Raw genomic sequence first — 112188 nt, 5'->3', positions numbered from 1 at the left:
TATTGGAATTCTGAGAACTTTTTTTCCAAGACAGGGTTTTCCTGAGGAGCCCTATCTGTCTTGGAATGCAGTCCAGGCTGGCCTTAACTCAGAAATGCACCAGCCTCTGCCTCCCCCATTACTCCAGGTGCTGGGATTAAAGGTGTGTGCCCCACCGCCCAGCTGAGGGTTCTTGTAGAATTTTTAAAATCAACGTTGCAGTTTTCACTGAATGATCCAATAAAAACTGATTGCTATTGCTGAATACTGCCCTTGTGTGGCTCACTTAAGAAACTCACAGAGATCTTTTATAATTACGTGTGTCTGTGTGTGTGTGTGTCTCTGTCTGTCTGTCTGTCTGTGTACACATACATTGATCCTCATATGTGGGTGAGAGGACAGCTAGAAGGTATTGAATTTCTGCTTCCACCCTGTGGACTCCCCACGCATCTGACTCGGGTTATTGGGGTCTCATCAGTGTTCAAAGAGATCATAATAGCCATTCAGCTGTCTTCTGAAAGAGACAGCAATCCGTCAGATAAGGGATGGTGGTTCTTACACAGTACCTGGCCAGCATTGCACTTTTTATTCAAACAATGCCTGATGACATGATAGAATAAAGGATCCTTTGAGTGCATGGACTGTCGAAGAGCATAGTCCCGGGAAATTTTAGCATCAATCTTGCTATAAACTAAGTGTGCCCCACACCCAAATTCATATTTTGGGGCTGAACCTTCAGTGTCATGGTGCTAGGGAATGGTGCTTTGGGAAGATGATAAAGCCATGAGAGTAGATCATCCCTCTTGTGTAGAAGGTAGCAGTCTTATACAACAAGCTGCAGACAGGTCCCTTGTCTCTTCTACTATGAGAGTTGACAGTGGAAAGAGCCACTTATGAGCCACTACACTGGTTCCTTTATCTTGAGCTTTACACTTTCCAGAACTCAGGGATACATAATTCTTGTTTAAGATTCATATTTTTGTTAGAATGGCTGAATCAACTAAAAGCTGAATTTCTTGTAATAAACATAAATAAGCCACAGAAGTATCCAACTAAATCCTGAAGCTGTTTCTACACAGTCATCTCTGAGCCATAGAGCAAACCCTGAGACTCCATCTACATGATATTGTGTAAGCGAAAGACAGATGTTAACAAGGGTACAGGCAGATGCTACAATGCTGTCACGTGTGGGCTGCTTCTGAGTGGACAAAAATGCTCAGGTGCCAAAACACAATCTAAAATAACATACGATCCATGTGACATGTTGGAAATCATGGATAATCCACCCACTGCTGTCAAATGTCAGCAGCTGCCAGGACAAATACCTCTGGGGTTCCAGACTTGTGCAATCCCAAAAGCAGGGCCAGCCACTGCCCCAGACTCCTGGAGAACACAGGACAATGCCTGTGGGTGTGGTGAGGTGGGCAGTCACGTGGCAGGCAGGGTTGGTTGTTCAGCTGGCCTTTCAGCCACACCTATGAGAGTTCACAAGTTTCCTGAAAAGGCGTGTTGCAAGAAGGGTATGCCACATAAGTTACCACGTGTTTTTTCTGCAGCTAAATGGCATTTCTGTGTTGCCTATGGGTTTAAGAGTCTATTCCTCTAATGAGAGGATCTTTGTAAACTCACTACTGAGAAGTCACTTCGTACTTTTAAAAATTAAGTTACATGCCAGAGGAAGTAATAGGGAATAAAGGAATATTTGATAACTCAGCAAAATACGTTTTTTTAAAAAATAGTTTATAAGGAGTCCTTATGCTAGGCTTATTTTTACAAAAATAGGATAAAATTCAGAAAAAATCCGCTCAGTCCAGATTTGTATCATGATTATTTAAGCACTCTGGTCAACAATGGTAATTTCACTAATTTACTAAAGGCTGGTGGGGCTCAAGAACTGCTCCCTACAGCCCCTTGTTACAAACAGGAAGGCAGGTTCAGATATGCACAGCCAGAAATGGCTACAGATCATGGTATGAACCTCAAAATAAGTTTCAGCACTTGGATTTTAATTATTTGGAGGTTACAAAATACCAAATAATAACCAGTTAAAACATTGAGCTATATGTAGGTATAGGGGAAATATGAAATAAACACTACAACACTCTAAATTTTTAATGGTGGAAAAACTTAACACTTAACGTTTTGGACAAAATAGATTCTATCTTTATTAAAGATACTCTAAGGGAATTTTCATGATTAGAAGAAGTTAGTGATACTATGTGCCATAGTTTAGAACTCCGAAGCACTGCCTATGGGAAGTATAAAATGAAATACTGTCAGCTTAAAATAGACTTCTGTTTTTTTTCCTAGTTCTAGTTAGCATTCAAACTAAGACTCACTTTGTCTCCATAAATGGAAGATGATGTCTGATCTATCTCCATATCTTAATTTAATACATATTATTCTGTAGATATTGCTCTTAAGTCATAAATGTATGTAGTTTTTTTCAAGTGGTTGACCTGAATGGAATTATTATAAAAATACAATGCTTTTAATTGGCTAATACTATATATATGAAACCTATCTACTTATCCCCCAGGAAGACAAGATTTGACTTCTTAATGGAAGGTGTGAAGATGCAACAGGTAAGCATTTCTCATATTCAGCACACCATGCAGATAGTCAAACATCTGTCATTCACTTCGTTTTGATAAACACAGCATTATACATCAGGAAAAATGTGGCCACAATTTTTTTTTGATTTACTCATTTCTTTCTTTTGTTATATTTAATTTTTAGAGCTTTCCTTTGAATTTCTTCTACTTTTTCCAGGTTCAGGTATTTTTTGTTTTCTTTTGTGCCTCAAGGTCTTTCCTGGATCCTTCTTAAGTTTTATCTTTTTAACTGCCTCATGATAGTTTTGCATATTTGTATAGGGCATAGTGTGCTCTTGCTGTGCATGTATACACTGTGTAATAACTTTATCTAATCAATTATCATTTTCAGCATCTCAGACATTTATTATTTCTCTGAGTTGGGAGCACCCGGTTCCCTCTTCTAGCATTTTAGAAATATACAGTGAGATATTATTAACCAGAGCCACCCACTGCACGGCAGAATACTGAAGCTAGCTCGGCCTTTCCAACTGCAGTTTGGCAGTCATTACATTCTTTCTCCCTTCCTCGTCAGTTTCCATAGGTCAGCTTTTCAGCTTCCTCTTATCAGTGCCTGTTTTTGTGCGCCTGCGCTGAGTCCTTTAACTTAACTCCAGGATTACTTTTGTTGATGTAAAGAACAGGGTTTCATTCTTTTATGATTTTTCCCTTTAGTGAGCTGAAATTGTGTTGCAGAATGCTAGAATTGAAAGGTGTCATAGCAACAGCCCTTCACTTTCCATGTCTCTTCTCCTTCCCCCCTTCACTAACACTGCTCTGGCCTTGCTTCAGTCAAAACTGTCCTTAGCAACTACCTGCCCCAAAATAAAGCAGCACCCCACAGAACAGAAAAACAAACGCAGCTTTTGCCTCTTAGCCACCTAGCAGCACACTGACTAAGGAAATAATTTGCTCAGCTCTGTGTAACTGAGGACTTAATTACACTGCGTAGGTCTCACTGTCCCCATTTGATTCCTCAAGTGTGCAAAGGAGCCTTTGGTGCCTTGCTGATGGTCCAAGGGAGGCCAGCTGGCGTGCACTTGAACCACACAGCCTGAGTATGGGCTGGTGTCTTGGCTGATGGAACCATGACCGTTGTCTGTTTCACCTTCTACCCTGCTATTTATTTACAATCCCATTCACACACACATCTGCCTAATATGTGGGACTCAACAGAAGTCCCTGACGCGTGTGAAGCTGCCTGTGCTGGTGAGCTCCTTGCACATTTGAACAGTCCAACAGGGTGGGAAGGCAGAAATAGAAACTGCGTTTTAGTTCCAGACAGAGTTGGTCCTTAGCACTTGTTGGGCCTTTTACATTTGCCTAATGATAAAAGCTATGAGAACAGTCACACTTTCCCCTGATATCCTGCTGCTTCTCTGAGAAACAGCGCCCCTTCTCCCCCCTCCCAACCCCACCCCTGAGTACTCGGGCTCATTGGCTCTAGAGTCTAGGGGCTCCTTGCTATTTTTCTCCGTCAAATAAATGTGCACTTCATAGCAAAAGAAAAAAAAAAAAGAAAAAAAAAAGAAAAAAAAAAGGTGTCATAGAAGATCTAGTCCCACCTCCCCTCTTCAAGGCAGGGTTAGGTCTCCAAAAATTTTCTAACATTTGTTGAGCTAACTCTAGGTTGAATCCTCAAAATAGTCTCCTCCTCCTCCTCCTCCTCTTCCTCCTCCTCCTCCTCTTCCTCCTCCTCCTCTTACTACTACTAATTTGAATGCTATTTTTTCATTAAATCCGATGTTTTGCTTCCTAAATATCCAACGACATCAAAAGTTAACATCAGCGCCCTCTAACTCATGATGAAAAGAACAAAAAAACCTGAACCCTCTCTATTTTTATCTTGTGTTCCACCCCTTAGAGGTTCCCATTTTAATTCTTACTAGTACTGCAAGTGTGGGCTCAGGTGACACTACAAGCAGATAAAGGCCAACCACACACTTCCAGCATGAGGGCTCTGGACAGGAAGATCCCTCACTGCTGAGACATCAGAGGATCAGGGAGAAGAGGCCCGACGATCTGCAAGCCAGGGAAAATAAAAGCCAAAGCCCATGGCAGAAGGGTCAAAAAGTCACAGTGAGAGCTATTGACCTGTCACTCATTAGTAAATAGCTTGAGAGCCAAGAAAGCATCGCTGAGTGGGAGTTCAAAGATGACCTGCCAGAAGGCACGGCCTGGGCCGAGTCCTAAAGGGAAGGGAGGGTAGCTTGCCAAGTGAAGAACAGCCATCACAACACCATCCACACCATCCACTGCACCATCCACACCATCCACGGCAGCAAGAAAGCAAACAGGAAGGTGTGTTGTTGAAGTCTAAGGGATGAGTGGTGTTGGAAACCAGGTACCTGGGGTGAGGGAGAGCGTAGACATAATTGGACTGCGTAGATACTTCGTGCCAGAGTAGGGCATATGGAGCTTGTCCTGACAGCTGGAAGCATGAGGCTTTCTGACTGGAAAGCAATGCAACTCACTGGCTTGCTTTCTCTCTCTTGCCCTACACATTAAGCAATAAAACCTGTAGTTGTGACAAATGTTAAGACACAGAGCACAAAGCGCGGATTTAAATCAATGCTCCTGTGATCTTCACAGTGGTTTGTAAATATTAAAATGGCAGTACCCTTGCATTGTTCCCAATCATATTTAGGCCCCAAGGATGAAAAGTGCTGTCCTGATTCTTAATCATTCATTGCCTTTGCTTTACTTTATAGTTTTATCATAATACAACATATATGTATATATGCGTATATGTGTATATATATGTGTATATATGCATATATGTATATATGTATATATGTATATGTGTATATGTGTATATGTGCATATGTGCATATGTGCATATGTGTATATACGTATATATGTATATATGCATATATGTATATATGTATATATGTATATATACACATACTTTCAAAGTAGAATTTATGTCTTAGACTTTTAAAATTGTTTATAAATGAAATCACATTAAATAGATGGTGGTGGTGGTGCACACCTTTAACTCTAGTGCTCAGGAGGCAGAGGCAGGCAGATCTCTGAATTCAAGGCCAGCCTGGCCAATAAGTGAGTTCTAGGACAGCCAACGCTACACAGAGGAACTTCATCTCGAAAAATATATATATATACTAAATATATTTTGAAGATTTAATTTTATCACTCACCATATTTTATTTGTTTTTTTGGGGGGGGGTGAGACAGGGTTTCTTTGCCACCATCAACTTCAACATCACATTTTAAAGATTTGTCTTTGCTAATTGTTGCCACAGTAATATTTATTGTTGCACATTACTATATATTGCTCACTTATTTGAATACTGTATAGGTTACAGCTTGTCTGTTGTTGGATACTTGATTTCTTTACCAGTTCTTATCAAGATCCTGCCTCCCAGACTTCTCTAAGGGCCTTAATGGCAGTCTCCAGCCCCTCTACATGGGGAAGTAGCCAGGCCCCACACTACAGAAAACAAAAACAAACAAACAAACAAACAAACAAACAAAAACTCCCAAGACCAGGCAGCAAAATCCCCCCCAATCCCAGGCCACCCTGAAAAGCTCCGCTCCCCCTCCCCCAAGAAATCCTATATAAAGCCTGACTCCTGCTCAGTTTCTATGTCTTTCCCAGAACATCTTCTGTGTGAGGTTTGTTGTTCCAGGAAGGTAATGGGATGTCCTATGGGCTCCCTGGGGCACAGGGGTGTGCAGTCTCCCCGTTTCTCTGTCTCTCACCCTCTCTCTTCTTCCTCCTCCTCTTCTTCTTCCCTCTTCTTCCCCTTCTTCCTCTCTTCTCTGTCTCTCTTTCTTCTTCTTCCTCTCCTCTCTCTTCTTCTCCTTCCTCTCTTCTCTTCTCTTCTCTCTTCTCTCTCTTCTCTCTCTCTCTCTCTCTGACTTTTTTTCGGGACTCTCTGTGTAGCTCTGGCTGTCACTTTGTAGATCAGGCTTGCCTCAAACTCACAGAAAATCTGTCTACCTTTGTCTGCGCTTGTGGAATCATTCAAATTTTTTATTTCTTTCTCATTTGTCTTTTTTGCTTTTCTTCTTTCTGTTTTATTCCCCACCCCTTCCTGATGCTAGGGCTTGAACCCAGAACTCGTGCCTATAAGCAACCACTCTACCACTGAGCTGCAGGTCAGCCTCTCTCACCAGAGTAAATCTCTGGGTCTCTTTCTGTACTCTGTGTACTCAACTCTCCTGCTAATCCCTACCAACTACTCTTCCCTTCACTGTCTCCAGAGTTTTGCATTTTCCAGAAGTTCCTAGAACTGTACCATACAGTGAGTAACCTGTGAGGTTGGCTTCTTTCACTTAAGTGGTATTAAGTGCTTCGAGTTTCATCATGACTTTTATATTTTTGGGAGAGGGGGCAGAGCTATGTGAGTGAGTAGGTTTTGAGACAGGGTTTCTCTGTGTAGCCCTGGCTGTCCTGGAACTCTCTGTAAATCAGGCTGGCCTTCAACTCAGAGATCTGCCTGCCTTTGCCTCCCAAGTGTTGGGATTAAAGGTGTGTACCCCCACCCTCCACTGCCCAGCTTATGTCTTTTATATACTGACAGCATGTTTTTTTAAATGAAATAATCTTCCATTGTCTGCATGTACATTATTTGTTTGTTTACTGAAGGACAGCTAGATTATTTGGAGAGTAATGACTAAAGCTGCTATAAACATCTGTGTGCAGGTTTTCTGTTGGACATATGTTCTTGCCTACCTTAGGTAGATACCAAAGTGTCACAAATACTCAATAGTAAGGTGAGAGTACTTTAGTTGTTTTAGGATTTTTATTGTTGTGAAAAGATGCCATGATTATGGCAACTCTTATACAAAGAAATCATTTAATTGGGGCTGATTTAGAGCTCAGAGATTTAGTCCATGACCATCATGGCAGGGAACATGGTGGCATGCAGGCAGATGTGCTGCTGGAGTGGTAGTTGAGAGTTCTACATTAAAAAAAAAAAGATTTATTTTTTATTTTTATGCATATGAGTACACTGTAGTGGTACAGATGGTTGTGAGCCTTCATGTGGTTGTTGGGAATTGAGTTTTTAGGACCGTTGCTTGTTCTGGCCTAAAGATTTTTTTATTATTATATATAAGCACACTGTACCTGTCTTCAGATGTGTCAGATCTCATTACGGGTGGTTGTGAGCCACCATGTGGGTGCTGGGATTTGAACTCAGGACCTTCGGAAGAGCAGTCAGTGCTCTTCTGAGCCATCTCACCAGCTACAAAAGTTCTACATCTTGGTCCACAGGTTGCAAGGAAAGGTTGTGTGTCACAGTGAGCATAGCTTGAGCATATAAAGAGACCTCAAAGCCCGCCCCCCACAGTGACACACTTCCTCCACAAAGCCACACCCACCCCAATAAGGTCACACCTCCTAAGAGTGCCACTTTTAGAAAAAGGTCTGCTTCATGAAGAGGAGATATCCAATCTGAAAAGTAGTCCTGGAACAGAATTAAACTGCATAGAAAACTGAGTCGTGCCTGCCAGCAACTCAATTTTTCTAAATTGAAAACCTAGTATCTTTAACATTAAAATTCTAATAAAAATGATCTGGGCAGTGGTGGCTCATGCCTTTAATGCCAGCACACAAGAGACAGAGGCAGGTGGATCAGTTCAAGGTCAGACTGGTCCAAGTTCCAAGAAAGCCAAAGCTACACAGAGAAACTGTCTCCAAATATAACCAAACAAAACAAAAATCTAAAAGAGAATTAAGTTTAAGCGTAATATGAGTACTATTGAAGGTATAGGGTAACTGCTGGATGTGTAAGTGAAAATATCTATTGAGCAACTGTAATCGTCCGTGCAGAACTTGGAAAAGAGAAGACGACTTTGGGCATGTTGACATGTAGTCCATGGTAAAGAGCATTGGTAAGGTGCAGGACGCTTGAACATTTACTATGTGCTGGAACTATTACAAATATGTTACATATAACATTTCATTTAGTCTCTGCAACCCAATGGACAAGGCAAATGCAGTTTCATTTTATAGATGAGAAAACAGAGGCGCGGGAAGGTTCACTTGCCTGCCAAGTTGACATAGTGGTGTAGTCAAGAGGAAGTTAATCAGGTAAGGATTGAGCTTTGGTGGGTAACAATATTAATGGTAAGAGGAGGCAGAGAACCTGGGATCAACAGTCAAAGAGCTGGGAAGGGAGAGAGAAAACAGTCATTGTTGCCAAATTTGGATTAGTTTAATATGGAAAGTACTGCAGGTGTATGGTACTACAGAAGTAGAGTACCACCCCTACCCCCAACCCCGCCCCTGTGCAATCTGGCTTAGAGTTTAGCCATGAATAAAACCTCTTCCATCTAGGTCCATAGCTTCCAGAAAAGGAAGTAAAGCCTTTAAAATTTTCTAAAAATAAAGTACAAAAAAATAGTTATTGCTCTTTGGTCACTTCTAACAGCTTGAGTAAAAATGAATATCCTTCTCTAGATAGTTGAGTTACACGTAGTTATGGGAAGGTGGTAGAAAAACAAGGGACCCAATAGGCAAGACACTTGTGCTGAGAAAACTGAGCAGACTTATGCAAACACACAGCAGGAAGTCCTGGGAGATTCCTGGTTCTGCCCATGCCTCAAGCTTCAGCAACCCCCACTGGTGACTGATGAAGATGAGTGGGAGTGGGTATCCAGGTAGCTACTCACCTGCACCTGGAACCTCCCCCAAGGCTCTGTCTTCTGAATGCTGCCCTGTTCTTCTGTGGATAGGGTGACTACTATATGTCACAAAGTTGACATTTCAAGGTGTCTTCAGCTCTGACATAAGTAGCCTGCCCAAACAGGCCTGACCTAGAAGGGGCTGGAGTTGTAAGTTGAAGAAAACATGCATAGTTCTGACTGCAAAACCAGAAGAGAAACTCTAAGTTTGTCTTTTGTCTTTCACCCACTAATTATTGCCACAGACATTTACTGACCATCTACAGTATTCTAGGTACAGTTACAATGTTGACTTAACAAATTAAGCCAAGCTTGATCTTCATACTCATGGACTTTATAATCTAGTTGGTGAGCTAAACAGAAAATAGCAAACATCAAATTAACTACCTCAAAACTGTCACCTGCAATAAGGAAACCAAGATGGAGCTGGAAGAAAAATAAGACAAGAATATGAAAGTCTTAGAAAAGGCCATGGGAAGTGCTGCTAAAACTGTTCTCACACGTGCCATGGAGTCACAAGTATGGACCGTATTTCCCCTTTCCCTTGTGGTTAACTGAAGCCCATAATTGCTTCTGTTCAGCTGTTGCTGTCTGAGCAGGGCACTTCCCTAAAAGAAACCCCATAATATTTGGCATGGTTTTGGCAGCCAGTGATAGGTAGCATAGACATTGATCAGCTTTCATTATGAAATGGAACAAAATGTTATTTAACCAAGGAAAAATGTGGCTTTCAGTGGTGGGAGAGAGTAGAGCACTCCTAGTGTGTGTTTGCTGCTATGGTTAGGATTTGGCAAGGTTATATAAGTTCACAGAGAATTGGCTCCTTTGTAAACAAGAAAGGAACAGGGCTATTTCAGAAATTGGAGCTTTGCAAAATTACAAATTCTTTATAGACTTTATAGAGTACAAACAGAAAGATAGGAATTAATAAATTACTGAAAGACAAATCCCATTAAAGTAACTGTGGATAAGGTCAAAGGCAAAGTGTGGCCTCTAGACCTATTGGTAATGATGCTCAATAAATAAGGCATATCAGGACTGAGAGTATTCAAGGATCCTACTAGATGTGCAGTCAGGGCAAAGACAAAATTAGGTGTAGCTTTTCCAACAGAGGCTCATAGATTATGTAGGCTCAAGTTACCTGCAGCAGCGGTGGGGGTGAATCTAATGGATCTGAGAAACAACTTTCCAAAAACAAATGCAAACATTAACAAGAATACTTGACCAGAATCAAAGATACTTATTAAATTTTAGGAGGGATTTAGAGTTACAAAATCATAAGCTCAAGCAGGCATATGTTCCTTTAGCATTACACAAATAAAACACAGGCAAAGAAAATTGCTTGGTAGCCCAAAGTGCCTATACCTTTGTATGTAGTGGAGGAGAAGACCGTCAAGAAACTGGAAGACACAGAATCAAGGAATGTTTGTACTCATCTCAGAATTGAACAGGACAGTCTGAAATTATACACGGCTTCCTTTCTCTCCTTTTAGGATGGAGTACTTCCTGCAGATGTCATGGCTGTCTTCACTGTGTACTTTTTACAAAGAACAGATTGATCTATGATTACCATTTTACAGGTCTGTCAATCAAAAGGAGCCACATGAAAACGTGACATGATATTGGGGTGACCACATACTACCTGAAGACTCTGAACTTGGATGGCAAAAATTTAAGACTAAAAATGCCTTAGTTAAGAGGCTGGAAAACTGTACTTTTGTTAGGTTTTAGTTATGGAAAACTTGAATAAAGTCACCTGCCCAAAGGTTACAAACACAGCAAGGTTCTTTTTGATGGAATATGAAAATCATGGATGAGGAAGAAAATATGAGAGGGATGAAGATGAAGAATCATCTAGCAATGAGAAGGAAATTAGCCAAGACACATGGAAAAGAAGATGACACCATGAAAAAATCCTGATCTGGGCTTGGCTTCTAGCCATAGATGAAAAGAGGGGCTCTCACTACACTTTGTCCAGCTTTAGTGCTAGGTACTATGGCAGTCTCTGTTGTGTATAGCTAGGAAGGCAAGTGGCCTAAGAAAGGAATAAATGTTTCTTGACCCATGTCAAAAATTTATACTTATTATATGAGACAAAGCCAGCCTAGTGGCTGGGAAGATAATTTATTGTGAACTATCTGCCACCCCCGTTCTGTTGTTCCCCTCGGGGCATCCAGTCTCCTGGGCTGTACTAGAGGAAATGTTGCTTAGCTAGGGTGAGTACAAAATAGGATCTCAGCACTGCGTACGTGAGAAGCAGCCTTTTAGGGAGACAGTTTCAGCGAGACAGCTCGTTTAATTGTGGGGGAACAAAGGCTATTATTTGGGGAGTTGGATAAAGGCTTTCTGGGTGAGTGTACATCATGGGCCAGGGTCAGGGTGCTGGAAATGCTTTATTTGCATGAAGAGGAATTCCACGTGCTTGCTGGACATGTCCCTATAAGGAAAGAGGAAGTTTAACCTGGCCACCAGGCTATGTGGCCACTTCAAGGGTGGCAGAGGTATAGGGTGGAAGGCTATATGCACTTGGATATGCAGATCCAGGGCAGGCAGGGAGCAGTCCTGCTCCTGCGGGTCTCAGAATGAGATTTTGGGGGTTGGGACATGCCTAGGCCTCTCTGGCTCTGGGCTGGTTCCCCCGGTTGCATGGCTCCCTCGCTTCACAAACTATCTACTCAAGCTCTGTGTGGATGCCATCCTTGTGTTGGGCTAAGGGCCATATGAATTATTTTGAGTAGTACGAAGTGCCTGTGCCTATTCCTTGGCCTAAAACTGTGAACACATTTGGAGCCTTAAATGATATGCAATAAAGTTAACTGTTGTACATTCTCAGGGAAAAGGAGAGTAAGTTGTAACCTGCCAAACTGATCACTCTTTCTGCCATGTACATGCACCAAATGCAGTTTTCTCATCAGCTGCTGGACTTACAGAATGCCTGAGCTCAAAGCTCGTGCTCTTTCTAGCTTTCTCCACTTCATTGGGAGTTATGAAATAGTAGAGTTCAATGTCACAGCCTTGCTTAGAGTTTGTATCAGAAGAACTACCAGGAGGGGAATGAAAACAGGAGTCATGTTAGATGTAGCTTCAACTTAAAAACTGTTTGGTTTAACTAGCATTCTGCTTTGGTTTCTGTGCTGTTGTTGTTTGTTTTGTTTTGGAACAGGGTTGGTCTCACGGTAGAGTTTTGGCTGCCCTGGAATTCCAGATATAGATCAGGCTAGCTTTGAACTCACAGAGATCCACCTGTCTGTCTCTGCCTTCCCAATGCTACGATTAAAGGCTAGGATTAAAGACATCTCTCACTCTCAGTTTTACTGTGGTTTAGCTTATGAAAGAAAAATGAAATGTTCCTGTTTCCTGTAAATGTTGTGGGTTTTTGTAACTGGGACTTGGCTTTGGCATTAGGGCTGCTGCAATAGAGAAAAATTCAGAAGTTTTCCGAGCTTGGTCATCTGCCTACACTGTAAGAGGTCACTTTGGGTTGGAGGAAAGCAAAGAAACAGAACCGGAGTTTTCTTGAAAGCGTTCCAGAACTGAGGGAGTCATGTGACTGGGACCTCAGCCTTCTGCTCTGTCCTTTGCAGTTTGGATCCTGGAAGGCTGGCTAGGGGCTAAGAAAGAACGAAAAAGGAGCAGGCATGCAGACACAATGAGGCGGGGGTCAGGTGGGTCTCCCCTTAGCTTGTATATTAGGTACAGCACGGAAAAGGGGTTAGATTGGGAAGCCATCTCTGTAGGGCAGAAGTCACAGCCTATAAACTTCCAGGAGAAGGCTGCAATTGCTAGTTTTACATGCACCGGTCAACTGTTTATAAACATACTCAGACTCCCAAGGACAGCTTTGCTGTTACTTTTGACTGTGACCTGTACGGGTAATGGCTCCTGCGAATTTACATGGACCAATCAGTCTCACAGGCTGCCCATGTTGAGATACACAGTCATTCAGATCTTCTCTTTGCTCAGGACTTTTCTGCTCCCTACAGTCTTGGGATGTGGAGTGGATCTTAGGAGATCAAAGATCACAGGGACTTTATTTGTGGGACTTTACCAGAACTGGTGTGATTGAAAAAAAAGAAAGTGAAACCCGGAAGGGTTTCCTTTTTGAAAGTTGCTTCAAAGCACGATGTAAAGTACAGTACACGGTTCACTCAACCTTCCTGAGAAGCAGAGCCTGTGGGGTGTCCAGTGTGAGCAGAACCCATGGAAAAGTTCAAGGCAGTGCTGGACCTGCAGAGAAAGCACCGCAACGCCCTGGGCTATAGCCTGGTGACCCTACTGACGGCTGGTGGGGAGAAGATCTTCTCCTCAGTGGTGTTCCAGTGTCCCTGCACTGCCACCTGGAACCTGCCCTACGGCCTGGTGTTCCTGCTGGTGCCTGCCCTCGCGCTTTTCCTCCTGGGATATGCGCTGAGCGCGCGCACATGGCGCCTGCTCACCGGCTGCTGCTCCCGGAGCGCGCGATTCAGTTCGGGGTTGCGCAGCGCGTTCGTGTGCGCCCAGCTCAGCATGACCGCGGCATTCGCGCCCCTCACCTGGGTGGCCGTGGCGCTGCTCGAGGGCTCTTTCTACCAATGTGCTGTCAGCGGGAGCGCGCGCTTGGCGCCATACCTGTGCAAGGGCCGCGACCCCAACTGCAATGCCACGCTACCGCAGGCTCCCTGCAACAAGCAGAAGGTGGAAATGCAGGAGATCCTGAGCCAGCTCAAGGCTCAGTCTCAGGTCAGGCTCTGGGAGCGATGGGGAGGCTCAGAGGCGCGAGGAAGTCAGTGACTTTTCTCTAGACCAGGGACTGAATATTTAAATAGGGAAATTTGTCCCCTCAGTAGGAGCCGAAGTACTTTTTATGTTATTCTTTAGTGTTTCCTTCCACTGTGTAGCAAAGCCTCAGGACAGGTGAATTTTGTATATTCTGGGAAAACTAGAAGCATTATTACATTAGAACCTATCTTGCCAGCCCCAAACACACTATCCACACATTTAGAAAGCCCCGGGGCGCGGGAGGAGGAGATGCTCTTTATAATGAGTACCCTTTCTAGAAGCCCCACATTTTCAGTTACAGGGGAGTGATACGTGAGCTCTTTTTTGTATATTTTACATGACTTGGACTAATGGACTATTGTTGACTTTCTAAAACAGCAGTAGGGTTGTTGTACTGTGTTGTGTGTGTGTGTGTGTGGTGGAGGATAGTTTTTTTGTTTTGTTTTTTTCTTTCTTTCTTTTCTTTTCTTTTTTCTTTTTTTTTCGAGATAGGGTTTCTCTGTTCAGCCCTGGTTGTCCTGGAACTCAGGCTATAGACCAGGCTGGCCTTGAACTCAGAAATCTGCCTACCTCTGCCTCCCAAGTGCTGGGATTAAAGGTGTGCGCCACCGCCGCCCAGCTGGTGGAGGATAATTACTACCAACAGTTCTTTTTCTAAAGGGCTTAAGACAAGACTTGTTCACTATCAAAGCTGGTAAATAGTTTAGTAAATACTTTATCTCGGGCTTTTAAATTTTTATAATGTCAAAAGTCACTAAGTTGCCTTCCTGTTTTGTTTCCTGTAGGTGTTCGGTTGGATTCTGATAGCTGCCGTTATTATCTTACTTCTTCTTGTTAAGTCTGTGACCCGATGCTTCTCTCCGGTTAGTTATCTGCAGTTAAAATTCTGGGAAATCTATTGGGAAAAGGAGAAGCAGATTCTTCAAAATCAAGCTGCAGAGAATGCGACACAGTTGGCCGAAGAGAATGTTAGATGTTTCTTTGAGTGCTCGAAGCCGAAGGAATGCAACACTCCAAGCAGTAAAGACTGGCAGGAAATCTCAGCGTTGTACACATTCAATCCCAAGAACCAGTTCTACAGCATGCTGCACAAGTATGTTAGCAGAGAAGAAATGAGCGGCAGTGTCCGCTCTGTGGAAGGAGATGCAGTGATCCCTGCCCTTGGCTTTGTAGATGACATGTCCATGACTAACACTCACGAACTATGATCTTACACAAGAACAGAAAAAAAAAATGTTTTGAATTGTTGCTTTTATATAAAAAAATAAATATTGGTATATTTTAAGGCTGTTTCTCCCAAGTTTTGAGACTTAATTCTGAAACTGTAACAAACTTTTAACCTTTGTATTATATTGGTTTTTTTTCTATTATTTATTTGCTTTACATCCCAATTGCAGCCCCCTCTTTCTGCCCAATCCTCCTGTCATATAGACCCTCCTCCACTGTCCCCTCCCCTTCTCCTCTAAGAAGGGAACCCCACCCCACCCCCACTGGCATATCAAGTCACTGCAGGACTAGGCACATCCTCTCCCAGTGAAGGCAGACAAGACAGCCCAGTTAGGGAAACAGGATGCACAGACAGGGAACAGAGTCAGGGACAGCCCCCTCTCCAGTTTTTGGGGAGCCCTCATGAAGACCAAGCTGCACTTCTGCTACATATGGGGTGGGGGCAGGCCCTAGGTTCAGCCCATATATACTCTTTGGTTAGTGGTTCAGGCTCTGGGCCTTCCCCAAGGGACCAGGTTAGTTGACTCTGTTGGTCTTCCTGTGGAGTCCCTATCCCCTTGTGTTCCTCAATCTTTCCCCTAACTCTTCCACAAGACTCCTGGAGCTCTGTCTAATGGTTGGCTGGGGGTCTCTGTATTTGTTTCCATCAGCTGCTGGATGGAGCCTCTCAGAGACCAGTTATGCTAGGCTGCTGTCTGCAAGCAAAACAGAGTATCATTAATAGTGTCTGGATTGGTTCTTTCCCATAGGGATGACTCTCAAGTTGAGCCAGCCATTGTTTGGCCATTTGCTCAATCTATTCCATCTTTATTCCTGCTTCTGTTGTATGTGAGTTGGTGTCCATATCCCTCCACTGATACAAACTCTAAGCAAGGCTTGCATTCCTTCAGCTTCAAGCACTCAAACATCTAACATTCTCTTTGGCCAACTGTGTCGCATGATCTTTAGTTTGACTTTGAAGAATCTGTTTCTCCTTTCCAAATAGATTTCCCAGAATTTTAACTGCAGATAACACTGGACTCTTTTTAAATTTCTTCCTTGACCCAGTAGTCATTGATTAGAGAGTTTCATGTTTATCTTCATGTTCATCTTCATGTTCAGTTTCCATGAGTGTGTAGGCTTTTTGCCGTTCCTGTTGTGGAAGTCCAGCCTTAATACATGGCATTCTGATAAGATACAGAGGGTTATTTCAATCTTCTTGTTTCTGTTGAAGCTGGCTTTGCAGTCTAGTATATGCTCAATTTTGGAGAAAGTTCCTGAGGTGCTGAGAAGAAGGTACATTCTTTTGTGTTTATGTGAAATGTTTTATAGATGTCTTTTAGGTTCATTTGATTCATAAGGATTGTTAATTCCATTATTTCTTTGTTTAGTTTCTGTCTTGATGACTTGTCCATTGTGAGAATGGGGTGTTGAAGTCTCCCACTAATGTGTGGAATTTGATGTGTGAATTTAATGTGTGGAATTTGATGTGTGATTTAAGCTTTAGGGGTGCTCTTGCATTTGGGGCATAGATGTTCAGAATTTGAGACCACAGAATGGGTGGATTTTTCCTTTGATGGGTAGGATATGTACTTCCCCACTCTGTGATTACTTTTGGTTGAAAATCTATTTTATTAGATATTAGAATACCTACTCCAGCTTGTTTCTTGGGTCTATTTGCTTAGAAAATATTTTTCCAGTACTTTATTTTGAGATCATATCTATCTTTGTTTGTGAGGTGTGTTTCTTGTATGAAGCAAAATGATGGATCCTGTTTATGCATCCAATGTATTAGCATGTGTCTTTATATTGTGGAATTGAGTCCATTAATGTAGAGAGATATTAATGACCAATGATTATTAGTTCTTCTTATTTTGGTCTTAGTGGTGATACTCTGCATGTCTGCGTGTTTTCATGTGTGTGTGTGTGAGCACACTTTTCTTCTTTTAGTTTTGGTGGTGTAAAATAATTTATCTCGTGTTTTTTTTTTTTTTTTTCCTGTGCTTAACCCTGGAGTTTTCCTTTCACAATCCTCTTTAGGGTTGGATTAGTTTTAAGATATTGTTTAAGTTTAGTTTTATCGTGGAATATATTGTTTTCTCCAGCTATGGTGATTAAAATTTTGTTGGGTATAGTAGTCTGGGCTGACATCTGTGGCCTCTTAGCAACTGCAAAACATCTGGCCAGTCCCTTCTGGCTTTTAGAGTCTCTATTGAGAAGTCAGGTATAATTCTGGTAAGTCTGCCTTTATATGTTTTTTGGCTTTTTTCCCTTGCAGCTTTAATATTCTTTCTTTGTTTCACACATTTAGTGTTTTGTTTATTATGAGGTGGTTGAATTTTCTTTTCTGGTCCTATCTATTTGGTGTTCTCTAAGATTCTTGTTCATTTATAGGCATCTCTTTTTTTAGGTTAGGAAAATTTTCTTCTATGATTTTGTTGAAGATGTTTTCTGGTCCTCTGAGGTGGGAATCTTCTCCTTCTATTCCTGTTATTTTTAGATGTGGTCTTTTCATAGTGTCCCAAATTTCCTGGACATTTTGTGTAACGAACTTTTTAGCTTTCCTTGACTCATGAATCAATTTCCTCTATCATATTTTCTACACCAGAGATTCTCTCTTTCATCTCTTGTATTCTGTTGGTGATGCTTGTACCTGTTATTCCTGTTTTCTTTCCATCTCCAGTAGTCCATTTTTTCTTTATCACTTCTATTTCCATTTTTAGTTCTTGGACAGTTTTATTCATTTCCTTCATCTATTTGATTGTATTTCCTGTATTTCTTTAAGGGATTAATTCATTTCCATTTTAAAGGCTTCTATCATCTTTATAAGATAGGTTTAAGGTCATCCTCTTGTACTTCAGCTATGTTAGGATAGTCAAGGCTTGCTGTAGAAGATAGCTGGACTCTGATAGTGACATATTTTCCTGGCTCTTGTTGATTCTGTTCTTAAGCTGTCATTTAGCCGTCTGGTTTTCTGTGGTGTTAGCTGAATGATCCTGCTGCCAGCAAGACTCCTTCATGTGTCAGGCAGAGCTTAACCTCCGGGACGAGGATGATGCTTACCTCTGCTGGCTTTGCCCTGGGTGGGCCTGGCAGGCAGGGGATTGGCTGGGGAGGGGTCTAAGATGGACATTCCTGGGGCCCCAAAAGCCTCCTTGGGAAGGTGGAGAGAGCCATGGGCCAGACAATGGAGGCTATGGGACAGTACGCACCGCACCTCTGCTGGCTCTGCCCCAGGCAAACCTGACTGGCAAGGAATTAGTTATATTAATTGTTAAATAAACAAAGCTGAGAGAAAATAATTTACTGGAAGTGACAATCTAGATTAAACATTTTATATCTCTATTCTAGTTTTGTATAAGAGACTTTAGTAAAAACATGAAGGAACTTAAGATCTTTCTGTTGGGTGATCTGATATTAATTTCAAGACTGGGATTTTGTTCTTGCTTGTCAAAGACAGAGTATTAGGAATATAACTTTTATGACACTACAGTCTGCTCTTTGCTACAGTGAAAAACACACTGTGTTTCTAGCCAGACCTACAAGGATTATTCAAATACTATGATATTTTCTGACTCTAATATCATTTCTGTATGAAAATTAATCATGGAACAGAAAACTGTAAGCAACGATGTTTTAGTTTTCCGGGTCAAAGGCTGGGTTTGGTAGCACACATCTCTAACCGTAATACTCAGGAAGCGTAGGTAGACAGGGCTCTGTGAATGTGAGCTCCTCTCTGCCAAGTTCTAGCCAGGCCTAGGGAGTGGGACCCTGTCTCAAACAAAACAAAACAAAACAAAACACAACAAAACAAAACAAAACAAAACAAAGCAAAACAAAACAAAACAAAGATTTGCTGGTCTGTGCTGCATTCCCTTTTAAGTCAGAAGAGACTTTCAAAGGCTTATCCACTATGGTAGTTTAAAGTACACATACCAAGTAAAGGCTGACGAAACTGCTTTTGGTCAGGAGCTTTCCCGGTTCTTGTAGATGGCCTAGGTTCAGTTCTCAGTATCCATATGTTGGCTCACAACCACCTGTAACTTCAGTTCCAGGGCATCTGATGGTACCTCTGACCTCTTTGGGCACTGTGTACTTACCATGGTCTACATACATACATGCAGGCAGAACACCTATACACATAAAACAAACGTAGATCTTTTTAAAGAGAGACACTGGGCAGTGGTGGTGCACGCCTTTGACCCTAGCACTCAAGAGGCAGAGGCAGGTGGATCTCTGTGATTTCAAAGTCAGCCTGGTCTTACAGAACAAGCTCCAGGACATTCAGAACCCGTGTCTCAAAAGGAAAACTAAGGAGCAGGGACCCTTTCCTCCAATATACCTAGTCATCACACATTTTCAAAAGAATGGGGAAGCAAGCTAAAAACCATGTCTTCCAAATAATTAAAAAACACAAATTATGGTTTGATTTAGATGAGGGGAGTTAGGGGCTTGGTAGACTGTGTAAGAAGCTGAAGTGTAAAGTACCAAGTGAGCAGAGCATTCAACCAGGTGGCACAGTGTATAGGTTGGGGGTAGAAGTGCGTAGGGAGGGTCTTAGTACTGCTGAGGCTATAAAGACAACTGGGAAACAAGGAGGGGACAGGTTGTTCAGCACCTTGGTTTAGTTCCCTTTCTTTGGTCCTGGGATCACTATCTCTCCACTTACCATGACCGTGGGCCTAGGAGTTTCAAATGTACCCCTAATGTTTTTTTTTTTTCTCCCTTACCTTAACTTTATTTTCTGCCTCCAATATGTATATGTGTTCCAGCATCTTGCCAAATCCAGTTGTTTACTCAAAATCTGTATCCAGGACAGTTCCAGAGATGCTACTCAGAGATGCTCCTGTCTACCCTCACAGAAGGTTCTACTGGGCCTGTACTTTCCTAGCAGCAGATGATCCCACTGATTCTGGTCAGCTAACTCCCCCCAATAACTTCACTAGCATCCCAATTTTCTTAAGCTTCCCCAAAACAAAACTGTGCCCCAATGTCAGCAGGAAGTAATCATGGACATTTAAGGTACCCCTCATTCATTTATAATCAACAAAAGGCTGGGATATTTGGTGTTGGACCTGGGACAAGGGACTGAGGTGTATATTTTTCATATCACAGCAGCCCTGGCATCCAGGTTCTCCTAGCATCCCTCAGTTCCTACCTAGCATACCCTGCCCCCAACCCTGAACTTTCCAACCTAGGGGCTGGGCTGCCCTTCCCTCAGACAATAATAATCTAGACATTTTGGTCCCTTTCTTTCTCTCTCCTTTCTCTCGACCTTTCTCTTGCCCTTTGTTTCTATTTCTTCTCCCTCCCCTCTTCTCATCGCAATTCCCCTGGCCTCCTCCTTTGGGGTCAGTGAACTTGCCCACTGGAGAGCAGCATCCCAATAAATCTGCCTTTAATTTAATCTAATCTGCCTTGAATTGGCTTACTGGTGGAGAAATAATATATCACTTGGTATCACACTAAGGTTTGATTTTCAGACTATGTGGTGATTTGTTTATGCTTGGCCAAGAGATTGGCACTATTAGGAGGTATGTCCTTGTTGGAGCAGGTGTGGCCTTGTTGAAGGAAGTGTATCACTGTGGGGGTGGGCTTTGAGACCCTATTCCTAGCTTCCTGAGACTCAGTCTGCTTCTTGCTTCCTTTGGATGAAGATGTAGAACCCTCAGCTCCTCCAGCAGCACATGCCTACCTTGAGGCTGCCATGCTTCCTACCATGATAACGGACTGAACCTCAGAACCTATAATCCAGCTGCATTTAAATATTCTCCTTTCTAAGAGTTGCCTCGGTCATAGTGTCTCATCACAGCAATGGAAACCCTAACTAATACAGCCTATACACCTATACATATAAAATAAACATAGATATTTTTAAAAAGAGAGAAAGGCTTGGTGGTGATAGTGCATGCTTTTGTTCCGCATATACTTATACACCAGTTTATTAGCCACTTTATTAGCTAAAGTGGAGGTGATAGAGGTTAATCATGTTGTCTCAGAAGTCGAGACAGAGAGGAGTGAATTTGAATTTGGTTATTGGTAAACAAAACAGGGAAACTGAGCTTTTGTTCCGCATATACTTATACACCAGTTTATTAACCACTTTATTAGCTAAAGTGGAGGTGATAGAGGTTAATCATGTTGTCTCAGAAGTCGAGACAGAGAGGAGTGAATTTGAATTTGGTTATTGGTAAACAAAACAGGGAAACTGAGCTTTGGTCAAAGGCTTGGTGGAACTGTGGTTGGCAAGATGTAAAATTCGGTGAAAGCAGTGCAGACAGAATTCTGCTCCTTGAAACTAGGATCTTTAAAGAATACTGTCATTTCTGTCCATCCCCCAGATTTATGGCTACTTCCTGTATTTTTAAGAATGTGAAATCTTTCAAAACAATTAAACATTGATCAGATTTAGCTCTCTTTCTGTTGGGAATTAAAGGGGGTGTAAGGGAAGAAGAGGGAGGGAGGATAGCCCACATCCAGCCAGAGTTCCTCCTATGCTCTGGGTAGGCAGATGCCGGAGGGCTGCCAGACGCTTTCCACTCAGCCACGGGTGGGCATATAAGCCACTGACCCCACTGGACAGGGGGTGAACAAGGGGCAGCCCCCAACCAGGGACCCTGGGGCAACACCCTCGGCCCCGGGGTTACAGGAGAGAGGGCATAGGGAGAGAGGTTCCCACGCTGGTGAGAGTCCTTAGTCTGGGCCTTGACTGGAGCACAGGAGATTAGGAATGGCTCATTACAAGAAAGCCTATGCCCTCATCCAAGTGCAAGGGGCCTCGATGAACAGAGACAGTCTATGGTTTTAGAGCTTTATTGTAGAAAGGCAGGGGGGGAGGAGAGAAGGTAAAAGAGGGTGAGACCGGCCATGGCCAAGAGGAGAGAAGGGGGAAAGGGAGAAAGAGAAGAAAGACTAGAGAGTAAGAAAGAGAGAGTAAGAGAGTAAGAGGAAAGAGAGGAGAGAAAGAGGAGAGAATGAGGAGAGGAGAGAATGAGGAGAGGAGAGGAAGAGGAAGAGGAAGAGGAAGAGGAAGAGGAAGAGGAGTAAGAGAGTAAGAGAGTGAGGTGGAGCTAAGCAGCCCCTCTAATGGTGGGCTATCTTTACTGTTGCTAGGTAACTGGGAGGAGTCTAGCCTGAAGGTCAGACACTTGGGACATTGTCTACATGACTACTAACCACGCTTCTGTGAGGGCTGTGGGAGCGATAACTTCGATAGGAGCCAGAGTTCCAGAAGACATGAGGGAACGCCTACCGTGCCATATACGTGAATTATCACCACTCCAGGTTCAGACCTCAGCTCCACTGGAGACCAGACTGTCTGTGTATAGCCCAATGCCCCACATCTTTCCTCCCTTCCTAGTCCTGTGTCAGCCTATTTGGTCTTCATTCCATTGAATGGGACTAGCCATCAAGGATGGACATCCTGTTGTGAAGGGTCATATATAACAAGAATTTTGGCAGGAAAGACCACACGGTCAACCCTTTTCCATTCTCTAAAAGATGTGTTTTTGAAAACCATGTCTAGTTTTGTTTTCACTTCCTTTATTTCATCTTCCAGTTTGGTTTTATGTGGATATACCCTTGAGTACTATTACATTTTCCTCATTGCTTTGGCTTGTGCTCCACATTTTCTTTTAGAGGTTAGAAAGTTTTGAAAAATATACGTGAGGCAAAAACATTACAATGGAAGAAAACTATGAAGTAAAATACCCCTTTCCTTTGAAACATGTACTTCTCAGAGGTAGCCTCCTACCAATGTCACACTGTCATCTTCTAAACAATGATCTCTATGCCACTCTTTGTACACAGTTTGCTCACATTGATACTCTACAACTCACCTCAACCAAAAGTTACTTCAAAACTCTTTGGGTTGATAGTATAGAGTCTTTTATTTTATCTACAGATTTGAAAACACATACATACTCATTCATGCATAAAGATAAGGACAAAATTATCAAATGTGGTTACTTCTGCAAATTAAGACTAGAGTGGAGAATTCTTTGATCTTTGGGTTTGGGAATAATACCTTTGTAATTAGGAAAGATTCAAAGTTCTGTGCAGTCATTGCTATCTGAGCCAACAAAGCAGTTTTGTATCTAACCTGGGTTCAGTTTTGACAAGTTTGTGGGCTACCCACAAAACACACATTATTCACATTCAGGATGTGAAGATAAAACTGTAGCTGGGGTTTCACCTTAGTATGACTTAGTGTGTCTTCTTGGCTGATTTCACTCCTAGCTCTTATAGTTTCCTTCTTAGCCTCATGTTTCTATGAGCAGAGACCTGGGTGTTCTTAGTAAGGTCCAATACTTTACATTTCATCCTGAAAAACAGTAGCTAAGGAAGATAAGATGACTTTGAGTAAACAATATATGACCAAGACACAGTAGGATTACTATTTCTCAGTGAGGAAATGCTTACTGTCATTGAGCAAGACACATGAATCCTCTGAGCCTAGCCTCAAACAGTCTGCATTTCTGACTTGTTGTGTCTTTGCTGGCTTAGCTAAGGAACCTTCATTATCACCCTAACTTTATGCTGTCTTGAAACATTAGTCTTAGGAGAGATTCAGGAGAGAGATTATGTGATTAAAACTTGGTGAAAGACAGAAATATATAGTTCAAGAAATATATAGTTCAAGGATATATAGTTCAGAAATCCTACATTTCATTGTCTCTCTGCATCCAAAGCCATGGCTACAAAAAAAAAAAAAAAAAATCAGAGTTCTATGGACAACTAATTGACTTCATGTCCCTAGGGAAACAGCTGAAGACACAATCACGTCCTTAATGTCTCTGGCTAAACAACCTGTGGCCAACCCTGTTTCACAACCTGTTCCCTCTTATCTACCAGGTGGCTTGTGGTAAGTAATTCATTAGTTGACAAAAGACAGAGAACTCCTCTTTCGGCCTCTACAGCAGCAGCTCGTGTTAATTTTGACAGCTGCCAACTGTGGCAATCTTTCCAAGTCTTAGCTTCTCTTGTTTTGATGGAGAGATCCAAACTGTTGGCCTCAACAAACGTAGAGCTGCTGCTTTTGCAGGAAGACACTGCTCCTCACTTTCCAAACCGGGAAGCTGAATTTGTGCTTGTGGGCCAAAGAAGGCAGGACTTGTAGAACATGGTTGTCACTACCAAAGAACCTGCTGACTTTGTTCAGCATTTTATGGACGTAGTAGATTTCAGGACATGGTGCTATAGAAGTGGGGTTTGTAAATTAATAGAATTCGAAGCTTGGAAGTGCAGCTATTGGCTGATTAGCCAACGTTCAGAATCATGAGGCTTCTCTGGACTGAGGATTTCAAAAGTGCGAATTGTTGACTGATTAGCATTTCAGAAACATCTGCTTAAGCAAAGGGGTTGGTGAACAGATGGGGCAGGTTTACATTTATTTGTAGTTTGGCTTTCTGCTGCTAGATAAACACTGTTCAGCAGCAATTTAGGGGAGTAAAGGAATTATATGGCATATGTTTCTACGTCACAATCCATCATAAAGGGAAGCCAGGACAGAAGCTCCAGGCCAGAAACTCCAGGCCAGATCTGATGTAGAAAACACACAGAAATGCTGCTTAGTGGCTTGTTTCCTCTGACTCAGCTTGTTTTATTGCCTAAGGGTTCTACAGCCCCTAATGGGCAGGGTCCACCTACATCAATTAAAGGAATTAGAGCAATTCCTACTCAGATGATTTTAATTTATGACAAGTTACCTTTGAAATTGACCATTACATGTGGCTTCTGATTAGAGCCTGAGTAGTATAACAGCACTTTTTTTTTTCCTTTGAGACAGAGTTTTCTGTGTAGCCACACCTGTCCTGAAACTCCCTCTGTAACCAGGCTGCATAGAACTCAAACTCAGAGATCCACCTGCCACTGCTTCCCAAGGGCTGGTATTAAAGGCTTGCAACAACCATGAGTGCCTAATAGCATTTTCTATGGTGAAATGTTTCTTCCTCCAGTAGAAACTAGAAACCCTTATTTTTACCCAAGTGGAGGAATTATATTTGCATATGTTCAGGTCTGATGCAATTCTTTGTTTTTGTAAACAGAGCTAGAGCTAGAGCCCTTTGTAATGAAGTATTTTAAAATCTAATCCTGCCACCCACCTTCCCTCCTTCTCTGCCTTTGTTTTTCTTTCCAGTTGTCTCAAACATGATCTCTGGTTTAATCATGCAATCTGGTTATTTTTCCACATCCATTATTACCAGAATGGCCACTCTTCTCTATTCAATTGATTCTGTTTTCTCTCTTTACTTTGATGCCAAGTCTTGAATTAGATGTTTACCTGTGGGCTGGAGAGATGGCTCAGGGGTTAAAGGCTCACAACCAAAAATAAATGTTTACCCACTATGATGTTTAACATTGTAGTATCGTGGTATTCATAGTCACCATGGAAACAAATCTCAGGATACATAAGAGAGTTTCTACAACTGGCTTAACTGAGGTGGGAACTTTCACAGTGGGTATCACCTTTGCTTGGGCTGAGACTGGAAAAAAAAAAAAAAAAAAAAAAAAGGAGAAAGCAAGCTGAGCACCAGCATTTGCTGTCTCTGCTTCCTGATTGTAGAAGCTTCCTCGGTTTTAATGACTAACTTCCCAGCATCCCAGACTGTACATTTGAGCTGATAGGCAAACTAACCTTTTCCTTCCTTAACTCATTTCTGTCAGGTATTTTATCATCGCAACACCCAATATACCTATCTATAAGGCTCTTGCTGAATAGTGGAAGCTGGCAGAAGAGATGGGATTTCTGGTCCATTAATGTGGCTGTTACCGACTATGGTGAAGCAAACAGTGCAGGCATTATGTTTGCAATGACCCTAAAAATTCCACCAGAGAACTCCTAAACCCGATAAACAGCTTCAGTGCAGTAGCTGGATATAAAATTAACTCAAACAAATCAGTGGCCTTTCTCTACTCAAAGGATAAACAGGCTAAGAAAGAAATTAGGGAAACAACACCCTTCACAATAGTCACAAATAATATAAAATACCTTTGTGTGACTCTAACTAAGCAAGTGAAAGATCTGTATAACAACTTCAAGTCGCTGAAGAAAGAAAATGAAGATCTCAGAAGATGGAAAGATCTCCCATGCTCATGGATCGGCAGGATCAATATAGTAAAAATGGCTATCGTGCCAAAAGCAATCTACAGATTCAATGCAATCCCCATCAAAATTCCAACTCAATTCTTCACCGAGTTAGAAAGGGCAATTTGCAAATTCATCTGGAATAACAAAAAAACCTAGGATAGCAAAAACTATTCTCAACAATAAAAGAACTTCTGGTGGAATCACCATCCCTGACCTAAAGCTGTACTACAGAGCAATTGTGATAAAAACTGCATGGTACTGGTACAGCGACAGACAGGTAGATCAATGGAATAGAATTGAAGACCCAGAAATGAACCCACACACCTATGGTCACTTGATCTTTGACAAGGGAGCTAAAACCATCCAGTGGAAAAAAGACAGTATTTTCAACAAATGGTGCTGGCACAACTGGCAGTTATCATGTAGAAGAATTCAAATTGATCAATTCTTATTTCCTTGTACAAAGCTCAAGTCTAAGTGGATCAAGGAACTCCACAAAAAAACCAGAGACTCTGAAACTTATAGAGGAGAAAGTGGGGGAAAGCCTCGAAGATATGGGAACAGAGGAAAAATTCCTGAAAAGAACAGCAATGGCTTGTGCTGTAAGATTGAGAATTGACAAATGGGACCTCATAAAATTGCAAAGCTTCTGTAAGGCAAAAGATACTGTCAATAAGACAAAAAGGCCACCAACATATTGGGAAAGGATCTTTACCAATCCTAAATCTGATAGAGGACTAATATACAATATATATAAAGAACTCAAGAAGCTGGACTCCAGAAAATCAAATAACCCCATTTAAAATGGGGTACAGAGCTAAACAAAAAATTCTCAACTGAGGAATACCGAATGGCTGAGAAGCAACTGAAAAAATGTTCAACATCCTTAATCGTCAGGGAAATGCAAATCAAAACAACCTTGAGATTCCACCTCACACCAGTCAGAATAGCTAAGATCAAAAATTCTGGTGACAGCAGATGCTGGCGAGGATGTGGAGAAAGAAGAACACTCCTTCATTGCTGGTGGGATTGCAAGCTGGTTCAACCACTCTGGAAATCAGTTTGGCAGTTCCTCAGAAAACTGGACATATTACTACTGGAAGATCCAGCAACATCTCTCCTGGGCATATACCCAAAAGACATTTCAACTTGTAATAAGGACACATGCTCCACTATGTTCATAGCAGCCTTATTTATGATATCCAGAAGCTGGAAAGAACCCAGATGTTTTTCAACAGAGGAATGGATATAGAAAATGTGGTACATTTTCACAATGGAGTACTACTCAGCTACTAAAAACAATGTATTTATGAAATTCTTAGGCAAATGGATGTATCTGGAGGATATCATTCTGAGTGAGGTAACCCAGTCACAAAAGAACACACATGATATGCACTCACTGAAAAGTGGATATTAGCCCAGAAGCTCAGAATACCCAAGATACAATTTGCAAAACACATGAAACTCAAGAAGACGGAAGACCAAAGTGTGAATACTTTGTTCCTTCTTAGAATGGGGAACCAAATACACATGGAAGGAGTTACAAAGTTCAGAGCAGAGCCTGAAGGAAAGACCTTTCAGAGACTGCCCTGCCCCACTTGGGGATCTACCCCATAAACAACCACCAATCCCAGACACTAGGCAGATGCCAACAAGAGCCTGCTGACAGGAACCTGCTGGAAAATACAGAAGTGGATGCTCACAGTCATCAATTGGATGGAGCACAAGGTCCCCAATGAAGGAGTCAGAGAAATACCCAGGGAGCTGAAGGGGATTGAAGCCCCATAGATGGAACATCAATATGAACTAACCAGTACCCTCAGAGCTCCTTGGAAGTATACCATAAATCAAAGAAAACACATGGTGAAACTTGTGGATCTAGCTATATTTGTAGCAAAGGATGGCCTAGTTGGTCATCAATGGGAAGAGAGGCCCTTGGTCCTGTGAAGGCTCTATGCCCCAGTATAGGTGAATGCCAGGACCAGGAATGAGAGTGGGTGGGTTGGGAAGCAGAGGGGTGGGGGGAGGGGATAGGGGATAGGGGATAGGGAAACTAGGGAAGGGGATAACATTTTAAATGTAAATAAAGAAAATATCTAATAAAAAAAAAAGTTCTTTGAAACTCTTTGTCAACTGCCAACTTAATTCTAATAAAGCCTTTCTTTTCCCATACTTGACTCCTACTCTTCTCTTCCCCTCTCCTTTCCTCTGTTCCCTCCCTTCTCCCCCCTCTTCTCTTCCCCTCCCCTGTCCTTTTTCTTCCTCTCCCTCTATTTGTACTTTTCTTCTTTGTTGCTAGAATTTCTTCCCAGGAGGGAGATGTAAACCACATCAATTCCTTTTCCTACGGTCACAATGGCCAGCTGAGGCACAATCCCATCAAAAATCACTCCAGGGCAGTGGTGAATCTATTGGGCTTTCTTACATAGCATAAGTAAGGGGATACTTACAGGGGTGTGGGTACTCCTCCACAAACCAGCAACACATGGAAAGCCTTACCCAGCAGAAATAGGACTTCCCTATACACTGCATAGACTAATTCATTACTCTTTCCTAGCATGCCTGTGCTCAAGCATGTGTGTATGTGTGTGTGTGTGTGTGTATTTGTAGTCTAGGCCCCCACCCCAGGCCACAGCAGAGCTACCAGTTGGTAGGGAGCATTAAATACTCAGATACTTGGGGAGGTGAGGAAGGTATGGAGTAGGTAGGCTTGGAGCAGGAAGGGAGTCTCATCTCTACTGGGTCATCATGTATCTAGGCTTCTTAAAAATACTCAGAAAAAAAGGCAGTGCATGAAATCAAACCCAGATGTGTTTCCTCTTAACATTTAAAACAACCTTAAGTTCTTGCTGGGTTTCCAGCTCTGCTCAGGATTTCTGACAGGGCAACTGTTGTTCAACTCATGTGCAAGCTCTGAGGGCAGACTCTAATGAGGTCACGATTCCTTTTAACTTTTCATTCTGTTTGACACTGATCATATCAGCAGATTCCACAACCTTTTCAGGCTCTCTGGCACATGTATTCCAGCTAGCGACTGCGTATTTCTCCTTGCAGAAGTTGGTGCAGCTGTTTAAACAATTTTCTTTCCTAAATTCTGGAACCTCGGTATTCCTGTTCCAATTTGAGATTTGACATTGACATTCTCTCTCTCCCTCCCTCTGCCCTTGCTCTCTTGGAAGCAGGCCACAAGTGTGGTCTCCATGATCCTCTGTAAATGTGCCTTAATAAATGATCACCCTTCCTGTGCAAAAATAAAAATAAAAATAAAATAAAAAAAGAAATGATCCCTGCTAATGACAGGCCATCAAAAGAGGAGCTTCCGTGCCCGGCGTGGTGGCGCACGCCTTTAATCCCAGCACTTGGGAGGCAGAGGCAGGCGGATTTCTGAATTTGAGGCCAGCCTGGTCTACAAAGTGAGCTCCAGGACAGCCAGGGCTACACAGAGAAACCCTGTCTCAAAAAAAAAAAAAAAAAAAAAAAGAGGAGCTTCCAATTAAAAGTGTTGCTTGCAAGGATATATTCAGTTGCAACAAAATAAAAATAAAAGGAACTATTCTGGTGGCATGTGATAAGCAGGGACCAGAAGAGAAGAGAAGGAAGCCTGGCCTGGAGATGCTGCAGCACATAGTAGGGGCCTATTGTCCCGGCAGACCTGAGAAGTCTGAAAGCCAAGCCAGAGTCACGAGATGAACCGCATGATTTCACCAGAGTCTGCAAATCTGCTCAGGAATGAACAACATCCGGGCTCTAGCAATGGGGCCCAGATGCCATTTAAGCTGAAAAGGTATCTTCCTCAGAAACTGTCACCTATTGCCTGTCACCACTCTACTCAGTAAACAGCCGCTTCCTCCGCCTAAGAATCCCCACGCGATTCGGGATGAAAATCTTGTGGCGTGCTGTTCTAGTGATTCTGTAGCCAGCTCGAACTGAGCCGTTTGTGGTGGTGGTTTCTTCTGTTGTTCTGTTGTTGAGTCGATTTCTCCTTGTTGTGGGTTTTCTTTCTCTTCATAATGCCACTCAAAAACCTTAAAGCAGAAGCTGGTGTTGACAGAGTACTCACTGTGTGGCCACAGTGTAGGTGTCAGTAAAGGCTAGTGATGCAATGGATAAAAAACCAATGCAGGTAAAGTTAGAGAAAGAGACTATTCATTCTGAAAGACAGCATCACATACCATGGATTAAGGCAAGACATACACTGACTAAGAAGTAGGAAAACGGTGGCAAGGGAAGGCATGGCATGAGAACATTAGCACTGACTATGTCCCCGGGTTGCTGGAAGCTTAGCTGCTTCCTGGCTGTCCAGGAGGAGGAACATCTCACAGGATGTGAAATGGCACAGAGGCAGGAACAGCTGTCTGCATTCAGGATTCAACCTCTCCCAGCCTTGCAGTGCCACTGAATAGCTTCATTTTTCACATGAGGGAGTAATACAACCCTATGGACAATGGAGGAGTAGTGGAGAAACTGCTGATACTGTCAGATAAGCCAGATATAGGGGGATTTAAAAAAAAAAAACAAAAAACAACTAGGTGGGCTGAGAGATGGCTCAGCAGTTAAGGGCATTGACTGCTCTTCTGAAGGTCCTGAATTCAAATCCCAGAAACTATATGGTGGCTCAAAACCATCTGTAATGAGATCTGACACCCTCTTCTGGACTGTCTAATGACAGCTACAGTGTACTTACATATAATAAATAAATAAATAAATAAATAAATCTTTTAAAAAAAGACTTGGTGACTATGATATAAACACATAACAAAATAGATAACTAATTAACCCACCACAAAAGTAGATATGACATTGTTAGAGTGTCTAGATATTATTTAGTATTTTTCAACAAGGACTAATAAAGAGGAGATTCAAGAATAAACAAAAGCAAAGTGATAATAATGATGATAAAATAAAATCCAACCCCCAAATATAATGAAGTCCTGTATCTAATGATGTCAGCTTCAACAAGCATCAGTACTGTTTGTCTTATCTGTAGTGACACTCTTCCCTTTGCTTCTAGATGCTCTCTAAGCGGTCTTCAATATCATTTCATCTGTGAGTATATACATATATGTGCTTACATGGTATATATTCAAAGGAAAATACACCAAGGGTCATGTCCCCATCACTGAACCTGAGAAACATCAATTCTCTAACATCCTAAAACAGTGTTTCATTCCCACACACGCCATAAAGGTATCAGCATAGTGATTCATATAAAGTCTGTACATTAAAAGCCCAGAATACTCCTTAAATGTCTTCTTGTTTATTTAGCCAACTCTTTATTGTGGATACATAACACATTACTTTTAAATTTTTACATTGTGGTAAAATTTCTATAACATAATATTTATACTCTTCACCATCTTTAAGAATGCATTTCAATAGGCATAAGTTCATTCACAGTGCTGTGGACATTTCTGGGGCGCATCTTCTTCTAAGGTCCTCAGGGTTCATCCATGTACTAGCATGTGCCAGAATCCCTTTTCTTTCATGTTGAGCAAAAGGTCCTTGTAGATAAGTCCATATATATATATATATACACTTTTAATGCTCATCTGTTGATGGCCACTTGGACTGACTTCATTCACATTTTGGCTATTACAAACAACGCTCCTATGAAAATGGGTGCACAGAGATCATTTCAAGACTGCTTTCAACTTTTTTTTTAAAAAAATATTTAACCAAAAATGAAAAAGATGGATAATAAGGCAATTCTAGTGTTCTGTGTACTACAGCAGATGCACCAGTTACAGTCTTACCAAAGGCTAACAAGACCCAATATCATATATTCTCACAAAAAGTGGTTACTGGTTGCTTCTTTTTGTGTGCATGTGTGTGGTATCTGCATGTGTGAAGAAATGTGTGTGTTTGGATACCATACATGTGAGTATGGAGGTCAAGGTTGATACCCGGCAAGGTTGATACCCGGCAAGGTTGATACTCTGCCTTATGGGTGTCTCTCAGTCTCTGCCTTATGGGTTCACCCCTACCCCTTCTAAGAGTAAAATCTTGGAGGGTATGGGGGACTTTTGGGATAGCACTGTAAATGTAAATGAAGAAAATACCTAATTAAAAAAAATGAGGAAAATCTTCTATGTTTATAGTGTATACTTTTATATACTTTATTTAGTTACTTAACATAAAATTATCACATTGTGCAGTAAATTAGACATTATTCATTATTTTAATAGTAGTATAGTATTCCATTTTGTACCTTTGTAATGTATTGATAAACATTTGTCTGCTTTTGTTTTTAATTAATGCAAATGGATGGTCATGTGCATACATCTACATTAATATTTTTCTGTTTCTTTATAATTTATTCACTCTCCTGTGAATGAATGTGAAGAAAAGTACAAATGTCTTAGTTTTCCAAAATTATTTAATACATTTCTGTGGAACACATCTTAACAAAGTACAAACTGGATATAGTGGATCACACATTTAATCCCAGCACTTAGGAGGTAGAGGCAGGCTGATTGATCACTGAGTTTGAAGCTAGCCTGGCCTACAGAGTGAGTTACTGAGTTATATAGTGAGAGCTTGTCTTTTAGAAACAAACAAGTAAACAAGCAAAGCCAGCCACCTATTAGCCAATCCACATAACATGGTTAACAAGATGATAGCCAGTTTTCAGAAAGACTGGGACTAGAGAGCCACTGCCCTAGTGATAGTGACCAACTTAAGTAGTGACTATATTCAGGGTTGCCATGCATCACAACAATCTTATCAATTAAAAAGCAAGATGCTTTATCTAATCCCCAATATCATTTTTCATCCTAAGTCTTTATCTTTACAGCTTTCTCTATATAGAGCCTACTATCACAGTACTGGGAAGAAGTTTCCAATTATGTGGTCCCTCCACCTATCTCCAAGACAAATTTGTGACAAATATTTTTGCCTTTCAAAGTTAGGTACCAGAAATATCAAGACTTGGGTTAACCATGATAAATACGTTCAACTTTAGACTGTAGAGGACAAATCTTTGGTAGGCAGTAGCTGAGTGGGGCATGTATAGACAAAGCCTGGGTCTGGAAAATTTGCAGTATTAGTAAAGAATTACCCCTGGAGATGTCTACACCACAGCAGCCCATTTGGGCACCTTGTCCCTCATCCATTCACTTTGATTCAAAATGAATGATTTCTGAGGGGCTCTAGACAACAGGTGTTTAGAGAAATTTATAAGGCAATTTTCACCTCTTGGTTGGGTGTCTTGAAAGGCTGTTTTGAGCTGGAGTTCTTTCTAATTGAAATACAAAATGACCTAGGCAGCCATAGATAGTCACAGCTTAGTCATGGCTGCAGCTTGAATGGTGTCTTCTGACAGTTTAGTTCTTTTAGTTTTGTTGTATGTATGTATGTATGTATGTATGTATGTATGTATGTATGTATGTATGTATCTAGTCCTGACTGTCCTGGAACTCAGAGATCCTCTTGCCTCTGCCTCTCTCTCAGTTTTGAAGCATCTTGTAGTAGTAACAATTGTCACTGTGTTTGCTGGGGATGTAGCACAGTAGTAGAACTCTTGCCTAACAAGTACAGGGCTCTGTACTCTACCCTGAGCATGGCCACATAAACCAATAATAAAATTCTCTTTAGGCTATTTTACTTCTTGGTTACAGGTTTTTGTACAGATTTCTCTGGGGTCCTCTCAGTTTTTTTGTTTTGTTTTGTTTTGTTTTTGTTCTTTTCCTTTTCCTCTCTCCCTTCCCCTTCTTCCTTCCCCTTCCCCCTCTTCCTTCCCCTTCTTCCTTCCCCTTCCCTTCCCTTCCGTTCCCTTTTAGGCTTTCTCTCTCTCTCTCTCTCTCTCTCTCTCTCTCTCTCTCTCTCTCTCTCTCTCTCCCTCTCTCTCTCTCTCTCATTTACAACATTGGGACAATATCATTGTATGGTTTGGAAAGGGCTCATCCTCTGAAAAGGCTAACATGTTGTTGGTTCAGTTCCCATCTAGTGGTGTTATTAATGATGATGCCAGCTTAATCGATATAGCCACAAGTAAAAACCTTCTCATTACCTATTTCACTATCTTTTTTTTTTTTTTTCTAGTCAGATTCTTTTGAGTCTTCTGTGGTGACAAACACCTCTGATGACTGCCTTTGGTAACTTCATTTCATGCTCCTAGGACCCCTCCTTCTACATATCTGACTGGAACTTTGGCTTTTTGAGGACCATTCTTTCCTCCCTGTCTCTTGACTAGTGGTGACTTTAATGAGGAAAGACAAGGCTGAGTTTTAGGGAAAACAAGAAACTGTCCCATGACATCTATTTCTTAAATTTTTTAGGGAAGGCTTTGGAACACTTTACTTGGTTTGGACTCTCTTTCTCTCTCATTTGATGTGGATTCCACATGCAGAGCAGCCCAGCTGTCTGGTGCATGCTACCCATAACAGAACACTTTTTATATTCAAATACTTGAAAAATAAAATTTTGTTTTTGACTGTTGTGGCTGCAGCTTTGTTTTCAATAATAAAGTGACACATGTGATTGCATGAAAACTGAGTTTCTCCTCAGATTACATGTGGTTGTATTGAATGTGCTGCATCCCTTTACTGTGTTTTTTTTCTGTAGATACTCTTGATTGACCATTGATCATGTTCAGCTAAAATTGGAAAGTTTATAGACAGAGGAGCTGCAGCAACTGGGCAGACATTTTTAAAAATGTAATATGGGAGCTGGGGAGATGTTTCAGTGCATAAAGTATTTGCTGTATAAGCAGGAAAACAAAAGTCTGAAACCCTAGAGCCCACGTGACTACTGGATAGGGATGGAGGCCTGCCAGTGACTCCAACTCTCAGAAAGCAGAGGCAGGAGAAGCTGGCTAGATAGACTAGCATCCTTAAACTCTGGTTCAGTTAAGAGTCCCTGCTTCAATGAACAAGTTGGGAAGTGACCAGGGAAGAGTCCAGATATCAACATCAGGCTTGCACACACACACACACACACACACACACACACACACACACACACACACACAAATAAACTGTATACCACATGCAGAGACACACAACAGGAGAAGCATATATGCAAGGGAAGTAAATTTGTCTCCTTAAATGTTTTTAGAAGGTCTTTTGCTGCACCAAGTTCCATGGCAGGAGAATGACTCAGTCACTGGGTCCTTCAGTATTATTGAGGTGTTAAGTAGCTTCCACAACTGGATGAAATACTATGACTACCCAGAATCTACAACCACAGCTGAATTCCACCCCCAACAGTGGATAATAGCTGTACTCAACATTAGTATATGAGTAAATGTTTAACAAATTTTGCTGTTGGTGTTGATAAAAAAAATAGCTAATATTTGGTGAGCCAGTCTCTTTGATTGCAAAATCTTCACTATTTTTCATTTTATCCACTTGTTTTTCCACATTTCTACTTGACCCTTGGTAATCAAGTTAACAGGGAACTTTCCACTCCTTCTCAACAGCCTAACTGCTGATGGGGTCCAGACTTCCCATAGCTAAAGCAGGAAACTCAAGAACACAAGAAATTAGAGCCTCAAGTGTAAACAGAGTCTCTGGGAAAGAGCTCAGACAGCAACTGGGGTCATCTGAACAGAATCCATCTCAAACTTTTCTTTGCCTTTGGCGTTGCAAAGACGATAGTATTAGGTTTCAAACTTGGGGGAAAATGACTGCAATGCCTACTTAACAGGAATTGAACTTAGCTGCCTGGTTCTCTCAGTCCCTAACTGGTACAGGGCCCTCCTGGCTGTCATACCACACACCCTACACCAAAGTACTCCAGGCCAGGGGCTAGGCTGCTTTTGCCTATATAATCCAACCATTTTGGTTACCTGGGCCCTTTCATCTACTATTTTAGGCCTCCTGGCTGTTGAACTTGGTTCCCTCCTCACTCCTTTCTTCACATGGCTCAAAGCCATGCCCATTCTGTGTTCTCCCTGATGGCCCTGCCTCTGGCTATGCTCTCCTATATATCTATAATAAACTTTCTCCTCTACCACACCTACAAACAGGAATATCTTTTCCTTCTTTTCCTTTTCCCTCCAATAAGAATCTATTTTGATAAAAGTTTGTGGGCCAGGCTGAAGGTTTTTTGTGAAATGGAAATATGATAAAACCCTGTTACTGTTCCAAAGAGCTTCCTGTTGCTCCCCCCCCCCCAAAAAAAAAAGTTGGAACTTCCCACTAGGGTGAAAACACACTCTGAGAAATGGGACACTGGTGCCACCGTCATTTATTGCTTCTCTGGGTCACCTCAGTGGTAGTGAGGACAACTACCACTACTCTGATGTTTGCTGGCTTTCTAGATCAGTGGAAAGAGACTAACTGAATATTCAACTTTGAATTTCTGCAGCCTGTGGCAGCAACTACAAGACACACACTGTTAGTAAACACTTTCTGTGTAACTATTGTGGCATTTGTTTCAATGTAGCTTAATGGATTCAGATTTTAAACACCAAAACCATTAAACACCACTAATTATAAATGTATCATTTTGCAATATAGTTATATATTATATTATATTATATTATAAACTCATATACTTTAAACTCTATCATTAAACTGAGTTGTATTAAATATAGTAGATTTCAAAGACTATATCAGAAAGGAATGTAAAATGTTCCTGGTAAAACTTACCATCTGAGATAACAAATATAAATGGAATTTATTATTAAAATAAATATCACTGATTTCTTTACACTTATTTAATGTAGGTACTGAAAAATTTTAAATTAGCTGGAGTGTAATGTTACATTCCTAAAATCCCATTATTTGGAAAGTAGAAACAGGAGGATCAGGACTTCAGTGCCAGACTGGGTAACACAACATCTCATTAAAGAGGAAAGAAACAGATGAGCACGTCGAAGAAGGAGTATTTGAAACTGTATTTGTGGCTTTCAAGAGTCCCACTATCTTCGGAATGAAACACAGCAAACACAAGAAAGCCTGTAAGTGTATGGGCCACCTTCACTATCATAAATTCCATACAAAGATACTGCTCTCAATCTAGGATGATGAGGTAAAAGTCAAGGAATGGTACTTATTTTGGTGCATCTTCACCAGTTCTATATGTAGTGTTCCTGGGACGATCAGGCAACGCTGCCTTCAGGGTGGTGGGTTTGATGGCTATTGTCAAGACAGGAGAAAAGTCAGAGTCTAACATTAGGGGCACCCTATAGGACCCAGAACATATTCAAGAGAGCTAGGACATTCTAGTTCAAGTGCAAGACCTTTGAATTTGATCTCCAAGGGTTCCACCAGCCAAATATCATGAACACTAATGATATTTGGTTGATACTAGACATCTCTAAATTAAAGTTTAAAGTTAAATGAATTAAAATGAAGTACAATTTTTAATGCTTCAGAATTGGCATCCAGGTAGATAACTGGGTTCTCTGTTATAACTGGAGAGTAGTTGAAGTCATAAGATACAGCAGGACTTTTGTGGACCTGCCAGTGATGTAAATAGTGACAGGGAGGCTTTTTACTATTTTATAGTTTAAGCCTTTTAGCTAGGGCAGTTTGCTTCCTATTCTAAATATAATGTGACTAGCCTACCACATGCCACATGGTAGGAAGCTCTCTGCTCCTCTCTGGTCTGGCTTTTCATCCCAGGCAATTGGCTGAATCTCTGTGTCTCATATCTTCTCCCAGCATTCCCCTTTGAAGTTCCACCCTCTACCTCCAGTCCAGCTATTGGCTGCCAGATATTTATTAGAACTAATCAGTAGTAAGACAATCTCTGATACATTCTAGATTGCTTTAGTCAAATGAGGAAGAACAAATATTTATATAATAGGAAACCTGGAAACGGCCCATAGAAATGGCAATACCAGAATCTGGTCAGCATTTCTCTGCCAGTACAGAATTAACAATTGAATATACAGAGACACACCTTCACACAATATACCCCAACAATAAGCTAAGACAATAAGTGAGAAAATCACATTCATAATTAATAAAGTCTATGGGAATATTTCAAATATATCTATTATATGCCATCTCTAGAGTCTGTCTCTCTCTAATGCTGTATCATATAATACAATTTTATTTTGATTGAAAAGAGCCAAGGCCCTAACTACTTGTATAGGTGATGCCTCTTTTTTGTTTCTATTGCCACAGGTAATGAATAGATAGACTGGCTGAGGGTATATTAAATATGTGGATGGAATTCGTGCTTACTGTTTCATAAGAAGTTACTTGTATCAGAAATTGCTAAAAACGTATGATACACAGCAAGATTTATAAGCCTGTCAAAGCCCATGCAATCAGGCAACACAAAACTTGTGTGGCTGCATGTTTAGCTGATACTCACTGGACAGCCAACCACCAGTGGCTCTCTGCATGCTAGTTTTCATTTTTTCCGTCTATATTTTTTCTCATCCAGCTTTTTCAGAAATGTTATTCCGATTTCTGTCACACTGTCGCCTTTTAGTCTGTCTTGCAAGAATGTAACATTAGCAGCCAAATGAACCTAGGAAAGAAAAAGGAAAAAAATTCAGGCTGTTTTATTTAAAAAAAAAAACATTTTTTTACATGTTATTTTTTCCCATCTTTCTATTTTGATAAGAAACATTTGTGTTATGGATAAAGAACCTTGGATTGTGCTCTCCATCCAGAGAGAGCCTGGCCAAATGTCATCAAAGAGATGTGCTTGGCCAAATGTCACCAAAGTGGTGTGTCTGGCCAAATGTCATTAAAGTCCTATGGGCACTGAAAAAAGAATGAGGGGGTCCAGGAGTGACTCAGACTTGTCCACCCATCTCAGGAAGAACATAAGTTCCTGACTCACAGATAGACCTCACTCTGGGTAGTTGGCCAAGAGAAACTTCAGAGAAGTGGGTCCTTATAAGATTCCTCTCAAGCTGATTTTCCATAAGACATTCTTTCATTAGCTAAACAGTATAATCGCTTATTCTAACAACATTTAGCAATTGCTTATGGCTTTGAGAGCTTTGAAAAATACTGACTAAATACATTATAAATATAAAATTAGATATTGAGTTACAACAGACATGAATATTTGATGGCTAGGCTTTCTTTTCAGCTTGAAAGCATTTCCCATTTCCCAGACAATGAAGTAAGCCCAAGGGCTTCTCTATTCATTAAAACGTGTTCATGTAAGAGCAGCATGATATTGCTGACCTATTTTCAATAGAGCATCTGATCAGAGTTATTTTTAGTCATTGGGATAAAGAAGATAAATGAGTGAGGGTAGCCAGTAGAAGAAAGTAGTAAGTGAAAATATGGTCTAGCAGGCAATGAATTAATATTTACTAAATCGTACCTAATACACTCATTCCAGATAAAGAACTAATAGGCAATAAGGCTATATGTTCTAAACCACAGGCCTCCAAGTGTCAGATTATCTGGTTCACAGAGAGTGTAAAGCTTTGTCACCCACCATACAATAAAAATGAGTGGATTCTACTTCAAAATACAGGGCTTATACTTAATCTCTGATTTGTTCTCCCATATGGTTTTTATGTCTTAGAAAATATAACAGAAAATCCATTAAAGAAACACAAAGACCATGCTGAAGTCCACTGGACATGTGATACCACATGACTTCTAACATTTGTGGTCAGCTTGAATGGTTAACAATTAATTACCCATGAAGGCTAGACACTTCTTTATGCTATTTTTTGTTTTAGATAGATGGTTAGCCCTTTCAGTGTAACCTCCTAGAATTATTCTCTTCCTTTTTCTTACTGTCTACTGATGCAGGTCAAATTTAACACAGTTTAAGGTATATTATGGAGGATCTGCACAGAGAACACATGAGATTTATTATCTCTATTGTCTTATACTTTGGGGGCATCAGTTACATAATCCCTTCCTTAATTCCTACAAATAAAATTACATTATGGATCCTCATGGAGTAGGTCAACAATACAGATTTAGAATGATTGGGAACTAGCCCTTAACATCTTAATAGAGAAGATCCTAAAACAACAACAACAAAACCAACCAACCAACCAACCAAACAAACAAAAATAAACAAAAAAACAAAAAACAAAGAAACCCCCAAAAAACAAGACTGTTGGCTGTTGCTTCTGCATCATCTGCCACCACCTCACCAGTCTGACAGATTCTCTTCTCCCTCCTCTTTTCTTCATCACACCCTCCACTAAGGTCCTCTCTAAGGCCTTGGTAAGTGCTATTAACTGCTTGAGTTGGTCTTGTTAATCTTGGAATATTCTACTTCCTGGTTTCTGTGACTCTAGAGCTCTGTAGCATTTTCCTACTTCTGAGAACTTTTAGCCTTTATTCTTTATCTTATTTATTTATTTATTTATTTATTTATTTATTTATTTTCTTCGTAGTCTTTGTGTGCCCTGTTTAATGTCACACTATTGTGCCTTTTCCAAGCGTTCTATTCATGCTCCCTTTTCTTTCTGCTATACAGATTCTCCTTAGGTTTTTCTGTCTGTACTGATGCCTCTTCAGTAATGTTCTGCAGTCACATAAAAATTACTTGGGCAAGGCATTGTAGCAAACACCTGTAATCAATACTATCAGGTTCAAAATTGAGCTCATTCTCCTTTATCAATGCCAACCATCTTAGTTTTGTTCTACTGGTTAATAGTGTAACTTTATTCCTAAGGGTTGTTCAGAAAGTTGAAGATTATTTTTCTATCTTTCTTTTTTCCACTTTGACCTTTTCACCCAGGTGACACCTGAGTTTGGTTTGTTCTACCTTGACACATACTGTCTCAGTGTGTCGCCTCTTGATTACTACTGTCAAGGATTTCTTCTGATTCCACTCAAGGTCACCAGCATCATCTGTTCTCCCCACTCCCTCAGCATTTTCCCTTCCATGTATACCCTCCTGATTGACAAGGGAATGTGATACCTAGAACACAAACTTCAAACTTTCCTTTCCTTGGTTAGGAATCTGCATTTACTCTGATATTTTCAACATAGAAGACTGGATTTCTAGGCTTGTCATGTGGATCCCTTCTTTTATCATTAAAGAATTTAAGACTTTCCCACTGTAGTCTGGTTCTTTCATTTTGAGAAGTCTGATCCTTCTACCTGAGTTGTTTTTGTCCTATTCTTCTTACCAAGCCCTTCACCCAACTACTATTGTTCCTTCAAAAAGCCAGTTCAGAGTTTCATTCATGACTCTATGGATTCTCTCTTACTTTAGAATCCCCCAACCCCTGCACCAGCCTTTTATCACAGTTCTTTGCACACGACTTCTTGAACTAGACAGGAGATTCTCTATGTGTAGCAAAAAGTTGTGTATTTCATCCATCTTTGCAAGTTTAGTGCCTGACATTTTATGGATGTTAATAACTGTCTCAGCTAATCCAATGAATAATTCAGCTGTGGAAGTCAGCCTCAGAAATGACCTGCATTGAGCTATGTCTCTTGTAACACATACCCTCTCTATTCTCCTCCCACACAGCACCAAGGTTGGCAGCTCAGACTGCCATGCTGTGATTAGATCTAGAAAGAGGTCTGTGTGGTAAGGAACTTTATGTAGACTCTGCACAGTGGCCCGCAAGGCACTGAGGCAGAGTGAAGATGTGAATAGCTTCTCTACCATGAGCAAGTCTAAAAGGGCTCCAGCTGAGGCTGCATGTAAATTCGGTTTCCCAGAGATCATCAGCCATAGCTACCTGAAGTGCTCTTGACTCCTGGAATTCTTTTTTTTTTTAATTAATTAATTAATTCAGTGTGTGCATGTTTACACATGCACATGTACAGTACAGTATGAATGAAAGTTCCAAGACAATTTGCTGGAATCAGCTCTGCCCTTGCCTAATGTGTGTTCTAAAGACTGAAGTCAGGTTGTTCAGCTAAATGGCATGTACGGAGCCATCTCCCAGATCTTTTTTTTTCCTTTTCTTCAGCAAACTCCTCAGTGTTCCATTTCATTTTTAAGAATTTAATATAGGATCTTACTGAATTTCCCAGGATGAGGCTGAATTCAATTTCTACAGCACAGACTTGGCCTTGGCCTTACAATCCTGACCCTCCTACCTTACCTCCCAGGTCGCTGAGATCACTGGCGTGTAGTAACAAGCCTTACTTGGTCTAGGATTTCCCACCTTTAGAGACTGTGCATTCATTTGAAGTTGTTACACATTGAGGGCAGCTCTGGATGGCTAACATGCAAGCCATGATGAAACGCATGCTTTACCATCTCCAGGGCCCCTCTGATGATCCCACAGAGCAAATTGCAGTAGCACAGTGCAGATCGCCCAGCAGGCAGCTCTTCGACGAACTCTGCCAGAGGATTCTTGTGTAGAATCAGGGAAAATTCATTTCTGCTTGAATTGTGGCAGGTCACACTTGGTGTAATTCCCAAGTACATCTTAAAAGCAACCTGATAAACAGAAAGAAAATTATAGCACTTAGTCTCAACAGAAGCTTATTCAGACAAGCCAATAGCATCACAGCAGTGGTGAGCTTGCCAAGCTGAGCAGGCAGTCAGGATGTCTGGGCTCACAGTTATCTTTGCAGTTTACTGACCTTATGCCATGTGCGGCTTTTAAATTATTTTTTTTTTATTTTTATAGACTATCCTAAAGTGCTGATGTTCGTGGAACAATACAGTTTGTAAAATATATTATTTCTAGCCAGACATGGTCGCACACCCCAGCCTTTGGGAGGCAAAGGCAGGTAGATTTCTGTGACTTCAAGGCCAGCCTGGTCTACAGAGTTCCAGGAGTCAGGTCTGTTACACAGAGGTCGTTGTCTCAAAAACCAAACCAAGTCAAACTAAAGCAATCCAAACAGACAAACAAAATGATTTCCAGTAACCCTCATAGAAAACACATAGGCTTTAGGATGTTGAGAATCAAAAATATCATTAATCATCAACACAGCAGCATGAAATATGCCACACGGATCATAGTAAAACATAGAATTTAGAGTTAAAGTGACCCTGGGCACATGTTCCACGACAGGGGATCACTGGTCTAAGGAGGGTATGCTTTGGGCAGTCTAGGCCCCAGAACATGTTTTTGAACATACAAAATTATCATAATCATACTGTAGACGTCAACTCTTCGAGGAGGAGCAAGAGAAAGTGGTGGGGACAACATTAATGTGTGATAATTGAGTTTTCAAAAGTGGCTGTTGTGGTACAGGGCTCAAAAGTCCCTACAACCTAGAAACAAGAAACCTTAGCCTCCTTCACTCTCCTTTTTCTTCGTTTGTTTTCAAGCTGTGCTTAAGCAGTTTAGGACTCACTTCGTTTTGAAACATTATTTCACATTTGTTTGCTTGCTAGCTTGTCTATGCCTGTGTGGATGGCATAAGGTCAGAGAACAACTAGAAGCTGGGTCTCCCCTTGTACTGTGTGGGTTTGAGGCTAGTGGTCAGGTAGTCAGGCTTAGAGAAAAACACCTTTACCCATACAGCCATCTTGCTGGCCCCTCTATTTCTTCTAAGCCATAACTCTCACAAATGTATAATCTGCTCTTTAGAGAAGCACGAATATAACAGCAAAGACTGTAGCCTTTTACTTGCTTGACTCCTAATCCAAGGCCTTTCACAAAACACCTAGGCGAAGCTTCTTACACTTATTCATGGAAATCTGACAACTGGATGTGCTGCCGTCATTCAGAGGTGTGAATTAACTTAATGTTTAAATTAAGAGCAGTGTAGGAGAGAAATGGAAGCAATTTTCTTAAATCATTTATAATGTGAAGTACAAAAATGTTCATTCATGTGCTCATTGGTTGATTGAATAGACAGGAGGACTGCCTATCTTGAACAATCCTACTACGTTGCAAATTCAGTAGCTACCTGCAAATCAAACTTCTGAGTGAGTTTCTAATCTACACGTGACACTATGTTCAGTCCTAGAAAACAACCTGGAGTCAGCTAGCATTTGCTAAGTGAACAGAGTGAAACATGTTCTGGTATGAAACACCATGCCGAGGTTCAGCGATGGTCCATATGACCAAGTGGTGGGTGGTTTGGAGCCCCGAAGATATCCTAACTCAGGTTTGGCATCTGTTTTAGAAAGATTTTCTTTGTGACTTCCCCTCCCACCAAAAAGAAAAAGAAAAACAAAACCTATCATGATGTGAATCAAGACGTTACATGAAGAGAAACGAGGATGCCTCCTTTTCTCTAAAGCCCCTGTAGTTATTAGACTTCTCACACAAATTCTAAAAACCCCACCCCATATGTTTCAGGTCTCTAATGAAGAAAACCCTTTTAGGAAGTCAGAACTCCTGTCTACTAAATCTTAGGGCACAGAGCAAGAGAAGAAACCGATCATGAAACACTGGGTCTGGAGACTGGCTTTGGCTACCAGTCAGTGGCTGAAACACATTTCTAGAAGCACTGAGCCCCCCACTGGACAATTTCTATACTTATAATTTGTATGAGCATTTTCGATTTGGAATCAAAAGCACGTGCAAAGACTATTAAAAGGAACTTGCGTTTACTTTTCAGCTTCTTTGGCTACCCTCAAGTGTCAGCAACCACCAGTAGGAGGCATTATCTGAACGTTGTTGGGAAATAAAGCATTCCTGGGGAATGACATTGTTTCCTTATCTGGCTCGATGCAGACTGAGCAGGATTGCTGTTTTGAAAGAGCTCCACCCTCAGCCTCAGCCACAGTTGCTGTGCTAAAACCAAGGCAAACGTCTTTCCCTCTTCGCGTGTGTGTGTGTGTGTGTGTGTGTGTCTCCAACATGGATGCCTTTCAGAGCATCTTAAAATTCTTTCTTAACCAAAAAACTGCTATTGGCTACAGCTTCATGGCTTTGCTCACCGTGGGTAGCGAACGTCTCTTCTCGCTGGTGGCATTTAAGTGCCCCTGCAGCGTTGAGAATACTGCCTATGGGCTGGTTTTTCTCTTCGCCCCTGCCTGGGTGTTACTGATCCTTGGCTTCTTTCTGAATAACAAGGCATGGAGACTCTTCACTGGCTGCTGTATGAACCCAAAAAAAATATTTCCCAGGAGACGCTGCTGCCGCTTCTTCTACGTCCTGGGCCATATCATACTGAGTTCACTGGTGGCTCCGGTGATGTGGCTCTCTGTGGCTTTGCTTAATGGGACGTTTTATGAATGTGCTATGAGCGGGACAAGAAGCACAAGGCTCCTGGAGATGATTTGCAAGGGCAAGCCCAAAGAGTGCTGGGAAGAACTGCACAAAGTCTCCTGTGGTAAAAGTAGCATGGCCGCTATGGAGAGTGAAGAAGTGAGGCTATCCCTGCAGGCCCAGTCTCAGGTAAGGACAAACATGCCTTTTGCTCCTAGTGGGAACTTCTCTGGCTTCCTTTCATCCGTCAGAGTCTGAGTCTTGCCAGGATACTTTTGACACTAAGTGGAAATTGGAACATGATGTAGCATTAAGAGAATCTCAGGAAAAGCTTTTTAGGGACAAGATGGCTCAGTAAAATTGCTGATTGGATTGTGTAGTCTCCATTTCCAAAGAGAAAATATCCTCTGGGTTATGCATATGTAAATACTTAAGTGCTCAAAACTCTCTCTCTCTCTCTGGGTTGACTCTAAATAATGCAGAACACAATGTCATCCACTGAGTGCTAAACCTGAGCTGTAATTAAGCACTACTGTCTCCTATCAATTATTTATTTTCAAGCCGATGTCTCAGAAAACACAGACACATCTTATTCATCCACTGAAATAGAGCTGAGCCAAATCAGTGACCACTTTTCAAAGTCTCTTGGGGTATAATTAGCATAGAGATTTCCTTGAGTAACCACAGTGGTAACTGGTATTTCTATGCATGAGTGCTGTCAAGATTGAGAGTTCCCCGAATAAGATGGGACTGATCAGTCTTTAAATGGTCTTTGGTAAAGTGTGACCACATTCCCTGGGGCAGTTTATGGCTTTTGCTCTCTGTGCTGTATGACTAAGTCAATTCTCATGCTACTTTAGAAGCTCAGAATTTGGAGAATTGTTTTCCTTGTGGGCAGTAATTTCCAGCTTCAACTAATCAATACAATGAAGGAACTTGTTACCTTGCCAAGTATTTGAACACAGATCCAGGTGCCTAGTCCTAGCCTAGCCTTGCAGTGAAGCTCATTTCTTATTTCGGGGGCCAAAAGAGGTAGGAGTAAATTAAAAGAGCCATCCTTTCTCAGGAATAGTGTTGGTTTCTGGATAAATGCACAGGCACATACTAATTTTACTGTTTTTGCAAGGGCTTGCCCTTACAGCAAACACATTAAAGCAAAGTTGGCTTCTACAATATAGGATGGTTACTAGTAAGGTTATATTCTCCATAAGCTATTAAATCAAAGAGTTTCCCTAAATAAACTCCTTTGTTTAGTTCATAAAGCATAGGTTAGATGGAACATGTCAGGCTCCTCTGAGTGCCTTCCATCTTTTGTTGAAGGAAGGTATTCATTACTAATGTTATGATAGTGTGGATGACACATGGCTTACCTCTGTAGGCACCAGCTCCATTCAACCGATGCCAATCCCCAACACTCTTCACTGTGTAAGCTCCTCTTTAAATATAAACTCAAAAAAAAGCATGCACACCCAGGCATAGCTTAGATCGAACACAAAGACCTGTTGATAACTCTAGTAGAATGAGAAGGACCTACAGGAGGATGCCCAAGAGATGTGACTGAAGGGAGGTATAGCAATAGCAGGTGCTGACGATGAGGTTCAGACAGCAGGAGGCATCAAACAGTCCAAAACAATAATTGGGCATGTGGGCGGAGGTGGAAAAGTGCATTCATTCATGGGTGGGGCAGAGCAACATGAAACCCAGCTGGATGAATCTCTGCTCTTAAGGAAGGTGGATGGAGTAGTGGAAAGAGCTCAGTCATGGAGTCAGCTGGTGTTGAATCCTGATGCTGCCACTCCCCAGCTGTGTGATATAGAACTCTGAACCCCAATTTTCTCATAAAAGGGGACAATAGCACCTATTGTGGGGAGTTATTTAGAGATAATGGACATAGTCATAAAGCTTTTAGAATGTTCCAAGGTGAGAAAACTGTCAGGATTTGGGGGCAGAGACAAATAGGGCAAATAGAGACAAGTAGGCTGGGATGGGCTCAATCACCACACTCTAGCTAGAGTTCTAGGGACTGTGAGGAGTCTGGGAGGAGGACAAGACTCACCAGTCCGGTGAGAAAGAAAAGAATATGAAGCTGATCATATAGTTTCTAACTCATCAGGATTATCTGAGGTAGAGGAGAATGGATTTTACACAAGGGCCCAGTCATAGGGAAGAAGGGGATGCTGAAAGAAAGAGGAAGGTCTGAGGGAGTCAACCACAAACCTACTGGTGACTGAAGAAGAGGAGGAAGGCTCTCACACAGTATTGACTGTGCCCCAGTTGGTTATTGTAGAACAGAAAGAGATGTTTGAAAACAGGTAGATAACAGGTAGAACTGGTTAACTTCTTGCCCAGCTTCCCGAAAAACACTTTCTAAAATGACTAACCTTAATATTATAGTAGAGACAGGAAGTACTGCCCATGGTGAGAAGAAATGTGGGTGTTTGACCTGAGGAATGGCATTTATACAATGGCTGAGACCGTTTGGTGTCCCTACTTCTGGGCCAGAATTTGGGAACCACTGAGCTAAAGCTAAATCTCTGACCTGAGTGGACCCATTATTAGTGCAGATTATTGTTTTTGTTGTCAACTAAGCTCATGAGCTAAGGGTCCTTTGAACTGAAATCAGAAGATGCTTTCAAGAAATATGTTAGCAGCCGGGTGTGGAGGCGCACGCCTTTAATCCCAGCACTCGGGAGGCAGAGGCAGGCAGATTTCTGAGTTCGAGGCCAGCCTGGTCTACAGAGTGAGTTTCAGGACAGCCAGGGCTATACAGAGAAACCCTGTCTCAAAAACAAACAAACAAATAAAAAACAAAAGAAAGAAAGAAAAAGAAATATGTTAGCCACTCGAATATAAAATTAATTCAAATTATGAAAAGTTAGTCTAGAGCAACAAATTTAGAAGATATGTTTACTGTAGACTTTTGTTTTAAAAGTTTTTTTAAAAAAGAGGATCATTCCTACTTAAAAAATAGTTCACTTTTTCTAATTTTAGAAATTAAGAACAAATAATCTTTAAAGTTTGGAATGACCCTGTCCTTTTTTCTCTCTCTCTCTCAACCTTTAGGTAGGCTTTAAATTCTTATAGCTTCAGCTCATTACTGCATTATGTCTTTTCTTTCTTTACTGTGAGCAATAAGTTTTGGGACCCAGAGAGTGGCTGCTGCTGTCTACAAAAAAGTCACATGGGAAAAGTCACTCAGCAGTGTGTGCACGCACTGATCAACACCTGGACACCTGTCTAACAAACTGATCATTCATTCAAATGACCACCATGATTCCTTAGAAAGAATTCTTTCTTCTAATAATGCCATCTTGATGTACTTTAGTAGGAAGTTATTGAACAATCATTCTTCCTATTTGTCAGCCTTCTGGTTTTTCCTTTGCATAGCAGTAATGTTGAGTAGAAAATGACTATTGAGTTGACTCTCTATTTTGACTATCAAAAAAGCATTTAAAGTTAAGATGAATAATTTCAAGTGTGAAGGCAGTAATGACTATGGGGGTAACATCATCCACCTCCCCGAGATGCCATTTTGCTTTCCTGTGTCTTCAACATTTCTTTTGCTCTTAAGATCCTAGGATGGTGCCTGATTTGTTCGGCGTCCTTCCTCTCCCTGCTGACCACTTGTTATGCACGCTGCAGATCTAAAGTCAGCTATCTGCAGCTGAGTTTTTGGAAGACATATGCACAAAGGGAGAAGGAGCAACTGGAAAACAAACTCCTGGAATGTGCTAACAAGTTAAGTGAGAGGAACCTCAAATGCTTTTTTGAAAACAAGAAGCCAGATCCCTTTCCCATGCCCTCATTTGGTGCCTGGGAGGCTGCATCCGAGCTACACTCCTTCCATCAAGACCGTGAGCACTACAGCACCCTCCACAAAGTGGTAGATGATGGTATGGAACAAACCCCGCAAGAGGAAGAAACAACAATGATCCTTGTGGGTACTGCCCAGAGTTTGTGAATCATCTACCATTCCTGGCTCAGATATCTAGTGGTACACTCATTCGGAGTTGAGTTTTCTGCTGTTTCCATGACAACCTGAGCCTCTGCATTTTCTCACCATCAGAGCTTCTTTGGAAGATAACACAGTGGGAAACTGTTCTGAAGCCTCGAAGAGCAATGTCTGGATGTGCTCAGACTGATTGATGCTAAGTGATGACAGACACTTTGAGCTGGTGGAGGGTTGTGTCCAGGAGGTCCAACAGTTGATCCAAGCTCTTAAGATTTTATAACTCAGCCCTTAGAGTCTGGCAAGATGGTCTGCCACTATTTGTAAGCATCTGTCATGCTATTCTGGGAGAGGTCTGTGCCCAGTGGTATCCACATAGTGGCCATCAGGAACCTTTCAGAAATATATCCAACACCTTTTAAGTTGGAAGGAATTCTGCCATTTAATTAACATTCCTTTCTATAGAATACCTCTATTCCCAAGACTCACTAAATTGAAAGAATATAATATCTAAAAATCAGAGGTTCCTGCATTTACCCCAATTTCTGAAAGTCTGCCTGGAAGAGGGCTGCCACATAACTGCTGTGGGTGATAGGTACTTATACCATCACAGGACAATTTCTACATTCAAAAGACAATCACATAAGGCATAATACAAGACTGCATTGATATAAAGACAAGTATGTTAATATTGTATATTAAAGTAGTTTTTCACAAAAAAATCCATTTTTTCTGGTTTTAAAATTGAAAATCATTTTTATGGATTCCCACTAAAATTTCTGGTCCAGGACATGGTGTCTGCTGTGTTATAGGTAAGTCTTAGTTTCTTTGGACTACTATAACAAAGGCCACAGACTATGTGACTTATAAACACATATTAGTGAGCTGTTCCCAAGCCCATTCCTTTCAGAAAGTTCCTTACACAAGCTCCCTAAGTTTGAGGTTCCTTCTAGGTAACCCCACCTACAATAACAAACTGCCACACTTCCAAAGTTCTCAATACAGGCCATCTTGTTTTCCCACCTCCAGAGACCTGCATCCTCTGGACACTAAAGAAGATACCAATTTGCTTTCCCAGTCTCCACCCATCCCCTCCAAGGCTTTTGAGGGGATAGATAAGATGTCTTCAACTTGTTTGCCTCCTGCATAAAATAGCACTCCATAGGACCAGAAGTCAGGAAGAGAACCTGACTCATCTCAAGGTGACTTGTTAAGAGTAGGAGTATCAGCTCTTCTTCTTAGTAAGCAAAAAGTACAGGCTGCTGGCTTGTCATCTTGGATATCCTTGGATAGGGCATCCATAATCCAGAGTATAAGCTTGTTGAATATAGAAAGGCCCGGAGGTAGAGGGAGGCAGAGATATGCCCCAGTGATTTTTCCTTACTCCTCAGCTTCCTGCAACTAAGCTACTATTCTAGAACTGCCTCTGCCTTTGGCCCAAGCCAAGAAATGCATGGTTATTGGCTGGGTTCCATCTGCTTTCTTAGTAAACACTTAGACATAGTCAAGAAGGGGCTGCAGAGAGATGCTCATTGTTCACTGTTTTATTTACCCTCATTTTGGCCTCTGCTTTGTCTTGTCCCTGTATTCTCATCCCCAGCATACACTCTCAATGCTGCTTCTTGGAAACCTGAAGGATGTTGTTTTTAATCTTTCTGTATTAACATTGCAAGCCTACAAGCATGGGTGTTTCCTCTCAAACTGATATATTCTCCAATGTAAATTGAGTGTCCCATAATTCAAATAATTTCTAACATTAACTGCAATTAAGCATGGCTCCCAAGCTGGTTTAGAGCCCATTTCCCAAGAATGTTTCCTGGCACTAGATACAATTCACAAGCAGAAGGCTCCCAGGCTACTTTCAAGTTGTGCTGGGTACAGCTACCAGATTCAGGCCAATGAGAGACCATCTCTGGAAAAACAAGCCTGATGCCTCTTTTTTTGTGGTTCCCTGTCCTCATGTCTGTTCCCCCAACTTACCCAGCCCCAGACAGGGTTTCTTTGTGTAGCCTTGGTTGCCCTGGAATTCACTTTGTAGAACAGGCTGGCCTTAAATTCATAGATCTGCCTGCCTCCTGAATGCTGAGATTAAAGGCATATGCCACCACATCAACCTAGGCCGATGACTCTTAAGGAATGACAGAGACGTTGTTATCTGGCCTTGGCATATATGCTCATAGGCGAGTACGCACCCATGCACACAAATGAATAAGCATACATGTTCATCTACACATTCCTTCAATATACACACTAAACAAGTCAATAAAACTAAGAGGCCCCTATGCAAAATGAGGCAGCCTAGTTTACATACGATGACATGGAACATTTAAACTTCTCTGCTGAGTGAGTAGTAATACATAGTAATAGTGTCAAGGAGAGAAGATGCCTGGGGGAGACCTAACTTCCTGTTGTAAAACCTCACCACAAGCAGAAAGGGAGGACAGACGATTGCCAGTAAAGTGAAAGGAAAAGGGACTTTCAGAATCCACTGACCATCAAGCCTTAGCAGATACTTCTCTATGACTAAAGGAAAAACATTGTTCTCAAACGTAATTACTAAAATTTAAGGATCATTTCCCTGAAGTACCTCTTCCTCATATTGGAACACTAACAAAAGCTGCTCACATGTCTCTGGGTTCTTCCCCAGTCTGTAAGAACTATCTCTAAGAGTTCTAAAATCTGTAGCCCTCAGTTTTTTCCTACTTAATGCGAGAAATTATTTACATGGTTACATATTTTTAAAGTTTTTTTTAAAAAAATAACATATCTACCATATTTCCAGTCCAAATAGTAAAAATTCTTAAACTATTTCATGAGTTCGTTTGACTGTTAATATTATCATCTTTGAAATATTAGAAATGTTATAACCACAAAAAATTTTCTTTCCTTTTAATTTATTTCTACTCCTTTGTTTTCTGCCCAAAAAATGTTAAGTAGGAAAATGGCCTGACATTCAGCTAACTCAGATGCCAGCCTTCTCTGGAATGCTGTGCTATGCTGGGCTTTGACTTCTGTGGAATTTAATTCCCATTTACCAAGGGCTCCCACTTCTTTTAATATATGTGAGATGAAGAAGAAAAAGAAACAGAAGAAATGAAAACCGTTCATTATGCTTCTGCTTTGGGTTGTGAGTTAGGCTTTGCATTTACATTTAAGATGTCAAGCTTAAAGGTAATCTGATTAGCATCCAGTTTTTCCAGTTGAAGAATTAGAGGAAGTGATGAATCCACTCCAGGCTTAAAATATGGCACTGATGATGTTTGGCCCTCATTCCTGCTTCGCCTGCACTGTGCTGAGAATTGCTGTCTCTGGCCTGGCCTTCAGTTTCCACTCAATTTGTTGTGAGACTTCATATTGCATGTCTCTCCAGACTCTCTGTATTAACAAACAGCCTTTCTGCTTGGCCTCCCCACCCAAGCCCTCAGCTCCATGTACCATATAAGGACTGCCTGCATTTTAAACTCAGAACTCTTGGCATTTATTTCACTGCCTCATTTTTTCCAGTCTTTGACTGTATGAGAAGCACAGAAATCAGCATATAATTTCTAAAAATTATTCTTGTATAAGACAGTGGCAAAGTATCGAAGTAGTTTAGTATTTGGGGTAAATTCTGTGAAATAAGAAAGCCTCTTCTTCCTCCTCATTAACAGCTTGTCCTGGACAGAGCATTGAGTCTCCAGGATGAGTGTTCCTGAGTAGGCTCCTTGGTCATGTCCTGTGTTTATTTCTGCCCTAGGAAATAACTTGGGGAGTCAGAGTCCCCTTTAGAAGACGGGAGTGGTTTTATCACCTGGAGAAGTGGACAGATAGGCAGTCACAGTGATGTACTCCTTGCTCAGATGAGGTCCAAGAATAGGTCAATCAACAAATATCAGTTCTATAGTATAGTCAGAGATTTTAACAAATAGAATAGCAGAAACAAAAGGGTTGAGAACAAAAGGATATTGTTGGGTCCAAAGTGACCCCAAATGGTAGTAATGCTGACAGTAGTAAAGTGTTAGCAGGGTCCAGCCCAGGCAGAACCCTGACTGGTAAACAGAAGGTCTGCTATCAGGTAAATAGACACCTAAACTCAATTTCTCAGGAATCTCATTGGGCAGGCCATTACTTTCCTTATTTATACCCTAATAACTAACCCCCTTGGACAAAGGCAAATTAACCAAAACAGCCGGCCACAGATCAAAGTCCCCATGCATACTCTTCTGGCCTGCAGCTGCCCTCTGCTACTGCCTGTCCTAATAAAATCAATAAATCTTTTCTTGCAGGGTGCTGTCCTCTCTTCTCCAGCAGTCTGTGTCCTCCAATAAACTTTTCTTTCTATCCATGGATTGGTCTAGTTTGTGGGTTTCACGGTGCCTTGCTTACAGATTTCTGGTTCTCCATTGCAGTCTTTTGACTACATTTTTTAAACAGATAACTTAGGATAAGTTGTAAAAGAAGGTATAAGTGCAGTGTGCATGTGTGTATGTATATTTATACATGTGTGTGTGTGTGTATACCTTCATGTGTGTGTTATATGTGTGTGTACAAAATAGGCAGTTAAGAGGACATAGAAAGTGGCTGTAAAGGGGAAATAGAGATTTCTATCCTGACAAAAGGAAGACCGTCCAGAGGCTGGCCACTGCTAGCCCTTGGCAGTGCCGTGGTGGCAACACAGTGTAGCTGGGAAAGCTACAGAAGTTTTCATGGTGAACTATGCTAGCATTCAGGGTAAATAATTTTTTAAAATTCAGGGTAAGTAATAAAAAATGTTAAAAAAGAAGGAAGGCAAATATAATTAAGAAGAGGAGGAGGAGGAGGAAGAAGAAGAAGAAAAAGAAGAGGAAGAAAAATGGAGAGTAAGTAAAATGCAGAAACATAAGGTACAAAAAGCATTTCTCTATAAAACAGAAAAATTTAAAAAGAAAATAAACCTCAGACGCGCTGATGTCTCTGTCTTGAGAAATCTGGTTAGAATTCATTTTATCTTGGCAGATTTCCTATTCACATAAAAAAAAAATCAGGTCACCTCATGCAACATTATTGTAAAAACACAGAATGCCCACGGAAAGGACTGGAAACATTTACATGAGGTTGGGGGAGAAACAAAAGAAAACCCCCATAGAACTAGATGACAAGGGCAAGTTTGCATGCTTGCTTCACGCTTGCTTCCTTCCTCAACTCAAAAGAATACCCAACCTGTCTCCTGCATCACAACATCACTTTCCTAGGGGATGTTGTCTGCCTCTCTGTTATCAAAGTTTCCCTTTGTATTTACTATTCTGAGAAATGTCTGTCTACTCTCACTAATGGGCCTAATACTTAATACTGACTTTCAACAAACAATGCGGTCTCACTTGGACTGCTTCCTAGGGGATGCATTTTTTTTTTTTTTAAGATTTACTTACTGAATTATTATCTGTAAAACACTTAAGGCAGGCAGTTCTTTCTACAGCAATACCCATAGTAAGTACAAGTGGAGCCTGATGCACTAATGGTCCCTGCCAAGTCTAGCCTTTCTGAAATGAATAAAGTGAACAGAGGGTTCTGAGAAGGCAAGAGTTACATTTGACTCTTTTCCTGGGCAGGAAGAACCAATGACTTTGCACCATTTTGTAAATATTAGAATGTTTTTAATACTCAAGCATTATTTCTGAGGGATTCCCATTATGGCATGTTCTGTCTCATGACCCTGCCATAGTGGTCATGATTAATAGGCTGCCGTGGGCATTTGAGAGCCTGGCAGTTCATCTTGTTTCTCTAGAGGATCTGAAAATGACCTAACATAAAAACTTTATCCAGAAGGTTCCTAATGTGTGGGCAGATTAAAATGTTCTTCTCAGAACTACAAACATATGATACACAGAGAAAGTTACAGTGAATGACTGATTGGGCAGAAGACAAACAGTACTCAGAGAAAAGAGTGTTTTTTGCTCAGAAAGTAGCTTGAATTCAACCTGGAACTCACAGAAGGAAAAGACCAAATCTTTGAAGTTGTTCTCTAACTTCCATTTCTCTCTCTCTCTCTCTCTCTCTCTCTCTCTCTCTCTCTCTCTCTCTCACACACACACACATACACACACACACACACAAACACACACTCACACACACACATTTTTAAAATGGGGAAAATATACAAGACAGAGGATCCTGTGTAGCACTAGAGGCACGGAGAAGAAAACCACAAAACAAAACAAAACAAAACAACCAAGAAAATATTAGAAGCTACCTGCAAGAAGAACAAGTAACTAGCAGAAAGTCACCAAAATGGAAAGAGACAGCAACAGGGAGTCCAGAGAGGCCTGATGAGACCGATGGAGCAGTTTTCCAATTCTGATCTTCTTGGGGATTAACATTACACCTCAGAATATACTTCAGGAAACCTTGAGACAAACCCTAATGCTGGTGACTAAAGGAGTCTATCTACAGCTTTTTGGCTCCATGATAAGTTTTAGGATGCATTTCAAACATTTCTCATAATAATGTGAAATATAATTAGTTAATTAGTTAATTACCTATTTAATGTTTACATTTTGCAATTGCAGCTGATCTCAGAGTAGAGTATTGAAGAGAGCTTCTGAAACTTTCCATAGTCATATGGATAGGCCGTGGTAAAAATAATCATTTTGATGAAATTATCAAGATGAATTCACTGTCTATTGTTTAATGAGGATCAGACACTTTCCTGTCCTGGATTCTGCTGTAGTTTAAGTCTGGCTTCTGTGGTTTGTTACTATGAACTACCAGATATACCTGGAACACTGAGTTTTCAATGTAGCAAATATGCTTGGATCATAGGATTCTTCTTCATTTGGTAGGAGCTAAGGTAGAATAGGAAAGGGTGGTAATCTTCAACTATAGATGAATGTAGACCATAGCTCTATTTCTCTGTGTGTTTGGACAAAATAGAGAAAAAGGATACCCTGCATATATGTGTGATTTAAAAAAAAAAACATTTTTTCTGAGTTCACATTAATAACACTTAATAAAGTCTATATTGTGTGGCAGAGCAGGCTAAATATAGCAATGTTGGACAATTTTCTCCATTTAATAAGCATGCTCATATAACAGAGAAATGAGATTGCCTAGAAAGGAAAGATTGCACTGGAAAAATACAAATCAAACAAAGTTTACATGCACTGTCATATCTTCAGAAGCTATTTTCTTTGACCAGAATCTCACATTGATGCCTAGCCTAGCTTCCCTGCCTAGGGGGTCCTCCCACCTCAGACTGCTGAGGAGCAAGGACTATTAGCATGATCATTATGGCAGCAGTTTCTATAGTCCTCGAGACATTTTTTTGTTATAGGAAGATGGGGAATTGAAATACATACAAATGAAACTAATCAATAGAAAATATTTGGAAGATTAACTGTAAAATAATTGTGTCTCTCAGACTGGCTAAAACTTTAGACTCAGGAGAGATGTCCTCCATCCCTCACCAGCTGCAGCACTGAAGAGTGGACCCTAGGCCTAACCTGGGCAGCACAGTAAAGATGGCCCTGATGAAGAAGGGGCAGGTGAGCCGGCTCTGAGGTTGTGAAAGCAGGAGAGCTATCCCAGCCTCTCACCATCTGCAGCACTTGAGAGAGCATGCCTCTGCATCTAACCTGCTCAGCACAGTAGAGCTGGTCTTGCTGACATGGGTGCTGGTGAACTGGCTGGAGGCCTTGAGAGCAAGAGAGCTGCCCCTTGCCAGATGCAGCATTGGGTACAGTAGCCAGGGCAGTGTTGGAGAGCTTGCTCTGGTGGTGTGGGTGAAAGACAGCTGGCAGGCTGACCAACGTAAATCCAAGAATCTGAGTTGGTCCACCCAATATCTACCTCATCTAGGAACTGTTGGTGTGTGTAAAAGAGATGGTCCTACAGACCCAAAGCTGTAGGATCTACAAGACCCAAGGTAATAGGATATCCAAGAGGAGTCCTGGAGAGGTTCCAGTATTGATAGTATAGCAGAAGCAAAAGGCCTGAGCCAGACCAACGATTCATTTCAATGAACATTTGTAAGTAAAGATGTCACACCAAAGCCTCCACAATGAGATTTGCTGTTGTTGTTTATTTATTTGTTTGTTTTTTTTAATTTTCTTTTGGGAGGTTGCAATGGCAGAGGTGGATATGAAGGGACAGGGGTACAAGATGTGATGTTCACAAAGAATCAAAGAGTTAAGAAACATTTTAGATGCAAAGGTATATTTATGTTGCTCACTTTTCACAATAGAGGGACTTAAGGAACAGAATCACGTGTTCTGTTTCCTTTCTAAGGTGGCTCTTTGCTTACTTATCTTGACACTATATATAACTTTTGTCCCACAAACTGAATTTTATCCTTTCGCCACCATGAAACCAACGGGTACTTCAGAAGGTGAGCATGACTTAAAAGTCTATGAGGCCTTCACATTTTCATTAAGGCTGAGCCAAGAGCTCATACCATACTTGTTATGGACAGAGTCTGCCACCGTGTCGTGTATATCATGTCCTTGGGATTACAGAGAACAGATTTGGTCAGCAATATCCTGGGGTTCTTGGCCATTTGACCATGTAGTAGCACCTCCAAGATGACATTGGAAATAATAGTCATGACAGTGAGTTAGACAGAGAATTGGTTATCACAGTGAAGAAATTCACATAAACCAGAGGCAATGGGTGTATTTGACAAATTCCACAATGTTCACTAAAAATATCCTTAATCTGAAGATAAGTTTACTGACTGAGAATAGTGCTCCTTCTAACTCTACTTGTTTCTGGGAAAAGGAAAAAAAAATGGCTCCCTTTGCTCCTCTACAACCCAGCTTGAGTTGCCTAGACAACCATGAAGCAGTCAGAGTGTTAAAAACAACAAAACAAAAGCAGGTAAGGTGAGGTCAAACGTAAAGCCACAAAAGTAAAAAAGTGCCATAGCAATGGTTATAGAAATATTCATCAGAATGGCCCGTGTTCTCTGTATTGGTTATAAGACAAATGCCATTCTTAACTGCTCTGTGATGCTCCATCTAGAACATATAAGCTTCCTTCCATTACAAGTAGAGGATGCTATAGTAACAGATGGAGAGACACCTTCTCTGAATCATGCTTTTTTGGTTTGCACCTGCCTTAGTAACTAGCAGTGCATGGGAGGCCCACCCTTTCTAATGTACCAGCCTCAGATCTCTTGCACTCCATGGAGGACTTCCAACAGGCTGATTTTGTCTAACAGTTACTCGTGTTGGTGCTTACTCTTAGTTTGAAACATTTCTTCCTGGAGGAAGAATGAGGCTCATAAGAAATTTCTGATTTAGTAAACTCAAGAGATCCATTCCCAAATATATGTGTGTGCGTGTGTGTGTGCGCGTGCGCGCGCAGAAATCATCTTGTGTATGGTGGCTGCATCCTTCAGTAGTGTAGCTGCCTGCAAGTCATTCAGGGAACTCCACTGATGCAGGGTTTGTGAATCATCATTACCTATGCTAGGGCAAGCTTTTCATGACGTAGCTGCCCAAGTTACCCATGCGCCTATTGGAAACCTCTTACCCATGCCTCTGTAAGGAAGCCCAATAAACTCCTTGTTTCACAAAGTTGCCTTTGGATGATATCTAGAGTGGACATATGTCTGTTCATGTCTTCATAGGAAAAAATATGCACCATTGTCACCATCAGTCTCAGCCTGGATACCCAGGAAACTTTTTTACTGTCTGTGGTCTGAATCTCTCTTCTTTCAACCAGATTTGAGCTTCAGGCTTTTTTCCTTCAAAATGTGCCCCTTCTTTGTATATTCTTTCTTATCCCTAGGTTCTTTAGTATGCATTGTTCCTTCCTTGGTAGCCAATCCCTATATACAGTTTAAATTTTTTATGCTTAGAATTCCTTGTTGGGACCGTTGCATAGATTTTGTGTCCTGTCTCCGAGCATTCCAACAAGGACTGCTGAGGCTTTCCACTCCATGGCACGTTCATGCAAAAATGCTATATAATGCCAGACTTCAATGCTCCTGTTAAGGCAGCAAATGACTGCTTCTGGGTAAAGACCTCTATTTTAATCCATTATTTACTTATTGCTGGCAGTAGAGACTGCACCTAGGGTCCCAGGCATGTAAATCAATGCTCCAATCTTCATACTTCAATTGCCTTGGCAGTCTATGGCCCCAGGGCTATCCCCACTTAAAGCAGCATAGGAATGAGAGACTCCAAAAAGTTGGGATTTTTTGCACAGATTTGGTGATGAAAGTTCTGAATGCTCAGATCAGAAGCAGGATTTTTAAAATGTGACTGGTGTGATTTACTGTAAACTTTTCATGTAGATTTAACTGTAGTCTTAAACAAACTTCTTTTTAAAATTAAAAATAATTCAGCCTGGAAAAAGTATTTGTCTGCTATGCAGACTCCTCTCCAGAGTGCGTCCCCCTACCAAATCTTTTGACCTAGAGCAGTGATTTTCAACCTATGGGCCATGACCCATTTGGGGTCAAATGGAACATGAAAGTTACCTAAGACTTTTGGAAAACACAGATATTTATATTACCATTCATAACAGCAGCAAAATTATAGTTACGAAGTATCAGGGAAAATAATATTATGGTTGAGGTCACCACAACATGAGGAGATCTATTAAAGGATTAAAAAGGTTTGAGGGCCTTATGCTTACCATGTTCACTATATAAATGTCCTCCCTTGCTACGGGTCATTACTTACATTGCTTCCTGGGACCATATTTTTCAAATATTTTGTTGATTTTATATCACCCCCAAAATCCTTGCTCATATTATTTAATTAAGCTAAAATTTCATCTTGTGCTATAAAAGAATATGATTGTTTTCTTTCTGGCATTTTCAACAAGTGTAGTATATTGGAGTTTAAGATTTTATGCCTGAGATCAAAATTTCAGGGGAACACACTGCACTTTTCATGGATTAAGAAAATTTGCCGGGCGTGGTGGTGCACGCCTTTAATCCCAGCACTTGGGAGGCAGAGGCAGGTGGATCTCTGAGTTCGAGGCCAGCCTGGTCTACAAAGTGAGTTCCAGGACAGCCAGGGCTATACAGAGAAACCCTGTCTCGAAAAACCAAAAAAAAAAAAAAAAAAAAAAAAAAAAGAAAATTTATTCGATGAAAATGAAGCCACAACATACCCAAATTTGTGAGCCACAATGAAAGCAGTCCTAAGAGGAAAACTCATAGCTCTGGGTGCCTCCAAAAAGAAACTGGAGAGAGCATACACTACCAGCTTGAGAGCATATCTGAAAGCTCAAGAACAAAAAGAAGCAAATACACCCAAGAGGAGTAGACAGCAGGAAATAATCAAACTCAGGGCTGAAATCAACCAAATAGAAACAAAAAATATCTATAAAAAGAATCAACCAAACCAGGAGCTGGTTCTTTGAGAAAATCAACAGGATAGATAAACCCTTATCCTGACTAATTAGAGGGCACAGAGACAGTATCCTAATTAACAAAATCAGAAATAAAAAGGGAGACATAACAACAGAAACTGAGGAGATCTAAAAAATCATCAGATGCTGCTACAAAAGCCTATACTCAACAAAACTGGAAAATCTGGATGAAATGTACAATTTTCTAGACAGATACCAGGTACCAAAGGCAAATCAGGATCAAATAAACCATCTAAACAGTGCCATAACCCCTAAAGAAATAGAAGCAGTCATTAATAGTCTCCTAACAAACAAAAAAACAAAAAAAAGTGCATGACCAGATGGGTTTAGTGCAGAGTTCTACCAGACCTTCAAAGAAGACCTAATTCCAATTCTCCTCAAACTGTCCCACAAAATAGAAACAGAAAGAACGCTAACCAATTCATTCTATGAAGCCACAATTACTCTGATACCTAAACCACACAAAGACCCAAAAAAGAAAGAGAACTTCAGACCAATTTTCTTTATGAATATTGGTGCAAAAATACTCTATTAAATTCTTGCAAACCGAATCCAAGAACACATCAAAATGGTTATCCATATGATCCCAGGGATGCAAGGATGATTCAATATCCAGAAATCCATTGACGTAATCCACTATGTAAACAAACTCAAGAAAACAACCATATGATCATTTCATCAGATGCTGAGAAGGCATTTGACAAAATTCAACATTACTTCAGGTTAAAAATCTTGGAAAGATCAGGAATTCAAAGCCCATACCTAAACATAGTAACAGCAATATAGAGCAAACCATTAGCCAACATCAAACTAAATGGAGAGAAACTTGAAGCAATACCACTAAAATCAGAGACTAGACAAGGCAGCCCACTTTGTCCCTATCTATTCAATATAGTACTTGAAGTCCTAGCCAGAGCAGCTAGACAAAAAAAGCAGGTCAAAGGGATACAACCTGGAAAGGAAGATGTCAAGATATCACTATTTACAGATGATTTGATAGTATACTTCAGTGACCCCAAAAATTCCAACAGAGAACCCCTAAACATTATAAAGAACTTTAGCAAAGGAGCTGGATATAAAATTAACTCAAACAAATCAGTGGCCTTCCTTTACTCAAAGGATAAACAGGCTGAGAAAAAAATTAGGGAAACAACTCCCTTTACAATAGTCACAAATAATATATAAAATACCTTGTTGTGGCTCTAAGCAAATGAAAGATCTGTAAGACAAGAACTTCAATGCTCTAATGAAAGAAATTGAAGATGGTCTCAGAAGATAAAAAGATCTCCCATGCTCATGGATTGGTAAGATTAATATAGTAAGAATGGCCATCTTGCCAAAAGCAATCTGCAGATTCAGTGCAATCCCCATCAAAATTCCAGCTCAATTCTTCATAGAGTTAGAAAGAGCAATTTGCAAATTCATCTGGAATAACAAAAAATCCAGGATATCGAAAACTATCTCTTTGCAATGATGGCCATCTAGGCCATCTTCTGCTACATATGCAGCTAGAGACATGAGCTCTGGGGGGTACTGGTTAGTTCATATTGTTGTTCCACCTATAGGGTTGCAGACCCCTTTAGGTCCTTGGGTACTTTCTCTAGCTCCTCCATTGGGGGCCCTGTGATCCATCCAATAGCTGACTGTGAGCATCCACTTCTGTGTTTGCTAGGCCCTGGCATAGCCTCACAAGAGACGGCTATATCTGGGTCCTTTCAGCAAAATCTTGCTAGTGTATGCAATGGTGTCAGTGTTTGAAGGCTGATTATGGGATGGATCCCCGGGTATGGCAGTCTCTAGATGGTCCATCCTTTCATCTCAGCTCCAAATTTTGTCTCTGTAACTCCTTCCATGGGTGTTTTGTTCCCAATTCTAAGAAGGGACAAAGTGTCCACACTTTGGTCTTCGTTCCTCTTGAGTTTCATGTGTTTTGCAAATTGTATCTTGTATCTTGGGTATTCTAAGTTTCTGGGCTAATATCCACTTATTAGTGAGTACATATCATGTGAATTCTTTTGTGATTGGATTACCTCACTCAGGATGATGCCCTCCAGGTCCATCCACTTGCCTAGGAAAGAGAGACCCATTGGTCTTGCAAACTTTATATGCCTCAGTACAGGGGAACGCCAGGGCCAAGAAGTGGGAGTGGGTGGGTAGGGGAGTGGGGGGGGTGTATGGGGGACTTTTGGGATAGCATTGGAAATGTAAATGAAGAAAATACCTAATTAAAAAAAAGACAGGGTTTTTCTGTATAGCTCTGGCTGTCCTGGAACTCACTCTGTAGAACAGGCTGGCCTCGAACTCAGAAATCCACCTGTCTCTGCTTCCTGAGTACTGGGATTAAAGGCAAGTGCCACCACTGCCCGCTTCACTATTCCTTTTGACTTTACCCATTAAGAAATTTGATGAAAACAGTGAACCTTTCTCTTAGAAATAAAGGCACACATTCATAATTTAAAAAAAAAAGAAAAGAAAGAAAGAAAGAAAGAAAGAAAAAGAAAAAGAAAATCTAAACAATAAAAGCTTTTGGGGAAACCACCATCCCAGACCTCAAGTTGTACTACAGAGAAATTGTGATTAAAAAAAACTGCATGGTATTGGTACAGTGACAGTCAGGTAGATCAATTGAATAGAACTGAAGACCCAGAAATGAACCCACACACCTATGGTCACTTGATTTTTGACAAAGGAGCTAAAACCATCCAGTGGGGGAAAAAACAGCATTTTCAACAAATGGTGCTGGCTCAACTGTTGTTTAGCATGTAGAAGAATGCAAATTGATCCATTCTTATCTCCTTGTACAAAGCTCAAATCCAAGTGGATCAAGAACCTCCACATAAAACCAGATATACTGGAACTAATAGAAAACAACGTGGGGAAGAGCCTTGAGAACATGAGCACAGGGGAAAATTTCTTGAACAGAACACCAATAGCTTATGCTCTAAGATCAAGAATTGACAAATGGGACCGCATAAAATTGCAAAGCTTCTGCAAGGCAAATGACAATGTCAATAGGACAAAAGGCAACCAATAGATTGGAAAAAGATCTTTACCAACCCTACATCAGATAGAGGGCTAATATCCAAAGAACTCAAAAATACTCCAGAGAACCAAGTAACCCTATGTATCAAAAGATGGCCTAGTCGGCCATCACTGGAAAGAGAGGCCCATTGGACTTGCAAACTTTATATGCCCCAGTACAGGGGAATGCCAGGGCCAAAAAGTGGGAGTGCGTGGGTAGGGGAATGGGAGGGAGGGTATGGGGGACTTTTGGCATAGCATTGGAAATGTAAATGAGGAAAATACCTAATAAAAATATAAAACAAAACAAAATTGGGTACAGAGCTAAACAAATAACTCTCAACTGAGGAATACCGAATAGCTGGGAAGCACCTAAAGAAATGTTCAACATCCTTCATCATCAGTGAAATTCAAGTCAAAACAACCCTGAGATTCTACCTCACACCAGTCAGAATGGCTAAGACAAAAACTCAGGTGACAGCAGATGCTGGTGAGGATGTGAAGAAAGAGGAACACTCCTCCATCGCTGGTGCGATTGCAAGCTTGTACAACCACTCTGGAAATCACTTTGGTGGTTCCTCAGAAAATTGGACATAGTACTATCTGACAACCCAGCTAAACCACTCCTGAGCATATACCTATAAGATGTTTCAACATGTAATAAGGACACACGCCCCAATATGTTCATAGCAGCCTCATTTATAATAGCCAAAAGCTGAAAAGAACACAGACATCCCTCAACAGAGGAATGGATACAGAAAATGTGGTACATTTACACAATAGAGTACTACTTAGCTATTAAAAACAATGAATTCATGACATGGATGGGACTAGAAAATATCCTCCTGAGTGAGGTAACCTAATCACAAAAGAACACAAATGGATTCCACTCACTGATAAGTGAATATTAGCCCAGAAGTTCAGAATACCAAAGATACAATTCACAGACCACATGAAGCTCAAGAAGAAGGAAGGCCAATGTGTGGATGCTTCAGTCCTTCTTAGAAGGGGGAACAAAATACTCATGGGAGGAAACACAGAGACAAAATTTGTAGTAGATACTGAAGGAAAGGCCATCCAGAGACTACCCCACCTGGGGATCAATCCATCCCATATATTGTCACCAAACCCAGACACTATTGTGCATGCCAACAAGTGCTTGCTGACAGAAGCCTGATATAGCTGTCTCCTGAGAGGCTCTCCCATTGCCTGATAAATACAGAGGATGCTCTCAGTTAACCACGAACAGGGTCCCCTGTGAACGAGCTAGAGATAGGACCCATGGAGCCGATTGGGTTTCCAGCCCCATAGGAGGAATAACAATATGAACCAACCAGTACCACCAGAGCTCTCAGGGACTAAACCACCAACCAAAGAGTATACATGGAGAGACCCATGGCTCCAGCCACATATATAGCAGAGGATGGCCTTGTCAGTCATCAGTGGGAGGAGAGGCCTTTGGTCCGGTGAAGGCTTGATGTTCCAGTGTAGGGGAATGCCACAACAAGGGAGGGGCGTGGGTAGATTGGTGAGCAGGGGGAGGTGAGATAGGATAGTGGGGTTTTTTTCTGGGGGTACCAGGAAAAGGGGTAACATTTGAAATGTATATAAAGGAAATATCTAATAAAAAATAAAAAGAAAAGAAAATTTATTTGTGTGAAATACTGGGATAATATTAATTACACTAGCAAATTATAATTGGTCTCTATGGCATCCCAGAGAAATCATCACATTAACCCTGACCCAATGGTAGAAACTTTCCTAACGTTGATGTGCAGCACCAGTTGAAGGCCAAGAAGTTAGAAATACAGACAGGCCGGGCAGTGGTGGCACACGCCTTTAATCCCAGCACTTGGGAGGCAGAGGCAGGCCTGAGTTCAAGGCCAGCCTGGTCTACAAAGTGAGTTCCAGGACAGCCAGGGCTATACAGAGAAACCCTGTCTCGAAAAACAAAAAACAAAAAACAAAAAACAAAAAACAAAAAAAAGAAAGAAAGAAAGAAAGAAAGAAAGAAAAAAGAAAAGAAAAAAGAAAGAAAGAAAGAATATACAGACAGAACTAGACAATGTGGACACTGTGAGGGAGGCTTTGGTATCTGCACTCACTACAATTGGGTGAAGTTGGCTAAACCCAGAATTCAACTGAGGAAAGAAAAATAAAATAATCTGGATATCAGGCTAACAGCAATTGAGAGAGAGAGAGAGAGAGAGAGAGAGAGAGAGAGAGAGAGAGAGAGAGAGAGAGAGAGAGAGAGACACAGAGAGACAGAGAGAGAGAGACAGAAAGAGAGACACGGAGAGAGAGAGACAGAGAGAGACAGAGAGAGGGAGACAGAGAGAGAGAGACAGAGAGAGAGAGAGGATCCAGCAGACTAAGTGACTTGCTCAAGATCACACAGTAGGCTTGTGGCTGAGCAAGATGGGGATTGTCTGTCTTCTAATCCTTACATCACTGGACATGGTTAGGTAAGCACTTAAAAAGCATCTGTTCTTAAATGACCTCCCCTGAATCAAACTTAAGCCTCACAGATGATGAGGGAGGGCTAGAACAGAGCTGCATCCCCAGAACGAAAACATCTAAAACATTATGATGGTTCTAGTCAAGCCAGGGTTATATAATCATCTTTATTTCAAAAATCAAGTTAATTTCTGCTTAGCTTCTTGTAGTAATGAAAACACCTTACCTTAACTGTGTTTGATAATCCAATATATATTTTGTCACCAAGGAAGTGTTTCTAGTCATTAGATCAAAGACAAGTATGGCTGTATGGCTGTATTTCTTACTTTATCTTATAGTAGACAGGACGATATATGATCTGTAAGTAAGAAATGGATTTCCTAGCACTGCTTTTCAACAGCTAACGTCAGCGCTGGCCAACTTACACATTTCCTTTCCTTTCCTTTTTCTTTTTCTTTTTCTTTTTCTTTTTCTTTTTCTTTTTCTTTTCTTTTTTTATTAGATGTTTTCTTCATTTATATTTCAAATGCTAACCCCTTTTTTTGTTTCCTCTCCGAAAATCCCCTATACCCTTTGCCCTCCCCTTCTCCCCAACCCACCCACACCCACATCCTGGCCTTGGCATTCCCCTATACTGGGGCATAGAAGCTTCACAAAACCAAGGGCCTCTCCTCCCATTGATGGCCAACTAGGCCATTATCTGCTACCTATGTAACTAGAGACACGAGCTCTGGGGGTACTGGTTAGTTCATATTGTTATTCCTCCTATAGGGCTGCAGACCCCTTCAGCTCCTTGGGTACTTTCTCTAGCTCCTTCACTGGGGACCCTGTGTTTCATTCAATAGATGACTGTGAGCATCGACTTCTGTATTTGCCAGGCACTGGCATAGCCTCACAGGAGACAGCTATATCAGGGTCCTGTCAGCAAAATCTTGTTGGTATATGTCTGGGTTTGGTTGTTTATGGGATGGATCCCTGGGTGGGGCAAACTCTGGATGGTCCTTCCTTCAGTCTCAGCTCTGAACTTTGCCTCTGTAACCCCTTCCATGGGTATTTTGTTCCCCCTTCTAAGAAGGAACGAAGTATCCACACTTTGGTCTTCCTTCTTCTTGAGTTTTGCAAATTGTATCTTGAGTATTCTAAGTTTCTGGGCTAGTACTTAGAATACACATTTTCATTACAGTCTCAGAATGATTAAAATAGGAAAAACTTTTAAATCTATATTTTAAAGAAGCAGTTATTTGTAAAAGTAAAACAAAACAAAACAACAACAAACTAACAAACAAAAAGCAGCAGTAAAAAGACAAGAAATGCATGGAGGAGGTTATGCCAAGGAGGCTTCTGTCATAGGTGACTGATAGTATCATATGAGTCTCAGTTACACACCGAATCCATTTGGCTCTTTCATAACAGTTCTACAAGGGTCTTGTAAGAAACACATAAATAATAGATGAGAGTTATTTTGAACTTTTATGAGGAAAACATATTTGTTATTGAAGTTTTTCAGTGCCATACAATGGTAATTCTGACATATTGGAAAGGACAGCTGTCTTGTGGTCTATACAGTAGAGTGGCTGTAAGGTTCCCATAAATACCAAGGCTTGTGGATACTCAGGTCACTTTACAAAAGATCAAACCTACCCACAACCTCCTAGATTACTTAAAATCATCTCTAGGTCATGTGTAATGCCTAATACAATATAAGTGATACATGAATATCTATTACCTTGTGTTATTTGGGAAATACTAATGAGGGAAGAAAGGTACATCTCTAGTGCAGACAAAATTTGTTTTTCATGATTTTTGATCAGTGGCTTGTTAAACCAACAGATGTGATAGCCGTATTATCCTAATTAGGATTCTAATGCTGTTATAAAACAACACATCCATAGTACTACCGGAGGATCCCGCAATACCTCTCCTGGGCATATATCCAGAAGATGTCCCAACCGGTAAGAAGAACACATGCTCCACTATGTTCATAGCAGCCTTATTTATAATAGCCAGAAGCTGGAAAGAACCCAGATGCCCCTCAACAGAGGAATGGATACAGAAAATGTGGTACATTTACACAATGGAATACTACTCAGCTATTAAAAAATGAATTTATGAAATTCCTAGGCAAATGGATGGACCTGGAGGGTATCATCCTGAGTGAGGTAACCCAATCACAAAGGAACTCACACAATATGTACTCACTGATAAGTGGATATTAGCCCAGAAACTTAGGACACCCAAGATATAAGATACAACTTGCCAAACGCATGAAATTCAAGAAGAACAGTCAGCTATTGGATGGGTCACACGGCCCCGGCCCCTTATGGAGGAGCTAGAGAAATTACCCAAGGAGCTAAAGGGAACTGCAACCCTATAGGTGGAACAACAATATGAACTAACCAGTACCCAGGAGCTCTTGTCTTTAGCTGCATATGTATCAAAAGATGGCCTAGTCGGTCATCACTGCAAAGAGAGGCCCATTGGACTTGCAAACTTTATATGCCCCAGTACAGGGGAACACCAGGGCCAAAAAGGGGGAGTGGGTGGGTAGGGGATTGGGGGTGGGTGGGTATGGGGGACCTTTGGGATAGCATTGAAAATGTAAACGAGGAAAATACCTAATTAAAAAAAAACACATCCAAAAGCAACTTGGAGAGGGAAGAGTTTATTTGACATATACTTCCATCTCACAGTCCATCATCAAAGGAAGTCAGGTCAAACCTGCAGGCAAGAACTATGAGCAGAGAGAAACCTGAAGAAACACAGTTTACTGGCTTGCTCCTCATGGCTTGCTCAACATACTTTTTATACCCTTACCATCTGCCCAAAGATATGGCAGCCCACTATGGACTGGGCCCTTCTGCATCAATTGTTAATCAAAAGAATGCCCACAGACTTACCTACAGTCAATATCTTGGAGGCATTTTCTCATTGTAGGTTCTTCTTCCCAGATAACTCCAGCTCAGTGGTTGTCAACCTTTCTAGTGCTGCAACCCCTTGATACAGTTCCTCATGTTGAGGTAAGATTATTTCTGTTGCTACTTCATAACTGTTATTATGCTATTGTATAAATCAAAATGTAACTATCTGGTATGTAGATGGTCTTAGGCGATCCATGTGGAAGGATCTTTCAACCTCCCAAAGGAGTCTAGACTCACAAGTTAAGAACTGCTGCACTACCTTGTGTCAAATTGACAAAAAAAAAAAAAAAAAAAGCCACCAAGATATGTTTGGAAGCCTGACTGTGCATCTTAGGTAATATTTGTAGCTGTCCTTGAATACAAATACAAAAGTTAAGCTTGTAGATGATAAAGTCACATTTTAAAGCTGAATCTGTTTTAATGTTGCAGAAAATTAAACCCAGATTTAGGCTAAAAAATAAAAAGATAAATAAAAAAAAATTGAAAAGTGGAAAATGTCCTCCTCTCCCGTGAGACTTTTCTTCGGGCCACTAGATGGCAAAATTTTAGATCTTACACACACACTGAAAGGAGGGTCTGATGCCTAGCAATGGAATGACCTTCCTGCTGGAAGGCATAAAGAGAAAATAAGAGAGAGAATTCTGTTAACCCTTGAAACTTCCCACCCCTCAACTCTGAAAGGCAGAAAAGTACAAAGTGGACATCAAATTCAAGAGAGCTCTGTTTTCACCCAACCTTCTACTTCATCCAGAGGAATCACTTTCCTGTCTAGACATACATTTCTCTGTCTAGTAATTTGTTTGAAATTTATCCTTTCTCTCTCTTTCTCGGAAAGCAGGACAGCTACTGTGGGCTGTGGATATTCTGCATTTCAGAAGTAAGGCAGAGGGCTGCACACAGTGCTTGGTTTGAAAGATCAGCTAAACAAAACACAGCCATGGCTTCCTTTCCGGCCTCTCCTATGCTCTCCGAGAGTAAACTATGACTAAACCCATCTGAATTTGTCCTAGTTATCTAAAACTTACTCAGCCACATTTACTGCCTGTTTCCTCTGAAGAGAGTTTAAAGGGTTAATGAGATAATGCTGCCAAAGGCCAGGTCTTTTTAATGAAAGCTGCTAATTATAAGGAAAGCATACGTGGGCGTGCACATAGCTAAAGCCTGACCTTGCATCTGTGTCAAAATGCTCCTGAAGCAGATGACATCATCACTCTCGGTGAGAGCAATGTTTTTAAGAAGTGAAAATGATTAAGAGGTGAAAACCAGGCTTTAGAAGGAAAAGGTTTCCAGGAGACAGCTGCTCTGTTTGTGAGAATGGGAAAATGTTCTTTTTATTGCCAAGAAGAAGTTGACAGGGTGGAAATGCAACCTCACTGAGGACAGAGGAATTTACACATAATGAGATGGCTAACGTGACATGAAATGTTTAGAAAGGAGAGTGATGAAAAGCTGCTGGGGCCTGGCAAACACAGAAGTGGATGCTCACACTCAGCTATTGGATGGAACACAGGGCCCCCAATGGAGGAGCTAGAGAAGGTACCCAAGGAGCTAAAGGGGTCTGCAACCTTATAGGTGGAACAACAATATGAACTAACCAGTACCTCCGGAGTTCGTGTCTCTAGCTGCATATGTATCAGAAGATGGCCTAGTCGGCCATCATTGGGAAGAGAGGCCCCTTGGTCTTGCAAACTTTATATGCCTCAGTACGGGGGGAACGCCAGGGCCAAGAAGTGGGAGTGGGTGGGTAGGGGAGTGGGGGTGGGGTCTGGGGGACTTTTGAGATAGCATTTGAAATGTAAATGAAGAAAATACCTAATTTTAAAAAAAGCAGCTGTCCTGCATGTTTTTAATTTTAACTTTGACTGTCTTGTGTCTAGCCTGTCGAATATTACGCAGTTTGGTGGCTGCCATCTGTAGAAGACACTTTATTGCTGTTAAAGATAGAACATGCTCTCTTAGCGGGGGCCACAGTGTAGGGACCTTTTTTCTCTTTGGCTGAGATATTAATCTTTTTCTCTGTGTTTGTTTGCTTGCTTTTTCTTTTTGTTTTTTGTTTGTTCTCTTTCTTTTCCTTCTTTCCTTCCTTCTCTTCCCTGTCTTCCCTCTGTATCCCTTCCTTCTTTCTCCCCTCCCTTCCCTCCATCCCCTCCCTCCTTTGTTCTTTCCTTTCCTCTTTCTTCCCTTCCTTCCTTCCTTCCTTCCTTCCTTCCTTCCTTCCTTCCTTCCTTCCTTCCTTTCTTGTTTTTCTCACTCCCTTCCTCCCTCCTTCTTTCCTTCCTCATGCTTCATATACCATTTTCCACTTGATTCCTTTATATTCTGGTACATAGAGACATCTCTTCTTTAATTTCTAGAGAGAAAACTGCTACCAGGTATGACCACAAAATGCACCCTCATGAAATGGTCTGAGGGAGCCCATAACACTCTGAGGAGCATGCCATGTCCCTGCCTGTTAGAGAAAAGCTCTTGTCCCAAAGGCCTTAAACAATAAACTTCTTTCTTTTCTTCTCTCTCCATCCTCTCCTCTTCCTTTTTACCCTCCCCCATTTCCAACTAATACTTAGTTTTACCAAGTTCCAAGTTCTGGCTTAGGCCCCAAAACACGAATGACTAAACATAAGACCTTAGTTCATACTGGAATTGTTATTTTTGGTTTTGGTGGTGTAATCTTACTATGGCTGACAACATTCTTCAAATGAGCACAGGTCACAAGAGCATTCCATGTGAGACTTTTGCCATCTTAGGTACCTTCAAGAATAACCTTCATAAATTATTTCTTAGGGTTTCTTTGGAGGATAATTTTGATTAAGAAAAAGGTGACTTCTTTCTGTTTTGAGACAGGATCTCATTTTGAAGCTGGCTTCAATTTCTGTGTAGCTTAGGCTGGTCTTAGACTCATGATTCTCCTGCCTTAGCCTCCTAAATGCTAGAATTGTAGCTTATGCCATTACATCTAGCTAAAAGTTCTGATGTGGATTTCTTTCCTGCTATAGAAGCTGGCTTAGGGTTTCCAATGCTGTGACCAAACACCATGACCTAAAAGGCAAGTTGGGGAGGACAGGGTCTACTTGGAGGAACCTTTCCATTTTACTTCCACATTGCTGTGCATTACCAAAGGAAGTTGGGACAGGAACTCACACAGGGCAGGAACCTGGAGGCAGGAGCTGATGCAGAGGCCACAGAGGAGTGCTGCTTACTGGCTTGCTTCCCATGGCTTGCTCAGCCTGCTTTTTTTTTTATAGAACCCAGGACCACCAGTCCAGGTATGACACCACTCATACTAGGCTGGGCCCTCTCCCATCAATCACTAATTAAGAAAATGTCTTACCGTGGTATCTTATGGGAGCATTTTCTCAATTAAGGTTTCTTTTTTCAGATGACTCTAACTGTGTCAAGTTGACACAAGACCAGCACAGAAGCCGATTTCTTTTGAAGTCTATTTCTGTTTGATTTTCTGATTTAGATGAATACCGGAGATTGAATCTAAGGCTAACGTGCAGAGGAAACCAAAGGATCCCTTGTGCTACTGCACTATTCAGTCTGGGGCTCACTTAGACCAACAGTCGGCATCCACTAGTGTATCCCAGTGTATTGACCACAGAGCAGATGAGCTCCAGTCTTTCAACGCACGACAGAAAATAACCTCCAGTTCTCAGTAACAGGCTACACAAACCCAATTCTCAATTGCTTATTGCTCTTAACTGATTAAAAAAAAATAACAGAAGTATGTTACACGTCTTAAATAGAAAATATGTAGATCATATGAACAGATCCAAAAGAATAAATTAAAATACCCATTGTTCTATGAACATGCCTTTAGAATGAAGTTCTAATCAGCTTTTAAAATCATTTTCTTTCTCAGATGTCAAGCCTAAAAAAACAACTTTAAGTACAAGAAGTTTTATTTCCCATGTTATATGACTTTCTAAGTTATCACTGGTGTTTTGCTTTAATTCTCTAGAAACTTATTATCCCTTAGGCATATTTTATATTTAACTTGATATGCACATTTAAGACACGGGATGAATTTAGGTAAAGGCCAAGGGAAGTCATTCCCAAAGAAATTTCAGAATCATCATTATTGGAATACAGTGACTTATTAAGCAAAAGGATTAGGATAACTACCAACAGGAAATACAATAAGTAGGGCTATAAATGTTAATATATTTCAGTCACAGTATTTATTTTACATTAAAATGACAAGTATTTTTATATTCCCCTCCACCACATAATTGATTTAGTGGAGTTATTTTATTTTAAAAATGTCCAGGTTGTGGGGAGATAACTCAGTTGAAGAAATGCCTGAGCACGGAAGCATGAGGACCTGAGATTCATCTCCTGTGTCTATGTCAAAAGCCAGGGGTGGCAGCATGGAAAAAATGCAGATGAGATAGCAAATGTTATCATCCCAGATGTTGTGGAGGATGAGATGGGTGAATCACTGGGGCTACCTGGCCAGATAACCTCACTGGAAGAGGAAATTCCATAATGAGAGACCCCATCTCAAAATTTAAGGTAGGTGGTACCTGAAGAATGACATCTGGGGTTGATCTCTGAACTTCATATGCATGCACTTACACATACATGTACTCACATACACACACGCACATACACAGAACACTGTTGCAGGATTTTACATATATTCTGCCAACACATATGGAGAGGAATTTCCTTTTCTCTTCTCTTCTTAAACCTGTTTAATGGTATTAAATTCACTGTGCTGAAGTTGGAAGACAGCTGGATTCCATTATATCTCCATGACTCACTAACCATAAAATAATAATAATAATAATAATAATAATAATAATAATAATAATAATAAAAGTAGAAACAACTTTCATTTGGATTCTAGTATTGAAAGTTTATTTCATCATGTATGTTACTTGTTTCCATCTATCATACTCTTTCTGGAACTTGGTTTTCTTTTTGGAAAACTGTCAATAATCAATTCCTGTTCTGCCTTCTCAGAGAGATGCTCTGAGACTGACAGACCAAAGGCAGTGCCTGTACTCAGAATCACAGAACTAGTGCTGTGTTAGTGTGAAAGCAATTCATGTAAAGGGTCAGTTTCATCATGTATGTAAATGTCGGGGCTCAGAAGAGAAAAAAGGAGGAAGACAGATTAGAAGGTCTGTTATGTGAACCAGACTGCAGCATGCCAAAGCCTCCTATATAATTTGTGTCCTCAAATACGTAGTAGGTCACAGAGTAACCACAGATCTTCAGTGAAAGGATGCTGGCTAAAGATGTGTTGCTTTAAGAAAGGTGGGCTAGTCTTGGATGATTCCAAGCTGCCTTCCACATCTCAGGGCTGTGTAAGATGTTAGCACAGTCATCAAATGTTGGGTAAAGCACAGGGAGCTTTACTTTTCTCCTGGAAAAATACTGCACCAGGAAATAGTTTCTGATGCTGGTAGTTCCTTCCACAGGGTTACATTTGGTACTGGAGCCTAGCTTGTTCCCTAGAAATTCAAGTCATCTGGGGCTTCAGAACTGGAACCATCTTAGACCTGTGTAACTGCTTGTATTCTTATGTTAATTTATGTTAACTTACGTTACTGTCCCCAAAACTGCTCACACAAGTATCCACAGGTAAGACACTCAGGGACCCAGCACTCAGTTTGTTCTGGTCGGTAAATAAAGATGCTGACAGCCAATGGCTGGGCAGGGCAGACAGAGGCGGGGCTTTTAGGATTCCTGGGCTTGGGACAGAGGGAGAAGAGAGGAAGAAGCAGATCCACCATGCCTGAGGAGAAGGTGAGGGACAGAGAGCATAGCTGCCATGTAGGAGCTGGGAAAGAACAGTTCTCCAGAGGGCTACCCGACCAGGTCCGAGGCAGCAAAGATGGAATGTAGATTTTAGTAAGCAATAACTTGGGAATATTGGAGGGATGTGGATTAGTCACATGGAGGTTAGGAAGTAGCCCAGCCATTGAACTGTTTTAGGCATATCAAAATATAAAGGCTGTGTGTGTGTGTGTGTGTGTGTGTGTGTGTGTGTGTGTGTGTGTGTGTGTTTATTTCATTCGGGAACCTAGAACACTGGGTCCGGCATCGATGGACAAGCCACCACTGGGATCAATGGGATGGATTTGATAGTTTAGCTGGGTACTGCTACAGACTTGTACGATGAGGCAGAATGGGAGACTTCTGATCTGGCCTGCTCTTTTCAGAGGACAAAACCTGAAGACTTTAGGATCTGACTCCTCACTGCCTTGCTTGTTTCTGCCTTCACTATTTCTTAGAAGCACACAGGGTCTCTTCAGCCTTTCACTCCTCTATCACAGTGACCTGAGGCTGCAGGCTGGGAGAATTGTTCCTTTCACAGCTTCCAAGGCTATACATAAAGGACTGAATCTCTGCAGCTGCTTCTAGCCTCTGAGACTATCAACCTTCAAAACATGCCAGGGATGTTGTTACCATTGGAGACTTCTTTATGCAGATTGCTCTACAATGGATGGCTCCCTGATTGGCACCCCTAGGTCATCCAAGAACTTTCCAACTCTGCTAGGGATATCAACTTGGGTCCCTATGCTTGTGTAACATATACTTCACCAGCCAAGCCACCTTCTCAATCTCTTATAAAACACTGCTACCAATGTAACACACACACACACACACACACACACACACACACACACACACTCTCTCTTACACACCCAACACACATACATAACACATACATTCTATCTCATATGCACATACACATATACATAACACACACACATATATATACTATACTCTTTAATACACATATACATATACACACATTCTCTCTCACACACAGATGCAATATATATATATATTTAAGTCAGTTTAGAAGCTTGGTCTTCAGTTCATAATAGTTATATATCTGTATGAAAACCTTTTCTATCATAATCTCCTCTCTCAACACCTACCAACATATGCAGATGGAACCTGTCTAGTCAGAACTGAAGACTACTAAATTCAGAAAGGATTTTAGTTGTTTATTGTTGTTTGTTTTGTTTTTGAGACAGAATCTCATGTAGCTTAGGCTTCTCTGGAAAATACTATTTAGCACAGACCTAGAACTCACAATCCTCTCACCTCAACATCCCAAATTATAAGGACTATTGGTTTATACCCATACCTGACGTGTATTCAAGACACATTGACAGAACCAGAAATGCATTTACCTGGGCGATTATGTTGATAATTTCTGAATAACTATGACATCTTCTCACACAGGATCGAGCCAAAAAGTCTTCCACCAGCCGTGTTCCAATGTTGTAACCCCTGTGGATAAAGTAAAATATGGTTTTCCTAATAGATAACAAACTAGGCCCAAATGCAACAGGTCAAACTGCCTTAGATGATAGTTTTGTGTGGGTTCTGCAGACCACAAAAGCAGAGATCAGCATATCCAGGAAATATTAATTAGTCTCGCAAGCAGAGGAGTATAACTGGAGGTGAGACTGGAGGCCCAAACAACTGTAAATTCAGCGAAGGAAGCATGCCTCTAATGTTTCTCACTGTTAGCTATTGTGAAACAGAGTAAGATCCTTGCTTGCAGGTGCCACCCTAGATATTCAAGCTTCTCATAGCATATTCATCATGGCAGGGGAGCGACGTTCATAAAAGGAGCTGAGTCAGAAAGAGGAAAAGGAGAGATATATTTTGCTGCTACTAAAGGTTTCAGCTCTTAAGTTTCTTAAGTTTCTCTCCCTTTCTCTTTCCCCTGTCTCCCGAGTCTCCTTCCTCCTCTCCCCCTCTTCACCTCCTCCGTGTGTGTGTGTGTGTGTGTGTGTGTGTAGAGGTTGGCAAGCAACTTCAGAAAAACATATTTTTTTACTCCATAGAAGCTGGAATGATAGGTCCAAGGGAAGGTGCATATTTACCTACTACTAACTCCACCCAAGCCACTACATCTAATAGTAGCTAAAGTAAAATTCAGAAAGCTTTCACTGGGATTTCATAACATAATGGAATAAGTGGCTAAGACAGCTCAGCAGCCTCCTTGAACAAGACACCTTGAGGAACTTAAATTTCTTAAAATCTTTTTTTTTAAAGATTTACTTATTTATGTTTTGTATGTGAGAACATTGTTGTTCTCCTCAGATATACCAGAGAAGGGCATCAGATCCTATTACAGATGGTTGTGAGCCACCATGTGGTTGCTGGGAATTGAACTCAGGACCTCTGGAAGAGCAGTCAGTGGTCTTAACCACTGAGCCATCTCTCCAGCCCAAGGAACTTAAATTTCTAAGGAGGACACCAAGAGATGCCACAGTCTTTGTCTTTTAAGAATTTCTAATCTAGTTATAGGAATAAGACCTTAAAATAAAAAGAAAAAGGAATATTATTTTTCATAACCATCAGCCAAAAAAAAGCCTTTACTTTCATAGCCATACAGAAAGAGAAAAGTGAAACCATTTGGACAAAGCAACAGAAAACCCAAGAAAATTAGAGTTGATATTTTCCAAGGCAATAGTCGTGCCTTGGACCTAAAATGCAGAAGATCCTTGGTAGATTGGCAGTTATGGAGAAATGGATTTGAGGTCAGAGTCCTTAATAATTCACCAAGTCTACTGATATATACTATTTATTAAGAGCAGGCCATCTGTGTGGGAGAAAGAGATGGCTCAGCCATTAAAGACTAGGCTCATAACCACAAAGGTAAGAGCAGACTATCTACTCCAAAGGACAGTGGAACAGGGACCTTAAAAGAGTCCAGTATTTGTTAATTATTATAATACATAGCTATAAGCTCAGCCATGGGCAGAGGGATGAAAATGTACATACACAGTTATGTATATATTTGGCTTCTACCAAATGATGCTTTTTCTATAAAATACCAATTCATATGTGACATGTACAGTGTGAAATGCTCTTAAAAGCTATTCAAAATATTCATATGTGAAACCTTTTTTCTTAAGCAAGACCTTGCTACAGAATCTCAAACTTTATTCTTTACCTGCTATTACATTCTTAACTGTTAAGCTATGTGCTCAGTTCACCAAACATATTTTTATCTAAATAAGGGAGATTGTTTGTCTTCTACAGCTAATTCACAAAATCATACAAAATCAACTAACAGAAATCAAGTAATTTGGGATCATTTCTGCAAATGCTATATCAGACATTTGTGTCCCAAGGTCAACTAATGATGTCAGCTCTCATGACCTCAGGCAGTTTGTCCAGCTAAGGAAGAAAAGGAGGAAGCTGTAGGTGCCCTCTGGAAGTTTGCTTCCTTGCAAATACAAATTTCAAGAAATTCAACAGAACGATGTGTACTATAAGTAGAAAGATCCTCCCCAAAGAAGAGTACCAGCAGATGGAAATAGAAGAAAATAATAACTTAAAACTTCTTTCAAGCTTTCCCTTGTATTGACTATCTCTGCTCCTGGAAAAACACCCTTTTTAATGGACCCTTTTTAATACTCTTAAAAACCTAAGCTCAATTTTCCCTTCACCCTGCCTGAATAAATCTTATAACCTATACATATTTCCCAGTCATTATTCTGCTATAGTGCTTTCCAGTGTCCATAATTAAGAGCTTAAAAAAACCTCTAGAGCCAGGCGTGGTGGCTTACACCTTTAATCCCTGCACTTGGGAGGCAGAGCCAGGAGGATTTCTGAGTTTGAGGCCAGCCTGGAACTACAAAGTGAGTTCCAAGACAGCCAGGGCTACACAGAGAAACCCTGTCTTGAAAAATAAAAAAACACCTCTAGAGCTAGGACACTTTAGATGGGAAGGAAGGACAGTTGGCAGATGGGGAGAGAACAGCTCAGCAGATTGGGTCAACAGACCCATGGTGTATGAAAAAGCTGTAAGGAAATCTGACACTTGATTAGCCAATCCAAAAATATGATTATAAATTGGCTGGGGAGATGGCTCAGTCAATAAAAGTGTCTGCTGTGCACACATGAAGGCTGTCACCAGCAAATACGTGGTATGTTTCTATAACTCTATCACCAGGGGAATGGGAAGAACTTGCCAGCAGCCAGCTTTGACAATCCATGAGTTCTGTGTTCAGTGAGACATCTTGTCTCTAATAAATAAATAAATAAATAAATAAATAAATAAATAAATAAAGAAGTTAAGGTGGAGAACTGGCAAGATGGCTTAGTAGGCAGAAGTGTCTGTGCACAGGCCTAATGACCTGTGTTGATCCCCAGAGCCTAGAAAGTGGGAAAATTGTTTCAGTTCTCTAAAGTTGCTCTTTGAGCTCTACATACATGCCACAGCATGTGCATGAGCACACACATGCACACACCTCCCCAACCCCTACACACACACACACATACACACACACACACACACACACACACACACACACACACACACTATACTCATAAATAAATAAATAATTTTAAAAAACAAGTTTAAGGACTATATCACATGTGGGTGGATTGAATTGTTTCCAGAAGCCATAGTTTTTTAAACAAAAATCTCAGTGCCAAGGTTGGGCTACCTCCCTCTGAGTTGTTGGTTATAGAGGTCCCTGAGGTCCTAAAACAATACAAGTAATTGCTAGTGCTATTCATTTTCCATCAAAACTAAGATATCCAACTCAAGAATTATTGCTAAAGACACTATGCATCTTGTTCGCAAGACAGGTAAATCAAGATAACACTGGCCTAGAAGTTTCCTCCATACTGGCCACAATCACAATATTGGGTGTTATGCATGCTGCTGGGAGAATTGTCATTAGCAGTTGTACTCAGCTGTGGGTTCTGTGAGCAACAATACTGACCAGTCAAGCAAGGTGAGTAAACTCAGGTGATAATGGCAAGTCTGTTATGTGGTAACCACTCTCTGACTAGATCTGATGACTTCTCCATGAGAAGAAATTCATGTATAAGACTGTAAACCCACTCAGAAGCCTGTGGCTGGGGAGGTTCTAGACCCTAGTAGGGAAGCTACTGTTGTTGTTTTGCTACGTGGACATGATGGATGTATCAAACTGCTTCATAAATTACCATGTTTCTATTGGTATAATAGTGCTTCTGCTGGGTTTGCTCAGAGAAGCTTTTTGTTGTTGTTGTTGTTGATTCAGATATACTCTAAATATTGAAAATAAATGACCATTTAATGCCCAGCCCAAAGTAGTGCCTCATTAATACTCCTTTCAAGGCTTACTTAACATTGAGGGCAAAGAAATGGAAAGAATGTAAGAGCTAGGGGGAGAGATAAGCAATGCCAACATCTGGGCTTGACGTGACTATTGCACTCTCAGCAGCTGTAACTAACCACACACCCATTTGTACAAAATTGGAGCAACCAACACTTGTTATAAAGGGGAGGAGGGAGTCCAAATCTTCTGTCTTTATACAGGTAATGGTTGATGGAGGAGGGAGAGACATCTTGTTCAGTGGTATAGCCATATGTAAGGTGCTCATTCTTCTGTAAATAATCCCAATGACACTCACAGGGTACACAGAATATATGAAAGCGGGGGGGGGGGGGGCTAGGAGAAAAGGGGAAGGGCAGTAAAGGAGCACAAGCAAGGGTAATGGGAGTCGATCTATCAAAATGCACTGTGAACAAGTACAAAGGAGTCATAGTGAGACTCATTATTATGTGTAATACATTCATGCTCGTAAGGCATTTGAAAACATTAAAATGAATGATAATACTGCCATAACTCGATGATCATATACTTACTTGTAGGAAATTAGAAGGTTGACTATAAGCTGGAAGAAACTTCACTAGTGAAAGAAAAAGGGAAAGGGGCTTTACTTATAAAAAGGAGAGGTTGGGGTTTTCTATTGAAAAGCTTTTTAAAAATTCTCAATCAGTGAAAGTTCTATACAAGCAAAGCAAAACAAAACAAGAAGAAAAGAAAACCCCCTCCTTTCCACTGAATCCCTCGTACATTGGTCTTCTTCTCGGGCAACTACTATTAGTTTTCTGTTTGTTTGCTTGTTTGTTGCATAGCCCCAAAAGGCCATCCCTGCTTATGTAAGGAATTACATATTATAAATCACAATGTGATTCATTGTAAGGAATCCTGAAAATTCAAAATGAAACTGTATATTCTATCATCTTACTAAAAGAACACCTTTGTTCCACCACATTGGCTGCTCATAAGTGACTAATAGAGAAATCTTGTCAAGCATGAGGAAAGAGAAATCTACATTCGACAGATCTAGAGAAAAATTCCTTTCTATTATTTTAAGCTGAGTTATAAAAAATCATGTTCCACTCTCAGATGTGGCTCATAGAAGCCAAGAGGAGCTGATGAAGTGGAGCCAGCCATTAGAAACAGGAAAATGCAGTGATATCAACAAGCAATAAATACGCTATAGCAACAAGAACACCACTTACATTTTATCTAAGTATTTGTTCACATCTTCATCTTTTTCATAATCCTTGCATAGCTGGGCAACCAGAGCTCCATAGGTGAGCACAAAAAGGTCTTTGTTCTGTAGAGGAAATGTGTATGGTTTTGTTACAGGCAGCTATGACAGTATATCGTGTGTCATTTACTTTTAATCTACGGGTTGGAATCACTCTCAGAGATCATTGGTTCACCTTTCCCACCCTCGCACTACTGTAACGATTTGCACTTTTGAGCTGTTGTTTGCATCCACACACATTGCTGGGCTGGGAGAAGTGGGTGCTCTCACATGTGAATATTGTCCTACACATTTGTAACTATTGCATACTCTGATGTATTTTTTTCAATGGGGAAAAGTTTTTTTACTATTAATTTCTCGTACAATTGTTGTTATTCTGGGATAGCTTATGCTTCCCACTACCTGTTTTCAGCTGGAATGGATAACTGATGAGGCTCGCATGAGTCTGCATAGCCTCTTCTGAGCCTTAGATCTGCTGAGAAGGATGATCCCAACCACAGCAGCAAACCAGCTGGAATTCTTTTTGCTTTTTGCTTAAAGAAAAGAGGAGCATTTTACAGGAGCCATCTATAAACATTAGTTGCTTCTTTTTTTAAAAAAAAAATATAGAACTCAAAATTGTGATCCAATTTTTAGAGTGAGTTACTAGCAAAAAGAAGTCCAGTGATGCTTCATTTAGAAGAGAAAGAAAGAAAGAGGGAGAGGGAGAGGGAGAGGGAGAGGGAGGGGGAGAGAGAGAGAGAGAGAGAGAGAGAGAGAGAGAGAGAGAGAGAGAGAGAGAGAGAAGGAAGGAAGGAAGGAAAGGGAAGGGGAAGGGGAAATCAGAAAAGAAAATTTGATTTGCCCATTTAAAAAAGTCTGTCTTGCTTCTAGCAGGAAATAGTGCCCATGAAAGGGAAAGAAGCCTGGTGGGAACATATCCCACACTGTCTATCCTACAGACTAAATGAAGGACCCAGAGGACACAGTAATTTGCCAGCCATCAGGAGCCAGAAGAGCTCCTCCAACTCCATGTTCCAACTCTACCACAGAGTTAATCATGGAGGTACATGCGTAGAGGGAGCAGACCACTACTGAAAATAAACTTGTTTCATATACAGTATTAGATTTTTGTAAGAGGTCAATATGGATTTCAGGCTAGGAAGGTCATCCTTAACTCTACCATAGAGTGTCTTAGATTCATAAGCAGGGGAGCAGAGGCCTGATAATGTATGGGTTTATATGCTAAAGATGGATGTGAACGGCTTTAAAATAGCAATAAAATTATTATTATTAAACCAAATAACTTCTCTAAAACACTATGACTTTTTATACAAATAATTTCCAAGGTTAGTCCAATTCTTCAGAGTTCCCACTGGGGGACATCTAAATGAAATGTGTGGGTTTATATCATAACAAGTATGCCTCCCTATCAAGTGGAAATATTTATTGTTGATAATTTTTATAAGAATCTAAATATTAGTTATTACATATGAACCCAATTTATGAGGGAACTAGAAATAAAATGTCAAAAGTATATGTAGCATATACATTATAAATTAATTTATATTACATGTTAATTTGTATTATAGTAAAATATACAATTCAGCTGTAGGAAAATAATGTTGGTACTTTTCCCAGGAAATAAGGGATGTCAGCAAGAGACATGAACAAAAATAATGTTAACCTAACACTGTAACCCACTTTTATTCCTGTTTTCCAAGAACTTCAACATAGAACACACCAAATACCTATGATTTATAAATGAAGCTTCTGCTTAGCAAAGAAGAAGCCACAGCAAAAAACAATATTACTATGTACCAGTGCTGTAGTATAGACATAAACAAATGGGAATTGGGGGGAGGGGAAGGGAGGATAAGAAGGGGAGGGGGAGAAGGAGAGAAGGGGAGAAGGCAGGGAGAGGAAGAAGGAGGAAGAAGGAAATGGGGAGGGAGAGGGACAAAGAGGAAGAATCCATTTGTTTTCACTCTCTATAGAAGATTTGTACAGAGGAGAGAGTAGAATTTGTGCCTCTTCTATCTCTCATAGCCTCAAGTCTCAGGTGCTCTCTCTCCCATGGGATAGACTAATACACCTTAAAACATGTTTATTTCCTAAGTTTTAAGTACATGTCCAAAAAAGGTCCATTTTTCATCCTGCATCATGACCAGAGATTATATTTTCAACTGCATATCTAGCATATCTTTGTAGGTCTTACAACCATACTACACATCCCAAGAAATACTAACATGAATTTCTTTATGTTTTTTTAAAACAATAAAATCAATCGCTTTCAATGTATAAATAGAACTCCAGTAATTATTTTCAGTGGTTTTGGATACACGAGTATAAAAAGGTTTTAACTGTTGTGTGTTCACATGTGCATAATAATTGAGGCACTGTATAAATTATGTACTATATATATTTGTCATTTGATAGATAACAGACAAATTGTTACAAGAGCCTAAGCTGCCAGATGGAATATTTGCAGGTATTTCTGACTGTGGCACACACCAGGTTGTCAATGCATCCTTGGGAGCACAGGGATAAAATCACCTAATAACACTAAATTCCCACTAATCCCTGAAATGATTAATAAAGCATTAAACAGAACCCTAAGTTTTCCTACCTATAATAATTGAATTACTGATGCTAGGGTGAAAGGTTTAAAAAACAAAAACAAAACCCAAAAGTATTGGTTCAAATTAAATGTGCCAAAAAAAAAAAAAAGCCTTAGGAATAAGTGAATTAAAGGACAATGGCTCACGTCAAACACAAACACATTTAGTACTAGGCAGTGTATTTTTAATGACAGTTTTTTGATTCCTAGTGTTTTGACAATCTTTTCCTGTTCAGTTTATACATAATTGACTTAACATTTTATTTGCTTCTTAATACAACATGAAATATAGAGAACTGATTGTCTCATATTTTATCTTAGAGGCAAAAGGATTATTTGATAACCTTTATTCAAGTCATCCAAAGCAAAGGAAACCCTAAAGATCTGTATAAGAACTGATTACTCTGCTACACTATTCAGAGATGCTTGTAAATATTTCCAGAAGGGTCATTCACTAAACACCATTTTTGCTTCTCTGAAACCTTCTACTCATAGCATCACTTCCTCCAAACACACAAAACATCCTTCAAGAAAACATTTGCTGGGAGAGGGAAGCAAGGCTCTTTGACAGAAAGGTCTTACTATTTTGTGATATTCTGGCCTTTTGTGCGCAGGACGAGACATCTCTCCTGGTAGATGAAGAGATCTTCGGTTCTTTTCTTCTGTCTGTGACTTAGATAAACATCAGTAGTCCTCTCCCATCTCTGTCTTAGCAAACTCTTCCTTGCTTTGATGCAGGAGTGCGCTCTACTGCCTTTGCTCTTTGCTGAATGGAAGAGAGAGAGAGAAAATGTGAACAATGTCTTATGCCTCTGTAACCTGCTGCTGAACAGCCTCACTTGTAATCCAGGCCCATAAAAGCTCACAGTGTGTGTGAAGTCAGACCCAAAAAGCACCAAGACACTAAAAATTCTCTAGCCCCAGGGAGTTGATGAGTGGTGTTTTGTTCTGGTGCCAAGGCATTGTTTTAAAATCAGGAGCAGAAACCTTCGCAATCCAAGACAGATCTAAATGTTAGCATTATTCACTTCTGTATTGATTGTTCTATGAATCAGAGAGACAGGATCAGCAATCTTTAGGCACTAAATCCTGAGTTTAAATCTGATCAACAACTGAGTTTCACATTGGCCCTAGAACAATGCCTGCCCCCATCTTGTGGGTTTCCAACATTCAAATATATTTAGAATCTTGTTTTTAAAAGATAAATTTTCATAACAGCCATCAGCAATTTTAACGAAAAGCATATATTTTCTTACAGAGCTGTTGCTCAAAATGGGTGCTCTGCAGTTTAATAATGTATAATGATTCTGGCAAAGAGAGTAAACCCTAGCTTTCTCTTGATAGTTTCTAAGCTATTGGATGCTCTATTTATGCAAAAGTACAAATATTTAAAGTTTAAATAAGAAATCTCATCATGACAACTGCAGGGTGTGGGATTTCAAAGCTGTTCTAGAAATAGACATGGAAGATTCTGTTGAGAAGGCAGTCTTCTGTTGCTTACATCTTGAGACAATTAGTCCTATTGGTTCTAGAACACTCTTTCTATAAAGCAAAGATTGGCAAGCCCTTTGAAGAAGAGTGTGGCACAGTTGAAAGAGCTTGGGATGGTTGACAAGGCTCCAATTCAGTTGCAGCTCCCCTGATTGCTGGCTGTGTGGCCATGGGCAAGCCACTTTATTGCTCTGTGGCTCAGTTTCCACATCTGTGAAATGGCAGTAGTAATACCTACCTCACAGAATAATTTGACTATCAAAGAGATGATATATACTGTAAAACGCATTATAATGCACTACATAAAAACTAATTACTGCAGGCGGTTTTTACAGGCAGATATATGGGATCAAATTTTATACTATGTGAAGTATTTCCATACTTGTGTATGTTCTATGAAACCATGGTCTCAGGGAAATCAGTCTTAATGGGTCTGGAAATTTGACAGCATTTTTAGAGGTAGACTAATAACTTACATTTGCAACTTTACAGCATATAGTATGATTTCCACTATCTATATTATTTTAATTCAACTATAGTCATTGAGGTAATCAGTGTGGTAGTCATTGCCATTTTACAGAATAGGTATATAGAATAAAAAGACTAAAAAAGCTTTTCAAGCTCATCTGGATAGTAGGAAACAGAACTACATTTGCAGATTCCAAATCACCCCCTTTTATCTATTGTATATATTCTAATGTAGTTGATAAAAAAATTTAGAAGTGGATTCTAAACAAATAGGAATATGTAATTGATAGTATGTTCCCAATTATGGGGGACAATTTGGAATTCAAAGTAAAAGATCCTGAGCAAAATGCATGAAACTCAAGAAGAACAAAGACCAAAGTGTGGACACGTTGCCCCTTCTTAGAATTGGGAACAAAACACCCATGGAAGGAGTTACAGAGACAATGTTTGGAGCTGTGATGAAAGATTGGACCATCTAGAGACTGCCATATCCAGGGATCCATCCCATAATCAGCTCAAACGCTGACACCATTGCATACACTAGGAAGATTGTGCTGAAAAGACCCTGATATAGCTGTCTCTTGTGAGACTAGGCCGGGGCCTAGCAAACACAGAAGTGGATGCTCACAATCAGCTATTGGATGGAACACAGGCGCCCCCCCCCCCCCCCCGCCAATGGAGGAGCTAGAGAAAGTACCCAAGGAGCTAAAGGGATCTGCAACCATATAGGTGGAACAACATTATGAACTAACCAGTACCCCTGAGCTTTTGACTCTAGCTGCATATGTATCAAAAGATGGCCTAATCGGCCATCACTGGAAAGAGAGGCCCATTGGACTTTATATGCCCCAGTACAGGGGAATGCCAGGGCCAAAAAGTGGGAGTGGGTGGGTAGGGGATTGGGGGGGGGAGGGTATGGGGGACTTTTGGGATAGCATTGGAAATGTAAATGAGGAAAATACCTAATTTAAAAAAAAGAGAGATCCTGAGCAAAACAGAAAAAGTCTATGTGCTTATAGAGGGGGAAAGGTGGAGCTGTAATCAACAATAATACAAGATCATGGCTGTATTGTGATCATATCAAGGCCTCTACAGAGCTTCAAAGGTATCATGGGTGTTGATCTGTGTACTGGACACTATCTGTGGAGATCTGTGAGGCTCTGAGATCTGTAGGGCTCTGGTCCGGCCCAAGGGTCCAAAGAGTGGGGACAGGGGAGTTAATCTTCTGCTGCCACTGCTGCTCTGGAGCAGCTTGACACTATGCAGTAGGCAGTTTGAGCAGGGAGGGGGAGCCAGATCTAGATGCTGGGTCTCTTCCACAGCTGCTTCTGCTCTGGAGTCTTTGCGAGTGGCTAGAAGCCAAGGTAGGGGCTATTGAACAGGAAGTGACTGAGGTAGGCTCAAACAGCTTCCAGCAGCAAAAGCTTTGAGAGAGAACTTCTCCCCAAAGTGTTATAGCTCTTTATGACAGATGCTCTCAGATGATCTTTGATGAAATAACTCTTGTGCTTTATTCCTTGTGAACAGGATCTTATATACATCTTGTGGTAGATTGGGGTCTAAAAGCAAATGCTTTCTATTGGTTTGGTCTGAGGTGTTAGGAATGCCTCATCTGCATGTGGAGGCGTTTTGGGCGCTGCCCCTACATGACTGATTCTCTCGGTCCTCTCCATAGGGTATCACGGTCATGTTTTCCAGGACAGGAACCTGGTTAGGAGTAGAAGAAACATCTATTGTACTCAGGTATGAGTGTACCAGGGATTCTGAATCCACTCGACCTTACCAAGTTTTCTGGCAGGGTCCACTGTTCCACACATGGGTTTCTTTAAAAGGGTGTGGCCTAACCTTTAATCCCAGTACTCAGGAGGCAGAGACAGACAGATCTCTGTGAGTTCCAGGTCAGCCTTGTATATAGAGTGAGTTCCAGGACAGCCAAAACTACACAGAGAAACCTTGTTCCAATAAACAAGAAAGAAAGAAAGAAAGAAAGAAAGAAAGAAAGAAAGAAAGAAAGAAAGAAAGAAAGAAAGAAAGAGAAGAGAGAGAGAGAGAAAGAGAGGGAAAGAAAGGAAGGAAGAAAAAAGAAAAGAAAAAAGAAGAAAGGAAGAGAAGAGAAGAGAAGAGAAGAGAAGAGAAGAGAAGAGAAGAGAAGAGAAAAGAGAAAATGGAGGTGAATCCTTCTTCCAGACTAACAGCCCAGCAGATAGGACCCAGCACCTGGGGTAGAAACTCATCCATGACAAGTGCACAATATACATCTTAGACAAACAGCTGTAGTCACTGTCAGTTGGACACTGGGTTGCTATTTTTCAGACTGTAAAACAGGCTCTTTCAACACTTCTTAACATCTGTATGCACCTTGTGTTTCCCATAACCCTTCTTCTTGTATAAAAACATCCTTCTCTCAAACAGAGGAGAGCATAGTTTGTTGATTCAGAACGTAAATGATTAATATTTGCCCTGGCACTAGAGTAGGGAAGAGAATTGTGTCAAAATAATGCCCAAGTGTTGTGTTTCTACTTTTAGTAAGAATCTTTAAGCTGGGTAGAATAGAATTTGGACCTGGGATTAAAAGAAAGGAGTACCCTTCAAGCCACTACATGTAAATAGTGTCTTGGATGACACCTCTACCCAGGTTCTTTTGGGGGCAGTGGGACAATTGAGTAAAGACTTGGGAAGATCCTAACAGAGTTTCTCCCAGCAACCAAAGAACTTATAAAGGGATTTGTTTCTTCTTATAAGCCTTCTGTAGGACCTAATGAAATGTCTCAGTGGGTAACAATGTAAAGGCAAAAGGACCCTAGTTGAAATCCCCAGCATCCTTCTAAAATGTCAGGCATAGTTACAAGTGTGCATAACCCCAGCATTGGCAGGCCAAGACAAGCAAATTCTGGGAGCTCACTGGTCAGCTAGCCTAGCAGACCCAGTGAACTTTCGGTTCAGTGAAAGACTCTACAAGTAAGAGGTGGTAGAGGAAGACACCAATATCATCCCCTGGCCTCCACATGCACACACACACACACATGCATATGTATGTGCACGCTCACACATGCAAAACATACTCCTTTCCATTTTAAGCTGATCTCTGTCTTATTTTCATCTGATTCCTGATATAAAATTAATATATGATTTCTTCTTTGATCTCCCCACCCGCCAAGGATAGCTGTAATGCTTAGATCTGATTTTCCCGGGAATACAATTGGCTGTGCTCAAGGAGAGAGAGAGATTGTGAAAATAAGTCCTTCTGAGTAGCATACATGTGAGGACTACATGAGGGACAGACAACAGTAAACTAACTTTGAGATTTATTTTTATCAAAGTAAAGAGTAAAGAGCCAGTCTCTCTGAGCCGTCCAGCGCCCTGAGCAGACCTTGGGTACAAACTCTGCAGCCAGCCCTACAACACCCAGAGGTAGCTCCACTCTCAGGCGCTCTAACATGCCCAGGATCAGAGGATCACAGGATTCAAGGATCTTGGTCACACCAGGATCTCAAGGTCCCAAAGGCAGCTTGACTCCCAGGAGCTTGGACATGTTCAGGATCACAGGATCACAGAATCACAGGATCACAGAGACAGCTTGACTCAGAAGAGTTCTGACATAACCAGGATCATAGGAAGGACAGGCTCCAGTCAGACATAGCCAGGGCAGGTAGCACTAGAGATAACCAGATGGCGGGAGGCAAGCATAAGAACAGAAGCAACGGAAAACAAGGTTACTTGGCATCATCAGAACCCATTTCTCCCACCATAGCAAGTCCTGGATACCCCAACACACTGGAAAAACAAGATTCAGATCTAAAATCATGTCTTGTGATGATGATAGGGGACATTAAGAAGAACACAAGTAACTCCTGTAAAGAAATACAGGAGAACACAGGTAAACAGCTAGAAGCCCTTAAAGAAGAAACACAAAAATCCCTTAAAGAGCTACAGGAAAACATAACCAAACAGGCAAAGGAAAGGAACAAAACCACTCAGGATCTAAAAATAGAACTAGAAACACTAAAAGAAATCACAAAGGGAGACACCCTGGAGTTAGAAAACCTAGGAAAGAAGTCAGAAATCATAGATGCAAGCATCACCAACAGAATACAAGAGACAGAACAAAAAGCTCCAAACCCAAAACATCCAGAAAATCCAGGACACAATGAGAAGACCAAACCTAAGGATAATAGATGTAGAAGAGAGTGAAGATTCCCAACTTAAAGGGCCAGTAAATATCTTCAACAAAATTATATAAGAAAACTTCCCTAACATAAAGAAAGAGATGCCCATGAACATACAAGAAGCCTACAGAATCTCAAATAGACTGGAGTTGAAAAGTAATTCCTCCTGTCACATAATAATCAAAACACCAAATGCACTAAAAAAGGAAAGAGTTTTAAAAGCAGTAAGGGAAAAAGATCAAGTAACATATAAAAGCAGACCTATCAGAATTACACCAGGCTTCTCACCAGAGAAAATGAAACCTAGAAGATCCCGGGCAGATGTCATACAGACCCTAAGAGAACACAAATGCCAGCCCAGGCTACTAGACCCAGCAAAATTCTCGATCACCATAGACAGAGAAAACAAGATATTTCATGACAAAACCAAATTTACACAATATTTTTCCACAGATCCAGCCCTACAAAAGACAACAGATGGAAAATACCAACACAAGAAGTGAAACTACACCCTAGAAGAAGCAAGAAAGTAATCTTTCATCAAACCCACACAAACATAATTCTACCTCTAACAAGAAAATTATCAGGAAGCAACAATCACTCTTCCTTAATATCTCTTAATATGAAAATTAATATTACCAATAAATTCTAATCAATTGAAATTCAAAAATATGAGTAATTAGAAATTTGTTGACTGTCATCCCATGGTCTAATTTGATAATGGGAGAAGTAGGTCCAATATTGCACAATCCATATACACTTTCTGCTTGTACATGACAGTGCCTTGCTGTGTGCTACATAATGGTCTTGAAATCATGCTTCTCCTATCTCAGCCTCTCTATTAGTAGCATTGTTTATTTGATATTTTTACACTATACTATGTTTTTCAGAACAGCTTACATATTTAAAAATTATTTATACAACCAAAATAAACATAGAAAATTAATTTGGGAAGTGGCTTGTAAGAAAACAGCAAAGAATGAGACTGAAGACTTTGCTTGATATTTATAATTATTGTACCAATTTTGAAGAAGGGGACATTATAAGTTACTCTTATCCTTGGATGAATGCTTTTCAAAACCATCACAGCCAATGAACCAGAATCTTACCCTCACCTAACGTCCTTGCCACCCTCCAAACAGCACCATTCTTCATTGAAACAGTTGATGAATGACTTCATGGATAGACCATCTTAATACACACACCATTTCTTAAATGAATGTAACCTGTTCCCTGCAGGCTGAGAATGAAGACAATCACTCAATTCAAATAGCTTTGACTGAAGCAGGAAATCTGTATCCAAAAATTGTTTCTACAATTCATTCCTTGGCGCAGCAGAACTGTCAACTCTTAGCTTATCTACTATAGAGGTAAAATCCTTTGGTGATGTGAGGGACATTGAAGTACAGCTTTATCACAATGAACTCCAATGTCCAAAAACTGTTCTTATTTTGTGTTTGTGCCACAGCAAATGCCAAGATTTTAAGCTCTACTAAAAACAAAACAAACAAAAAGACTTTATTTATGTACATTAAAAAAACTAATAGTGATCTATTATTTTTAAATATCATACAGTTAATATATTTGGAGTTATTTGAAATATATATTGAGAAAAACGTATGTATTTTCAGTATTGCTGTAGACAAACATCTACATAAGACTGTTCAATTTATTGTTTTATACCAAACAACTTTTATAATACTCATATTTATTGTTACAATATTTTATAGATTTTAAAGAATATGATAAAAACGAAAGGTATTGCAGGTTTTGAAAGGGGGGGGGGTTCCTCCGGGAGGGGTTGGGGGTACAAAAGGAAAAGAAGAATGTGATATAAGACCATTTAATCAAAATATGGTTTTAAATGTTAACAAATTCAGATAAATTGAAATTATGTATCTTTTCTCATCATAATGCAATAAAACAAACAAACAAACAAAAACAATAAAGAGAACCCAAGTTAAGAAACTTACAGGAGAATGCATGGGACTGGAACATGTTACATTAACTGAGGACACAGGTTCAGAAAGTCAATCATGTTTCTTTTCATGTGGGTTTTAACTTTGAATTTTGATACATGTGTATTTATGAGAGAAGGTGCTGTGTTCACCAGAGACACCTAGGAGAAGCATAGGCAGGGTAACAGACCACATATGATATTAAAGTGAAAGGAAAATATGGGGGTACAAAAGATTAAGTGTGGGTGGCAGAGGGGTGAGGGGAGGGTTAACCCAAATCCAGTGCACATGGAAAGGCTGAAAAGGGTTCTGCAAACCACATTCTTACAGATCTGCATCAATGAGGCCCTTCTCCAGTAGGGTTCAAACAATGCTCTTCTGTGTCCTATGCAGCTCTCAGAAGGAATGTTCTATAATTTTCTTCCTCATTTCCTCACATACAAGATATTATAGTGAATGAGTTAATGATCACAAAGAAGGATGTGGTATGTGCTACCAAGCTTTGCTATATATGCTTCAGGTTTTGTTTTAAGCCATAAAGCAACTCTGAACCAGCTAAAAATATCCAAAACATTCTTAAACCCTATGGTCTTTTTTTTTTCCTACTTATGATTGTCACTGTGTGGACCTTGGTATTTTATCGTTCCTATGAATCTTTTTAAGTTCCACATAGGTTCTTATCCATACAGAATATTTAATAGTACATGTAACTTTATTTTATAGTGGTATCATATGGCATGCACCTCATAGCCAGAACTTTTCTCTCAAAGGAGTTTGTCGACGTTTATCCACAGCAATAACCTGTCACTGTAGACAATTTATTTATACAGATTAACATCAGCCCAGCAACTCCTTCTGGAAAGAACCAGATTGTAGGTTAGTTAGGTTTTGCAGCCGTACAGATTCCGTCATGATAATTCCTCTCAGTCAGTACAAAAGCAGTCGTTTCCATATAATTAGCAGATATGGCTATTTTCCAATAAAATGTTAGTAATAAGCATCAACATTTGAATTTCATTTAGTTTTCATGTCACACATTTTGCATTATAAAATTTAATTTTAAAACACGCTACTAACACCACCTCTGTAGTACTCCATTGTCTTGGTTTCTGAATCAAATTCCTTGTTGTTGGGTATTGATATCGATATTTCTTTGGTTATCCTCTGGGGATGATCTCGGTGATCATCAACCAGTTTCAGAGAGAAATTATTTGTGGAACTTATAAAATATCTATCCTATATTTTGAGGCTATAGAACATCATATATCTTTAGCAATCTGACTTAGGCACAACTTGCTAAAATTATTCCTTTTATCTTTTATCAACTTATTGCTTATTTGATCACTTGTTAGTGTTACATTAAAAATCTCCCTATGAAATAATACTTCCTTATTATTTAGCTGGATTTTCTACTTCCACATTTTAAGGTTATGCCATTATGGACATACAGATTGACACTCCCATAACTTCATAACGCACTGTTTGTACTTTGACAGACTGTGTCGGCAGTCCTTTAAATGACCTGTCTCTCCTTCTAGTATTATTCTTCACAGTGGTCCATGCTTCCATATCTTTGTTTTTAACCTTTGTGTTTCAAGCTTAGTTTTGGGAAGTTCACTTGTAAGCATCACGGATGTTTTTAAAACACTACATGGGCAGGTTTAAACCAGCTCTGGTATGGTGGTTAAAGATGTGTGTCAGGCTATCTAGGTTCTAATTTTAACTCTTCCATTCATCTGTGTGGGGTGCTAGGCAAGCTCCCTAAACTCACCATACCTGAAGATTGGATTAATCAGAAAATTCAGTGTTCTTAACATGGTGCCTAGCAGACAGTAAGCATTCAGTCACTGTTAGTTCTTTAGCTTTTTTTTTTTTTATCATTTTTATTGATGCATCTAATCTCTTGTATACTGTAGTTTTGTCTTTTCACCTTATTATCCTCTTGTCTTTATTTACTCTTTCCTTTCCTGTAAAGATTCTTTTTTTATTTCCTCTGGGTTTTAAATGATCTATGTATGGGATATCTAGTCTTAGTGATCATACTTAAAATGTTTATGGTTTATTGAGACATATTTTATATACCGTTTGATAATTATGTAGATCAAGTTTTTAATCAATGTAATTAACACTGTTATCTCCCTATCCTATGTTTATTTGTATGGTATCCATTAATTAGAGGTCCAAATAATAAGCTATTAGTATTTACCCTGTGAGCCAGAGGTCAAATGCCAGAGCCACTGCCTTATCTAATGCTCACATACTGAGTTAATATTTTTCTGCCCTAAATCAACCATTCCTAGGCTGCAGATGTATAGGGATAATCTCTATGCCCCAAAGCCCACTAGATTTATTTAAAAGCCAAGCTTCAGTGTTCCCCTGACCTGACTTATCTTTCCCACAGGTATCCCAGTAAAGGTTCTGGTCTATGCTTTCTCTTCCTTCTCCCACCTTCTGACCTGGTTTGAAGCTTCCTGGTGTGACCTAGCTTGGCATTTCCTGGCCTGGTGTCCTGAGGAAAGAAGAAGAATAAATCTTTTGATAGCATTGGCATCTCTTCCACAGCTCCAAACACTGTGGGTAGAAAAGTTTTCTTGTTTCTTTATAACCTTTCTCTTCTTATCCCTCTTTTCCTGTTTTTCTTAGAAAGCACCAATTTATTTATATTTTCTAGAATTTGTTGTTTTGAGACAGGGTCTGTCTATTTAGTCCTTGGTGCCCTGAAACTCATTATGTAGACCAGACAGGCTTTGAACTCACAAAGATCCAACTGCCTTTGTATTTGTCTCTTAAGTACTGGGATTAAAGGCTTGTGCCCCATATCTGGCTATATTTTCTAGAGTTTTATATAAAGAATATCATGCATAGTTATTCTTCAATTTTTCTTCTAGAAAATTATTTTTTTAAGATTTATTTATTTTAATTTTTATGTATACGAGTACACTAGCTGTACAGATGGTTGTGTGCCTTCATGTGGTTGTTGGGAATTTAATTTTTTAGGACCTCTGCTTGTTCTGTTTGGCCTGCTCACTCCAGTTGGTCCCACTCACTCAGTCCCTGCATGCTCTGGCCCAAAGATTTATTTATTATTATAATTAAGTACACATAGCTGTCTTCAGATGCACCAGAAGAGGGTGTCAGATCTCATTAAGGGTGGTTGAAAGCCACCACTTGGTTGCTGACACTTGAATTCAGGACCTTCAGTAGAGCAGTCAGTGCTCTTACCCACTGAGCCATCTCGCCAGCTCTAGAAAATTACTCTTAATTTATTATCTATCTATCTATCTATCTATCTATCTATCTATCTATCTATCTATCTATCTCTTTGAATCTGCTGGGAGCAGTAATATTGGATATATACCAGCTTGTTAATTCATATGGTGATGGACATTTGGGCTGATTTTACTTTACAGCTTTTATGAAGGAAGTTTCCATGGATATTCAAGTATTTGCATAAATACATAAATATATGCTTTTTATCTATTAACAAATAACTAGGAGATATGAACAGTATATGATGGGGATAGATAAACTTTTAAGAAAATCACAATTTTCCAAATGGATTTGACATTCCTGTCATCAGTGTGTGAGAACTCCAGCTGTTCTACATCCTCAGCAACATCTGGTCAGTTAATATTTTCAGTATTCTTAGTAGATATGTAGTGATGCTGTGTTATAATAATATGCTATATATTATTATAACATTACATATTATATGTACATGTATACATATAATATATATAAAATATATGTATATATGTAAATAGGTAGATATAATATTACATATTACAATAATATCGAGTTCTATGTTTTTGAAATAGAAACAATAGCCTCAACACCTAACAAAGAGAATTTTTAAGTATTTTGAGCTCACCATTATCTGTGCTCTGAGGTCTGTCCTCAGGGTTCATCTACTTCTTGCTGAAATCCATCCTTTTGAAATCCTCTCAATGAGCAAATGCTGTGTATCTTTATCTGATTTTATTTTGCTCTGTCTTGAATGATGCCTTGCTACTACTGAGTCCCCTGCTGATATAGTGTTTTCTACTCTCTATTGACACTGGTCTTAATGCTTCTCTAGGTCTATTGTCATTTTGTGGTACAATATCTACTTTTGCTGTCTCGTACCTTTTGGGATTTTTATACTGCTCAAAACAGCAACCTTCTATGTGAAAGCTTTTTTAAAAGTGTTGCTTCTTTGCTAGCTTTTTTCCTTTCGTTTTGGGCTTTATCTATCTTCTGTGTCCTCAGTAGCTTTTTGTACTCTATTGTCTGTCTGTCTGTCTGTGATGTACTTTCTCAGTATACTCTCTCAGTTCACTAGTGATGTGTTTCAGCATACCCAGCTGAGAGTTTGAGAATGAAGATTTATAAAACCTATCAACTCCCATTTACATAGAAATTGTATCATAAGGAATCACTAATTAAGCAGCAAAAATGACTTCCATGTTTGATCATTTCATTTATTTAAAGCTATAAAACTATTTGAAATGTCACATTTTCATATAACCAAAGGATATAAAAATAAGTTTGCAGTTTTACTTTTACATCAACATATAGCAATACTCTACTGACAAATATCTCTGTTTTGAGGTAGCTCCTTTGTTCCTGGCCTCCTGTTTTTTGTTTGTTTGTTAAAAAAAAAAAACCTTTTGGGACCTCCTAGAAAATTTGGATTTCTCTTATATTTGATACTTTCCATTTCTCTGTGTTTTGTAAGGCTTTGTCTGGAGAATCTGTTTGTTGCTGAGATAAGAGTGTCTCTGTTTTGCTTCTTAGGCCGTGTTGTCTGATGCTTAACCTTTTCTGTGGTGCAAAGAGGTGCATTGAAAGATGGCGGGAGTCTGCCTGGCAAGTGTGCTGTGGTCATCCCTGATGAGACCCTGAGAGGTTCTCTTCTCAAAGCAAACTGAGTTCCCTTCGCTTTCTCCCAGCTATGATCTTGTGTAAATTTATTAGCTCAGGATTCACAAAGTAGATGAAACGAGTTTAAGTCCTTTAAACATACAAGGATGTGTTGGGTTACTTGACACAACCAGTTAAACCAGTGCTATCCTATAAAATGGTCACAGCTGGTAGAGTCTCACCATCAGAAAGAGCCACTAGCTGGCTGTGTCAGAGCTTCCACGATGAGCCCAGATCTCAACTGTATTTCATCTTCTCTGCTCAGAAGTGAACCGTGCATCAATTCTTTGATAGCGATTTTGACTGTTTGCGGACAGCAACTGTTCTCCTCTTATACATTCAGTTGTCCGTGTCAAGTCGGAAAAAATTTCTATTATGGTTCAGCTTTTCTTGTGGTTCCTGCCTTGATCCTTCTGATTGCTGGCTATGCTCTACGAGGCCAAATGTGGACAGTTGCCAGCGAGTACTGCTGCTGCAGCTGTACCCCTCCATACCGGAGAAGCAGCCCTCTGGAGAGGAGATTGGCTTGCCTCATGTTCTTCGACATCACTGGGAGGGCTCTGGTTGCTCCACTGACATGGTTGACGGTGACCCTGCTGACAGGTACCTACTATGAATGTGCAGCAAGTGAGTTTGCCTCTGTGGACCAATACCCGATGTTTGCTAATGTCACTCCTAGCAAACGAGAAGAGATGCTAGCTGGATTTCCATGCTACACGTCAGCTCCCTCTGATGTGATTCCAATAAGAGATGAAGTGGCTCTTCTACACAGATACCAGTCACAAGTAAGTTTATAACCTCCCCTTGTACCCCCTCCAACTCACCCCCTACCCCGTTGTCCTACAATTCCAAATTTGTTATAGTCTCTATGAAAATATTGAACATATCGCAGGTCTACTGTTTCTCATATTATCTGAATTCAGAAGACACATTCGATCCCGTGTATCAAAATGTACTTCAGTGGACAGCTGCACGCACATAGATAGGATGCTGGGGCTTAGTAGACCTGTTTCACTCAGGATACTTTACCTTAGTAACCAACTAGTTTTGTTGTTGTTGTTGTTATTGTTTTAGTTGTACTTTTCCATGCTTCCCACTCCTAACTGTGAAAGGAGATCATAAGAGAATCTGTCTCTTAAATGGTTGTGGATGAGAAAATGAACTAACACATTTAAAAAGAGCTCATGACCGTACCTAGTCTCTGTTAAAAATAATGAATTTTAGTAGTATTACAAATATTATCAGAACAGGGCTGTATCATTAAATGTCATTTTTCTGCATGTTTTCACATTTGTGTTCTTCTATACTAAAAATCTTTTTCTGAAATTATAGGAAGTTCAGTTGTGTTTTTAAAATCTCCAGTGGTGGTTCTAAATGTAGCATACATGCACAGATTAGAGTCAGGGAGATGGTACAGGAGGAAGACATGAGCCTGCAATACTTTTACGTTAAGTTCCAGTAGTGAAGTTTTACATTTTGGCAAGAAAAATCTATGACTTTCTCCAAGAGATGAATTAAAACATATCTTCAAAGCAATAAAACCTTAAAGTACTGATCACAGAAGCTTCCATGTATTTGGGCCTCTTATCTTTCTGTTATTTAGATACTGTTTATTTAGAAAAAATAAAATCAAGACGCAGAATCCTGAAATGCTGCAATAATACCCAGTCGAAGAAAAAGTCAGAGGAAGTTTCCATTAACATATTGTTTGTCACAATTTTGGGGAGGGGTGTCATTTTGTTGTTTGTTAGTTTGTGTTGACTAATCACAAAACCAGCTCAGAAAGACGAGCTTGTGAAGGCTTGTAAGAGAAAAACCAGAGTCAGAGGACATCTGTGCTGCCCACCTGTGACTGTACACTGTTAGCACTCTTCCTCATTAGACTTGCCTTCCTCATTTACCAGTTGTTAAATACTTTTAAAAGAATGATACAGAGGGGAACAAAAGAGTCTATGACAAAAATAAATCAGTGTTTAAAATGCAGAAACTAAGTAGTCACAAATAAAGCTAGTTTATCTAAAAACGAAAACAGTGAAGAACTACAAGGTATAGCTTACAGTTGCTTACTGACTTCTTTGGTTACAAGCGATAAGAGGAAAGAGAGATGCAGGAAGACGTGTGTGTGAATGAATACTTGATAGCAAGTCACTGAAGACCTTGGGAGGCTGCCATTAGTGTCCATCACAGCGTCATCTTCACCACCATTTATTATCAAATATTAATTAAGCCCCCAACAGACTCATGGGTCCATACCTAATGACCAAGAAGCAAGATTGGATTATAAGCAAAGGACAAGGTTTAAACATTTTATATAAGGTTAATTGGTGGTTTATAGCGTCTATCACTTCAAGGATGGTACTTAGAATCCATCCCACATTAACAGGTCACATTCCTTTGTAATATGAAGGCTATGCTGAAATGGCTTGACCTGACCTTCTATCACAGATATTTCCATACCAAACGATCATCATCATATAGTATACATCATTTTACCGACATCTTAGTTCTGAGGTCTGTTGGGCTCCCTCTTACCACAGCTGTTTCTTGAATGTTTGCCATTATCAGTGCTTAAACCCACTAATTCCTGCTGCTTATGTGTAGATGCTGGGCTGGATTCTGGTCGTTTTGGCAACCATTGCTCTCCTGCTCTCCAAATGTCTGGCAAGATGTTGCTCTCCCCTCACCTCTCTGCAGCATCACTATTGGACCAATCACCTCCACAACGAGAGAGTGCTCTTTGAGAAAGCTGCTGAGGAGCATTCCCAACTTCTTATTAGACATCGAATCAAGAAAGTATTTGGCTTCGTTCCTGGGAGTGAAGACATCAAACATATTCGTATCCCTTCGTGTCAGGACTGGAGAGAAATCTCTGTACCCAATCTTCTATGTGTGGGTGACACCTCACAGGGTCCCTATAGCTTCCTTGGAGACAGGGTGGTTGAGGAAAATGAGGAAGATAGACAAGAAGGTATTGAAATGAAACCTTGAGAGCTGCACCTTTCAAAGTTCAGGGTGCCTGATTTTTTTTTTCTTTCTGATGCTAGAGTTTCAGTACTACCGCTTTCTTTTTTTTCTCTCTGACACTTATGGACAGAAGTCCATCCAAAGTCCTATTTCCGAAATCAATATATAGAGTGAGAAGCTCTCCATCTTTATACAGTTCCATCACATGCTCATGATGACTGTTGTGTCATGACCGTCCAATTTGTATGGGCATGGGAATTTAAGTCAATTGGAATTTAGCTGTGTTGCTCGGCTCGATACTGGTGCAAGCATCAATAATTTGGAGTGCTATTTTGTCCTATGCCCATAATAGCTCCCTCAGAGAGCTATTGAGATTAAATGTGATGGCAGGAAACATTTACCACTCTGCTTTTCATATGGTGACCACAAACCAGCATCACTTTCCTCTATCCTCTTCTAATTCCACCTCCTATCAGTCCTTGATCTAATTTTAGGTTTTCTCCTTGTCTTCATTTAAATAATACATTTTTATTACCTTCTCCATCTGGCTTACTAGAGAGGAAGGTAGAATGAAGTGGTTTTTCTGGAGTGGTACAGTGAGGAAGGTTTTGAGTAATGCGCTGTGCTCATGGTAGATGGTGGATCGATCATCACATTATCATTATTAGTTATTAGTTATTGGTTATTGGTTATTCTCAGCATCACAGTAGGGGTGCCTTTATGACAACTTCTTATAAACTTTTTTCTAAAGCTTCCCTTCTATGATCCACAACAGGGGTCCCAACTGTAACTTTTCCTTGTCAAATTGTTCCTTTATGTTCCCAAACCTCTTTAAGGACCTAAGGAATGAAGTTTTACAATTTCTAGTTGTTTCTCAAACTCAAAGCAGCAGACACAATGAGAGGGAGAGATGCTGGAAGGATGGCTCATTGGGTAAGAGCAAATACTTCTCTGCTGAAGAACCTGAGTTTGGTTTATAATACCCATGTCAGGTGGCCCATGCTACCTGACGTTCCAGATCCAGGGTATCTAACACTTCTGGCCTCCACAGGTACCTGTCTCACAGGACCATAACCCCACAGAGAAACATACACATAATTTTAAAAATAAATAAATAGAACCTGGGGCAAGATAGACATTAGAAAATATGTCTTGATTAGAGTTGTTTCAAACCTGACTTCTGTCATGTTCACTTAAGCACCTGGCTCCTGGGCCCAGCGAGGGACCTCAGGGTTTTTGCTTATTTACTTCTTTAGCCAAAATTATTTTTGATTGCCAGAGAACCAACTGCTGATGGTCATCTTGACTTTCAAGGAGATCAACTAACTGGATTATCTAAAATGCCACCAATTTCTTATTGATGCATTTGTATACAGTTATGAGAGGTTCTATTTTGTGTCAAATTCTGGGAGCTTTGACTTGACAGAAACAAGTAAGAAGGGATTTTTGAGAAAACAAAATCCTTTCAGGAGTTTCCCTGATAGAACATTGCTTAGTGTGACACTTTGCTTGGCCAGGAAATTGTCCTGAACTCACTGTCAACCAATGATAACCTTATGAAAGTCAGACCATCTCTATGGGGCCTAATTTGTTGATTTGTAAAGCAGAACTAATGATGCCTTATCTTGCGGAAGTCAAGGAACTGAACCAAATGAACTACTGAAGCTAATTCATAATCTGATAAAATGTTTATATTCACTGTTATGTAGGTTAATCAATGGATACAGAGCAGTGGTTTTCAACCCTCCTAATCCTGGGACCCTTTAATACAGTTCCTCATGTTGTGATGATCCCCCAACCAGTAAAATTACTTGTGTTGCAGCTTCATAACTGTCATTCTGCTATTGTTACAAATCATAATGTAACTATCTGTGTTTTCCAATGGTCTTAGGTGACCCCTGTGAACGTGTCATTCAACTCTTAAGGAGTCGTGCCACACAGGTTGAAAAGCACTGGTATACAGTTTTTCTGGAATGATAGTAGACCTATGTTGCCTCTTCACTGAGTTGTATCTTTAGCTTTCTCTAAAAGACATCAACTGGCATTCTGCTTTTGGAAGAACATTAAGAGTGACTTTTTTTCAGGTGGCCTGGGGAAGGTAGCTCTACTTTATCTACTGTGTACTGGGGCTGATACAATATTACAAAAGCAATGTTGAAAAAGTAGCTAAAGTAGATGTACATAGTAGAAGGCCACTCAGTTCCCTCCAATAGGAAAGTCAGTGAACAGGGAATGTCTCATCCATTTTATTCTCAAAATTCCCATGAGGCTGAGAGTTCTTTGTCTCTACTGAGCCAAGAGTTTTATAATTTCGTCTGTGCTGACTTACTAGTAAATGAATCATCCTCACCAAACTCGGAATTGGTTTATTAGTTTTCAGGACCTTCACCACAAAGAGACTTTTCAATAAGGTTTTCAATTAACAGCACAATCAAAGAATGTATGAAGTTATAGTGTTACATCACCAGGAAGATTAATAGTTGCTTAGGACTTAACAATAGGAAACAGCCTCTGACGGCTTCTGAAGCCCTCTCCTCAACAAACTCAAACAGAGAAAGCTTACCTTCTGAGCCAGTTAATCGTGGCCATGACTTTTTGGTAAAGGAGATGGGGAATTCCTGATTTACATGGTTCTGAGGAATTCCTAGCATCTATATGAATGCATGAATAATAGCATATATACTTGATATTTTATTGCATTGTGTATCATCTATTTCAAATGAAATAAATCGATACCCCACCCTCTTTTCATGTATTCTTTTGTTCAGCAGCTAGCTGGGTAAATTTTTTTCATTAAGAACATGGCCTTTCAGCCTTATTTATAATAGCCAGAAACTGGAAAGAACCCAGATGCCCCTCAACAGAGGAATGGATACAGAAAATGTGGTACATCTACACAATGGAGTACTACTCAGCTATTAAAAAGAATGAATTTATGAAATTCCTAGCCAAATGGATGGACCTGGAGAGCATCATCCTGAGTGAGGTAACACAATCACAAAGGAACTCACACAATATGTACTCACTGATAAGTGGATACTAGCCCAAAACCTAGGATACCCACGATATAAGATACAATTTCCTAAACACATGAAACTCAAGAAAAATGAAGACTGAAGTGTGGACACTATGCCCCTCCTTAGAAGTGGGAACAAAACACCCATGGAAGGAGTTACAGAAACAAAGTTTGGAGCTGAGATGAAAGGATGGACCATGTAGAGACTGCCATATCCAGGGATCCACCCCATAATCAGCATCCAAACGCTGACACCATTGCATATACTAGCAAGATTTTATCGAAAGGACCCAGATGTAGCTGTCTCTTGTGAGACTATGCCGGGGCCTAGCAAACACAGAAGTGGATGCTCACAGTCAGCTAATGGATGGATCACAGGGCTCCCAATGGAGGAGCTAGAGAAAGTACCCAAGGAGCTAAAGGGATCTGCAACCCTATAGGTGGAACAACATTATGAACTAACCAGTACCCCTGAGCTCTTGACTCTAGCTGCATATGTATCAAAAGATGGCCTAGTCGGCCATCACTGGAAAGAGAGGCCCATTGGACACGCAGACTTTGTGTGCCCCGGTACAGGGGAACGCCAGGGCCAAAGGGGGGGAGTGGGTGGGTAGGGGAGTGGGGGTGGGTGGGTAAGGGGGACTTTTGGTATAGCATTGGAAATGTAAATGAGCTAAATCCCTAATAAAAAATGGGAAAAAAAAAAAAAAAAAAAAAAAAAAAAAAAAAAAAAAAAAGAACATGGCCTTCCTCTCCTTTATGCTTAATGGGTTTAGGTAATTATAAAGCATATAATTAAAATCAATTATATGCGCTAACACCTACCTTGTATTTTTGCTGCCAAGTTCTTTTGGCTGGCACATCAATTTCTGTGGCTTGGCAGAGATAGACTCGCTGACTTCTCCTTTGTCTGCTCCACTACTCCACCAGGATTCAGACCACCGCCTTCCCAGGAGAAAAATAAACCCAAAGCTTAGCTCTGGCTGTTTCTGACTCCTTTACTCTAGCAAAGCTGAATTGCACAGACCTTACTTATGCTTCATCATTCTCCTTGATTCTGTACTCATTCCAGCTGTGTTTTTGTTTAAAAATTTAAGGTAATGACTGCAATTAGAAACAGCCATGTGGGGGCTCAGGGTTTAATAGCGCTTGTTGCTTTTCCCGAGGATCTGCATTCTTTTGCCAGCACCCACACCTGGTAGTTTCTAACCACATGCAACTCCAGTCCAATGAGATCTATATCACTTTCTCTTGCACTCTTTTTTTTAAAAGAAAAAGAAAAAAGAAACAACAGCGTGGGCTTACTGTTCTTTCGCATCTAGTTTGTACTAAAAGGCAAACACAAACAGACCTTTACATTTTTAAATCATATAACTAATTAACGGCATTCTGAATGCAGAGTACAAATATGTTTTCTAGCTCAAAAAGCCACAAATGCATAGACACAATTTTAGGTTCAACATGCAGCATACCAAGTATTAGTATGCGATCAAGAAAGAGCAGAGTGCCAGGCTTGGGAAACAGGCAGGTTTAAAACTGGTTGTGTGAACTGGAAGTTAACATGTCTACAGATGTGACCCTGGATGGAATAGCGCACGGTGGTTCTAAACGGGTGAACTGCATCGTCCTTAGTGGAACTCATTTGGCTGTTCTAAACTCCAAGAATGATGAATCTTCTTTAATCTCAGCATCTAGGGAGACTGCAGCTTTCATGTATGGTTTCCTCTGTTGCCACCTAGTGGTTTCTATGAGTATGTGCACTATCTGTAGTGGGTGACTGCAGTACATATGGAGCATTACAAAGATATGAAGTCTGAAGCATTCCAAACATTAAGACATTTAAAACAGCAACATGAGGGGTTTGAAATGCTCCATCAGTAAATCTACGCAAATATTTCCAACTTGAAAAAAACACTTTCAGAATTACCACCACCCCTGTCCTGGAGTCTCAGGTTCTCTTTTTCTCTCCCTCTTCCTCTCCCACCCTCCCTCCCTCCCTCCCTCCCTCCCACCTCTCTCTCTCTCTCTCTCTCTCTCTCTCTCGCTCTCTCTCTCACACACACACACACACACACACACACACACACACACATGAAAGGTCCAGGACAGCACTATAATCTTGTTTCTTTCAGAAGGCCATAGTTATGAAGGGTTAACATGGAGTTCAGAGAAGCACTGTCACTCATTACTCATATGACCTTATGAATGTCAGCCTCTCTGGAACTTTAATTTTCCTTTGTATGAGACAGGAAAGAATGATTAAGTTGTAAGAGTTGTTGAGTGAACTCCTACTTGGAACACAGACTTATTTGAAGAGTAGTTCTGCGAAAATCTATATTGAATAAATCTCCTTCAAAATTAAACATATGGACAGACACACTTACATGCCACGGGGTTTATATTCCAAGACTCTAGTCCTTGTAATTCATCAGTGTTATTTTGATGGGAAAGACACTTGGAAGATTTGACACGAGTACTTTTAGATGAGGAGATCAAGTCCTGTAGAGTCTCGAGTCATTTCTCCACAGGAGGAATCAGTCAGGGAAAATGTTGGGCTACTCTCAAGGAATCACAAACTATGTCCGCTCAACACAGACAGGGCAGTAACAATAAACAGACCAAAAAATTCTACCAAGTTCAACTTGGCAAGCCAAGGAATTTATTGGAACTGCTCATAGGATTATAGGTGAGGGGTTGCTCATAGGAAGTGCATCACCCTAAAGCCCCGGTCCACATGGGTGACGACTCACAGAGCCTCCACCCCTGGATCTTTCTGCACCATCTTTACTGCTTATGTAACTTTTGGGTAGGAGAGGTCTTGTGAATCAGGTAAGTTTAGAGGTTTCCTGGGATCCTTGAATTGCTTAAACTCCGAGTCTTGTGGATCCTGTAATCTGGAGGAAATATTTCAATTTGGTATTGCCAGACAGGAGAAGAAAGAGTCATTACTGAGTGTCCATCATCCCTGACAAACAGGGCCATGAGCTAAAGTATGTGGGCATCCTCTACAAACAGGCAAAGACGTAGACTCTTTCTGAGAGCCGGCAGAAGGAACACAGCCCTGCCGACATCTTTATTTTGACCTACAGAGAACTGTGTCAGACTAGTAAGGATTCTATATAGTTTTTATGAATTACAAGATGACAAATTTGCATTTCTTAAAACCACAGAGTCTATAGAAATTTATTATAGTGGTGATTGTGTGGTATGATGGTGGCACATACCAACTCATCTCAAGAGTTTAGGAATCCAAGACCTCTTCAAGGGTGTGTCTAGTACAAGATTGTATCTTCCCTTGACCAGTTTAGGCAAAACTGTTGCTCTTTGAACTATCATCTTTCTACCTATCAATTATCTATCTTTCTGTCAATCATTTATATATTATCTATCTCTATAATAGTTTGTAAATAAAATACAATGTAGTCCAACTTTAAGGGGACAAGAACTGCAAAAATAAGAGCTCATATTAACTTTATTGGATCCATAGATACTTCTCTTTCCATCTCTCTGTCTCTTTTCAGACTAGGATTCACTGTATAGCTCAGACTTATACTGAATTAATGATTCTCCTGCCTCATCTGACTCAGTACTGGCATTGTGGAAATATATCACTCTGGACCTGTAGGCTTCATTTTAAGGCTACAAATATAATTTAAAAGGTAGTTAGCATTAACAGAACTGTATATTATAAATCCAATTTCATCATATATGGTTCTTTTTTATTCCCTTTGGTTTTTTGAGACACAGTTTCCTCTGTGTAGCCTTCTACTTCTATAACTCACTCTGTAGCTCAGGCTGATCTCAAACTCAAAGAGATCCACTTGCCTCTGCCTCCCAACTGCTGGGATTAAAGGCATGCACCACCACAGCCAGCAAATATATATATATATATATATATATATATATATATATATATATATATATATATATATATATATATATATAATTTGTTGTTGGTTTTGTTTTGTTTTTCGAGTCAGGGTTTCACTGTGTAACCCTTGGCTGTCATTTTTCAAGGATTCTCAAGATTCTCAATTTCTGTGGGACTTTATGGAGCATATAAGTTTCATACATCAAGTGGGCTTGCTATTGGAAAGACTACGCTGCCATTCTTTTATTTGAAGTCACTTAAGAAACAAGCGTATTTATTTAGGAAAGTAACTGAAATTCCTCGAGAAGAGTTTTTCCCCCTTGAAGATAAAGCCCAAAGCATCGTTCTTCTGTCCCCCAAAGCAAAAAGCAGGTCATTACAGGCAAAACAAGCGATAACGATTATTACAGAATGCTGTCCTTTTTGCCATCAGAGAACCTAGCCTTTGAGCTTTCTCTGAAGTATCCTGGATACCAGGGTGGGGCATGCGAATGAAGCTGCATTGCACAGCAGCTTTACGCCCCCGCGTGGCTGGCCATTGATTCCGGAGTGCTCCTCTCCTATGCGCCAACTGCCGCCTGTGTCTCCAGCTGGCAGCGTGGCCAGGCCCTACATTAGCTGCACCCCGGCATACAGGGTGGGCTGCCCCAGACGCCAGCAGTCTGAGATTGGACTTTTTTGAGCTCTTCCTCTCGGATCGCTGTCTTTTCTGATCGCAGTTCAATTTTGGACGTTTTGGGGGTGGATCAAGGACTTCCCCCACACTGGAATGAAACCTAGGCGACAGTTGCCAGCACGTCTGTCTCACATCCTCTCACCTGGCCTCCTGTGCTAGGTCCCTGCAACCAGTGTCAAAAGAGACCCTGTTCCAAGGATACAGTGAGCATGGGTTGAGGAAAGTGTTTGGAAGATGTGTAGTAAATCTAGCCAATTTAGAAAATCGACGGCCGCTGCATAGAATTTCCTGCACATTTTGGTTAAGACTTTATTTGCTGCCATCAAGAAAGCACATTCTAGCCCGGCGTGGTGGCACTTGCCTTTAATCCAAGCTCTTGGGAGGCAGGGACAGGGGCAGGGGCAGGGGCAGGGGCAGGGGCAGGGGCAGGGGCAGGGGCAGATCTCTGAGTTCGAGGCCAGCCTGGTCTACAGAGCCAGTTTCAGGACAGCCAGGACTGCACAGAAAAACTCTGTCTCAGAAAAACAAAAGAGAACAACAACAAAATAGAAAAGAAATAATAAAAAAGGAAGAAAAGAAAAAAAGACCACATTTTAGAGCTCGAGGGATGGCAGTTGCAGCTAAGCCTGATGACCAGAGTTGAATTCCTTGAACCCACAGTGAAAGAACCAAATCTCTGCAGCAGATCACTTTTAAAAAGAAAAAATCTCCAACCTTTATAATCCACCATCCCCCTGCCTCTATCTATCATGGCTCCCACCCCCCATCTGGGCTGGGAAGAATTCCTCAAGGGTTAGAGAGCTCAAATAGCTTGCAGGTAAATCAGTGTAAACACACTTTGTAGAACCAACTGATACATGAAGGAGCTTATACTAAGTCACACCCTTGGGTGGGTCTGTAAATAATGGATGCTGGAACAGGGAGAAAGATTTACCTCTGTGATGAGGTCACTTAGTAAGGAGTGTATGCTCCTGGGAAGAATATCACATCCAGGACCCTATACTTGACCTTAAGGAAACTCATTAGGATTGGCCTGTCTGCCATTATGTCTCTCCCTCTCTCCTTACCGCCACTGAAAACACAGGGCATGAAAATAGGAGGGAGCTGATTGGGAAGAGGATAGGAATGGGTGGAAGTAGAGGGACGCGAGAATAATGAGGGTTGAATAGGTTCAAACCCACTATACACATGTATGAAAATATCACAAGGAGCCTAGTTTATGTATATTTAACATATACTAACAAAACAGTCAAATGTTTATGCTTTTTAAATTATGATTTAGGATTTTGTTATTATTATTTGTTCTTGATATTATGAGAAGTAAGTTCTCTTCATGTAGCTCAGACTAGCTTCAAACTCATAGGGCTGCCTAAGTCTTCCATTGCTGAGATGACAGGTTTAAACCAAACTGAAAAGTTTGGGATAGTTCTGTTGTTGCCACTTATATTATAAAGACTGTTGGGACTTTGTTAAAGATTATAGTCAGAAAACAAACAAACAAACGGACAGACAGAAAGGCAAACAAACAAACAAAATTCCCTCAAAGCTACTGCAGCCAGGTGTGGTCGTGCATGCCTTTAATCCCAGCACTCAGGAAGAAGAGGCAGAAAGGAGGACCTCTGGGAGTTTGAGGTGGCCTTGGTCAGCAAAAGCTGACATGGTGGTGTACAAAGTTACAAATGACCATCTGACATTAAAGAACAGGAAAAGATAGCCGTTAAGCCTGAACTGGAAGAGATAGAACATAGACAACATTCTCTGTGTGTGTGTGTGTGTATGTGTGTGTGGTATACATGCATATGTATGCATGTTCAAATGTGAGTGCACATATGGGTATGGAAGCATGTGTATGCTTGCATATGACATGTCTCTCCCTCTCTCCTTACCTCCATGATAGCATGCTGACATCAGTTATCCTCTCTGATTGCTCTACACTTTGAAGCCAGAGCTTACAGATTCCAGTTTGCCAGCTTACCTGAGGATCCTACGTCTCTGCTTCACAAGTGCTGGGGTTATAGGTAGCTGTCACACTTGGTTGGCTTTTACATGGGCATTGGGAATCTAAACCACAGTCCTTATCTACCTTCTTATTTATTCTAAATCTTTTTTAAATAGGTCTACTACATCTTAGATGAAATCCTTTTTTAAAAGGATTTATTAGTGTGTGTGTGTGTGTGTGTGTGTGTGTGTGTGTGTGTGTGTGTACATGTTCTTTATATGTGGATATCAGGTGCCTCTGGGTACTCATGGAGGCCATAAGAAGGCATCAGGTCTCATGGAGTTGGAGTTACAGGAAGTTGTGCACAGGCTGATGGGGATGCTGAGAGCTGAACTCAAGTCTTCTGGAAGTGCAGCAAGTGTTATTAACTGTGGAGTCATCAATCTCTCCAGCCTCAAGCTGGAAAGATCATCCATCTCTCCAGCTCACGAAATTTACAAACACATTTTAATAAATGATTTGCCAAGAAAAACAGCCAGCCATGCTCCTTACTGCACAATATACTAATTAATTCTGCAAAGGAGTTTATTTTAAGGAGCCAAGAATAGAGACAGAAGACTCAAGCTTCAAGTCTTTCGCCTCATGGACAAAATTTGAATACATTTACAAAATAAAGATGCAGGCTTCGGGACAAGGAGTGATACTTTCAGTTTCATGGCTCTTGAAGGAGTGCTTGTGAAGAAAATGATGGTGTTAGTAAGATTCAGTGGTAGGCTTGATTAACTGATATAAAAAAATTCACCAATTTGACCCTTGCTCAGGCCTAACTAAAGGGTTAGCTGTTTTAACCAAATGGCCTCAGTGTTCCTGAAATGCAACTCAGGAACTGTTCCCACAACACACAAGTCAGAAAGCACCAACAGTGAATCTGAGGGAGGTTGTAACATATACAGCTTTGAGCCCTTCCAAATGAGTGGTTTTTAAAGCCAACTACAATCAAATGAACTAGCACGTTAAGCTGGAGGGTCTGTTTCTCCAGCCCTTTGACACCTCCAGCTGGAGCTTGTGTACCTCAGCACAGCCCTGAGTGGCTCCTCCTCTTACCTTACAGGAAGGGTGACTTATTTAGGTTTGCACTTTAACTCGAGTTCACTTTTGTTCTGTGCATTTGATGCTATTTGCATTTTGTTTCGCTAACTCTCTCCTTTTTTGCTCCTTTGTTTTTTCTTGAGGGAGAGGGAGAGAAAATGTTGTTCCTACCAGGCAAGAATAAGACCACCACTACCACAAAATTTGAGCCAAATTTGAAGCAAGCTTTATTAAGTACTGGCCAGGATGATGGTCACTGGCCAAGTCCATACCAGACATTTGCCAGAAAATTGCACCAAATATTAGTCAGAAGCTTTAAAAGGCAAAACCCAGAAGGTACTTCCCACGTTTGTTCAATTGGGGGCAAGCATACATCCTGACGCACTTCTGCCTATGGTACCTCACTGCCATCTGTGGTCAAACACATCCTGTGCAACTAACCTTGTTTACAGAAGTGAAAACACATAGCTTGTTATTCTACATAAATGGACCCGTGTTCCAAGAAGTTATCTGTTCTTATCACTTCTTGCTTTTACACAACCACGCTGGAAGTGCAGTTCCCTCAGAGCTTTTGTTGCCTTGATCTGACAGGTCCTCGTCTTGTATATGGTTTAAAAAATGAAGTAGTGAGCAGGAGATGGCGGTGAGCTAGACCAAGCTGTACAGGTGGTGGCTGGGTAGGCACATCCACCTGTCTGCTTGATCCCATCACACAGTGCCAGTGAATGGAAGACACCCAGAGGCCAGCCCACTGTCATGGGGCACTCACTGGTAGGCTATAGACACCCAGAGGCCCATCCACTGCATGGCCTGCCTTCATCGGGAGCTGCTACGATGTGCAAGTATGTAGAGAACAGATGGGAGAGAAAGAGAAATTTCTTTGAGAAGGGCAACTGAAGATGCAAGAGTGGAGAGGAATAGTCTGATATGAGCAGCCTGTGCTGCCACCTGAGGCCATGGTGAAGTTTCAGCTGCCACTGAGAGCCATGTGTGGATCCATGGCCATGTAGCAGCAGGGATCTGTGCCAATATTTGTAGCTCATATTACTACTAGCTACCACGCTGATGTCCCTAGCTGGGTTGGTGCCTGGGACAATGTTGATGTCCAAGGGCTGGGCAGAGCTGGCCCCACCCCTCATTGGATGCAGCACTCCAGAGACCTGGCCCCACTCCTCACCTGCTGCAGCACTTATGAGAGCAGGCCCTGCACCTCCCTAGGCAGAACAGATGAGCTGGCCCTGGCGGCAGAGGTGCAGGTAAGCCAGCCTGAGGGTGTGGGTGAAAGTGACCTGGCCCAGCCACTTACCTGCTGTGAGGTGGCAGAAGCATGAGGGTGAGGTCTTCCCTTTCCTCGACACCTGTGGCAGTCAGGAGAGCTGGCCATGGGGTTCTGAGTGGGAGAAATGGCCCTGCCCCTCACTAACTGCAACACTAGGGAGAGCTGGCCCTGCCCCTTGCTGGCTCCTGCAGTGCATGAGCTAGCTGGGGCAGTGCTGGAGAGCTTAACCTAGTAGAGTAGGTGAGGAAGAGCTGGCAGGCGAACCAACTCAGCTACCATTCAGGCCCAGATCCAGGGCTTTGGGTTGGCCTACTCCAACATCCACATTATCTATGAACTTCTGGAATATGTGAAAGGGCCAGTCCTGCGGATCCAAGGATGCACAAGTCCCAGTAAAGAGTATCCAGTATTGGTGGTGTAGCTGAAGCCAGAGGCCACAAACCAGACCAATGACTCATTGCAATCAACATCTGAAAGTAAGGCTGTGAGACTCAATATGACATACTAGAGC

General features: G+C 40.7%; 4 protein-coding genes across 4 annotated transcripts; 3 read left to right on the top strand and 1 right to left on the bottom strand.

The window, feature by feature from the left end:
* Nucleotides 1–13364: 13364 nt before the first annotated feature.
* On the top strand, nt 13365–15270 carry Calhm6 (calcium homeostasis modulator family member 6). Its single transcript, NM_175449.4, has 2 exons — nt 13365–13946; nt 14771–15270. Exons 1-2 carry the CDS (start codon nt 13428–13430, stop codon nt 15191–15193), a joined length of 942 nt encoding a protein of 313 aa, NP_780658.2. The 5' UTR covers nt 13365–13427; the 3' UTR covers nt 15194–15270.
* A 16251-nt stretch (nt 15271–31521) lies between these two features.
* Nucleotides 31522–103740, bottom strand: Trappc3l (trafficking protein particle complex 3 like). Its single transcript, NM_001162937.1, has 7 exons — nt 103649–103740; nt 84441–84624; nt 81228–81325; nt 76093–76192; nt 42388–42573; nt 38551–38709; nt 31522–31887 (listed from the first exon to the last, which is right to left on the bottom strand). The coding sequence occupies exons 2-6, from the start codon at nt 84480–84482 to the stop codon at nt 38590–38592; spliced, it is 546 nt and encodes a 181-aa protein (NP_001156409.1). The 5' UTR covers nt 84483–84624; nt 103649–103740; the 3' UTR covers nt 31522–31887; nt 38551–38589.
* Calhm5 (calcium homeostasis modulator family member 5) lies at nt 44818–49985 on the top strand. Its single transcript, NM_178908.3, has 2 exons — nt 44818–45439; nt 48822–49985. Exons 1-2 carry the CDS (start codon nt 44900–44902, stop codon nt 49209–49211), a joined length of 930 nt encoding a protein of 309 aa, NP_849239.2. The 5' UTR covers nt 44818–44899; the 3' UTR covers nt 49212–49985.
* On the top strand, nt 97024–102553 carry Calhm4 (calcium homeostasis modulator family member 4). The gene is made up of 2 exons (NM_001081165.1): nt 97024–97628; nt 99445–102553. Exons 1-2 carry the CDS (start codon nt 97068–97070, stop codon nt 99829–99831), a joined length of 948 nt encoding a protein of 315 aa, NP_001074634.1. The 5' UTR covers nt 97024–97067; the 3' UTR covers nt 99832–102553.
* Nucleotides 103741–112188: the final 8448 nt, after the last annotated feature.

This window comes from Mus musculus, chromosome 10 (genome assembly GCF_000001635.26).
Source record: "Mus musculus strain C57BL/6J chromosome 10, GRCm38.p6 C57BL/6J".
Classification (NCBI taxonomy): domain Eukaryota; kingdom Metazoa; phylum Chordata; class Mammalia; order Rodentia; family Muridae; genus Mus; species Mus musculus.
Note: the sequence above shows the minus strand (reverse complement) of the source record. Positions and strands in the feature narration are given on the sequence as shown.

What these genes read in the sequence shown, in the direction of transcription:
- Calhm6 (NM_175449.4), top strand. Translation starts at nt 13,428, where the DNA reads ATGGAAAAGTTCAAGGCAGTGCTGGACCTGCAGAGAAAGCACCGCAAC. An exon ending in AGCTCAAGGCTCAGTCTCAG is followed by an intron (nt 13,947 to 14,770) that starts GTCAGGCTCTGG and finishes TGTTTCCTGTAG; the next exon opens with GTGTTCGGTTGGATTCTGAT.
- Calhm4 (NM_001081165.1), top strand. Translation starts at nt 97,068, where the DNA reads ATGAGCCCAGATCTCAACTGTATTTCATCTTCTCTGCTCAGAAGTGAA. An exon ending in TACACAGATACCAGTCACAA is followed by an intron (nt 97,629 to 99,444) that starts GTAAGTTTATAA and finishes GCTTATGTGTAG; the next exon opens with ATGCTGGGCTGGATTCTGGT.
- Calhm5 (NM_178908.3), top strand. Translation starts at nt 44,900, where the DNA reads ATGGATGCCTTTCAGAGCATCTTAAAATTCTTTCTTAACCAAAAAACT. An exon ending in CCCTGCAGGCCCAGTCTCAG is followed by an intron (nt 45,440 to 48,821) that starts GTAAGGACAAAC and finishes TTTGCTCTTAAG; the next exon opens with ATCCTAGGATGGTGCCTGAT.
- Trappc3l (NM_001162937.1), bottom strand. Translation starts at nt 84,482, where the DNA reads ATGTCTCGTCCTGCGCACAAAAGGCCAGAATATCACAAAATA. An exon ending in AACAAATACTTAGATAAAAT is followed by an intron (nt 76,193 to 81,227) that starts GTAAGTGGTGTT and finishes CTTTATCCACAG; the next exon opens with GGGTTACAACATTGGAACAC. An exon ending in TTATCAACATAATCGCCCAG is followed by an intron (nt 42,574 to 76,092) that starts GTAAATGCATTT and finishes TCTGTTTATCAG; the next exon opens with GTTGCTTTTAAGATGTACTT.